The 127,751-nt window shown below is 45.6% G+C and overlaps 4 protein-coding genes and 1 long non-coding RNA gene across 8 annotated transcripts; 3 read left to right on the forward strand and 2 right to left on the reverse strand.

Moving 5' to 3' along the window:
- The first annotated feature begins 4,994 nt into the window (after positions 1–4,994).
- ANO8 (anoctamin 8) lies at positions 4,995–30,151 on the forward strand. 4 transcript variants are annotated; one of them, XM_043967761.1, is made up of 19 exons: positions 4,995–5,271; positions 15,693–15,803; positions 16,036–16,168; positions 16,763–16,901; positions 17,031–17,127; positions 18,907–19,023; positions 19,457–19,584; positions 20,049–20,210; positions 20,730–20,882; positions 21,199–21,325; positions 22,011–22,066; positions 22,643–22,717; positions 23,094–23,225; positions 23,799–24,617; positions 25,282–25,473; positions 25,744–25,875; positions 26,143–26,253; positions 26,897–27,539; positions 28,820–30,151. In XM_043967761.1, the coding sequence occupies exons 1-19, from the start codon at positions 5,160–5,162 to the stop codon at positions 29,194–29,196; spliced, it is 3,816 nt and encodes a 1,271-aa protein (XP_043823696.1). In that variant the 5' UTR covers positions 4,995–5,159; the 3' UTR covers positions 29,197–30,151. The 4 variants fall into 4 exon arrangements, with proteins under 4 accessions (XP_043823696.1, XP_043823704.1, XP_043823722.1 ...); XM_043967778.1 differs by lacking the exon at positions 4,995–5,271 and adding an exon at positions 10,764–10,857; XM_043967769.1 differs by lacking the exon at positions 23,094–23,225 and having other exon boundaries at positions 28,820–30,150.
- A 2,809-nt stretch (positions 30,152–32,960) lies between these two features.
- On the forward strand, positions 32,961–35,741 carry LOC122735498. Its single transcript, XR_006354135.1, has 3 exons — positions 32,961–34,738; positions 35,239–35,357; positions 35,482–35,741. It is a non-coding gene; the product is annotated as an uncharacterized LOC122735498 (long non-coding RNA).
- A 146-nt stretch (positions 35,742–35,887) lies between these two features.
- DDA1 (DET1 and DDB1 associated 1) lies at positions 35,888–65,601 on the reverse strand. Its single transcript, XM_043977091.1, has 5 exons — positions 65,535–65,601; positions 48,670–48,750; positions 48,023–48,074; positions 45,249–45,310; positions 35,888–36,762 (listed from the first exon to the last, which is right to left on the reverse strand). Exons 1-5 carry the CDS (start codon positions 65,535–65,537, stop codon positions 36,652–36,654), a joined length of 309 nt encoding a protein of 102 aa, XP_043833026.1. The 5' UTR covers positions 65,538–65,601; the 3' UTR covers positions 35,888–36,651.
- Positions 65,602–77,041: 11,440 nt separating this feature from the next.
- On the forward strand, positions 77,042–77,785 carry LOC122737311 (folate receptor alpha-like). The gene has a single exon (XM_043979795.1). It carries the CDS (start codon positions 77,045–77,047, stop codon positions 77,783–77,785), a length of 741 nt encoding a protein of 246 aa, XP_043835730.1. The 5' UTR covers positions 77,042–77,044.
- Positions 77,786–85,956: 8,171 nt separating this feature from the next.
- Positions 85,957–88,490, reverse strand: MRPL34 (mitochondrial ribosomal protein L34). The gene is made up of 2 exons (XM_043990397.1): positions 88,294–88,490; positions 85,957–86,486 (listed from the first exon to the last, which is right to left on the reverse strand). Exons 1-2 carry the CDS (start codon positions 88,488–88,490, stop codon positions 86,213–86,215), a joined length of 471 nt encoding a protein of 156 aa, XP_043846332.1. The 3' UTR covers positions 85,957–86,212.
- Positions 88,491–127,751: the final 39,261 nt, after the last annotated feature.

The following is a 127,751-nucleotide window of genomic DNA, read 5'->3' on the forward strand; positions in this document are numbered from 1 at the left end:
CAACTGCGTCTAGCACGTACTGACATAAATATTCATGTTGACTTGCGAACGCTCCAGCCGGTTTGCACTGACGTTCTTATAAAAGACAGTGAATGATGGTGAATGTTAATTTGAATACAAATCCACAAAGCGCTTCTTAGCCCCGGCTCACCCGGGATTCGGTCTGGGGCAGAGGTCAGGGCTCTGCACTGGGGCTGCGGTGAGATGGGGTGTAAGTGTGGGGCCAGGGGTCAGACCTCATTCTTGAGGTCGAATCGTCAGTCTGGGGCCAAGTCAAGTCAACCGGCAAGTCTTAAGTGCTTACTGTGTAAGGCTCTTTGCTAAGCGCTGGGGCCACAAAGAAAGGAGAAAGATGGTCCCAGTGCTCCAGGAACGCAGTGTGATGGGGGAGATAACGTGCAAACAACTATGTCTCAGAAGTTAAAGATAACGGAGAGAAGGCTCTATCATTAAGGGGGACGGCGAAGGGCTTCTTGCAGAAGATGGGATTTTAGCTGGCATTTAAGAGGAATCAGAGAAGGAGGCTGGGCACGAGGAGGAGGGGGATTCCAGGTATGGGACATAGCTAGCGTCCCGTATGAGGAACGGCACGGTGGCCAATGTTACTGGATGGCGGTGTACATGGCGGAGGGGGGTGGAGGGTGGGGCGAAATAAGCTGTAAGAAGACAGGGAAGGGGGGCAGCTAGGTGGAGCAATGTATAAAGCACCGGCCCTGGATTCAGAAGGACCTAAGTTCAAATCTGGCCTCAGACACTTGATGCTTACTAGCTGTGTGACCCTGGGCAAGTCACTTAACCCCAATTGCCTCACCAAAAAAGAAAGAAAGAAAGAAAAACAAAGAAGACAGGGAAGGTAATGAAAGGCTTTAAAAGACAGAGAGGGGTTGGAGTCAGGAGCTCATTCTAGGCTCAGGGTCAGGGGGATCCTTCCTGGAATTGGAACATCTGACCTAAACAGGGTTCTTAGTTAGCCAACAGCTTCCACATCCTCCCTTTCCATGTAGTCGGGGTGGGAACCAGCCTGAGCAAGAGGATACTTGTTACATCCTCTTCAGGGCTCTTGAAGTGGGGATGGGATTAGGGGAGCGTCACAACTGAAATGATGGGACGTGAAGCAAAGTGAGTCTCTAGCCATTGGGGAAGGACTGAACAAATTGTGACATGCAAATGTAAAGGAATGTTATTGTGCAGTATGAAACAATGACTGGAATTCAGAGGAATGCAGGAAGGCTTCTATGATGCAGAGTGATGTGGACGAAAATAACACGAACACATCCGGGAATCTATTTAATTGTAATGACCAATCTTGATCCCAGAGAACAGATGACCAAATTCTTCTCCCTCTTCTGGATAGAAAGGTGGGAGACTGTGGCTGTGGGCTGTTGCACACTCTACCAAGTGAGATATCAAATGAGATAATATTTGTAAAGCACTTAGCACCGTGCCAAGCACACAGTGGGTGCTTAATAAATGCTTGTTCCCTTCTCTTCACTTGTCAAACCAGATCTCTGTCTGCTGATTTTGTTAAACTGGTTTTTGGCCACGGGGGTATGCTGTAATACTATGACATGTCCTTTTATTTAAAAACAAAAGATATCAATAAAATCTTTTTTTTTTAAGTGATGAGGTAGAGGGCAAGTAAGGAGTCTCTCTCCCAAATTCTAGCCACTGGGGAGAGGACCTGTGGTAGAATGGGGTCTCCAGAGGGGAAGGAAATTAAGGAAAGAAGGTGTGTGTGGAGGGAGGGAAGTGTTGAGATTAGGGAACAGCTCCCTCCCGCATAGCTCCCAAGGTGGTCAGTCCAGGAACCAGAGAATTGACTTTGGGGGCGGGGATTGGCACCGGGTAGGGGTGCACAGCGGGGAATTCTGGGCCTTTTTGCAATGTCAGGGCTGTGGCAGGTGCAGTCCTGGTCAGGGAAGGAGAGAAGACTGGGATTTTGAAACCTAATGTGAGCCGAGCTTCCCCGCCATCCCCAACTCCCCAGCCTGGAGCTTTGGGGGCCCCAGACTTTGGACCCCAGGGCCCTAGAAATAAGGGCATGGAGGACTGGGAGAAGAACAGCAAGAGGCTGAAAAGGGAAGAAGGGCTTCTGTTTGACAACAGGTAGAGCACAGGGCAGGAGATGAAAGAAGAAATTGGTGCCTGGGCAGCCCGGAGCCCAGGGAGCCCAGCCCAGCCCAGATTAGAGCTCAGATCTCAGACTAGCCCAGCCCACAGACCAGGGGACCTCCTGTCCCACCTAAACCAACCCAGCCCAAATCCCAGAAAATCCAGATTCATTAACATTACAACATGCCCAGTCCAGGGAGCTCCAGATTGCTCAGTGGTCAGACTGACCCACGGTTGCTTCAGGTCATCATGAGATGCATGAATTTTATCAACCCCTCAGTGGAGCTCTTGTCCTCAAGAGCTGACCAAAAGGGCATATGAGATGTACACACAGGAGACAGCTAGGTGGTGCAGTGGATAGAGCACCGGCCCTGGATTCAGGAGGACCTGAGTTCAAATCCGGCCTCAGACACTTAACACTTACTAGCTGTGTGACCCTGGGCAAGTCACTTAACCCCAATTGCCCCGCAAAAAACAAAAACACAACAACAAACAACTAGTGGAGTTTATTGAGTAGGGGAGCACATGTTTGGACCCAAGCTTTAGGAAAATCTCTTTAGTGGCTGGATGGAAGATGGACTGGAGGGGAGAGAGACTTGAGGCAGGCACACCACCAAGCAGCTTTCGTGATAATACAGACGTGAGGTGATGAGGGCCTGAGTCAGAGGAGAGAAGAGAATATATTGGAAAGATGTTACAAAGATGCAATTGACAGTCTTTGGCAACAATTTGGCCATGGATTGTGAAAGATAGTGAGAGGTTCAGGATGACTCCTAAATTGTGAGTTTGAGGGACTAGGAGGATGGTGTTGCCCTGTATAGTAATAGGAGGGAAAATCATGAGTTCAATTTTGAACGTATTGAGTTTAAGATGTCTACTGTTAATCTAGTTTGAGATATCTGAAACAGTTGGAGATGTGAAATTGGAAGTCAGCAGAGAGATTAGCACGGGATTGGAGATCGTCAGCATAGAAATGGTCATTAAATCAATGGAAGCTGATGAGATCACCAATGGAAGTGGTATTGAAGGAGAAGAGAAGAGCCCAGGACAGAACCTTAAGGTTAAAGGGTGTATGGGATCCAGTAAAGGAGACAGAGGAGAAAAAATGTAAAAATGTAAAAATTAAAATTAAACTTTAATTTAATTTAAAAAGGAGACAGAGGAGTTGTCAGAGAGGTAGGAGGAGAACCAGAAAGGAATGGTAGCCCAAAAACTTAGAGAGGAGAGTGTATCAAAGAGGAGAGTGATCGACAGTGTCAGAGGTTAGATAGAAGTCACAGAGATTGAGGATTAAGAAAAGGCCATTGGGGGGCAGCTAGGTGGCGAAGTGGATAGAGCACTGGCCCTGGAGTCAGGAGTACCTGAGTTCAAATCCGAACTCAGACACTTAACACTTACTAGCTGTGTGACCCTGGGCAAGTCACTTAACCCCAGTTGCCTCACTAAAAAAAAAAAAAGGCCATTGGGGGGGCAGTTAGGTGGCATAGTGGATAGAGCACCGGCCCTGGATTCAGGAGGACCTGAGTTCAAATCCAGTCTCAGACACTTAACACTTACTAGGTGTGTGACCCTGGGCAAGTCATATAACCCTCATTGCCCCGAAGAAAAAAAGAAAAAGAAAAGGCCATTGGGGGCAGCTAGGTGGTACAATGGATAAAGCACTGGCCCTGGATTCAGGAGGACCTGAGTTCAAATCCAGCCTCAGACACTTTAAACTTAGTAGCTGTGTGACCCTGGACAAGCCACTTAACCCCAATTGCCTCACCAAAAAAAAAAAAAAAAGAAAGAAAGAAAGAAAAAAGAAAAGGCCATTGCATTCAGCAACTAAGAGATCATTAGTATCTTTAAAGAGAGCAGTTTCAGTGGAATGACAAGAAAGTCAGAGTGTAAGGGTGGTGTTGGGAGGAGGGAGATGAGATAGCAAAGACACCCTGGCTCCACTTTAGCCGGGTTCATCTACCCTGTCTGTCTGGCTCCTTGCCCACCTGTCTACTATCCCTCTGTCTGCCTCTCTGGATCCCTGCCTGCCAGTCCATCTGTCTCCCATCTCTCATCCACCTGTCTGTCTGTCTCTCTGCCCTCCCACCCTTCTCTTTCCTTGCCATTCTTCAGCCTGTCTTACAATCTGCCCGTCCATCTCTCTTCCTGACTCTTTGCCTGTTTCCCTGCTAGCCTGGCGGCTCACATCTATCTGTCTCATTCCACTCTCTTCAACATCCTCTCGGCTGGCTGATAGGAATCTTCCACCAGATCAGGGAAGATTAGCAGAACCTAAGGATGGGATTGGATCCCAGGAGGTCATTTGGTCCAGCTCTGCTCCCAAGCCAGTGAAGGTCTACTTTGCATGTTGGGTGGATGTTTGTCCATCTCTGAACCCAGACCCATTGGAGAGCTGGTCTTTGATAAGCCTCCTTGAATCTGAGACGGGGGAAAATTGAGGGAAGCACACTCACACTCACACACACACACACACACACACGGCCCCTAGCTGCCTCCAGGCAAGTCCCCACTGCTCCAGTTGGGGAATGGCCGCGTTTACTCAGGTAGGGAGAGGGCCGTGCAGCAGGGTCTGGGTACCCCAAACGCCACCTCTGTCCACTTCTAGGCCAGGTTTCTGGGTACACTGACACCAGCCTCTGAAGGGCCCAGCCAGGTCCCCAGAGCAGACCGAGCTTGAACTCGCTCTCCAGGACGCTTGGGGGTGCTCAGGGGGTGCTCGGGGGCGCTCGGGGGCCTGGGTCCCTCCGCAGCTCCCGGGCCGGCCCGCTCGGCCCCCGCCCAGGCCTGCCCGAGGCGGCCAATCAGCGGCTGGGGGCGCGGCCGGCTGGGCGCTGGGGCGGGGACGGGCCCCCCCAGGATCCCGCGGCTCTGGCGGCGGCGGCGGCGGCTCCAGCGGCTCCAGCAGCGGCGGCTCCTTCCTTCCTTTGTCTTCCGCTAGCCCCGGCGGCGGCTCCGGCCCCATGCCCCTGCTGCCGCCCGGCCTGGGCTGCGCCCCCCGCGGCCCCTGAGCCCTCCCTCTCCGGACTGCCCGCCCGCCCGCCGCCACCATGCCCGACACGGCCGGGCCCGGGGCCGGCGGCGCGGCGGAGGGCGAGCGCGGCAAGCGGCCCCCCCCGGAGGGCGAGCCCGCGGCGGCGGCGGCGGGGGCCGGAGTCCTGGGTAAGGCGGCCGCCCGGCAGGACCGGACCGGACCGGGCGGGGCGGGAGCGCGGGGCCGGGGCCGCCAGGGGAGGGGCGGGGCGGGGCGGCCCCGGGGCACTGCAGCGCTGCGGACGCCCCCCCACCCTGGGCAGGCAGGCTGCAGTGAGGTGGGATGGGGGCATGCTAGGCTCTGGGCGCTCGAAGGCCCGGGCGCTGCGGGGCAGCGCAGGGTGGCCACCCCAGGGCGGCCACCGCAGCCTCCCCTAGATGTGTGGGCCAGCCCCGGGCCCATCCCCTTAAGTGGGACACTGGCAGAAGGGAGGGCTCTGGAGCCCCCTGACCCGAATGCCGGGTCCCCTCCTGCTCTGCAGTCCCAGTGACCTCAGATCAAGGTGAGGGGCCTTTAGTTAGGGGGGCTCAGTGACTGGGGTGGGGGGCTCTGTCTGGGAACCAGCCAATCTTGGTGGCCTCCTCCCGAAGCCAGTAACACTCCACGACAGGTGGGACACAGGCAGGGCTGAAGAAGCCGTCCCAGAGCACAGCCTCTGGGCTCCCCCAGGCCCTTGAGCCTCAGACCCTCCTGGTTTTGGGGGGCCTCCTCCCTCCTCCTTTCCCCCTCACCTCAGGCTGCTGTCACCCAACAAAGCTGGGGTCTAATGAGGCCAAGGTCACCAGTCAAAGCCTTTCTTACACAGTAATCTCTTCCTTCTGTTTCTTGACCCCATATGACTCCCTGGAGCTCAGATTCAAACTCAGCCCTGGCCCCTACCAGCCCCCAAACCCAGACTGCTGAGACTCTGGCTCTAAACCTGGAGCCAGACCCAGATAATGGTGAAGATAATGGCCCCAGGCTGAGCCCTGAGTCCTTCCCCTGGTCCCAGAATAAGGCAACCTTCCCAAGTAGATGGGAATGTTTTGGGATAGTCTGACCCCAACTACCCGGAGCGCAACTATGTCTGTTCCATAGACACTGTGTGTGTGTGTGTGTGTGTGTGTTGGGGGGCAGTAGATTGAGTCCACTGATCCATTCCCTAATCCCAGGCTCACTTTGTACCCCAAAGCTGGACTGTCAATAGATAGTGTCTTCCCCACTTCCCACCTGGCACCTGGGACCAAGGCCTGGGCCATCCGAGCCCTCAAGCTAAGGGAAACATCCTGGACAGCTCCTACAGAGAGATCCCAGAGGTGGCAGGCACACCCCTCCTGGCATCTGACCAGATTACTCACACAAGGTGTATTTGGGTAGCAGCCCACAGGCCCAGGAATGCATACCAGCAGCCCTGGCCCAGATCTGAGCTAGGTTACCTGCCCAGGTACACAGGTATGCGATGCATCCTGCAGCCTGCCCTTCTTAGGCTCCTCTGATGTGGGTCAGCTTCCAGGGACACCAGCTCTCACTGGAGCCAGTGCACCTTGGCTTTGAGCCCTAGCACTTTCAACTCCTCCAACTTAGTAAATCTTTCCTGATCTCTCGTCCCCAGCCTGAGGCTGGAAGGCCCAGGTCCTGAACTTCCCCCTGAGTCTCCTTGGCTCTTTAGGCCCTGCTGCCCCCAATCCAATTGGTCTAAAAGAAAACTTCCCAGGCCCAGGCTAGATGGTGCCTAAAGTTTCCAAACTTAATCCTTAATTAATTAAAATTCCTTAGTCCCAAATGGCTCCCTGATCCTTATGGGGTCTGGAGTTTGGCTTCAGACCTCTGAATTACCGACATGGAGATTGGCCACCTAGGCCTTTCATTGATCCATTCTGTAATCCCAGGCTCACTCTCTTTTCTTTTCTTTTTTTTTTTTAAGTGAGGCAATTGGGATTAAGTGACTTGCCTAGGGTCACACAACTAGTAAGTGTTAAGTGCCTGAGGCCGGATTTGAACTCAGGTACTCCTGACTCCAGGGCTGGTGCTTTATCCACTGTGCCACCTAGCTGCCCCCCAGACTCACTCTCAACTGAAAGCCTCCTGATTACTACTTGATTTGGGGAGGTTCTTCTCACTAGGCACCTAGTTAGACCTCTCCCAAAGGTGGAATAGAAAGGATCTTAAGTTCCTGTTCCCTCCTTTTTCAGACCAAGGAGGAGGAAGGATGCCAGTCTTGGGATTCTCATCAGTGTAGGGAATTCCTGCTGTGAAAACTTCTTCCACCAAGGCAGAATAGTTGCTACTGTTCTTCAATTTACAGTCTTAGAGAATTGCCTATATGTTGCAGGGAAGGATTTGAACCCAGGCCTTATTGAGTCTGACTCCAAGGCTGGCTCTCGATGCCAGCCTATCCCAATGCTGCCTCTACTTTTCTATCACCTCAAAAAAATAATAAATTGGGCTCAGCTAACTTGATACATGTGTGACTTGCCCCTGTTCCCCCTTCACAAATGACTATACTTTTTCTGATAATCAAGATTATTTCACCCAGATCTGCAGATGGGTCCAGTCTGGACGCTTAGATTCTCTACAGACAAGACAGTTGCACTTGCAGGTTTAAAGCTATCCATACATGCCCATCCTGGATCCATGACTTTTTTTTTCGGGGCAATGAGGATTAAGTGACTTGCCCAAGGTCACACAGCTAATAAGTGTCAAGTGTCTGAGGCTGGACTTGAACTCAGGTCCTCCTGGATCCAGGGCCGGTGCTTTATCCACTGTACCACCTAACTGCCCCTGATCCATGACATTTTTATGTACAATTGGACATCCCCTCTCCTGTAACTGCAGACTCTCTGGACACCCACAGGTACTTGAGTGTACACACATGCCCCTGTCCTCACCCCCAGCTGTGATGAATCATTCTTGGCAGCCTCACATGCTGGGCATCTGCCCAGGAGCATACATGGAAATGCTGGGGCCAGAACTGTAAGATTATATAACGCGGTCAACTCTTGAATGTCCCCATCATTATGACTTGGTCTGGAAGAGAAGCCCCAAACCAGGGGTTCATTTGAAGGAACAGATAATCCCAAACCATTTTTAGTTGGCTTTGCAATACATGTCTCTGGGTATGTTCTGCCAGGTCTGGGAAACTGAGGCGACCGCTTGAGTTACTTTGCATTCCATGAGTAAGAGAACTGACCAGTCAGGAGTGGGAGGGTGGGGCCCAGTGAAGAAGCTGACCTGGGAATGAGCAGACACTGAGTGAAATGGAAGGGAGAGCCAGGGATTGCCTGGGATTCAGGACACCTGGGTTCTAGACCCACTCCTGATTATAACTAGTTAAATGGTCTCTAAGCTTGCCCATCTTTAAAGTGGGGTGAGGTTTGCACTACATGGTCTCTAAGGGCCCTCCCAGCTCTGATATTCTTGTGTTCTAAGGGCCTTCCTGGTGCTGACATTCTGGTTCTAAGGGCCCTCCCAGCTTTGACATCCTGTGTTCTAAAGACTCTCTTGGCTCTGCCATCCTGTGTTCCAAGGGCCCTCCTGGCTCTGATATTCTGTTCTAGGAGCCTTCTTGGCTTGACATTCCCTATTCTAAAGACCTGCCCAGCTCTGCCATCCTGTGTTCTAAGGGCCCTCCTGGCTCTGACATTCCTTATTCTAAGGACCCTCCCAGCTCTGACATCTCTGTTCTAAAGGCCCTCTTAGTCCTGATGTTGTTCTAAGGGCCCTCCTGGCTCCAACATTCGGTGTTCTAAGTTTCCTTCTAGCTCTGGCAGAATTTGTCTATTCATCAAATATCACAGGGTAGCCAAACAGAATTGTCCTTACTTCTGGAGTCGGATACCCAGTTATATTCCTTGTATTCTTTTTTTTTCTTTTCTTTTCTTTTTTTTGGTGAGGCAATTGGGGTTAAATGACTTGCCCAGGGTCACACAGCTAGTAAGTGTCAATTGTCTGAAGCCGGATTTGAACTCAGGTCCTCCTGAATCCAGGGCCAGTGCTCTCATCCACTGCGCCACCTAGCTGCCCCCTATTCCTTGGATTCTAAGTAAGAGTAGTGACTGCCTAGTAAGGATGACATTTGATTCCTTGAGTAAGAGGCCATGAAGTTAAGGAGTGATTCCTTCTTTTTTTTCCCCTCATCTTTCTACTTTTCTACCATTTCCCTGCAAAAGGCCCTTAGGTCCTTCAGCTTGCTTGGATGAGCGGGAAGAAGTAGCTGTCCAGGAGTCTGCTTTCTCTTCTGTCCAGTTGGATAATGAGAACATTTCAGATCTTCTGTACCACGGTAGAAATGTGCTGTATGAATGTCAGGACTCTTGGGTGTGAGCTTAGCATCTGGGGTGTGCCATCTCCATTGTAATCTTCAGAAGTACCCGTGCAATTGAAGCTGCAATACAAAAAAGGAAAAACCAAACCTTCCAACATGAACATTTTCTGCTCTGAACCAAAGGCTGCCCTTCCATGTTCTCAGCTCTCTTTTGACTCTGCCATTCTATGCCCCTTGGTGCTAAGGTCCTTTCCAGCTCTTAACAGTGTGTTCTATGTGTCTTGATTCTTTCCAACCCCAGCATATTTTCCTCAACATTCTAAGGTTCCATCCAGCGCTGACATTGGGTGATTTCCACAGATAATTCACGTTCAGAATTCAGATTTGAATAGCCTTGAGTAACAGTGTGTAAAGTCATCTATCCACATGTGTTCCCACACACATATATCCCCGGGTCTTGGTTGTCTAGGCATCCTGGCCCTCACACAAGCCTGCCTTTCTTTCCCACTCTGGCTGGATGGTTGCATCATTCCCTGCCCCTGCTTTGTCCCGCTTGGCCTCCCCCCAGGGGAGCTCAGGCTGTGCCAGGGAGCATGGGCGCTGATAGTGCCCATCCTGTTGGCTTGAGGAAGGAGACTGACTGCCTTTGTCTCCAGGCTAGGCTGCCTAAAGTATGTTATAATAGAAAAAGAATCAGATTTGATGTCAGGGTTGCCAAGGTCACATCCTGATTGAACTACTAACTAACTCCCCATTTCATCTTGTTGTTTGTTTGTTTTGGTTTAGTTTTTTTGGTGAGGCAATTGGGGTTAGTTTGTTTGTTTGTTTGTTTTTGCGGAGCAGTGGGGGTTAAGTGACTTGCCCAAGGTCACACAGCTAGTTAAATGTCAAGTGTCTGAGGCCGGATTTGAACTCAGGTCTTCCTGAATCCAGGGCCAGTGCTCTATTCACTGCGCCACCTAGAGGCCCCATTCCCATTTCATCTTGAGCAGATAAATCACTTTCTGTGGGCCTCAGTTTCTCCATCTGTCAATTAAGGGGGATGGATTTGATGCTTTCTCTTCTGCTTTTTAAAACCCCTGGTCCTAGGGGTCAGGAAGTCTGAGACTTTGCCAGGATCAGAGCAAAACTTCAGTTACCTCCCTGGAATGACCTGTGGTCCCTTTGGTGGGCATTGAGGATATCAGGGTATGTGTGTAGGGGGAGAGGGTCTGAGGTATTGTTCCTCAAACTTGGGGAAATCATCCTTTGGCTACATGTCCCCGGGAGCCTGCCTGCTCAGGAACTGCAGGGGTTAAGTTAGACACACGTGTACACACACAGACATACCCACACAGAGCTAGGGAGAACCGGAAACCCTTTGAGTCAGATTGGGGTGGGGGTGGGGGAACAGAACCAAGCAAGGTCCCTGTACAGAAGACGACTCGGCAGCCCAGTTTCGCAGCTCAAGCTTGCTTGAAGTCATTTTGGTGTAAGTTGGGGGAACTTGTCATTGAACTGGGGTCTGGTCCTAATCTCCTCATCACTGGGGCTTTTGTGTCTCCATAGAGACAGGTTCCCTGTTCCTTATTCCCCTTCCAGCTTCAGGGCCTGGTTGCTGGCGGTTGTGGGAGGCTGAGGTTTGTGAGCCCAGGCAGGGGCTCCAGGACCCGTAACTGGACAAGCGTGGAGGTGTGGGAGCATGAACAAGGGAGAAGAATTGGGGTGAAGGGAGGCAAGTGAGGTGGGTTGAAGGAATTAGCCCTGAAAAGCCTGGATACTCCTCAGGGGCATCAGTTTGGGTGTGAGTAGACTGGCAGAGCCTTAGCCCTTCTGTGCCTTCTCTCAGGCCTACAAGGGCAATATGAGCTTGTGGGAGGGGACTTGATGCTTAGTTGACCTATTCAACCATCCCATTGTGATCCCACTAGGCTAAGTTGGGAGAATCCCGACTTTCTAATGGGAAATAGGGTCTCTATCCTCCCCACTTCCTTCCCCCACCCAGTAAATATGGTATATTAGAAAAAGCTTTGGAATTGGAAACAAAAAACATGGGCTCAAATCCTGCCTCTTCTGCTCTTTACTACCTTGGGCAAGCGACTTCCCCTCTCTGGACCTCAGTTTCATTATCTGTAAAATGAGAGGGTTGGATTAGATGACCTTCAAGGTCTCTTCCAACTATAAATCTAGGATCCAGTAATCCCCATGCCATTGTAGGCTAAAATTTTTTTCACTTTTACTTTCATCTCTACTTTTTTTTTAATGTCTCTTTTTACTATTTACGGGGACAGGTTTTTTTCAATTATCATTGATACATTTTATTTGGGCACAACAATTAGTTCCCAGCAAATTCTCAAACAGCCTCTCCCTGTAAGCACAAAGTAGATTCGCCAAGAAGAGTACTGTCGGGGGCAGCTAGGTGGTGCAGTGGATAGAGCACCGGCCCTGGATTCAGGAGGACCTGAGTTCAAATCCGGCCTCAGACAATTAACACTTACTAGCCGTGTGACCCTGGGCAAGTCACTTAACCCTCACTGCCCTGCAGCAAAAAAAAAAAAAAAAAAAAAAAAAAAGAGTACTGTCACTTTCCAGTTTTGTCAGTTACCAGTTGTTGCAATCAATGAGCTTGGGTACCATATTGCCAAATGTCTGTTACATAATTTTACTTGCTTTTATTTGTATTTTAATATGTATTTAGATTGTAATAAGAGGCATTATGGTGTAGTGAATAGAGCAGAGGATGGGACCTCGGCTTAGTCTCTTTACCTTACTGAGATTTGGTTTCCTCATCTGTAAAATAAAGGAGTTGGATTTTGGAGGCCCCTTCTTATTCTAAATCTAGGATCCTAGAAAGTTGCAGGCTAATTGCAATTTTCATCAGTGAAGGAAATATCTCCAACCATTACAATCACAGGCCAGACTAAAAAAATATCTTGATGTATTTTGGTGATGGGAAATATTCTTTTTTTTTTTTTTTTTGCGGGGCAATGGGGGTTAAGTGACTTGCCCAGGGTCACACAGCTAGTAAATGTCAAGTGTCTGAGGCCGGATTTGAACTCAGGTCCTCCTGAATCCAGGGCCGGTGCTTTATCCACTGCGCCACCTAGCTGCCCCCATAGGAAATATTCTTGAAGGGGGAAGTGTAGTTAAGTGGAAAGTGATTAGAGTAGAAGTTTGGATACATTTTCTGGTCTTAGCACTTAGATATGTGACTTATGGTCACATTCCTGAATTTTTGTTAAATGAAAATTATAATCTTTGTACTGTTTGCCACACAGGTTGCTGTGAGACATTTATACTTCATTGTAAAATTCATTAATTCATTCCATGATTACTTATTAAATATCTGCTATATGTGTAAGGTATCTAGATGGTGTCGTGGATAGAGAGTTGGAATTGGAATAAGGAAGTACTGGATTCAAATTTGGCCTTACTAGAGGTGTGACTTTGGGCAAGTCATTTAACTTCTGTCTGTCTTCGTTTTCTGTTTTGTAAAATGAGAATAATAACACCACCTACTTTGCTGGGTTGTCGTGAGGATAAAATGAGATAATATTTGTGGAGTTTTTTGCAAACCTTAAAGTGTTTTGTTTTGTTTTTATCATAAAAGTATTTTATCATTTTCCAGTTACATGTAAAAATATTTTTCAACATTTGTTTTTATAAAATTTCTAGTTCCAAATTTTTCTCCTTCTATTCCCCCTCCCCAAGACAGAAAGTAATCTGATATAGGTTATATATGTACAATCACATTAAACATATTTCTGCATTAGTCATGTTATGAAAGAAGAATCAGAACAAAATGGAAAAACCTCCAGAAAAAAACTAGAAACAGTATGGTTCAATCTGCATTCAGAATCCACAGTTCTTTTTTCTGGATGTGGAAAACATTCTCCATCATAAGTCCTTTGGAGTTGTCTTGGATCATTGTATGGCTGAGAAGAGCCAAGTCTATCACAGTTGATCATCAAACAATGTTTCTGTTGCTGTGTACAACTCCTGGTTCTGCTCACTTCACTCAGCATCAGTCCACTTAAGTTAAAGTGTTATTAAATGCAGGATATTAATAGTATTATTATTGTGTTGGGTATACAAATACAAAAAAATGCAATAATCCCTGCCCTCAAGGAGTTAGATTCTTTTAGGGGAAACATGTATGAATATCAGTACATACATACAGAATAAATACTGTATATGCAAAATAAATAATACTTGTGTTTATTTGGAGAAAGAGGGCCCTAGCTTGGTGAGACCAGGAGAGGCTTTGTGTAGAAGGTAATGTTAGACCTTCATCTCGTATGAAGTTAGGGATTCAATGAAGCAGAAGTGAGGAGGGCTGGCATTCCAGACATGGCAGAGAGCCAGCACAAAGGCACAGAGATGCCACAGATGGACCACCTTGTTTGAGAAACAGAAGGCCAGCTTACCTGGCCTGTACTGTACAGTGTAGGAAGGAGGGAGATGAATAAGGAGACTGTAAAGATAGCTTGGGGCTGAGTTTTGAAGGGCTTTAACCAAACAAAGGAGTTTCTAGCTGATCCTAGAGGTAGTAGGGAGCCATTGGAGTTAATACTGAGTAAGGGAGCGACATTAGATTTGTGCTTAAAGATCATTTTGGCAGCAAGATACTGGTAACAGCAAGTAGGCCAGTTTGGCTGGAACATAGAGTACATGAAGGGAAATAATGTGCAGTATGTCTGGAAAAGTAGGCTGGAACCAGATGATGAAGGGCATTAAATGCCAACTGGAGAAGTTAGTATTTTACCTCAAAGGCAAGAGGGAGTCATCGGACCTTCTTAGGAAAGCAGCGTGACATGATCAGATTGGTGCTTTTGGAATATCATTAGCTGTGTGGATGCATTGGAGAAGGGGCAGGATGAAGGCAGGGGGACCAATTAGAAGACTGTTGTGATAGCCCAGGCAAGAGGTGATGAAAGCTTGAACTAGACTGGTGGCCATGTAAGGGACTGGGGGAATATAGATGTAAGAGATGTTCTGGGGGGAGCATTCAATTGACATTACTTGGCACTTGATTGACTTGTGGGGAGGGGAGGCAAGAGAGAATGAAGAATAAGGTGGGGTGACTTCAGTGTGTGAACCCAGGAGACCAGAAAGATGGCTATGCCCTCACGAGAAATAGGGAACTGAGGAATAGGAGAGGGTTTGAAGGGAAAGCTTACAAAGCCAGCTCTAAGATATCAGTGGAAATAATGAAGAAAAAGTAGCACTAAAGGGACCCAGCACTTCCAGATCTCAAACTATCACAAAGCAGTGATGCTCAAAGCAATTTGGTACTGTGTGTTTTTTTTTAATTTAGATTAGTGGAACAGACTAGAGAAGCAAAAGTCAGAAACAATCGAACTGAGTAATCCAAAATTTAATAAACCTGAGAACATAGGACCATGGAATTAGAGGTGGAAGAGATGTTCTAGAGGCTATCAGTCAAACCCACTCGTTTTACAAATAAAGAAATTGAGGCTCAAAGAAGTCAGGGGACTTGCCCAAGGTGGCAGAGCACTAGCTCTAACTCTGTCTACCTTAATGACAGGATCCAAATCTAAGTCTCTCGACTCCAGGTCCAGTGCTCTTTAAGAGATATCATTTTCTAAATAGTAGAGGTTAGTTTTTGGTAGGACCTCACTTTCCCATTCTTCCAACATTTCACATTGAAGTAGGAGGGCAGCTAGTGGTACAGTAGATAGAGCACCAGGGCTGGAGTCAGGAAGACCTGAGTTCAAATCCAGCCTCAGATCCTTATTGGGTGTGTGACCCTGGGCAAGTCACTTAACTCTCTTTCCTCATCTGTAAAATGAGCTAGAGAAGGAAAGGGCAAATCACTCCAGTGTCCTTGACAAGAAAACTCTGAAAAGGGGCCAATGGACTGAAAATGACTAAACAATAAGACGTCTGATCATAGTTCTAAAGTTGGAAGGGATTTTTGAAGCCAATCTCCTTGGTTTTTTGTTTGTTTGGTTTTGATTTGGGGTTGTTGTTGTTTGTTTGTTCGTTTTAACACATGAAGAGAACTGAGGCCCAGCAAGGTAGTGATTTGCCCAAAGTCACACAGGTAGTAATTGGAACCCAAAATTAGTGTTTTTTCCCCCTGAACCACATCCCCTCTCTCCTCCCTAAAGCCAGTTGACAATACAATGATTATTATCTCTGTTTTATAGAGAAGCAAATGAAAAGTCAGAAAGATAAAGATGACTTGTCCAGGGTTCCAAAGGCCAGAATGAAGATCTGCATGCAGGTTTCCTGTCTCACTCAGTGTCCAGTGCTCTGTCATAGTTCTTGGCCCTAGTGACCCATTTCTTTCTCTTTTCCCAGACAAGCTGTTTGGGAAGCGGCTGCTACAGGCAGGACGGTATATCATGTCTCACAAGTCATGGATGAAGACGGTGCCCACGGAGAACTGTGATGTCCTCATGACCTTCCCAGGTACCCCAGACCTACACTTCCTCTAGTATCCTTCTTGTCCCTCAACCTAACTCCTGGGCAGAACTGATCCCTCAGGGAGGTTGAGAAGGTGCCTGGATCCTGCAGGTGTTGGGAAGGTGGGTAGGATGGAGGCTCTGGGGCCCAGGACCCAAAGATTCTCCAAGAGACAATCACCACGGTGCCCATGTACAAGGAACCCGATCTGTTTCCTCTGCCTCCACCCCACCCTCAGACACGACTGATGACCACACTCTTCTGTGGCTTCTGAATCACATCCGTGTGGGTATCCCAGAGCTCATAGTGCAAGTCCGACACCATCGACACACGCGGACCTACGGCTTCTTTCTCACCGCTACCTATGAGAGGCACGTTCAGACTCTGAGCCTTCCAGTACCCCACCCTACTCCTGCCAAAGCTGAAGCACAGCTTCCCCTCCATCCCTCTCTCCTTCCTTGCAGCTTTGTCCTCTCCTGTCCCTCCCCCCTCCCCCCCAGTTCTGGACTTCTTCCTTATGTATCACCCCTCCCCCACCCCAGCTTGAGGCCCAGAGACCTCCTCTTTATCTAACCGGCTCCAGCTCTGGTCTCCCTCCCCATGCATTTTCTCTCCTAGTTCTGGGCTCCCTCCTAGTGAATTCTCTCACCCCCAGCTCCGGGCCCCTTCCCCATCCACCTCCTCCCCGCCCCCCAAACTGTGATCCGGTCTCTCTCTCCTCCTATCCCTCCACCTCTGGGACTTCTCCTTGTGCATCTCCCCACCCCCAGCTCTGAACCTCCGCCCCAGTATTCCTCCCCATCACCCCCAGCCCGTGCATTTCCCCACCCTCAGCTCTGGGTCCCCCCTCCATTCTTTCCCTCCCCAAACCCCGCCCCCTCAGAGGTGAGCTGGGTTGGGGGAGGGAACATCAGGGCGTGGATTGGGTCCGCCACCTGCCGTGACCCCACCCCCCCTCCCCTCAGCCTGCTCCGTGGGGCTGATGAGCTGGGTCTGCGGAAGGCCGTGAAGGCCGAGTTCGGCGGCGGCACTAGGGGCTTCTCCTGCGAGGAGGACTTCATCTACGAGAACGTGGAGAGTGAGCTTCGATTCTTCACCTCTCAGGTGCGCCGCCCGGCCCCATACCCAACGGGGGCGGGGCGCGAGGGGAGGGCTCCCCTTCTCCTCATCCCCTCCGCTGACAGCCCTAATGAGGACCCAGAGGCACCCCATGTTCCCATCCTTCCCCCGCAGGAGCGGCAGAGCATCATTCGCTTCTGGCTGGAGAACCTGCGAGCCAAGGCCGGGGAGGCGCTGCACAACGTGCGCTTCTTGGAGGACCAGCCCATCAGTGAGTGCGCGTGAGGGTCGAGGTCTGGGGAGCAGCGGGGCGGGGCCAAGAGCCACCCTTCCCCCTCCCTCCTCATCAGCCTATCAGTCTCTCCCCTGTGGGGCAGGTTGGGGGCGGGGCGGAGTCGTGAAACCCGCCGCAGGATGGGGTATAGTAAGAACTGGGTTTAGAAAATACGCAAGAGTGAGCGAGTCCAGGAAGGGCCCTAGAGAGAGGCCCTCCCGAAAAGAGGCGCGTTACAGGGAACCAGTAAAGGGGTTTTTTTCGTTTGGTTTTTTTGTTTTGGTTTGTTTGGGTTTTTGGTGAGGCAATTGGGGTTAAGTGACTTGCCTAGGGTCACAAGCTAGTAAGTGTCAAGCTTCTGAGGCCAGATTTGAACTCTGGTACTCCTGACTCCAGGGCCGATACTCTATCCACTGCGCCACCTAGCTGCCCCCAGTAGAGGTTTTGGGGTAGCCTTAGAGGGGCAGTGGTGGTGCAGGAGAAAGAGGCCAACGCTGTCAGGAGACGCGATAAGTCGCCTCCTCTCTCCTATCCTCAGCTTCCTCAACTATCAAATAGGGAGAATTATCCTTTGCCACCTCGCTCACCAGGTATCATGACTGGGAAAACACCTTGGTGCAGGAAGGGTTATTATTATAGACCATAATTATGGCAACCATTAATGAATCATTATTTTGCTCTGATCAGAATTATCACTAATTGCTGAAAGTAAGTATTCTAGTAACATAATTATATTGACAATTAACATAATTTCACAATAATAAATATAGCCATGATAATAATAATATAGGGATTAGACAAGACTGGAAGCCTAAGGCCCTAAGAGCCTGGGCTGTGAGATTCTCTCTTTTTGTCTCTGTGCCTGTCTCTCTCCCTCCTCTTTAAAACGTTCGTGTGTGGGTGCTCGCATGCACATCTTCTGAAAAGTGCTCAAAGATCTATATTTCTCATTGTAACAATTATTTCAGGTCTCACCCACACATAAGTACATATATAGGTCAGAAAGTTGTAGGATTCAGAGCTGGGAAGGCCCTTAGGACTTAAAATGTCAGAGCTGGGAGAAATCTTAGGAAACATCTAGTCCAATCCCTTCATTTTACAGATAAGGAAACTGAGGCCCAGACACTGTGTCCCATAGATAGTAAACAGAAAAAGGTTTTGAACCCAGGTTCCTTGATCCAAAAGTCACACATGCATGCATACTAGCCTATTTTAAAGCAGAACCCAGAGAATCTTGTTCTCCCAGGGTATCTCCAGCCTTGGGAAATGGGTTGGAGAGGTGCGAATTGTGTTTGTAGCTTGAAAGTTATGGGCCTTTCAAGGGCAGCTGCTACAACACCTATCTGTAGATCCCTATGTCGTTGTCTGTGGTGCTGACTGAGGAAAAGGAAGGCTCTCTCCTCTCGAATGATACGGGTGAATGTGTGGGGGACAGGAAGTGATTCATTGAGATCATGGGGATATCTGGATCATGGTTATGTGGGGACAACTGGGTCTGCCAACAAAGGGGCAGGCCCTATAGGACTCAAAGATCCCACCCCTTTTTTCATTTTCCTTTTCATTCCCTTCTCAGTCCCATCTCACCTTTATTCTCACAACCACTCAAAGATGAAGGGACTATTGTTCCCATTCTGAAAAAAAGGAAATCGAGTCCAGGGCAGGGCAGGGGCTTAATCGAGGTCATCCTTAGAATTGGTAACGGAGGCATGGCTGTCAGGGACTAGATTTGAGGACAGGGCCCCCCACCCTGAGAAGACTCCATCCCTCTTTCCCCAGTCCCAGAGTTGGCTGCCCGTGGGATCATCCAGCAGGTGTTCCCTGTCCATGAGCAGAGGATTCTTAACCGGCTTATGAAGTCCTGGGTGCAGGCTGTATGTGAGAACCAGCCCCTAGGTGAGGTGGAATCTTGGGCCCTCCCCTTCCCCTTTGTTCTCAATTCAGCCCTTCCCCTTTCATCTAGAAGAAAGCATGGCCCCTCCCTCTTTGCCTTGTCCGCAGCTAGTTGGCCTGGAAGTAGCCCAGAGGACACCACTGAGAAGGGGGAGATGCTCTGGGCTTGGGCAAGGAAAACTGAGGGCCTGATCTCAGCTCTTCCCTCGCCCCACAAGAAGCCTTCTCCTTCTACTGACCCGATGTAACCCCCCTCCTCTTTCTTATCCAGCTGCACTGCCCCCACCCCCATTCAGATGTAGCCCTCTCTTACTGTTCAGTGAGAAAAGGCCCCTTCCTCTAAGTCCCAAAGGGAGTTCTTGGGGAGGGGAAGGAGGGAATGTCCTAGGTCTTCTCATCTGGCCCCAGGCCAAAAGCCTGCTTCTCTGGATCTCAGATGAGATTTGCGACTACTTTGGGGTGAAGATTGCTATGTATTTTGCCTGGCTGGGTTTCTATACCTCCGCCATGGTCTACCCAGCTGTGTTCGGCTCTGTGCTCTACACCTTCACCGAGGCTGACCAGGTGAGCCTTCCTTGTGAAGACATGGATGTCCCAGGATACACCTGGGCAGATTTATCAAGAAACCAGGGAGATCTGAAGACACAGGCCGCAAGAAAGATATGATGCTTGGGGATGGAGATGGGGAGAACCAAGGAACTCAGTGAGACTTGGGGAGATTTGGGAACACCCAAGGAGAGTTGTCAATATCTTGGGAGACTTGGGCCATGGGACAACGCAAGAAGTCAGGGGGATGGGTCCAGGGAGCCTGGGGTTGGGTTATTACAGACAGATTATAGGGGAGCAAGTGTAGGGAGAGCACATGGTGAGGGGGCATAAGAGGAAGAGTCCCTCTTTGGCTTAGCATAGGAGTAGGCGCTTAATAAGTGTTCATTGATTGACTGACAGAGATTAGAGATAGAAGTTGTTAGGGCTGGGATGTCCTTGCCATGTCCTTTTCCTCCCATTGTCCCTCTGGATTCCCTCAGACCAGCCGGGACATCTGTTGTGTAATCTTTGCCATCTTCAATGTGATCTGGTCAACACTCTTTCTGGAGGAGTGGAAGCGCCGTGGAGCTGAGTTTGCCTATAAGTGGGGGACCTTGGACACCCCCGGAGAAGCCATTGAGGAGCCCCGGCCCCAGTTCAGGGTGAGTTGCTCATCCTCCCTCCATCCCCCTTCTCCTAGTATCACAAGTCTCTGAGGCCTGGACCCCATCCTAGGCACTTGAGGGGATGGGGGCAAGATTTGCCTTGCCCTTAGGAGGCTGGCTGGGGACACTGAAGTTTAGACCTAATGGTCACTGGGAGGAGAATATGCATGCTGCTGACTCTGAAGATGAAGGGGGAAGCACTGGGGAACAGCAGCGGAAGGGAGGCTGCCTGGAGGAGATGGTGGAGTTGGGCAGGACCAGGACTCATTCCATGTAGTGTGGCTGGAAAGGCAGCAACTATCTCCTCCCTGGGCCCGAGGTTCCTCACATTAAGATGAAGTGGCTGGTCTCTAAGATGGTCCCTAAGGTCTCTTCCATCTCTGAATCTATGGTACTATAAGGTTAGAGTAGGAGCGTCTGTTTACTTTCTCCTCAGTTAGGGGTCCCTTGGGAGCTATAGAAGGCGCTTGAGCAGGGGGGGACCGATGCTAATCTCAACACTGCCTCCCTCTATAGGGTATTCGGCGGATCAGTCCTGTGACCAACGCTGAGGAGTTTTATTACCCACCCTGGAAGCGGCTCCTGTTCCAGCTGCTGGTCAGCTTGCCAGTGTGTGCTACCTGCCTCATTGGGGGCTTCCTGCTCATGCTCGGCTGCTTCCAGCTGCAGGTGAGGTGCCTTTCCACCTCCCCCTCCCCAAGACCAGGAACCAGGGACTCACCTGAGCCCCAGGCAAAGTCCTGATTCCAGCTCCAGGCTGAATCCTGACCCCAGCCCTAAACTGCATCCAGGACCCCAACCCCAGACTGAGTCTAGGACCATAGTTCCAAGCTGAGCCCCAAGCCTAGCCCCAGCCTGAGAGTCCTCAGGCCTAGGCAGAGCCTTATTGCCAAGCCCAGGCTCAGTCCAGGATCCCAGCTGCAAATAGCCTGAGCCCCTCCCTGCCCCTAGTCCTGGCCTGACCCCTTTATTCCCTGCCTGGCAGGAGCTGGTGCTCAGTGTGAAGGGGTTGCCACGCCTTGTCCGCTTCCTGCCCAAGATTGGCCTGGCCCTCTTGGTCAGTGCCTGTGCCGAGGCCTACAAGAAGCTTGCCTATTGGCTTAATGACATGGGTATGCAAGGGACCCCACCCCTGCCCAAGTGGGCTAAACTCCAGGCCTCAGGGATAGGATTCCCACCCTGTCCCTTAGATACCTTGGGAGTGGGGGGGGGGAGGGTGGTAACTGGGACTGTTGATTGCTTTTCCTTATGGGTGTTGGAGTATCATGCCCTCTGACCCTAGCGGGCTGGAAAGAATAAGGAAGAACATTAAGAATATGCCTTCTGTTAACCTTGTGACACAGAGTTGGCATTGCCCAGCCCTTTGGTGTTCTCTGGGCTTAAAACCTCAGGCAGGTCCCAGCCCAAACCAGCACACAGGACTTTGCCAAGAACACACCAAAAACAGAGAACAGAGATGTCAGGGAAAGCCACCCATTAAATACTGAGCTCCAGAATCTCAGTGCCTGTTTTCAAGAAGTCTCAATTCTGCCTTCCTGTGCAGGGAATCAGCAATTACTAGCCAGTTTAGGAACATTAGCAGAGACCAAGAGTCTCTCTTTACCTTCTCTTAGTGGAAGAGCAGATGCCCTCCTCAGTGCTGTTGGCAGCAGGTGCTGCCTTCCTAGTCCCACAGCTCAACTACCCTGCCTCTCTGTGCTCATTGTGGGGGGTATATGTCCCTCTGGGGACCATCAGAGACCCCAACTCCCCTGGCTCTGGGAGCTCTGCCCCACCTCACACCTCTCCCTTTGGCAGAGAACTACCGTCTCCAGAGTGCCTATGAGAAACACCTTATCGTCAAGATTGTTTTGGTGAGTGAGGGGTTTTGTCTGGGCCACTGAGGTCACACTGAGGCCTCCAAAATCAGGGACTTTCCTAGAGAAAGCTCTCTGATGCCAAAGTCTCAGTCCCGCTGTGGTCAGCTGAGCCAATCACTGTCCCCAAATCAGAATAAGCAGACCCCCAGTGCCCTAGATTCTTCCTTCTTGGGCTGTGTCTTTGGGCCCCTCTATCAAACAGGAGGTTCTGTTCCTCCCTGTTCAGTGTCTGCTACACCATGGGGGAGACACGGAAGAGAGGGGAAGAGCTGGCCATTGAAATTTAAGGTTCAGTTTCTACTGGCCATAGGAACACAGTAGAGAAGGGCACTGCTGAGGATTGGAATCAGTCAGGGAGGACTTCCTGGAGGAGGTGGGATATGCACTGGGCCCATAAGGATGGCTTGGGTTTTGAGGAGTAGAGAAACTAGGGAGGCTATTCTAGACTGAGGGAAGCTGGGCGTGAGCCTAGCGCTTGTTGAGGTTGGCAGAGGCCTGGCTTGGCTGGGGTGGGATGTCCTGGCTTTCTTCAAGGTCCTGGGCTCCTCAGCCCCCTCTCTCCCACCCCAGTTCCAGTTTGTAAATTCGTACCTGAGTCTTTTCTACATCGGTTTCTACCTCAAGGACATGGAGAGGCTGAAGGAGGTAAGTGACCCCCAAACCTTGGCCTGAACTTTGGACCTTCTGGCTCCCAATTGGGCTCCAAACCCTGGCCCTTCTCCCCTGACCCAGACCCGGACACCCCCACCCCCACCCTGAGCCTCTCTCTGGCAGATGGAACAAGGGAGCCAGGGCAAGCCCATGACCTGCCTTGCAGCCACACCTCTTCCAGTCCTCCATCACCCTCACCCCCCCAACTCCTCTCCATCTCCCCCCTCCCTGTTTCTTAGTCCCTCTTCTCCCTCTCCCCTCTCCCAGTGACTTCCTGAGCCCCTCCTCTCCTCTCTACCTGTTCTCTCTCTCTGTCTGTCTCTCTGTCTGTCCTGCCATCCGTCCTGTCCCTCTGTCCGTCCCTTCACAGCTCCTGCTCATCCTCTCTCTCTCCCAAAGCCTGGAGCGCCAGCTCCGAGCGGCTGTCGTCCCCTACGCCGCCCTCCGTCTCCGGCTTCTCCTCTTCTCCTTCCAGAGCCTCCTGGCTCTGGCCAAGGCCAGAGTACGGGCTGGCGTAGGTGGGGTCATGCTGAGGGTGTGGCCAGCAAGGCCAGCGAGGGGGCACGGACACGGGGGAGGCTAAGTGCCTGGGGCTTGGATGTATGAAGCCCAGGGCCCTGGGTGAGGGATGGGCTTCCAATTGAGTCTCCTTGGGAAAGAAGGAGCACCCTTACAACCTAGACGGTCAAGAGCTGAGATACTATGGAGACCATCTACTCCAACATTTGTGTGGGGGAAACTGAGGCTCAGAATGGGAAAATGATTCGGCCAAGAGTCACACGGGATTAAAGGGAGGGTGAGCCTGATGACTGGAGAGGTTGACCATCATGCCTAAAGTCACATGAGTGACCCTGCTAGGCTTCCCTCCATAGGGTACTCCCCTTCCCCTCTCCTCCCTTCCTTGGTCCCTTTCCCTTCCCTTCCCCTCCCTTCCCTGATCCCCTTCCCCTCCCCCCCCTCCCCTGATCCCCTCCCCCCTTTCCCCCCTCCCCTTCCCCTGGTCCTTTCCCCTTCCCCTCCCCCCACCCCATCTCCTTCTCCTCTCCCCTTCCAATGCCATCTCTTTCTCCCCTAGATGTTAGCCACCCTGCTTATCACCCGTCAGTTCCTGCAGAATATCCGAGAGGTACTACAGCCACACCTGTACCGCCGGCTGACCAGTGGGGACCTGAGCACCCGCACCCTCTGGCAGTTCTCCAAGACTTTCTTGCAGCTGCTCACCCACAGGCCTCCTGTCCCCGAGACCCGGCCCCGAGAGCCGCTGGCAGGGCCACCTGAGCCCAGGGCCCAGGAGGGCAGTGGCAGTGGGGGCCGGAAGTGCCTCAATGGGGGCTGCGGGGTCCCTGAGGAGGAGGAGGAGGAGCGTCGGAGGCGGGCTGGGGAGGGTGGGGAAGAAGCGGGTCGGGGTGGGGGTGGGGAAGAGGAGGAGGAAGAGGAGGAGGAGGACGATGAGGAGGAAGAGGATGAGGAAGAAAGCCTTCTGGACTGCGGCCTAAAGCTAAGGAAGGTGAGCTTTGCTGAGCGGGCTGAGCGGCAGCGACGGGCAGGCCCGACAGGTCCCGAGAACTTCCTGGAAGAGGGTAGCCCGACCATGGTGGACAAGGGCCTGGACCCAGCGGCCGTGTTTGCCTTGTGTGAGGATGAAGAGGACGCTGAGGAGCCTTCAGACAGTCCTGGCCGGGAGCCCCTAGAAGCCCCTGGGAGCCTACGAGGGGAACGGCCCGGTGGTGAGGGCCGAGACCAGGGTGCTGGTGATGACGAGGCCGAGGCCTCGGGCCTGGGAGAGGACAAGCGGAGAAAGTACAACCGCACATCCTGGATCGACCCACCAGAGGAAGATTATTCCCCCCAGTTGACCCAGGCTGAGCTGGAGAGCTGCATGAAAAAATATGAGGTGAGTGCTCTGGAAGGGGCCTGCCCCTGACTTTCAGATAGCCCCCAAGTCAGGAAAAGCCCCTGACCCTTGAGGGAACTGACCAGAACCAAGGTAAGCTACATGGACCAGAAAAGGTTAGGGGCCATCTGAGAGGGTAACAGCATCAGTTAGGGGAAGAGCTGAGGGACAGGGAGCTGTGTGTCAGCTGGGGATGACAGAGGAGAAGACGACACTGGGCCAAGGGGCGTAGCGGCTTCTGACACAGACCCGCTCTGGGAGCTTGGGCAAATCTCTGGGATCTCTGATCCCAGGCCAGGCTAGATGGTCTCTTAGGATGCACAGTGGATAGAGCACCAGGCCTGGAGTCAGGAAGACTCATCTTCCTGAGTTTGAATCTGGCCTTAGATACTTCCTAGCTGTGTGACCTTGGGCAAGTCACTGTACCCTGTTTGTCTCAGTTTCCTCATCTGTAAAATGAGCTAGAGAAGGAAATGGCAAACCCCTCCAGTATCTTTGCCAAGAAAACCCCCAGTAGGGTCAGGAAGAGTCAGACTGAACAACAACAAAACAAATGCTATCTGGCTCCCTTTCTACCTCCATGCTGACGTGCCCTAGCAGGCAGAGGAGGGGGCTGGGCAGGAGGAGGTCTGTGTTGAAGACTGCCTGTCACCCCCTGCCCCAGGACCCCTTCCAGGACTACCAGGAGATGTTTGTACAGTTCGGCTACGTGGTGCTCTTCTCCTCGGCCTTCCCCCTGGCCGCCCTTTGTGCCCTGGTCAACAACCTCATTGAGATCCGCAGCGACGCCTTCAAGCTCTGCACAGGCCTCCAGCGGCCTTTTGGGCAGCGTGTAGACAGCATCGGGCAGTGGCAGGTGATCCCCAAGGACAGAGCCTGCAGTCAGGGCCTGGAAGGACAGCCATAGCTAGGCCCAGCTGAGGAGCTTAGTGAGGGGGAGGAGGTGGTCTCCCTGAAGGGGAGGGACCCTGGGGATGGGGATTTACTGAGATGGGGGAGCTCACTGACACACATGGGATTCAGGGAGGAGGGCCCAGGAAAATGGGCCCTTCACTGAGGGGGGATTCTGTGAGGAGATGCCATCCTGCCTGGGTTGACACTTCTCCCCATCCCCTTGACCCTGCAGAAGGTGATGGAGGCCATGGGCATCCTGGCCATTGTGGTGAACTGCTACCTGATTGGTCAGTGTGGGCAACTTCAGCGTCTCTTCCCCTGGCTGAGCCCAGAGGCCGCCATCATCTCCGTGGTAGTGCTGGAGGTACAAACCAGCTAGCCCTGGCTTCTGAGGACAGTGGGCAACCCTGGCTATGAACAGTCCCGACACCTTCCCTGGAGACATGGGGAGGGGGAGGGGGCAGCCCCCCAACTCTGCAGGTCTCCTCTGGCTCGTGGCATCCACTCCCAGCCCAGGCCAACTTTATTCTGTACGGTGCTGAGGCTCGGGCCAGTCTTCGTGTTAGGGAGGTCCCTGGATCACTCAGGGACTCCTCCCCGCTCACTTCTCTGTCTCTCCCCCGGATCCCAGCACTTTGCCCTGTTTCTGAAGTACCTCATCCAGGCGGCCATCCCTGACATCCCTGCCTGGGTGGCTGAGGAGATGGCCAAGCTGGAACACCAGCGGCGAGAGGCCTTCAAGGTGAGAACATCTCCTGCCCTGGCCCCTTCTATTCTCACTCTCCACAGTGAGACACTGCAGCCCATTCAGCACCCAACTCCCCTTGTGGTTGGGGCCTAAGGGATTCATTCCTCTCGGGGGTCCCTCCCAGTGACTCCCCAAACCTCTCCCATCCATCTTTCTCATTCCTGAATGTCCTGGTGTATTCCCCATCTTTCCCAGGTCCCTATTCTCTGATCACCCTCCCAGTCTCGACCACTGAGCTTCATCCTCTGTCCCCCCAAAGCTACTTTCCCTTGGTTTCTCATCTCCCACCCCCTACTTGTCAGTCTCCCTCCAACACCTGGCTCTCACTCGTCAATTCCTCCTCATACCTGGTCTTTCCAGTTGGACATACACTCAATCCCCCAACTCTACCAATCCTGTCTCCTTGATGCCCCTCCTCCTTCCCAGTTGTACCCCCATGCCTTTTCCTCTCCCTCGGTTTCCTAACTCCCAGTTCTACTCCCCTGACCCCTCATTGCTTGTCTCTCACACTTCCTTGTCTCCTAATGCCGGGTTTCCCTAGAGCATCAGCCCATTTCCCATCCATCCCTCTTCTCATCTGGACCTCATCTGTCCAGCCTTACCCTCTGACTCCTGCTCAAACCCTGGCTATCCCTAGAAACACGAGCGCCAGGCTCAGCATCACTACCAGCAGCAGCAACGGCGAAGGCGGGAGGAGGAAGAGCGGCAAAGACACGCGGAGCACCATGCTCGACGGGAACGTGAGGCTGGGCGTGAGGAAGGCCGGGCCGAGGGCAGCGGTCCAGACCTTGCCCCCGAGAAGGCACCGGCCAAGGCCAAGGGTGGGCCCGGCCCAGATCGGCCCAAGAGGCCAGGCTCCCTGCTCGCCCCCAACAATGTCATGAAACTCAAGCACATGATCCCCCTCCAGGGGAAATTTCTGTCCTCATCCTCTTCGTCATCCTCCTCCTCCTCTGCAGGGGGTGCTGGCCCAACTACACGTCAGCCTCAGGCACCCTCGCCCACGGGGGAAAACCGCCTGCCTGCCTTCCTCAGCTTTAAGTTCCTCAAGTCTCCCGAAGCCAAGCGAGACCATGAGCGCAGCCACTCGCCCCCCAAGCCCTTCCATGCCGGCAAGCTCTTCCCATTTGGGGGCCGGGCAGAATCCGCCGCCACGTCTAACGGGGCAGGCGGGGGGCAGGCGCGACCCGACAGCGCTCCCAGCAAGGCCCAGCGCCCTGGGCTGGCAGATGAGGCCGGCGGGGACGAGCCAGATGCCCGTGCAGAGGACGAAGGCTCAGGTCATAAGCTTTAACTCGGGGTGGGGAGGGGACCTGGGGGACGCCTGGGTCCCGTTTAGAAGAGGATTGAGGGGCAGCTGCCAGGACAAATGGGGCCTGGCTGGGGAGGGGAAAAGCCATAGGTTCCCCCCACTGCATTTGGTCCCTGGAGATGAGAGGGTCCAGGAGCTATGGGCTACCCCCAATCCCCTTGGGAATGGGCAGCTCCTTGAACCCAGGCCCTGCCCCGGGAGGGATAAAGGCATTCGCTGCCTCTTCCTTCTGTTCTTCCTCAGTCTCTGGGCTAGAACCTCTGGGTACTGGTACAACACAGGGGTGGCCTGGAGAGTCCCTCTCCCCATTTCCTGCCCTGCCCTCCTAGGACAGGCCACCCCTGCATGGCTGACCTGCCCACCTCCAAGGCCTTCCCTCCCCCTGCCTCTATGCAAACCCCAGTGCCCCCAGCTCCTTAGCTGGGCTGGCCCAGGGACCTGTCCTCTGGGAGGAGACCTTAATCAGGGAGAAAGGGCTAGCTGGGAGTGGTCAGTCAGTCAACATCCAGTATTCAGACCCAAGAGTCAGGTTGGGTCCCCATCCTCAACAAAGGGTTGGCCCTGAAGCCACAGTTGGCTCAGCCCAACAAAGAGGGCCTCCCTCCCGAGCACCCTGCCCCCCACCCCCCAGGGATCAGAGGAAGATTTTCACATCAGTGCTTTCTGGTTTGATGCCACCCCCTCCCTCCCCTGCCCAGAACAGCCTGAGCCAGAGTGAGACGTGGGCATCAGGCCTGCAGCAAGAGACTGAGGCTAGACCTTGGGAACCTTTCCTCCCTGCCCCCCCAATCTGGGAGGGGTTAGGAGCTTAGAGGCAGGGGGCTGGACCCCGAGAGCTTCCTCTGCCATCCCTCTCCCCCTTGAGCCATTGTCTAGAAGCAATAAAGCCTTCCTTAGGGGTAAGGGCGGGGCCCCAAACCCATCCTGGCCCAGCTTCTCTGTGCTTGGTGCCAACATGGGGGCACAGGGCTGTGGGCAGGGCTGGGTGGGGGTGGGACCAGACTAGATTCTTTCTGATTCACAGAGGAGATAAGTAGCTGAGGGATGGACACCAGGAATCCCCTAAGAAGGAAGCTCCACTCCTGACCCCAGACTGGGAAATGCCACTTTGTGCCCAGGGGAGGCTCCAAGGCTCAAAAGCCTGTGTGAAGCCAGTGGGAGGCAGGGGCAGTACCAGCCAGGCCCTAGTCTTCTTGGTTTGGCCCCCAAGGGCACTGCGCTGGAACTGCCCCCTCTCCCCTTCCGCAGGGACAGCGCAGCTGGCTCCTGGCATCCCCTCCCGCGCCCACCGCCGGAGCCCCGCACCACCACGCCGCTCCTGCCCACCGTCGCCCAATACGCCCCCGCCCACGGGCTGCTGGCAGTGGGAGGGCCCCTGGAGTTGTGGGGGTGATGGGAGTGCTGCTAGAGGAGAGGGCCATGGAGCCGAATGCCCACCCTGTGCCCGGGCCCCAGGGAGCCCTGCCTGGGTCCCTGCCCCACTCCCTGCACCCCCTGCTCAGGGTGATGCCAGCTTCTCCAGCCCCCCACTCCCAGGGCCCTACCCTCTGCCCCCAGCTGACAGCCCCAGCCCTAGCCCCAGCCCCAGCCCCCAAGCCATCTGCTGGCCAGCTGGGTGGCACTAGGCAGCCCCACCTCCTTCCCAGTGGCCCCTCCACTCCTGAAGCCCTGGGCTTTCCTTCATTCACATATGCAATATGAGTTATTAATGCAAGGAGCTGAGGCTGAGCATGACTGCTGGTGGCCAGCCTGTCCTCTCCAGGCCAGGCCAGTGAGGGGAGTGCGGTGGGTTAGGATGTGTCCAGTCAGGGGAAAGCCAGCCTAGCCTGGCCTAGCAAGAGGCCTGAGGGGTCGGGATCCCCTGGTCCTATGTGTTTACTCCCCAGCCACTCCCTAGGGCTCTGGGGGTTGGCCACTGTTCAGAGGTGAAGAGGAAAAGGCAAGTTTTTTGCTGTCTTCTTTCTTTCAATCTGGAAGGAAATACCTAACGGGGATTATTTTGATTTCTTCTTAATTTATTTTGTCATATTTTTGTAAACTTTGCAGAAATGCAATAAAAATATATTTCAACAACCCTGTCTGGTGGAAAATGGCAAGAGGAGTGATGACTCGGGGCACCCTGAGGTGCCTCCTTCACTTTAACACCAGCCAGGTCCCCTCACTCCTACCCTCAGACCAAGAACCCTTTAATCCAATCTCCACATCCAGTCATGCACAACCTCCTCCAATGCCGCCGCTGCCACTCCCCACCCCCCGATAGTGGGCACTTCTTCATGGCCCAACTCATTTGTCCTAAAAATGCAGCGGTGTGGGACCAGGAAGTCAGCCCAGAAAGCAGGCCCAGCCCACGGACTATATCCTACTCCTCCTCCTTCCTCCCCACAGGGCCTGGGTTACAAGACCCAGCCTGGATGACTGGGCAAGAGCTTCAGGTTTCCATGCGTAAAATGGCTCCCTTCCCCCATGCCCTCATTTCTTTGGGCCCTGCTCTGCTTCCTCTTTTTTGGTTTCTAGACCCTGGTGAACCTGGAGGGTAGGCTGGCCCCAAGCCCAGGGTCCTGAGAGGCTCCCAGAACTCACCCTGGGGGAGCAGGAATCACCTTTCTGCTCTGTGGGCATCAGGGTGGGAATGGGATACCTTGGGGTGGGGGGGGGGAGAGTTCACACCCAAAGCTGAGGACTCAGCACCTTCTCCTTGCCTTTCTCTACCAGTCTAGCCTGTCTCTGGGAAGGACAGGGAAGGAAGAAATTCTCATGATTGTCTATTAGCTCCCAAACACAGATAAAAAGGGCTGAGAAATTACAGTGAGGTATGTTTCCTAAGCATTAGAGCTAGCTGACACTGGAACAGGCTGCCCTGGGAAGTGGTGAGCTCCCCACCAGTGCAAGTGTCCAAGCAGAAGCTGGATGGCACTTGGGCATGTTGTTAGTGGTCAGGCTAGCTGACTGCTCAGGTCACCTCCAAGGGCAGGACTAGGAGTCACCTGGGTAGGTCAGAGCACAGCAGGGTGGTTTTTAACATGATAGTCTATTGCCACAGAAGGAAACCACAGGCCCCAACACTCCCTCCCCCCAGCAGGCGGCTGGAGTCCCCTGCTGAGATCTGGGCCTCCTCAAATTATTAAAAAAACAAACCCACGCCAGGCAGGAGAGGGACACTGTGTTCAACCCCTTCTAGGGTGCTGGCAGGCAGTTGGTAGCCAAAGCAGCCAGAGAGGGAAGTGGGAAGGGCAAACAGAAAAGCAGGCTCAGAACATCTGCCTGGCCCAGGACTCTCTGGCTTGGCTCTGGGGAGCCCAAGGGACAGTTCTCTGCACCCTCAGTGGGAATCTCTGCCTTAATCGATCTGTGCAACCTAAACCTCTTCACTGGATCACTCCAACACTCAGAACCCAAAGGGGGCTACCACAACAGCAATGACAACCACGGACTCTATCCTCCCCTCTTCCATGTGATCCATTTTCACTAAGGAAAGGAGCTGCTACGCTCACCGTGTTGCCCAAGGTAAGTCACTTGCGACCGGCTCTTCTCTTCATCGACAGGGGAATCAAATAGGAAGATGGATGGGGAAGTGAGGGGTTAAAAGAGGCTCCTCTGACACGTGCCACCCCTCCCCCACCCTCAGCCTGGGAGGGCCCCAAGTCCAAGGGGCCCAGGGCATCCTTGTTTCAAGGCTAATGTCCTGAGGCCACAGGGAGGCAGTATGGTCCAGTAAAAAGATCCTGAACTGAGGTCTCTTTTCAAGTCAGGACGTGCTGTATGGTCTTGAGCAAGTAACTTCCCCTCTTTAGGCTTTAGTTGCTCATCTGTAAAATGTATGGGGAGGTGGGGGGAGCGGTGGAGAAGGGGCTCATGGGCAGTGATATCTAAGAACCCTCCCAGTTTTTGGACAGTTTATGTTCTAAACCCACATGGGTTCTTTTTTTTTTTTTTTAAGTGAGGTAACTGGGGTTAAGTGACTTGCCCAGGGTCACACAGCTAGTAAGTGTTAAGTGTCTGAGGCCGGATTTGAACTCAGGTACTCCTGACTCCAGGGCTGGTGCTCTATCCACTGCACCACCTAGCTGCCCCAACCCACATGGGTTCTTAACTTGAGGCTCATTAAATTGTTTCTTTTTTTTTGAAATTGTTTCTAAAACTCTTTTGATACTGTATTTCAGCATTTCTGGCTTCATTTGTGAGCTTATGTATTTTTGTGAATTTAAAAGCATTCCGAGAAAGGGCCCACAGGCCTTTAGAGCACTGCTTTACCTTGGTGCTACGTCCCCCCTCTGGCTCTAGGTAGGGTCTATGCTCTAAGCCTCCTTCTGGCTCCAGCATTCCTGCTCTCTCTGGGGCCTTTCAGTTCCAGTGTCTTATGTCCAGAGGCTTGGGCTCTGAGCTTCTGAGCTTCCTCCCCATCCTGCATTGCATGTTCTGAGATCACCTCCAGCTCTGATAACTCAACTCAGTTGAACAGGTATACATTCAACACCTACTGCGGTGCAAGGCAATGGGGACAAAAAGCATAAAAGTCCAACCATGAGCTGCCCCTGCATTTATTGAGATCTGCAAATCAAAGGTAATTAACGCCCTTGCCAGTCTGGCCATTCTATGTTCCATTTAATTCAATTCAACAAATGTTTCCTGCCTGTGTTATTACTGTGAGCAAGGTTTGGTGCTAGGCCACTGGGATACAAAGTCCCTGCCCTCGCTGGCACCCATACAAGGAGATGCAAGCTGACGGAGGATGGAGGAGGTGCTGACCACTGGGGGGCGAGGTGGAGCAGGGGAGAGGAGGGTCAGGAAAGGTTTCCTGCTGGGGGAAGGCCTTGAAGGAAGCTAAGAGGAGATGAAGTCGTGCGTTTCAGGCGTGTGGGGAGAGTCTGTACAAAGGCACAGAGGTGAAGAGATGGAACGCTGAATTTGTGTGGCTGAAACATGGAACTCTTATGAAGGAGAACGGACTCTCTGTGTTCCAAGCCCCCGCTCTGACAGTCTGGGCTCTAAAGGGTCCTCCCAGCTCTGATGTTTTGTGCTGGATGTTCTCGCTTCCAGGAAAGATACTCTGCTCTTTGTTCCAAGGCCCCTGACACCTGACATTCCATGTCCTTTTCTGCAGGTGAGGGAGTTGGAGTAGGAGTGAGCAGAGGTCACACAGGAGAGCTCCCTTCCCTGGAAGCCATGGAGAGACTTGGTAAACGTAAGAAAACCTAGCTCAGGAGATCTCAGCAGCTGGTCAAGTCGGCTCCAGGAATTCCAAGCTTTCCTGAACAACTTGGTGGCCAAAGAACTATGCAGAGATCCACAAGGATCAAATAAAGCTTCAGTCATCTTTGTGGCATCCGCACTGTGGTTTAGGGGGGAAATAACCCAGTGAAAGTGGCAAGGAAGCCTGCTTCCAGGCTATTAGAAACCTTCACCTCTGGCCATTAAGGTTTATAGTGGGGACCAATTCTTAGCCACAACTAACCTGCCAACTTTCTTTTCTAGAAGAGGGCTGGATACTACTTCCCAGCAGAGTCTGGAAGAGTCCCTTCTCTGGAAACAGTGGTACTACTATGAAAAGAGGCCTGGGCTCTGGTAGCAGTTTCCTATAAGACCTAGATCAAGTCCCTTCCCTTCCCTGGGTCTCTGTTTCCCTATTTATAAAATGAAGGGATTGGACTAGCGCTATCTAAGACCTAGTCTAGCTCCAAGTATCTGAACACCATGTTTGTGCTGTCTGCAGGACAAAGCCACGCCCAGGGCAGGCTCCTAGGATTCCCCAAGTCAGTCCCTGGTCCTGAGAGAGACTGAGCCCGGGAAGCAGCTGTGTCAGGAAGCCAGATGGAGCAGCCTCAGGGGACCAGCCACCTAGAACCCAGGGATAGCACTTACTCGTCCAGGCAGCATCTGCCGAGTCTCTCTCAGCCTTCCCTCACCTCCATCTGGTCATCTCCCTCTTCCTCCTCCATTCACTGTCAGCCTCCAAAACTAGGGTGCATAGATCACAGACCCCAAAAAGATGATGCTGAAGACAAGATGGTCAAACCCTCAGTGCCTTTGGAACTGACTGGGATATGCCAAGTTGAAGTTCTCCTACCTAACTTTCAAGAGGTTCCCAAGAGAAAAGTCAAGGCTACTATCAGTGTGGAATGGAAAAAGACAGCTAGGTTCAAACCCACTTGGTCCCAAAGGCTTTGGGGCACCTGGGTCCAGCCATGAGCCAAGTCCCCAAGACTCCTTCCCTGTCTCCACTCCAACCCTCCCAAACTAGGAAGAACCCTTAGCTCCTGATAGGGAGCCAAGTAAGGCACATGAAATAAAGCGGGGCCCCTTGTAAGGCATGGCCTCTTCTGCCAACTCATCTCCAACTGCTCTGACATATGGAGCTTGTATAGTATAGCAGGGTAGCCTCCCTTCATTCAGGACCCTGGGCTTTGATCCTGTATTTGACCGTCCCTGGGTGATCCGAGGCTCAGCCATCCCCTCGGCTCCCTGAGCATCAGTTTGCTCATGTGTAAGACAAGACTTCCATTCCCTCTCTTCTCACGGAGCTGTTGTACAGAAAGTGCTTTGTAGACTTTAAAGCATGAACAGAAATAGGAAATGACTATTATCAGAACTGCTCAGATGGGGGTGCTCAAAGGGTTTTTTAGTGGAGAAACAATCTGGGAGCCTTTTCACGGAGGTTTTCTCCCACAGGTTCCCTTTAAAGCTAAGCAGACTGCCTGTCCCCAACCCCACAACTGAGAGGAAGTGAGCCCAATGAGAGGCTTGTCAAGTGCCCAGCTAGGTCTAAGTTTACCCATCACCCCAGCAGAGTGAAAAGATTACTGGACCAAGGGTCAGAAGACTTAGGTTCAAAAGCTACTCTTACTACAGTGTCATCTGTGTGTGTGCACCCGCACTTGTGTGGCAACAGACAAGTCCTTTCCCCTCTCTGGGACTCAGCTGCCTCAGCTGTAAAAGACGTGGGGACCAGATGATTTGGTTTACTTTTGATTCTCAATTCCATCACTCTAAAATTGAGGAAGGAGGAGGGGGAAGGGAAGGAACTTCACTTGGTCCAGCAGGCCCTTCAGCTCCCAGAGCAAGGCAGAGTTCTGACTAAAGACATGGTAATGGCCCAGGCTGAGACAACCCAGGGGACCCGAAGGCTGGTCATTTCACCCCATGGAAAGCAGAGGATCCAGCTGGTGGCAGGTACAGGGCCAGGCCTCTCAGTTCCCCAACTATCTGCCAGCACACACCACTGGGACTCCACCCTGCACCAGAGCTGGGGTTTAACAGGGCCCAAGAACTGTTGCCCAGAAACTTTTCAAGTACACAGTGACTCAGAAAGAAGCATCCTGAGATGCACCCACAGAGCCAGAAAAGGGTGGTACCTCCCTCAAGAGTTGAGATCCCAGCAAACAGCCAGGGAACAAATGGAGATAAAGCCCAGAGCTCCCTGCCTCAGAGTCTGTCTTCTAAGGAGAAAAGTCAGCTGAGATGCAGATGCCCACCTCTCCCCTACCCTTCTATACTCCCCATTCCCAGCTTGCAGAAGGACTGCATGCTTTCAAAGTTCCCTTGAAACTCAAGGAAGATGGCATAATTCTCCCATCCCTGCCAGCAGGCCTAAGCTACACCACTCCCATCTGTAGCCCCAAAGGAAACTCCAACAGTAATCCCTAGTACCCACTATCATTCCCATTATCTAGGATTCAGAGCATGTGGCAGCCAACCCTGTCCTAACAGGCAGTGATGGAGGAGGGGACAGAGGCCAAGTGTTTCGGTTCCAGTCCAAGAGGTGCTTCTTGCAGCCACGACACCTGCTCAGGTGAGAGCCGTGAGACATTTTTCTCTGACTCTCCACAGGCCAGGTGGTTGGGCTCCTGCTATGGGGACAGAGCCCTCCGATGGCACCACTGTCACTTTAAGGATTCCTACTGTCTTCCCTCTAGCCCCATTACTGGGAAGAGGAGCAGGCAGAAGAGCCTGAAGGTTTTCCCCAGGGCAGTGACACAGTTTGGAAGGCAAGCCCCAGTTTTGTGGAGAGCCAGTTCTTTTCCCGGGTGCAGTGTGACAAGGCCGGCCAAAATCATCCTCACCTGTCTACCTGGCACACACCTGATCCATAATGGGCTTGGCCTAGGCTGCCCAGGGCCTGCTGTCAAGTGAAGCTCCAAAGACCCACAGAAGAGCCTGTGGCTGTGCACATCCTTAGACAGCAGCACAGCTGAGCTCCCCTGCCCAGAGGGACACTCCATAAAAATGGCCAAAGGAGAGAGATGCCAGACAACCAGACAATGCTCAGACTAAACAGCTCCCTCTGTGCCGTGTGTGCTCATCATGCTGCCGATCAAATACTCAAGGTGGGATAAGAAATATCCTTTTATTTGATTGGAGAAGTTGAACACACCAGTCCTTATTAAAATGATGTGGGGAGGGGGGGAATTTAAAAAAACACAAAAAAACAAAAAAACAAGGAGTTGTTAACTCCAGCTTCCTGGAATGGAGGCCCTGCAGGTGGGGCACTCAATACTGCCCAAACACGTGGCCTTTGCCAAGTGCCCAGGGGGCCCAAGAGAAGCCCACAGTGAGCCTTCTAAACTGACGGACTCCATCAGAGAAGGGCCCAACAGTTTCTGAGGCTGAGGGTGGAGCCTCCTAGGGGCCCTGCCATTGGGAGGTCCCAGAGGAAGCTTGTGGGTAAGGCCTGGGAGACTCAGGGGAGCACTGTCATCCAACCCCCACCCCCAGACCCTGGGACTAGGCAAGGCCCTGGCCCTAGAGGGGACAGACACAGCAGGCTGTGCTTGGCTCCCACCTTTTCCCAGCTACTTCCAAGTTAATTAAGTAACAGATCTAGTAAAACCTGGGGGAAAAAAAAGTGACCATGTTTTTTTTTTAAAAGCATCTACCAATGTTACACTACACCATCTGATGACTTGCTTTTGACCATCACTCCATACATTTTACAACATAAATAAAAATTACGGAAATAAATACATTGGCTCCTATGAAGTCAGAAGTGGTTTGGGCTGCATAGTGCGGAGGGAAGGGGCTTACACACTGTGATGAAACAAGACAGGAAGCGCCTGCAGACGAGCTGTCGAGGGAAAGCAAGAGTCCTAAGTGTCTTCGTTCATGTCCTGGCTGTCTGTCCTGGCGATTTTTCGGGGGGGCGCGGAACTCTCACCTTCTAGTTCTACTTGTTCCTGGTCTCTCTTCTTTGCAGCATTCTGAATGGGAGAAAGAGAGGAAGAAAGTGAGTACCTCAGTGACTGGCTAAATCTGTTCTGGGCCTCAGGCTCATCTGTGAAGTCAGGAGACTGCACTGAGTGATGCCCAGCTCTAACCCTATAACCCTCAAAGGCCTACCGCTGCACCCCCTCTGCCCCTGCAGAGCTGCATGAAGGCCAGAGGCCTGCTGGCCCATCAGTGCAGCAGCCACTCTGCTACTCCTGTGTCACAGTCACCCAGTGAAGTCTGTGGGACAGACCAGTTAACAATGACCACGAGCTCAGTTCTGGACTCTACCCCTCCCCATAATGCTTGGCCTCAGCCAGGGTCCTTCCTGTTCCCCTCTTAAATGAAGGCACCACAGAAGACAATCACCAAGGGCTTGTTTGGCTCTAAATTCTATAATCCTGTCAGTCACTTTTCCCTTCCTGGACCTCAGTTTCCAGAACTAAAGAAAAGTAGTTTGTATGGGATGGTTCCTAGGTCTGTTCTGAGTTCTTGGCTTGTGTTAGTGGCCACAGTGACATTGTAAGGCCTTTCTCATCACTACATCTGCAAAGCTTCATTCAAAATGGTTCCCACTAATGCACTGTTGGTGGAGCTGTGAACTGATCCAACCCTTCTGGAGAGCAATTTGGAACTATGTCCAAAAGGTTTTAAAACTGTGCATACCCTTTGACCCAGAAATACCACTACTAGGTCTGTATCCCAAAGAGATCATAAAAGTGGGAAAAGGACTCACATATACAAAAATATTTATAGCTGCTTTCTTTGTGGTAGCAAAGAATTGGAAATTGAGGGAATGTCCATCAATTGGGGAATGGCTAAACAAGTTGTGGTGTATGAATGGAATGGAATACTATTGTGCTGTAAGAAATGATGAGCAGATGGATTTCACAAAAACCTAGAAAGACTTTCATGAATTTATGCTAAGTGAAATGAGCAGAATCAAGAGAACGTTGTACACAGTATCAAGAACATTCTGTGATGATGAACTGTGATAGACTTAACTCTTCTCAGCAATACAATAATCCAAGACAATGCCAAAAGACTTATGGTGGAAAATGCTCTCCACATCCAGAAAAAGAACAGTGGAATCTGAATGCAGATTGAAGCAGACTATTTTGACTTTTGCTATTGCTTTTTTATTATTCTTATTTATTCTTTCTTGCAGTTTTTCTTTTTGTTCTGATCCTTCTCTTACAATATGACTAATGTGGAAATATATTTAACATGACTGTAATGTATACCCTTTTTCAGATTGCTTGCAGGCCTGGGGGGGGGGGGGAGGGAAGAGAAGATGGGAGAAAAATTTGGAACTCAAAAAAATATCTTTACATGTAATTGGGGAAAAAATTAAAACTAAAATAAAATAAAATAAAAAGTGGTTTCCACTCTGTCCTCCCCCCAAGCATGCTCTGGGCTCTCCTTAGCTAAGCCTAACCCTCTTCCTCCCATAGCACCCATTTCTAATGTCACCTCCTCCAGGAGGCCCTCACAATTCCCAGGACATAATAGGCACTTAAACAATGCTTAATGACTTCCATTAAGGGTTGTGTCTCTCCAATACCCTCCAATCCCCAACCCCCTAACTGTGAATTCCATGGGGTAGTGGACACTGTCTAGGACTTTCCACAAAGCAGGTGTTTAATTTTTGTTGAACTGAATGACAGTACAAAGCCCCACACCAAGAACAGCAGCATGAAGCACATGACATGAGGAAAGGAAATGGGACGTCCAAGGCCAGTAGAGAGAGAATGGCATTGCTGGGGCTGTCCAGGACACTGTGTCAGGAATGCCAGAGCAAGGGCTCGTGTGTGAGGGGAGCCTTGGCTTCCATGCTTCCTGAGGTCAGCCCAGAGAATCTATCCACTGACACATTTTTTTCAGTGGGGTAAAATAACAAATCTCTTCACAGGGATCACATTCCTGACTGCAGAAATCTTAGATCTTCAGGACACAGAAGGGACTTTTAAGATAGCAACTTGTCCAGGCAGATCGGGTATTATTTTACTGAAGAGGAAACCAAGGCTAATTGATTTGTTCAAGGTCAAACAGCTAAAATTAGTGGCAGAGCTGTGGGCCTAGGGCAGTGCCTCTGGAGCTGAGACAGGAGGAGCAGCCTCTCCCCAGGGAACTCTTGAGGACTGACATCCCTCCAGTGTCCTAGCACTCCCTAAGCACCTCGTGCACATTACCTCAACTACGCTTCACAAGAACCCCAGGCAGCCAAACACTCCTCCCATTTTACATCAGGAAACTGAGGCTCAGAGATGAAGTGACTTGTTCAGGGTCACACAGTTAACAAATCACAGATCCAGGATGAAAAAGCAAGCCTTGTGATTCCAAATCCTCAGTTCTTTCTACTACAACAGGGAAGAACAGCAAGCCTTATGACCCCAGTGAGAGGAGGAGGACCCCACCTCCTGCCCCCCTATCTGCCTGCACACCGAATTGTCCTGCTGAGTGATCCAAGGTGCTCTGTGGGCTTTTCTGGGGAGGGGAAGCTGTCAATTAGCAGGTCTGAGGACAAGAGTGGAGAGGTGAATTGGAGGCTGAATGCTATGTGATGGCTCAAGGAAAGAACTGGGGCAGCTGGTGGCCCAGTGGATAGAGCAAGAGTTGGGATGAACTGAGTGCAAATGCACCCTCACTTATTAGGTGTGACCCTGGGCAAGTCACTTGACCTCTGCTTGCCTCAGTTTCCTCAATTGTAAAATGAAGATGATGACAGTAGCATCTACTTCACAGGACTGTTGTGAGGATAATACATGTAAAGGTGTTACATAAATGATAGCTACAATGATGATAAAGAACTCAGGCACAGTTCCATTTTTACCTACCCCTTTACAACAATGCATTCCTCATATAATCAACCGAAGCATTCAGACTGAGATTGTTATAAGATCATTGTGTGGACACAGAATTTGGTATTTAGTCTTTGGAGAGACACCCCCCCCCCCCCCCGCCAAATGCAGAGCATCCCCATGGGCCATCTAGTGGGATACACACATGGCTTTCTTATGGACAACACTCCTCTGCCAGCCTTCCCTGGAAGAGGGTTTTAGAATCATGGGGTCAAAGGCCAAAGGCCTGTGGTGATCAGACCCGGGCCAATCTGCTCATGGACTGGACAGACCAGAAAAGCTGGACTGCAGCAAAGTGGCTGAGCCAAGACAAAGTCCTTTTAGGTCTATGAAGTACTTTCCTCCCAACGACCCTAAGAAGCAGCCAGGCTAGCCTCACTCTGCACAAGAGAACCTCTAAGAGCCATAAAAATGGGAGTTGTTGGGGCAGCTAGGTGGTGCAGTGGATAGAGCACTGGCCCTGGAGTCAGGAGTACCTGAGTTCAAATTTTGCCTCAGACACTTAACACTTACTAGCTGTGTGACCCTGGGCAAGTCACTTAACCCCAATTGCCACACACACACACAAAAAAAGTGAGTTGTTAGGACCTGAGTGCTTTCTCTCTTGTCTCTTGGAGCCTAAAACAGGGCCGTGCACACTTACAGTAAAGGGTTATTGATGGTGGAATCTGCTAACCCACAGGCCAGGCCCTTCCCACTCCCCTAAGGCTGCCAGGGGAATTTTCTAAACATGGGGTTAATATAGGCCTGGGCTGGTATTTACCTCTCCAGAATAAGGCCAAAGGCAAACCCAGTTTCTGGGCCTACCGTGCTTCACACTTGATTTACAAACTTCATACCAGCCCTGTCTATCTATTTCTTCCTGGAACACAGGCAGGAAACTAAGAGGTCAGTTTTCTCAACTCCTGTCCCCTCTTTCCCCTCCTAACGGCACCCCAGCCCCAGTGGTGCAATCTGCTAGAGAGAGTGAGGGGGAAAAGGAGGAGGGGGACAGGCACACCTCCCATGCAGCTGACTGGGCTGCCAGGTTTGCAAAGGTGAGGCAGGTTTAAGCATGCGCCCTTTCTGCAATCTCAGATGGCTGCAAACAAGGGGAGGGGAAGGTAGAGAGGAAACTAACTGACCTGGCCCTGGACGCCCCTGGCAAGAAAAGTGACCTTTGCATTGGCCAGAAGGCTCAGCGGAGGAGACGCTCTACATCTGAGAGTTAGGAGGAGGTGAAGGCAGGGAGACTATGAAATTACAGCACTTCACCAAACACCATCCAACACTGAGCAGAGCCAACATAAGACACCATCAGAGAACCCCCGAGTTGGAAGAGCTCTCAGAGGGAAACGAAGCCAACGCTTACCTAGCAGAAATCTCTTCTACCAAGAGGCTGAAAGGTAACAGGAGAACGAGCCGTGGACCTGGAGTCAGAGGATCTGGGTTCCAATCCTAGTTCTACTCCTCCCTAAAGCACAGACCCTCCCTCCTCCAGGGACTCCTTAGCAGCGCTAGGATCAGATACTTTAAGGAAGTCCTTCACAATCAGCCTACTGTCCTCCCCCCGCCCCCCAAATGTTCGGCCAAAGCAGCCCCTGATGTTTCTCACAAATGACAGACCCTTGCAGTCCTGGGTCCGCACTGGTTTGGGCACAGGTCAGCCCCCACACCTGGAAGGCCCTCCCTCCTCACTTCAGCCCCTCAGAATCCCAAGCTGACGAAGCCCAGCTCAAACACCACCTTTACAGGAAGACTTCCCTCATCCTGCCAACTGCTAGAGCTGACCCCATCCACAAACCAATGAACTTGCACTGATTTTGTCTAAACATATAATAAATACACATTATTTCTCTCAACAGAATGAAATCAGCCAGGTGGCACGATGGACACAGCCCTGGACCTGGAGCCAGTAAAACCTAAGTGCAAATCCTGCCTCAGACAAGAGCTGAGGGAGCCTCTCTCAGCCTCAGTTTCTTCATCTGTAAAAGGATAACAGCACCTTCTTCATGGGGCTGTGAGGAACATATGAGGTAACACACATAAAACAGTTTGCTAACCTTGGAGCATTTTGTAAATGGGGACAATTCTCCTCTTTGTTTGAAGGTAAGCCCCCTGAGAGAAAGCACCTGTCACGGGGAAGGGGCAGCTAGGTGGCGCAGTGGATAAAGCACCAGTCCTGGATTCAGGACAACCTGACTTCAAATCTGGCCTCAGACACTTGACACTTACTAGCTGTGTGACTCTGGGCAAGTCACTTAACCCTTACTGCCTCACCAAAAAAATAAACAGGTTGGGGAGAAAGCACCTGTCCCTCTCTTGGTACCCAGGGCACGTGAAGAGAGGCAGTGTTAACTTAACAAGCTGATGGGAGGCCTTGGGAAAGCCTCCTCCCTGCTCATCTTTAAGTGAGGGGGTGGGGGTGGAGACAAGAAGATCCCAAGCCCCACAAAGCCCAGGGCTGCCCTTCAGCATGGGGGCTGGTTGGTCAAAGCTCAGGAGGCGACTCCTTGAACTGAGCTAAATTCTACCTGCTCCTGCTCCTCCTTCTGTCCTCTGGAGGCACAAACCTACTCCCTCTTCTCCGTGACAGCCTTGGAGGACATAGCTGTGTTTTCTTCTACAAAGGAACATAGAACCTAACAGAGGTAACTGATTCCTCAGTTCCTTCAAACATTTTTCCAGGTGTGATCTTTAGGGCTTTGACTGTGTTGGTTATGCTCATTTGCACACTGCATTTTGTTGCTGTACTTCCTAAATCTTGGAATGCAGCAATGAAAATAATACTTCAAACTGTGGCCTAAAGAGATCAGAGAAAAGTGATCTGGTCACCTCCCTTATTCTGAGACTGCACCTGTGTAAGAGCAACCTAAGACCTAATCAGCTGTTGGCTTATTTGCTGCTCCAGCACAATTGACCTTTTGGAACTTTCAGGCCACCAGGACAATCAGCTCTTTTTCACACACACACACACACACACACACACACACACACACACACACACACACACACAAATTTTAAATGCTGTATAGCTAAACCTCCCTCTTCCTTTATTTGTATAGCTATACATGTACATGGGCCACAAGCCCGTCCCCAGGAATGGTGGCAGATGCCAGTAACAGTGGCAGCAGAGGGGCACAATCTTAACCAGGAAGCTCTCTCAGATCAATATACTCCTGGTACAATGGACAGAGCCATTGTTCTAGAGGATCTGGCTTAGCCTGGACAGGTTCAGTGCATCACATTACACCCAGGGACACAACGTGAACAGGTATATACCTGAGTATGAGGCTATATACATAAAGCACTTGGCCAACCTGAAAATGATCTTCCTTTAAAGAAAGGTCAACTTTTGTGACTCTTCCTGGTGCCTCCTTTCAGCTGGAGTGCATCCACACAGTGCAGTCGAACTCCAGGTATCTCAAATCCAACCCCTTCTCCCTACTCACACAACCTCATCCCTCTTGCCTAGACTACTGCAAAGGTCTCCCGATGGGTCTCCCTGCCCCAAGTCTCTCCCTGATCCAATATGTCCACACAGCTGCCCAGGAGATTTTTCTTTAGCCCTGATCTGACCATGTCACTCCCTTACTCGATAAATTCTGGTGGTTCTTTATGGTCTCTATGACCAAATAGAAATTATTCTGTTTGGCTTTTAAAACCTTTCACAACCTGATCCCAACCTCTCCACTCTCACTATACATTATTCCTGGCCCAAGCACACTGGCTTTCTCCCTGTTGCTCATACACAGTCCTCTGTCTCCTACCTCTGTGCCTTTGCACTGGCTGTGCCCCCTGCTTGCCATGCCCTCCTCCCTCACCTCAATGACACACAATCATAAACTTGGCATGAGCACTACTAGAAGTGCTTCCTGACTGCATCAGGTTCCAGTGACCTCCCTCCCTGAGGAAGGACCTGGCATCTATTTTATATTTGTTATTTTCCATACACTGTACTCACATATACACACCTTGTCTTCCCCTAATTCCCTCAGAGTACGAGTAGTTTATTTTCCTTCTTTTTTTGCATTTGTATCCCCAACACCTAACACAGTGCCTGGCACATGATAGGTGCTTAATAGATGTCTGTTGTTCATATACCATATTGGTTGAAGAAATGAGAGATGGCAAGCCTAGAAATGATAAGACCTGGGGGGAACAGGATAACTGTCTTCAAGCATCTGCAGGACATCTGAGTGTAGAAAAGAGGCAGGCCAGGTCAATCAGGTGGCTCAGTGGATAGAGCACCGGCCCTGGATTCAGGAGGACCTGAGTTCAAATCCAGCTTCAGACACTTGACACTTACTAGCTGTGTGACCCTGGGCAAGTCACTTAACCCCAAATGCCTCTCTCACACACACATACACAAAAAAAAGAAAAGAAAAGAAAAGAGGCAGGTCTTGTTCTGCTCAATCCCTGGGAACAAAATGAGGAGTGATGACCACTTCCTTAGGTAGTGAATTCCTTCTCATTGGAGCTCTAAGGGTTCAAGCAAAGGCAGGCTGCCCCTTCTCAGGAATGTTAAGGAAGGGCTTCCTGGATGAGAGACGAGGCACCAGGTCCTCTCCTAAAGGGGCTTCACAATCACTGTCTGGTACAGAGATTCCTGCAGCAAGTCCCAGGAACGTTCCCAAGGTCTCCCAAATGTTCAGGGAGATGGGACGGCCACAACAGAAGTCTATGACTCTGGCAAGGAGAAGAGGTAGCGAATGGGAGTATCAGAGCCTGCAGAAAGATAAGTCTACTTAGGGGCACAGCAGGCATGGAGGGAGATTAGGGGTGAGGATCTCTTACATCCTCGAGCATACATGTGGGCACACACATACACAGCCATCGATGACGAAACATACATGAAGACAGATACTAAAAGACACTCCCCCTCCTCTCAGCATGGGAAGAGGGAGGACAAGGGCTGTCTATGGATTGGAATGTTCCATATACTGTCTGACCCAGTGACTGTCAGTTGGCTCTGCTTAATCGTTTTTCATGATTCCAAGGGAGGGTTCAGATGGGGAGCTGAGGGAAGGAATAGGTGTCTAAGTGACTCTGGTGTAACACAACGACAAAAAACAACACTTTTTTTTTTTTAAAAGAGCCCCGACCTGGGAATCGGGAGGCCTGGGTCTTAGATCTGGAGATGCCAGTTAACTCAGTTTATGACCTGCAGTAAATCTTTCTGCTTCTGGCCTTCAGTTCTCTGTCTATACCATGAGGTGACTGGCTGTTCCATCTGCCAGTCCCTCTTCAGCTCTGTCACTCCCTGCTCTCCCAGAATACTAAGGGTTGGGAAACACTGGCCTATGCTAGGGAGTCCCTCCCTCCCACCTGGGAACAGCAGAGGGTGCTCCTGGTATCTAAGTCAGGCAACATGCTGAGCATCAAGGAGGAAGCAGACTGGCTTCAAGCAAGGCTCATAGTCCCTAATGCCTAAGAACCATCCAGTCACTTTTCCTGGGTTTATCCGCCCAGCACCTAAGTGTCAGGCTCCATCCGATAAGTAACCTGATACTGCTCATTGGTTAGACAACTGATTGAAAGGAATCGGAGTCTGCCTCTAGAGGGACAGCTGCCTTCCATCATTCCCACCTGCCATGAAACGGTCTTTTCCCCAAGTCGTGCAGCTCTTAAGCACTTACCTTTTTGTCCCATTGCTGATGAAGATAACGTAAAAGAATGTTTGTCTTTTCTGTTACGATAACTGGAGGGGCAGAGAGAGACACAAACAGAAAGCCATTTGTAATGACATTTCATTTTCAATTGCCCTGTGGTGTCTAGGATGTGTGTGTATGTGTGGAGGGGAGTACCTTCTAATATGACTTAATAAATGCTTAGACTTCATATTTTTGATAACCCGAAAATCCTGCTCTCCATGTTTAGGTATTCCGTGGTTCAGAGGCATGTTACAGTGGAGGCTCACAACCTCCAGTAACTGGCAGCCCCTTCCGGAGGACAGGGGAGTGCAGTCCATAAACTTTAGCTAAGACACACAAATGTATTGTCTCAGCTCTGCAGACGAGGCACAGCTTTAAAGAAATCCGAGGAATAAAACATTACTAATTCCAAGCACCAGAACCACTTTGAATTAATGGAAAATCTTATTATAAAATGTTTTAAAGTATAGTGTTCTACCTCATACCATGTGACCTCAGAGAAGTCACTTCCCCTCTCTGAGCCTCAGTTTCTTTTTCTGTTCAATGAAGGGGTTGAGATTAGGTGGTCCCCTCCAACTCTTAGAATTGAACATGAGGTGAACAAAGTGCTTCCCAATACTTTGCCAGGTCCTTAGGAGGTCTATTTTTGGTTAAGAATGATTTATGGGGGGCAGCTAGATGGCGCAGTGGATAGAGCGCCGGCCCTGGAGTCAGGAGGACCCGAGTTCAAATCCAACCTCAGACACTTGACACTTACTAGCTTTGTGACCCTGGGCAAGTCACTTAACCCCCACTGCCCCACACACACAAAAAAAAGAAAAAGATTTGTGGGAACCTCCTACTGAAAGAAAAAACATTTCATCTTCAGTCTTCTGATTGTTTACCATTTTCTTTTCATGAAATACCTCTTGGATCTGCTTTTTTCATTCTATGCAAATTTATACAAATCTTCCCCAGTTTTTCTGAATAACTCAAATTTGTTGTTTCTTCCCTAAAAAGTGCTATTAGTGGGGGCGGCTAGGTGGCGCAGTGGATATAGCACCGGCCCTGGATTCAGGAGTACCTGAGTTCAAATCCGGCCTCAGACACTTGACACTTACTAGCTGTGTGACCCTGGGCAAGTCACTTAACCCCCACTGCCCCGCCAAAAAAAAGAGATCATTAAAAAAGTGCTATTAGTAACATGGGGCTCTCAATCTCTCTTTGACCTCATTTTGTTATATGCCTTGTAGCAGATGGACAGCGGTCAAAGGGTTCAAATAGTTTAGTGACTTTTTTTGAAAAGTTCCAAATTGTTGGAATTTTACCACCAGTATGAACTGAGTCCAATTTAATGTGAAGTGAAACCAGTGTTGTTAAAATGTCCATTTCTCTAGTGATTGCTCTAATACTTCGTTTGTTAATTGCATTTCTTAAATCTGAACGTCATTTGTTCATATCTTTTTGAACACTTAGCTAAGACATGATTCTTAGTCTCATATTTTTCTATCTATTTCCTGTAACAGATTTTATTCTGAGTTATTTGATTAAACTATTTTTCCTGAAAAAAAAAAAAAGAATGATTTGTGGGGCAGCTAGGTGGTGCAGTGGATAAAGCAGTGGCCCTAGATTCAGGAAGACCTGATTTCATATCTGACCTCAGATACTTGCTGCTTACTAGCTGTGTGACCCTAGGCAATTCACTTAACCCTCACTGCCCTACCAAAAAAAAAAAAAAAGAGGGGTAAAAATGATTTGTAATGAGCAGATCAATGTTTTCATTGGGATACCTTAAATGCCCGAGGAGTTTAAAACGTTTGTTCCCAAGTGGGCCAAACAACCTTCAGGATGAAATTCTATTTACACAGTTAACTGCAAACTCCCAGAGTCATCACTCCATGGGGGTGGGGGGGTTGTTCTTCATCAGCCATACTTTATTAGGCCTTTTGTGGTCTTGATGAGTGTCAGTTACAAAAGCTTTCCCACCACTGGTCCTCACTGACAGACATTAGACCCAGATAGGAAGCCTCCCTGGCTTGGTGCTCCATGGGCCTAACCTTGGAGAACCAAGTCATTCTCCAGATCCGATCACTGCTATTGTTCTTACTGTTATAAATAGCAGCACATATTTATATGGTGCTTTACGGTTTACAAAACACTGTCTCAAAATCACCCTATGAGGTAAGTGTTAAAGACAAGGAAACTAAAGTGCAGAAGGAAAAGGACTTGAAGGGTCATATGAGGTTTGGGCACCTGGTGGTGATGGGACCCACGCTAGGGGAGGACAGAGCAATGGGACCTGGACTTGAACCCAGATTATCTGACATAACATCCAGTGTTGCGTTTTGTTTTAACACCTATTCTTCATTATACTCTTACTTGGCAAACTCTTTTCTTCATAGGTTGTTAAAAGGCAAACTTCCACCCAGTCACATCCCAAATGCGAGGGTATGAGTGAGGCTTGGCATCAGGTGATCTGATCAGAGAGTCCAGAGCTACTGAAGCTAGGCTGTTATAAATGGGGACAACAGGAGAGCAGAGGTCTGTAAGGCCCTCTTTCCTGGGTTCAGCTGCTCAAACACAACTTCCTCCTTCCAAATCACTCTGGGCCCCAGATTCTGGTTGGCCTGGGCCTGGCCTTGCTTAATGAGACCTGACCGGACCTGATATGCAGGCAGCATCCTTCTCCTGGGCAGAGGGAGAGTGCTCTACTTCCAAAAACCCAAATCCCTACTTGGCTTAATCTAAGCACAACAGCCCAACAAGGTCGCTTCACTTACTCTGTTCTGATGGATATTCTCTGGTGGGGAGATAGACTGAAGGCCGTCTATTCTGTAGGAGAATCAGCAAGAAGGAGATTAGGAGCCAGTGGTAATGAGGAATTCCCAAAGCCCACGCCCTTCCCCTTCCCATAACCCCCCAGTTCAGGTTGGCACTCTTGTGTTACTGGGGAAGAATGTGATGCATCCAAATGTAGATACTTGGAATTAAGATGGTCAGGATTCTCTCACTATAGAGCTTTATCAAATAGGAGAGTTAAACAACATATTACATACCATCTAGTTCAATTCCTCAATTCACAGAAGGGAAAACAAGTTCTGAGGGAAAAAAGCTTTTGCCCAAAGACCACCCCCTGAGAGTCCACATCCAAGCTGGGCCTAGAGCCTGCTGTCGCGACCCTAAGGTGAGTATCTCCTCCCACCCTCCACCCTACTCCCACCCCACCGCCCACAGTGCTGTGTCTTTGCTGTAGGTGGGGAAAACACAGGAAACAAAGCAGAAGCTACAACTAACCAATGCCACAGCCGTCCCATATGCCCTCCATCCGAGCCAGTTCTGAACATCACTCCAAGGTCCCACTGGCAAGGGTTATCTCACTCCACAAAGTCTCTAGGAACACTACCCCACCCTTCAAAGTTCTACTCACCGAGGCTTTGCACACAGAATCAGCATGAAATCTACTAAAATTGCTTTTGTTGTAGACGGGTAATCCTTTCAAAAAATCTGCCTGAAAAAGACACAAGAAGAGATCCTGTAGCATCAGGAAGCGGCAACGGACAGAGTGGCCAGCAAACGGAGAGTTGCCCAAGCTGAGCAGAGGGTGACCTCCAGGGCCTCAGGATGGGTTAGTTCCCCCAGCAGGGCTCATGCAGATGAAGATCCAATGCTGCCCTTTGGCGTGGGTGAGAACTGTGATGATTCCATCCCTCCCCAGCAGCCAGGACCCTTCCTTTTTGGCTTAGAATCTTTCCATGAGAGCAGACCCACAAAGGCCATTCCGTGACCTTCCCATCGACTATTCTTTCCTCCCACCCTGAGCAAAAAAAAGTCATTTGCACCAAGAACAGGATTTATAGTTAGGGGATCTGAGATCACCATGGAGAATTTAGAGGTGGGAAAAGGCCAGAGCCAGCAGGGCAAGCAGCAGCTAAAAAGACTGTTCACGGTCCTCTCTCCCCTGATCTCAATCCAGGGCCCTCTTCTTTTCTTCTCATCCCCATCTTTTTCTGCCCCCTTTCTTCCCTCTCCCTTCTCCTTTCCTATTAGAAAGAGTGTAGGAGTGAAATCCTAAGCCCGAGGTACAAGGCCTAATTACCACTCATCAGTTTACCTCTCAGGACTATAAACTGGGAATAATACTTGTACTGCCTGCCTCACAGGATGACAGCAAACAAAGTATTTTGAAAGGTGCTACAGAAATGTTATTATTTCAATTCTCCCTCTGTTTATACCCCAGGATGAGGTGTGCTAAGCTCATTGGCAGTCCTCAGGCTGCCCAAGTCCCACAGTGGGAGCAAAGACCACACTGTGTGTGGCCTGTAAGCACCATTGGGAACAATGCCCATCCATACTTGGATCATTTGAAGAAGCCCCCTGAAAAGAAAGTGCCCCTCCCAAAAAAAGCAGACTGCTTTAAGAGTTTCCTAAGTTGCCGTGGCTAAAGTAAATGTTGACCTAGTGATGAGCCTCCCCGCACTTAACTATTACTTAAATTAATCCTCTGACAACAGACATATTGGTGGTCACCAGGCCTATACACAAAGCCTGCCTCTGTTGGCACAGACTGAACAGCATTTGGTGAAAGTCCTGAGAAAAAGTACAGGGCACAAGACCTGTGTTCAAATCCTGGCTCTGTTCCTGACTCCTTAAGTGACCCTGGACAAGTCAGTTTCTCCGGGCCTTTAACATTTTGATTAGCTGATCTCCAAGGTCTCTTCTAGATCTGTATCATAGGCTTTTAGGAATTACCCCTTTCTATGCCGGGAGTTACCTACCTAACCACTGCTCTTATCAACAGGAACTATTGACAGAGGTTACATGGTTGAAACAGTCTTCTGCAACTGCTTTCCCTAGCTCCCAAAAACAACTGGAAATTTTATTCCCTCACCTTTTTTTTTTTTTTAAGTGAGGCAATTGGGGTTAAGTGACTTGCCCAGGGTCACACAGCTAGTAAGTGTTAAGTGTCTGAGGCTGGATTTGAACTCAGGTACTCCTGACTCCAGGGCCGGTGCTCTATCTACTGTGCCACCTAGCTGCCCCTATTCCCTCACCTTTTTAAGAAGAAAGGAAAAAGTTTCCTGTTCTAAGAATTTTAGCTTCCAAAGGAGGTTGTGAGAGAGATAAGTCAAAGAGTAGCCAAGGAGAGGGAGCAGACATCATCCTTGCTGACCAGTTACAGATTATCCTTAGAGAAGATAGCTTGGGAGAAAAGGAGAGACCAAGATACATGCAACTGAATGGTCTCTGATCAGCGTCCAATCATACGGGACAAACCACTATCTCCTCCATGTTGTTCAGTGGACGCACTGTGGACAAACACAGAACTGGTCCTTTGCAAAACAGGCAGAGATGCAAGAGCCAAGTTCTCATTTCAGCTCTGCCACTACTCTAATAAGACACTTAGGTTTTCTGTTTTCTTTTAGCTTACTCCATCCACTACTACCAGGAGCAACCAAGTTGCATAGTGGATGGAAAGCTGCATTTGGAGCCAGGAAAACTTGAATTTATATCCTGTAGGCCTCAAATTTACTAGCGGTGGCTATTTTCTTCTCAGTTTCCTCAATGCAAAGAGGAGATAATAACAGAACATACATACCACCTTTGTGGCCACAGGTAAATCACTTCCCCTCTCTGTAAAGAGCAGAGCTGGGGTCTGAAACCTGGTTCTTTGGCTCACGGCTAAAACTCTTTCCTTTGTACCAAAAATTCAGCTGCTCTCAGGACAGGGCAAAGCAGGTCTCAAGTGACTACTAAGAAAGCTAGCTGGTTCATCATTTAGCTTAAGCTACAAATGAGAGACAGAGAAATGAAGGGGCCTTACAGACCATTTAAGAGTGTATGTATGTATACATGTACATGTATACATATGTGTGTATGTATGTATGTATTTAGGGGAAGCTAGGTGGCACAGTGAATAGAGCACCGGGCCTGAATTCAGGAGGACCTGAGTTCAGATCCAGCCTCAGACACTTGACACGTACTAGCTGTGTGACCCTGGGCAAGTCACTTAACCCTCACTGCCCTGCTAAAAAAAAAAATTGTATGTATGTATTTAAAGATGAGGTTTACAGCACATTTTCCTCACCATCACCTTCCTGTGACACAGGGTAAGAGCAAGTACTATTGGGGGCAGCTAGGTGGCACAGTGGATAAAGCACTGATCCAGAATCCAGATTCAGGAGGACCTGAGTTCAAATCTGGCCTCAGACACTTGACACTAACTGTGTGACCCTAGGCAAGTCACTTAACCCTCATTGCCCCACCAAAAATATATATATATTATTATGCCCATTTTAGAGATGGGGATAAGAGAGATATGGTGACCTGCCTAACCTGGGGTCACAAAGTGTTGGAGAAAGGCCTAGAATCTAGGCCTCCTGATTATCAGGCCAGTGTTCTTTCCACTCCACCATCCTCGAGATGGTAAAAGGGAGACCCAAAAAGGAGGAAGTGATTTGTTCAGGATCACAGAGTCAGTGAGTGGCAGGGTTGGGACTATTATTTGGGTCTTTGCATTCTCATGACACAAGGTCCTTTAAGGTAGAAAGAGCCAAGTTCCCTCACCATGGTGTCCACAAGGCAGGGCTGCCAGTGGGAGTTCAGCAAAGCCTACAACACAGGGCCTGTTAGGGGAAACATTTTCCATTAAACATTTCCAACACCACCAGTGCTTCCTAGCATTGGCTTAAATGGGCCTTGTTCCAGAACAAGTATGAGAGGTCTGGAGCTCAGATGCTTACTCACAACAACAGCAGGAACTCCATTAGGCTGGTACGTTCAGTTAAATCCCACCATCTGTATTGGAAATGAGGCATCAAGTCTGAGAGGGAAAACCAGGCTTCTGTATACAAAGCCAAGAACAACAGGCTCCAGGAGCAGAGGATCTTGGTAACAATAAATAGTCACGTTTCTGTAGCTCTTTTTGGTTAGAAAACACTTTGCATATATAATCTTTCTTGACCCTCACAAAAATTCTAGGAGACAGATGGAACAAGTATCATTATCCCTTTTAAAAAATATGAACAGGGGGGCAGCTAGGTGGCACAGTGGATAAAGCACCAGCCCTGGACTCAGGAGGACCTGAGTTCAAATACGGCCTCAGACACTTGACACTAGCTGTGTGACCCTGGGCAAGTTACTTAATCCCCATAGCCCCGCAAAAAATAAATAAATAAATAAATAAAAATGAACAAACTGAGACCCAGGGAGGTAAAATTACTTACCTAAAGTCCCAGTTTTATGTGGAAGAGTCTAATCTGGTGCTTTTCTCATTACAATTATTATAGCTCTTCCAGCACAAAAGCCAGGAATAACAGGCACAGGAAGGAGGCTGAAGGGCTTATTCAACCTATTTCAATGGTATAAGTATTGTTTAAACACCTACTATGTGTAAGATACCTCCTCATTGGGGCCAGCTAGGTGGCGCGGGTAGAGAGAGCACTGGCCCTGGATTCAGGAGGACCTGAGTTCAAATTCGACCTCAGACCTTTGACACTTACTATCTGTGTGACTCTGGACAAGTCACTTAACCCCAACTGCCTCAACAACAACAACAACAACAAAAGATACCTCCTCATGAGTTAGATATGGGGGGGGGGCAGTGACTTGCCCAGGGTCACACAGTCGGCTGCCACATCTCAAATACAGTGAAATAGTGGTGACTGTCTTGGTGGCTCTCAGAAAAAAAAATTAACCTCTCTCACCATACCCTCCACAGAAATGGATTCTAGTTTGGACCTTCTTGTGAAATGACTCAAAAGGGTAAGTCATGCTGGATGGCTGAGTGGTTGAGGTGGGTGTCTGGCATTCAGCAAAGAGATTATCATCGTGTAATTAAGAGTTGCTCTCAGTAGACAGCAATATTGTTTGATGAGGAACTGTGAATGACCTGACTATTCTCAATAATACAATGATCCAAGACAATCCCAAAGGACTAGTGAAACATACTATCAACCTCCAAAGAAAGAACTGATATTGATGGAACACAGACTGAAGCATGTTAGTTTTCACTTTCATTTTTTTCCTTTATTCAAGCTTCCTTGTACAAAATGACTAATGTGGTAATGTTTTACATAATCAAATTTTGAAAAAGTCACTCTCAGGCAGGGCTCCTACAAAAACCACTGGTAGCTATATCAGAAACTCAGTAACATCGAAGTTGAAAAAGGTCTACTCTAATCAATGGAGGGAGGCAGAAGTTTCAGGGGATATAGCAAGAAGAACCGTATTTCTTAACCAAAAATTAAACACAAGCACTTTTCTTTCATCATCCTATTCACCTATAAATGCCACCCTACCCCCACCCCCATTCAATAAACTCCAGTGGGTCCCTATTAGGTCCAGGAGCAAAAATAAATACTTTTATGTGGCTTTTTTTTGGGGGGGGGGGGGGCAGGGCAATGAGGGTTAAGTGACTTGCCCAGGGTCACACAGCCAGTAAGTGTCAAGTGTCTGAGGCCAGTTTTGAACTTAGGTCCTCCTGAATCCAGGGCCAGTGCTTCATCCACTGAGCCACCTAGCTGCCCCCTTTTTATGTGGCTTTTAAAGCCCTTTATAACCTGACCTCTTCTAAGAAAAACTCCTCTCCACACACTCTACAATCCAATGTTACTAGCCTCCTTACCATTTTTTCCACACTATACTCCATCACCTGATACTCCTTTCCAAATCCACACATTTTCCAGTAGCTATCTTCTAAGCCTGGAATGCTCTCCCTAGCTTCCTTCAAGTCCTAGCCAAAAGCCTACATTCTATAAGAAGCCTTTCCCCAAAATGCTTTAAATCACTATTGATTAGAGAAATGCAAATTAAACAACTCTGAGATACCCACCTCATACCTATCAAATTGGCTAATATGAGGTGTGGGAAAACTAGAACACTAATGCATTGTTAGTGGAGTTGTGAAATGATACAACCATTTAGGAAAGCAATTTGGAAATGCTTACAGGACTATAAAACTGTGCATACCCTTGATCCAGCAATACCACTACCAGATCTATATTCCAAAGAGATCATAAAAAGGAGAAAAGAACCATCATGTACAAAAATACCTACAGCAGCTCTTTTTGGGGTGGCAAAGAATTGAAAATTGATGGAATGCCCATCATTGGGAAATGGCTGAAGAAGTTGTGGTATATGAATGGAATGAAATACTATTATGCTATAAGAAATGATGAGCAGGCTGATTTCAGAAAAATCTGTAAAGACTTATATGAACTGATGCTGAGTGAAGTGAGCAGAACCAGGAAAACATTGTATACCATAACAACAACACTGCAATAATAAACTATGATGGACTTAGTTCTCAGCAATACAACGATCCGAGACAATTCCAAAAGACTCATGATCGAAAATGCTCTCCACATCCAGGAAAAGAACTAGAGAGTCTGAATGCAGATAGCAGTACACTATTTTCATTTTTTTCTTTCTTGTGTTTTTTCCCTTTTGTTCTGATTCTTCTCTCTTTCTTTTTTTAATAAACATTTTTATTTAAAGTTTTGAGTTCCAAATTCTATCCCTCCTTCCTCCCTGAGGAGGTAAGCAGATGTAGATTATACATTTGCAATTATGTAAAATATTACCATATTAGTCATTTTGCATAAGACTTGAATAAAAGAAAAAAATGAAGGAAAGTGAAAAATAGCATGCTTTGGTCTGTGTTCAGTCAATATCAGTTCTTTCTTTGGAGGTGGATAGTATGTTTCATCATCAGTCCTTTGGGATTGCCTTGGATCACTATGTTGCTGAGAAGAGTTAAGTCATTCACAGTTCTTCAAACAATAATTCTGTTTGCTCACTCCTCGTTTCATTATACATCAGCTCACACAAGTCTTTCCAAGCCTTTCTGAAATCATCCTGTTTGTCATTTCTTATAGCACAATAATATTCCATTACATCTGATTCTTCTTTCACAACATGACTGTACTATATAACCTATATCAGATTGCTTGCTGACTTAGGGAAGGAAGGAGGGGAGGAAAAAAATTGGACTCAAAATCTTACCAAAAAAAATGCTAGGGGCAGCTAGGTGGTGCAGTGGATAAAGCACCGGCCCTGGATTCAGGAGTACCTGAGTTCAAATCCGGCCTCAGACACTTAACACTTACTAGCTGTGTGACCGTGGGCACGTCACTTAACCCCAATTGCCTTACCGGAAAAAAAAAAAAATGCTGAATACTATCCAGAAGGTTTCCCTGGTCCCCCTCAATCCTAGCATCTTCCCAATGAGAGTCCCTCCAATCTGTGTTGCATGGGGTGTTTGTTTGTACACAGCAGTTTACATGCTGCCTCCCCATTAGACCGGGAGCTCCTTGAAAGCAAGGACTGCCTTTCGCCTTTGTATAAAACCAGTCCTTAGCACAGTGCTGGTCATGAAGCAGACATTTGTTAAATGTTTTCTGACCTGATCTGCCTCTCAGAAATGGGGAGAACACCTGGGCAGAACCTCACCCTTTGTCCTCTCCTCTATGAGCCACACCACAGCAAAACTACAATACCCAGGATGCCCCCTACATGTCCTTCTCCAAAAAATCCTGTTCTCTCATCTCTGCGCCTTTGCTCATGCTGTTTCCTTTACCTGTAATGCTCTCCCTTCTACATCTCTAAACTCAGAACCTTTTGGAATTCTGCCCAACCTTCAAGGCCTTGCTACTCCATGAATTTTTCCTTATCCCCCAAATTGGAAATCACCCCTCTCTCCCTTGGACTTCATAAAACAATCTCTCTCTCATATCACGTTTTGTTCTGCATTACAGGTAATGGGTGTATGTATGTATGTATGTATGAAGGGGCAGCTAGGTGGCGCAGTGGATAAAGCACTGGCCCTGGATTCAGGAGGACCTGAGTTCAAATCTAACCTCAGACACTTGACACTTAATTAATCCTCATTGCCCCGCAAAAAAAAAAAAAAATTATGTACGTATGTATGCATGTGTGTGCGTATTGTGAGCTCCTAAGAACAAGAACCATGTCTTCCTCTCTATCTTCCCCAGAGCTAAGCATAGGTGCTGCATATAGTAGCCACTTAATAAAAGGTTTTACTGAATCTAGCTGTCTGCAATAGAGTAATACGTAGGAAGTTCCTGAGGCAGATTTCAGCACCATGTTACAGATAAACTTCCTAATGACAGCAGTTTCAAGTGAAATGGGTTACCTTGAAAGGTAGTGGGTTTCCTTCCCATCACTGGAGTTCTTTAGATATAGGAGGGATGACAACTTGTTGGGGAAGCTATGGAAGAGATTCCTGTTCAAGTACAATTAGGTCTTCCAATTCGGGGAGTCTGTAATTCTATATACCACAAATGATCACAAGGGCAAGAGACCCAGATCTGATCCTCTGGATCCAGAAGGATAGCTGTGATAAATCAATTTCTCACAACTGTCATACCTTCTCTCACATGGAAATACATTAGGCTTTGTTGCAGAAACAGCCTTTGCCTGTCCTAGAAGACAAGAATTCCCAGCCTGAAAACATAATCTAGATATCACAGGCCTCAATGAGATAGCAAGAGTTCAGTGGCCTTAACAGGAAGCAGGGAATCTTTGATTCCTGTTATCTTGCTTAAAGCAGAAAACCACAGCTGACCAAACTTCCAAGACATAATGCTGTCTTGATGGAGCCAAGACAACAACAAAATCATCTGTTTCTAAACTTAAATCCAAGAAAGGACAGTATAGTTTTTCAAAGGCTGCTATCTGCAATTCCACTTTGGTACTAGTAATATGGTTTCTTCTAGCACAAAGGACAACAGCCTGCTTTTTCTCACACTGCTGCTAAAATCATTCCATTCAGAACAGTCAGGATGAAGGATTGTGGAAAGATAGGCACACAATGCATTTTTGGTGAAGTAGTTTAATTATTACATTATCATTCTGAAAAGCAATTTGGAATTATGCAGATAAGGTGACTAAAATGTCACCCTGACCCAGTAGAATCTACTACTAGACATGACCCAGAGAAGCCAAGATAAGAAAGTCTCCACATACACCAAAATATTTGTAGCAGCATTTTTTGTGATAGCAAAGAATGGAAACTAAGTAGATGCCCATCAATTGGGGAGTGGCTAAACAAATTATGGTACATGAATGTAATAGAATATTACTGTGCTGTAAGAAACAATGACTATAGTGAAGATAGAAAAGCATGGAAAAATAATTGACACAGAATGAAATAAACAGAGTCAAGAAAACAACATATACAATGACTATAACATAAATGGGGAAAATCACCAAAAAAAAAATCAAGCAGATACTGCAAAATCACAAAGAACAAACATAGCTCCAAAAAAAAGATATGAGAAGGGGCAGCTAGGTTGCATTGTGGATAGAGCACCGGCCCTGGAGTCAGACCTGAGTTCAAATCTAGTTTCAGACAATTGACACTGGCTGTGTGTCCCTGGGCAAGTCACTTAACCCCAATTGCCTCACAAAAAAAAAAAAGAGAGAGAAGACATCTCCACCCCACACCTTTACAGAGGTGTGAGACGCATGGATGTGGTACATTGCATGTATTTTCAGACTTTTTTGATGTATTGATTGGTTTTGCTGGGTTTGTCTCATTCCTCTTTTTCTTTGAAAAATATTATTTATTACATGGGATGGTTCTCTAGAAGTGGGAATGAGAGATATTTGGAAAAATTTTAGTGATATAAAAAACAAAAGCTAGCAATAACATTTCACTTAATTTTTTTTAATTACCTCACTCCCTGGCATAAGCGGAATGAGGAAAAAAGAATATTTTCAGACCGAAAATAAAAATTACTCTCTCATATATGTGTCTGTATGCGTGTATATGTACATGTATATACATATTCATATGTATACTATACATATACATATAACATTTTGGGGTCATGGACTCCTTTGGCAGTCTGAGTGAAATCTATAGGTCTTTTCTTTTTAATTTTTTTAAATGTTGGTTACTTTTACTGAACCAGGTTTCCCCACCCCACTTTTTTTTCTTATAAATAGATCTTTTTTAAGAATAATGTTTTTCAGAAGGCAAGCTAGGTGGCACAGTGGATAAAGCACCGGCCCTGGATTCAGGAAGGACCTGAGTTCAAATTACCACCTCAGACACTTGACACTTACTTAGCTGTGTGACCCTGGGCAAGTCACTTAACCCTCATTGCCCTGCCCCCCCAATAATGTTTTTCAGTGCATGAAATAAAATACATAGTATTACAAAGGCAACCAATGCAAAGTATCAAAAAAATTAATGGATCCCAGGCTAAGAATCTCTGCTTTAAATACAAATGGTCCAAGATAATTCCAAAGGACTCATGATGGAAAATGCTCTCCACATCCAGAAAAAAAGAACTGTGGAATCTAGATGCAGATTGAATCATACTATTTCTACTTTTTTTTTCTTTTTTGAGGTTTTTTTTCCCTTTTGTTTCTGATTCTTCTTTCACAACATGACTAATGCAGAAATATGTTTATGTGATTGTACATATATAACCTATATCAGAGTGTTTGCTATCTTGGGGAGAAGGAAGGAGGGAGAAAAATTTGGAACTAGAAATAAAAACAAGTGTTGAAAGTTATCTCTACATGTAACTAGAAAATAACAAAATACTTTTAAGATAAAAAAAACTGCTTTATTTTCATTCACATACTCAACATTGAAGTACATAACTATGTTCAGAGAATTACACTAGAAAATAGGGGAGCTACAACAATAATTAAGATATGGTCCCTATCCTAAATAATCCTGGAGCAGAAAGAATGATACAGATACAAATAAGCAGACATGGGGAAAAATGCAGTCTTAATGATTTCCAATAAAGATTTCCTCCCAGGTCTCATCATGGCACTGTGGTGATCCAAAGGCTATGTGGCCCACAGCTTAACTTTCTCCTAATGGTCTTCCTATTTCAAGTCTCTCCCTTCTCCAAAGCTGCCAAACTTATATTTCTATACTATGTCATTCTTCTTGCTCAGTAAACTACAAAACCTCCCTGTTCTTCTAGGACCAAATTCAAGCTCTGTTGTTTGGCATTTAAAGTCATTTCCAACTTAGCTCTAACTTTCCCTTATAGCCATATTAATATTACTCTTAGTCTCCTTTGGAACAAGGAAAAAAATTACTTCTCAGATCTGTCGATAAGTTAAGAGTTTATAACCAAACAGAGATAGAAAGGATCATGAGAGGTAAAAGGAATGATTTTGATTACTTTTTTTACACAAACAAAATCAATGCAGCCAAAATTAGGCACAGCAGAAAAACTGGAGAAAATTTTTTCTATTAAGTTTCTCTGATAAAGGCCTAATTTCTCAAATATATAGGGAGCTGAACCAAATTTAGAAAAATAAGAGCCATTCTCCAATTGATGGTCAATGCAGTTTTCAGAAGAAGAAATCAAAATTATCTATCATATGAAAAAATTCTCTAAATCGCTAATAAAGAAATGTAAATTTAAACAACTCTGAGTTACCACTTCACACCTCAGAGTGGCTAACATGATAGAAAAGGAAAATGACAAATGCTGGCAGGGTATGTGGAAAAAATAACACACTAATGCACTGTTTATAAGAGTTGTGAGTAGAATCGCATAAAAGACTGTGGAATGGTAAACTAGTTGAATCATTCTGGAGAACAATTTGGAACTATACTCAGAGAGCTATAAAACTGTGCATACCTTTGGACCTAGCAATACCACTACTAGGTCTGTATCCCAGAGATTTTTTTAAAAAGGATCTATGTATACAAAATATTTATAGCAGTTCTTTTTGTGGTGGCAAAGAACTGAAAATCAAGAGGATACCCATCAACTGGAGAATGGTTGAGCAAGTTATGGTATATGACTGTGATGGAATACTATTGTGCTATAAGAAATTATGAAAAAGGATGATTTCAGGAAAACCTGGGATGATTATGAGACCTGATACAAAGTAAACAAAACCAGGAGAATATTGTATATAATAACTGCAATATATTAATAGTAATCATCTGAGAAAGACCTTATTTTTCTTGGGGTTTTTTTTGGTTTTTTTGCAACATGACTAGTAAGGAAGTACACATGACTTCACATGTATAATGGATATCATATTGCTTGTCTTCTCAATGGGTAAGGGAAAGGGCTGGAGAGAATTGGAACTCAACATTTAAGAAGAAAGAATGCTAAAAAAATAAATAAATAAATTGGGGCAGCTAGGTGGTCACAGTGGATAGAGCACTGGCCTGGATTCAGAAGGACCTGAGTTCAAATCCAGCCTCAGACACTTGACACTTACTAGCTGTGTGACCCTGGGCAAGTCACTTAACCCCAATTGCCTCATACAAAAAAATTTTTTTTGTTAATAAATAAATTATTTTTAAAAGTAAAAACTATATTACTTCACTTTAAATACTCTTGGTCTAAACAAAGTGGCCTTATTACTCACATTCCATTTCCCACCTCCATGCCTTTGCACACTCTGCCTCTTAGGATGCCTATTTCAGAGTTCAGCAAAAGCATGACTTCCAACATCATCATCCCAATTGCTAGTACTTCACTCCACCAAAAAAATTACCTTATAGCAATTATTGTGTAGATGATTATGTTTACATGTTCTCTCCCCCAAGCCAATCTAGTCTTTTCAAAGACAGGGACTAGGGAGGCTAGGTGGTGCAGTGGATAAAGCACCAGCCCTGGATTCAGGAGGACCTGAGTTCAAATTTGGCCTCAGACACTTAATACTTACTAGCTGTGTGACCCTGGGCAAGTCATTTAACCACAACTGCCTTAAAAAAAAAACAAAAAACAAAGACAGGGACTATTTCATTTCTTTGTATTCCAAGGGCCTGGTGAATGCAAAGATGATTGATTGGCAGGTTCTACAAGCTAGCTAGAAAGACCTGAATACGAGTCCTAGCAACAAAACTTATGTTATGGAGCTATTGGTCTTAGCATTAGCAGAGCTAAGTTTGGAGGGACTCATCACCCAAAGATTTCTTACCTAGTGATTAATTTTTCTGACTACAGAAAATTATGATTGAGTAGAGGGGGATGAGATCTGCATTAGTATAGGGAATAGCAGCTACAACAATAAAATACTAGCTCCTTAAAGTAGAGAGATATCTGGGGGCAGTTAGGTGGCGCAGTGGATAGAGCACCCGCCCTGGATTCAGAAGGTCTTGAATTCAAATCCAGCCTCAGACACTTGGCACTGACTAGCTGTGTGGCCCTGGGCAAGTCACTTAACCCTCATTGCCCCGCTAAAAAAAAAAAAGTAGGGAGCTATCTGGAAGCCTTCATGCAAGAGACAGCATTTGAGCTGAGCATGATGTGTTCATTTAGAAGCAAACCTCTTAGTTAGAAGACCAAGTGATCGTCTAGTCCAACCCTCTCAATGTACAAAGGGAGCTGACTGATCTGTTTAAGACCCAACAGCGTGTTAGCTGCAAAGGCAGGACCCACCAAGAGTTAAGATTCCCAGGACAGCCTGTCTTCTTCCACACTGTGCTACCGTCACAAAGGCAGAGACTGTATCTTACTAACTGTAGAGAACAGATAACCTCGCCCATAATAGGTGCTCAACAAATGCTTGTTAAATGGTGGGGTTAAGAGGAAGGCTAATGGCTTATTTTATCTTTACATGCCCAGCATCAGGTAGCACTCCACGTAGCAGGTGTTTCATCAAGGCTTGTTCAATCACTCTGAATTAAGGCAGGAACATATGAGACACTGGCAGCTAAGCACTCTACTGACAGAGTGCTGGGCCTCAAGTCAGGAAGACTCAACTTCCTGAGTTCAAATCTAGCTTCAGATACTTACTAGTTGTGTGATCCTGGTAAAGTCTCATAACCTTGTCTGCCTCAGTTTCCTCACCTGTAAAATGAGCTGGAGGAGGAAATGGTAAACTACTCTAGTATCTTTGCCAAGAAAACCCCAAATGGGGTCACCAAGAGTTGGATGGGACTGAAAAATGACTCAGCAACAACAACAACAAAACATGCATCATGTTTGGGGGATAATGAGTTTTTCTGTATGGTTAAAAGCAACATCTGGCTGAGAACAAATGGTGAATCCTGAATGGCAAAGCAAAAAGCTGAAACATGGCCCTTTGGAAAAGTTAGGGTGTCGCCTTCCATACTTCTGGAGCACATGGTCTATGCCTCCAAAGCAGAAATTCAAGATCCTCTATGATAAAAAGAGTTCATTCAAAGTCACTGGGGCAGGTAGGTAGAGCACGTGAATAAAGCAACAGCCCTGGATTCAGGAGGACCTGAGTTCAAATCCGGCCTGAGACACTCGACACCTTCTAGCTGCGTGACCCTGGGCAAGTCACTTAACCCCATATTGCCTCACCCCAAAAAAAAAGTCGCTGGAGAAAAGGCTGGAACTACAGCTGATATTCTCTCAAGCCCTATTACCTGGGGGAATATATGATCTAGCCAAGAATAATTCTGAGGCCAAAGCCTCCTTAGATGAAGGCTAATCAGTATACCATCCCATTTCAAATCTCAAACTACTACTACATTATGCTCCCTGCTATGTTCTAGATCAGTGGTTCTCAACCTTTCCTGTCTCGGGACCCTCTACACTCAACAATTATTGAAGACCTCAAAGAGATTTTTATTTATGCCTGTTATAGCTAAGACATTAGTAAGATTATAAAAATAGCTTCTGATCTCAATGATTCCCCTGAACAGGTCTTAGGTAACCCTAGGGAGACCCCTGGGCCACACCTGGAAAACCACTGGCATCAATAATTCTACAAATGAAATAAGAGGTACTAGTATTACACTCTCATAAGCCCAATGACATTTATCAAAGAACAGTAGGCAGTCCTTTACCCCCAGCACAACACAAACCATTAAAGGGTGGCAAGAGTGTCAGAGAAGGCAGGATTTCAATAATACTGACATTAGGTGACCTGAAAACAAGGCTACATGGGAGAAAAATTTGATGCCTCAACCATTGAGCGCCAACTGTCTGTAGCTGGGAAGCCAGAGACACGGAGACTGTGTAGAAATGCATTACTCACAGTGCTCCAAAGGGCAAGCATCGGGGAGTCATACCCTAAGCATGAAGTACTCACCACCCACCCAACTCTCTCCCCAGGCCCCGCCCCAAAGCAACAAGCAGAAGAGTAAGGCGGTGGCAGGGAGCAGAAAATGGTAAACAGGGACATTGGAGGGAATGGGCCTCTTCATTCACTGGCATCAAGGGACACCCTTCCCTCTTTCCCTCCAGCTTGGAAATCATTCAAGTGATCTGCTCCCAAAAGTGGCTGAAATGTCTGTTAAGTTGTACTGAACATAGCAACAGCAGCAGCAGCAGCAGAGACCAAGTGGAACAGAAAGATGGCAGTGTAGTTCAGAGAGAAAGGGCTAGAAACAGGTCACTTTTCTTTCACACTGAGCTTCAGGGGAGCTAAAAGGTCCAAGTTAAGCTGCTCAACAGAGAGGGCCCAACTGTAGATTCGGCTGTTTGACACCCCTAGCCCCCACCCCCAACAGAAATGTAGCCACAACCAAGCACAATAACAAAAATGAGACACCGCCCTTCCCTATAGATTCTAAGGGTATCGGTTATATGTGTGTGCGAGGGGGAGAAAGGGGTCAAGGCAGACTGTAAGACACATGAGCTGTAAAAGAGACCTTAGAAGTCATCTAGGCCAACACCTTCATTTTACAGATGAGGAAATTCAAGTCTGGAGAGGGGAAATCACTTGCCCAAAGAGTTGCAAATCCTAGAAACAGGACAGGGACTGAAGCCCCCTTTTCCCCCTAAGGGAAGAAGCAAAGGGACTGCCCTTTGGATATGACAGAAGGGGAGGGGGCACAAATGAGTCTGGTATGAACACTGAAGCTGGCGAGGAAGTGCCCCAGTGGGCAACTTGGAGTGGAAGAGGCAACCTCATTTGGTATCCTCATAGGGAAAGACTCAGCAGCAGAAAGAAAAGGGAAAAAAAAGTATTTCACGAAGAGGTCAAAGGGATGAAATACAGGATCCAGAAAAAGCTTGGGGGGGGGGGGACAACTTCCAGGCACTGAAATAGTAATGTTAGGGGTTGGGGAGAGAGTGGGGGTGGAAAAGGAGATGAACAATAAGAATAGCTCACATTTTTGTAGCACTTGGAGGTTTCAAAGCACTGTGTGGGTATATAGGTATATATAGATATACTCCCCATACATACATATATATGCACATATAAATACTACATATACATCGTTTGATACAATGCTGTGAAATGGGCCAGGGATGCTGCTATTATACTTTCAATTTACAGAAGAGGAAAACTGAGTGAAATAAACGATTTATCTCAAGGTAGTCGCAAAGCTAATTTTGTATGAGCAGGATAGCCTAGATCTTTCCGTATTCAAGTCCATTATTCTACCCACTATGCCATGCTGCCTCTCAACAAAATGGGAGAGACAGTAAAGGGAAAGAATCGGAAGGAGCGGAGGGGGGGGAGTTAAGATGAGGGAGATCGGGAGGGGATTGGGAAGAGAAGCTTATAAACTGATGAGGCTATTAGGTCTGGGAAGGGCCCGGTCTAGTGAATGGGGGAGGATGGGCCGGAGAGGAATGACAGCAGATGGGGGTCAGGAGATGGATACGGTTCTATTGGTAGAAGGGGGAGAGTGACAAGAATGGAGGAAGCCAGAGGCCCTGAGATCTCTCTAAAGAGGGAGAAGGCATGTAACGAGATGAAGGGGAAAGGAATGAGCATGAGGAGGGATTGGGAATGGGCTTTTCCTGCGGCTGGTCAAAGGGACAGAGAGAGAGAAGGTGGTTCAGGATTCGAGGGAAGGGGGGAAACAAAAAGGACTGAGGAGGAAGGTGGGAGAGAAAGAATCCAAGGGGAGGTGGGACGTGGGGGAGGGGATAGGTGTGTCTAGACTAGAGGATGAAAGATGGGGAGAGGAATGTTGGGGGAAGGGAGAGTAAAGAGGACAATGGAGGGAATGTCGAGTGTGGAGTTGGGGGGAGACCAGAGAAGGAAGGGAATAGGGGCGACAATGAAGGGAGGGCGGAGGGGGCCAGCGACAATGGGGTGTGAATGAAATGGGGGGAAAGGAGGACGGAGTGACAAAGGGGAAGGGAAACGGGAAAGTAAGGGGGAGGGGTGGGGTGTAAAAGAAGGGCGGGTGTGGGGGAGGGGCGACAATGAGAGGAGGAGGGAGGGGTGGGGGAGGGGCGACAATGGGCTAGGGGAGGGACCCGTGGCAGCGCCGGCCCCGATATGGGGGCTGCGCCCTCAGCGGCGCCCTGCCCTGGCTCCGAGCACGGGTCCGAGCCGTCCCCGTGGGCCAGGGCGCCATTTTGTGGGACAGGAATGGGTTCGGGGAGCGGAACCTACCATCTTCCTCTGCCTCTTCCTCAGCCGCCGCCACACCGCCGCCGCAGACAACTTCCAGCTCGGACGCTGCCCCAAACGTGACGCTGTGACACGATTGGTCCGGGGTTACTCCGCCCCAGAGGCTTGAGGACGTTTCACCCATCCCCATTGGCCAATACCTAAACTCGTCTATACTTATTGGATTGAAATGGAGAGCCCGCCCACCCTATAACGCAGTCCGTGCTTGGTTGAAGGCGCAAAAAACCCCGCCCGGGAGTTTGAGGGAGCAGGATTCCGGAAATGGACTGAGGAGCAGAGGTGGGGAGGGTTGAAGGACCGGGGCTTGCCTTTGAGACTCATGGGAGTTGTAGTTTAAACACCAGAGACGTGTCCTTATGGGGAGGTTTCATTGCATGGTGTCATATAGCAATTAAATTTAACAATCAATCAATAAATCCACAAGCATTTATTACGCGCTTTTGTGCCAGAAACAGTTACTGTCTTCAAACGAACTACATTATTTTTGGAGAGAAAAGATAAAATATTTACTAGATAGATACAAGGTGATGGGAAAGGGTAGGAACTAGAAACTGGATGTGAATGGGGATGAGGAAAGGCTTCCTGTGGAAGGCGGCAGAAGCCCATTCTGGAATGAAGCAAGGAGGACTGAGGTGAGAAGTGCACTCTAGGAAGGAGACCAACCGCCAGTGTGAAGGGCTGGCGGTGATTTCCTGAGTATGAGGAACAGTAAAAAGGCCAATTTGGCTGGATTTAGTGAATCAATCAGTATAGCCATTTATTAAAGCTCACGGGGTGGCAAGCCCTGTGCAAGCACTGGGGATACTTCATCACCTAGCCCCCCCCCCCTTCCCTTTCATCTTACTTCCCTCCACCTACACCATCATGCAGTGACAGCAGCCTCCTTGCTGGTCCTGGACACAAAGACAAACAATCTCGGCCAAAAGGAATTTACATTCTAAGGAGGAGACAATATACACAAATAGGTCTGCAGGAGAACCATGTACTGAATCGCTACAAGGTAACCTTAGAAGGGAAAGACAGTAACATTTGGGAAGGCTGAGAAAGACCTCCTGTAAAAAGCAGCACTGGGGCTGAGGCTAAGGAAACCAGGGAGTCCAAGAGTCCAAAGGTGAAAGGAGGGACTGCATTCCAGGCATGAAGAGATGCTGGTACAAAGGCAGAGAGAGATAGGAAATAGAGCCTTTTGGGGAAGTATGTGAAATAGGTCAGTATGGCTATACTGTAGAGCGAATGGAGGAGTGGAATTGGTAAGAAGCAGGAAAGTGGGGCAGCTAGGTGGCGCAATGGATAAAAGCACCGACCCTGGATTAAGGAGGACCTGAGTTCAAATCCAGCCTCAGACACTTGACATTTACTAGCTGTGTGACCCTGGGCAAGTCACTTAACCCTCATTGCCCCGCAAAAATAAAAATTAAAAAAAAAAAGAAGCCAGCAAAGACAGTAGGGACAAGGGGGTGAAGAGCCTTATATGCTAAAAACAACTGGTTCTTCAGCCAGGTTACACCCATGGGGGTCCCCCAAAGCTCTGTCCTGAGCCCTCCTCTCCATCTAGACTATTTTACTTGGTTTCAATTATCATCTCTCTGCAGATGACTCTCAAACCAACTTATTAAGACTTAACCTCTCACCTCACCTCTAGAGAGATAGATCTCAAATCTTCAGCTGCCTATTGTACATCTCTATATAGATATCCCAATGACATCTTAAACTAAACATGTTCAAAATAGAGCTATCTTTACCCAAAAAAAAAATACTCTCCCCTCTTCCTAACTTCCCTGTTACTGTTGAGGATACAGCAACCTCAGAGACACCCATGCTTGAAACTAGGTGTCACTTTCACTCATTTTCTCTCTCTTCCCATATCCAATCAGTGGTCAAGTCTTTGTTGTTGCTACTGTTATAGGGCCTAGCACCCTAGTAAGGTCTCTGGGGTACATCAAAGAACTTTCTCCTTGAGAAACTAAACCAAAGGACAAACACACCTAAAAAGATAAGTGGAGGGGCAGCTAGGTGGTTCAGTGGATAGAGCACTGGCCCTGGAGTCAGGAGGACCTGAGTTCAAATATGGCCTCACATGCTTGATATTTACTAGCTGTGTTACCCTGGGCAAGTCACTTAACCCCAATTGCCTCACCAAAAAAAAAGATAAGTGGAAACCTGATCAGGACTGAGCTAGCTCAGGGACCATCACCCTTCATTCCAGTCTCCTCCACCCCCTGGGGAGATAAGATTAAGTGTGGCTGCTGCCTTTGTGCAGGGAGAAAGAGAGAGATGGCTTGAAAGATAAGTAGCCATCCCTCACCCAACTCCCCCAGCCACACCAGTGGGAGATTGGTCCTCCTTCAACAAGGGAACTTTCCAGTCAGATGATCACCCCCATTAGTCCTCTATAAAAGTATCTGCCTGTCTCATGCTCAAGGAGATTGGTATCTCAGAGCATGCTCTGTGCCATGCCTTTTCCCCATGAGAAGAAGTCCAGGGATTTCTCTCTTGGTTTCCCCTTCCCCAGCCCCTAAATAAACTATTATCTTATTCTATAGGATTTGTGTGTAAAGGGTCGTAATTCTTAAAGAGGAATTCCTAAGGACCCTTACCCCAAACCCTTTCAGCAGCTCCCTTTCCCAACCCCCCCCTACCCTATTTTCCCCACAACATAACCTTCTTAATATCTCTCATCCATACATACATATATCTTTATTTATGGCTCCATTTCTCCTCTGACCCTGCCCTGCACCACCTTGATGCAAGCCTTCACCCACCTTATACCTGGACCATTTCAATAGCCTCTGGTTGGTCTCCCTGCATGGTCTCTCCCTTTCCAAGCCATCCTCCACAATCTGATGAGGGAGACATCATGCAAACAAGTATGGACCAACAAAGCTATCACAGGAAAAATAGGATATATAACAGAAGGAAGGCTTATAATTAAGAGGGATTTGGAGAAACTCTTCTGTAAGAAGGTGAGATTTTGGTTGGGAATTAAAGGAAGCCAAGAGACAGGGATGAGAGAGAGTATTCAAAGGCATGGGGGCCAGGCAGTGAAAAAACACCAGAATCAAAGATGAGTGTCTTATGGGAGGAATAGCAAGGAAACCAGTGCCACTGAATTAAAGTGTGTGTGTGTGTGTGTGTGTGTGTGTATGTGTGTGTGTGTGTGTGTGTGTGTGTGTGTGTGTGTGTGTGTGTGTGTGTGTGTGTAGTGGAGGATCTAGGAAGACTAGAAAGGTAGGGGAGGCCAGGGTATGAAGGGCTTTGAACACCAAATAGAACATTTTATATTTAATCCTGAAAGTGAAAGGATCCAATGGAATTTGTGTAGGGCCTAGGATGGGGGAGATGAGAGTGACCTGCTCTTTAGGAAAATCACCGAAAGCTGAAAGGAAGATGGACTGAAGGGAGAGGAGACTTGAGGCAGGAAGCCCAACCGGCAGGCTACTGCAATAGGCCAAGCATGAGGGGATGAGGGCCTTCACAAGGGTGGTGGCAGTGTCTCAACTCAAGTCTCACCTTTGGCAAAAAGCCTTTCCCAGGCCTCCTTACTCTCAATGCCTCCCCTCTGAAACTACTCCCAGCTTATCCTCCATTTATTTTGTTTGTGTATTTTGTTTGTCCATAGCTGTTTGCACGTTGTCTCCTCCATTAGACTGTGAACTCTCTGAGGGCAGGGACTATTCTTTTGTTTTTCTTTGTATCCCTAGCCTGGAACATATTAGGCCCTTAAAAAATGTTAGTTCTGGAGCAGGTAGGTGGTCCAGTGGATAGAGCACCAGCCCTGGAGTCAGGAGGACCTGAGTTCAAATGTGGCCTCAGACACTTAACACTTACTAGCTGTGTGACCCTGGGCAAGTCACTTAACCCCAACTGCCTCACAAAAAAGAAAAATGTTAGTTCACTTTTTTTAAGCATTTTTTTTTTTTAGTGAGGCAATTGTGATTAAGTGACTTTCCCAGGGTCACACAGCTAGTAAGTGTTAAGTGTCTGAGGCCACATTTGAACTCAGGTCCTCCTGACTCCTGGGCTGGTGCTCTATCCACTGCGCCACCTAGCTGCCCCCCACTTTTTTACTTTGACTTTGTGTGACACTAGAGATAATAGGGAACTGCTGAATTTATTGGGAGGGGGAAGACATGCTTTAGAAAATCACCACGGGCAACTGTGTGAAGGATGGAGTAGATTGGTTAAAGCCTTCAGGCTAGAAAGTCAATAAGGAAGCTACTGCAATAGTCCAGGCAAGAGGTGTGGAAAAATCTGAACTAGAGCTGTATGAGTGGAAAGAAGGGGACACACATAATAGATTTGGTGGAGAAAGAAATTACAAGATTGTCAACTGACTGGACATGTGGAATGAATGTAAGGAGTCAAGTATGACAGTAAAGCCTTGAACTTGGGTCAATGGAAGGATTGTGGTACCCTCTACAGGAATAAGAAAAGTATAGAAGAAGGATGATTTGTGGGGAAAAATTAGTTCTATGCCCCCCCAAATTACTAAACTGTGTATACCCTTTGACTCAGTTATACTACTACCAGGCCAATACCCCCAAGGGGATCAAAGGAAAAGAACCTATGTGTACAAAAATATTCATAGCAACTCTTATTATAATAGCTCCAAATTAGAAACTAAGGATCTTCTTCTAGTGAGGAATGGCTAGACAGAATTATGGCACATGAATGTAGTAGAATATTATTGTGCCACAAGAAATGAAAAAAATGTACAGTTTTAGAGGAAACTGGAAAAGACCTATATGAACTGATAGAAAGTAAAGTAAGCAGAACAAGAAAAACAATTATACAACAACAGCATTCCAGAAAGAAATAACTTTGAAAAACTTTAGAATTCTGGTCAAAGTAATGAGAAATCCACCAATCCAGAAGACTGAGTATGAAACTATATTTACATCTTGCCAGAGAGGGGGAACTTAAAATTCAGAGAGATACACATGTAGGAATTTGTGTTTCTGGATTATGCATGTATTGGGATGAAGTTTTTTTTTTTGTTGTTCAATGGGAAAGCAGTAATTAAGGCAGATTCTTTAGAGAAAGGAAAAACAAGAGATAAATTCTGCTTTGGAAATGTTGAGTTTGAACATCCAGTCTGAAATGGTGATAAGAGACTGGAGATTGAATCTAGGGATCAATGCATTGACCTGGGTTCCATGTACAGAAAGATGACCATTGAACCCTAGGGAGCTGATAAGATCACAAATGAGATATATAGAGAAAGTAGAAAATGGCCCAGGACAGAACCTTAGGGTATACTCAGTTAATAGGCATGATATGGATCAAAGGGAAATGAGGAATAACCAGACAGATAGGAGGAGAGAGCTGGAGGGGGAGGAAGAGAGGAGGAGGGAGAGGGGAGAGGGGAGAGGAGGAGGAGGAGGAGGAGGAGGAGGAGGAGGAGAGAGAGAGAGAGAGAGAGAAAGAGAGAAGTCTCCAGAAGGAGAGAGAAGTCAAGAAGGATAAGAAAATGGGCAACAAATTCAACTAAGATATCCCTAATAACTTTGGAGAAAGCCATTGTGTGATGAAGTCAGGGACTAGATCGCTAAGAACTGAGGACTGAAAGAAGAGAAAGTGAAGACAAACAGAAGAGACAGCATTTTCTAGACTTTGGTCGGGGAATAAAAAGACGTAAGATAATAACTTGAGGCACATAGTAGGACCTCCTAAAAGTATGTGCTCTTTTTTTTTAAATGATGGGGGAGGGAGGGGCAGCTAGGTGGTACAGTGGATAAAGCAGGGGTGGTCTACAGGAGAACATAGAAAGAGGTCAAAGAGAAGGGTCACCACCTCATCAGAGACTGGAATAAAGGAGAAAATAGGGGATGGTAAATGGTCGCTATTTTCTGAGGTGAAATCCCCAGAAATAGTCAGTTTGTTGGTCAGCCAACAAGTATTTATTAAGCACTTTCTATGTGTCAGACACTGTGCTAAGTGCTGGGGATACAAAGCAAACAATTCCTGCTCTTATTCATGCTCCACGAATGTGCATTCTCATGGGAGAGATGTATCAATATCTACATATAAGATATATGCAGAGTAGATGTTAGGTGATCTGAGGATTTAGCAACTGGAGGGAGCCAGAAAGGCCTCCTGCAGAAAGTGAGATTAGAGCTGAATACTGAAGGGAACCAGGAAAACTAAGAGGTGAAGGTAAGGAGGCAGAGCAGTAAGGGCAGGAAGGATGGCCAGAGACAAGAGATAGAATGTCTCCTAGAATGTGGTCAGGGAACTGTAAGTTGGTCAGTGTAAAAAGGTCATGGAGTGTGTGGAAGGGAGTAAGGCAGAAGAAAGCTGCAAAGGTAGAAAGTGGCTTAGTTATGAAGAGCTAATTTAAATGCCAGGCAGAAGGCCTTATATTTAAATCCTGGAGGAAAGGGGGAGCCACTGGAGCAACTTGGGGTGTCGTGCTTTAGGAAAACTGCCTCAGCAGTAGAGTGGAAGATGAATTGGAGTTGGGAGAGACAACACCTGAGGCAGGAAGACCATTTAGAAGGTTACTGCAGTAATCGAAGTGAGAGGTGATGAAGGTCTGCTCTAGGGTGGTGGCTATGAGAGCAGGGAGGAGGCATATATAAGAGATGTGGAGGTAGAAATGACAACATTTAGCAAAAGACTGGATACATGAGGTGAGTGAGAGTGATGACTTGGGGATGATGTTGAGATCCTGTGACTGGGTGATCAGGGGAATGGGAATGCCCTTATCAGTGATAAGGGGTTTGGAAGGGGAGGAGACTTGCAAGGAAAGTTTTGGCTCTGCTGAGTTTAAGATGCCTACAAGATGTCCAGTTTGCAATAAGCCAATAAGCAGTTGGAAATACATGATTGTTGTTCAGGAGCAAAACTAGGGCTGGATACATAGATATGGGAATCGTTTATATAGAGATGATAACAACTCAGGGGAGCTGAAGAGATTAAATGAGATAGTATAGAGTGAAATAAGAAGGGAGCAAGAGTAATCCAAGACAGAGGCTTCTGGAATTCCCACAGTTACAGGGCACATCATGGATAATGAACCAACAAAGAAGATTGAGAAGGAATGATCACAGCTGAAAGGACGGGGGGGGGGGGGGGGGGGGGGGGGGGGGAGGGGCAAGGAGGTAGCACAGGAGGACAACTCACATTTCTGTAGCACAAAACATTAGATATACCATTCCTCATAAATTTGATACCTGAATACTTATTACTCTCATTTTATAGATGAGGAAACTAGAAAAAGAGTTGACTTTTTTTCCACAGTGACATAGCTAGTTAACGTTAGTGCCAGGATCTGAATTCCAGCTCTCAATTATAAATCCAGGGCTCTTTCCAACACACTCTGCTGCTTTTTACTTCATCTACATCCATAGCTTCCTTCACCAACCAGAAGTCAAAGGCACTAAAAAGGGGCAAACCCCACAGGATATGAAGGAAGGTGCTTCAAGAGCTCCGCCCCACCCAAACATAACACTCTAGTACCACCTCAAATGTTATCTTACACTGTCTCACCTGAAAGCCCCCTGAACCTTCTCTCCAACAAGAGAATGGACACGTTAAGGAATAAGGGTTCTGTGAGGGCCTACAGTAGAAGGAGATTGTGAGTTGACACCCAGGACATTATATGGCTGTCACCCATGGCACAGGTAGCTGCAGGATGGCCTTAGAGTCAGAAAGGGATTCTGCCTCTGCAGCATCTCCTGCACCAGTCCCATTCTCTCCACTCTGGACAAATGCCATCCGTCCAAATGGAGGCCGAATTGAGGCCTCTATTACCTCTCAGGTTATGGGCTCTTGGCCGAATTATGAGCTGTTAAATGAGTTCAAATACTGGTCTCCCTGTTTCTTACTCATGTAGAACCTTAGGTTAGTCATTTTCCCCTCTTTGCCCTTATTTCTATCTGTAAAATGAGAAGATGAATGAACGAACAAATGAATGAATGAACGAACGAAGCATTTATTAAGCCCTTATGATGTGAAAGTGCTATGCTAAGCACTGGGAATACAACTAGAAAAATCTATCCTTCTATCACATCAAGAAATGGTTCTACAGCCCCTGCAAGACAGCTTCCAGTAAAGATGAGCCTAAGGGGCAGCTAGATGGCGCAGTGGATAGAGCACGGGCCCTGGAGTCAGGAGTACCTGGGTTCAAATCCGGCCTCAGACACTTAACACTTACTAGCTGTGTGACCCTGAGCAAGTCACTTAACCCTAACTGCCTCACTAAAAAAAAAAAAAAAAAAAGATGAGCTAGTATCTCCTAAGGCAATCGATCTACTACCAGACAGATCCAATTGTTGTCAAGTTTTTCCTTGTATCTACTGATAATCTGCTCTCTCTAACTTCTATCCATTGCTCCAGCTTCTGTCCCACAGTGCCCAGCAAATAAACCATATGTTAACCCTTCATATACCTATCGATGGCTATCATGTCACCCCTAAGTATTCTCTTCTCTAGGCTAAATGTCCTCAGTTCCTTCAAATGATCCTCTTCTGGGATGATCTCAAGCTTTGTCGCCATCCTGGTTGCCTTTTTTGGGGGGGGGGTGAGGCGATTGGGGTTAAGTGACTTACCTAGGGTCACACAGCTAGTAAATGTTAAGTGTCTGAGGTCGGATTTGAACTCAGGTCCTCCTGACTCCAGGGCTGGTGCTCTATCCACTGCGCCACCTAGCTGCCCGCCCCCCCCCCCCCATTGCCTTTTTTTGGACGAGTCCCAGAAGGCCAACATCTTTCCTAAAATGTGACACTTGGAGAACTAAAAACCACACTCCAGGGCAGCTAGGTGGAGCAGTGGATAAAACACTGGCCCTGGATTCAGGAGGACCTGAGTTCAAATCTGACTTCAGACACTTGACAATTACTAGCTTTGTGACCCTGGGCAAGTCACTTAACCCCCACTGCCCCACAAAAAAACCCAAATAAACAAACACATTCCAATTGTGGTTTGACCAAAGCAGAGAAAAACAAGGCTCTCTTGTGGTCCTTATCTTATGCTGCCTTTTGTTAGAAAGTTGTACACATACAGCTTCGGGTATGATCCTCTTCTTTGCTCTTCCATTTTGTTATGGAAATCTTGTTTTATTTCTTAAGTGTAGAATAAGAAAAATAATTTTAAGTGGAAAAAACAGTCACGCACATATCATAGTCTCTATTACTGGTTTGGGACAATGCCATTTGAATCTCCCCCACAATTCTGGGTAATATCAGCTTCACAGAAGCTGGAGACCAATATCTGGATAACTGTGTTTCAGGAATGATTGGACATGAGTTGGTAATGGTGACTGGCATCAAGGAAGCTGGTTTCTCCCTGGGGTGCCAACCAACCTACCTCTCTCCTCTTGATTATTATGTCTCTGCCAACACCATCATGACAGTACCTCCGGCTCAAAATGTCAGTGTCACCTTTTACCCCTTCATTTCCTAGATCCCATACCTCCAATTAATCACCACTTCCTGTCCAACCTAGTTGCACAATAGCTGTCATGTTCATTCTCCGCCATCTCACTCCCACTGCGATTTCTTTGTGTATCTGTTAACGTGTTATTTGTGTACTGTTATTCTATCTTGTATTGTTAACTTTGTGTATTTGTTAACCCTGTCTCACTAGAGTGGAAAGTATGGCAAGTCACTCACAGTCTGATCCCATTATAAGCACAGGAAGCTTAAACCTTCTTTCTTTCTGATATGAGTTGGTTTGCTTCTTTCTAAACAATCTTCCCCATATTGGGGCTGGTCTTAATGTGGAAGTCCTATTGCTCAGAACTCCCACACTCAAGTGCTCTACCAGCCTCCAACTCCCCAATATCAGGGATTACAAGCATGAGCCTGGCCTACTTCTTAAATGCCCTCTCACCCGAACCACTAGGAGGGCCTTTTTTTTTTTGGTGGAGCAATGGGGGTCAAGTGACTTGCCCAGGGCCACACAGCTAGTAAGTGTCAAGTGTCTGAAGCCAGATTTGAACTCAGGCACTCCTGATTCCAGGGCCAGTACTTTATCCACTGTACCACCTAGCTGCCCCCATAGGAGGGCCTTTTAATCAGCCTCCCCGCCCTTCTCCAATCCATCATGTACAGACCACGAGGCATTTTCCTAAAGTCCAGCCCTTCTAGCTTCAGATGCCTCTTATTCGACCCTACCAGGTAAAGTTCAAACTCATCTGGCATTCAAGGTTCTCCAGAAAAGGATTCAGTTTCATCTCCCACTATACTCTAGACAAACTGATGACACACCAGTTTCTAAAACACATCCTGTGACTTCCCACTTCTGTGTCTTTGTTCAAACTCTTCTCTATGTTTGGAATGCACTGCACACACCCCCTCCCCTGTTCCCCATCTCTGCCTGTTGATAAATATATCCTCCTATCCTCAAAGCCTTCAATGAATCCCTAGTCAGAAGTCATCGCTCCTTCAGACTATTTCTAGTACTTTGTGCCCTTATGAGCCTCTGACTTGAAAACATTTTTATTTATCTCTCCTCGCCTTCACTGTAGGTCAGTCCCTTCTATGACCCCCAATCACTACTTGAGTAATATTCTTTGTGAACTGCTTTGAACTCCTACTCAGAAACCTTGGGTGGCTCCCCACTGCATACTGAATAAAGTTGAAACTTCTTATTTTGACACTCAAGGACAACTAGCACCCAGATTCAACCTTCCCTGATAATTCTCCCTTTCGAGTAGTCTACATACTAGCCAAATTATACTACTCCCCTGCCCCTGATCTCATTCAGCCCACTCCCACCTCAATGCCACTGATCATGCTGTCCCTCCCAGTGGAAGAGACACCTCCTCTCTTTCCACCTCCCCATCCTATTGTCACCTGTTGAGATATCTTTACTTCCTTTATGGTCCAACTCAAATGCTATCTGCTCCATGAAGCTCGTCTCCCCCCACATAAAAGTGAACACTTTCTCCTTGAATTTCTTATAACGCTTTGCCTGGTGGCTCTTTGGTTCAATGGAATTCAAACTTGAACCATCTCTATTTCCCTTTATGTCTATCCCCTTCATTAGATGACAAACTGCCTGAGGGCCAAAATCATGTTATTTTCCATTTCTGTCTCCAGTGCCTGCCAAAATGCCTTGCATATATCACAAAACCAGAGTTGGAAGAGGCCTTGATGACCATCTAGTCTAGTCCAGGGTTTCTTCAACTTTTTCCACTTGAGACCCCTTTTTACATGACCCTACCATATAGGGATATAACAAAACTTCTTAACCTTTAACTGTTGCCAAATTTTTCGTGAACCCCACATTCAGTTACATGACACCATGTGGGGACACAATACACAGTTTAAGCAGCTTTTCAGTCTAGTCTATCCTAGAATAAGAATCCACTTCACAACAATTTGTGCCTTGCAGCCTTTCCTTGAAATTCAGAAGTGAGGGGAATGAATCCCATTACCTTCCAAGGCAGTCAATCCCACTTTTGCATGGCTCTTCATTGTTAAGATATTTTTCTTGAGATTTCTTTAGAATCTCTGAGAAGCTACTGCAGCCAGATCCCTCAGACCATGACTCAACTAGGATGGGGATTGCTGTTCCTGGGCCTCATGGCCATGGCTGAAGGGTGTCCGGATCATATGCTCGATGTCTGCATGAAGTCTAAGCACCACAAGTTACAGTCTGGCCGAGAAGATAACCTTTATAACCAGTGTAGCCCATGGAAGAAGAAAGCCTGCTGCACAGCAGACACCAGCATTGCCGCCCATGAAAACCCCTCCTCCCTGTACTGCTTCAACTATAACCACTGTGGGATGATGACCCCAGCCTGCAGACGCCACTTTATCCAGGGCACGTCTCTATCAGGACCTAGGCTAGGACCCTGGATCCAGCTAGTGTCCTCAAGTATGAGGAAAGAACGGGTCCTGAATGTTCCTCTGTGCAAGAAGGATTGTATCCAATGGTGGGAGGACTGCCAAACTTCCTATACCTGCAGAGATAACTGGCACACAGGTTGGAATAGGACTTCAGGGATTAATGAGTGCCCAGCTAAGGCTGCCTGCCACCCTTTCCCATTTTACTTCCCAACACCAGCCTCCTTATGTGAGAACATTTTAAGTCATTCTTACAAAGTAAGCTCTTTTAGCCGGGGTGGTGGCAAATGTATCCAGATGTGCTTTGACCCAGCCTCAGGAAACCCCAATGAAGCTGTGGCTAAATACGATGCTTTTGGCTCTGCCCCAGGCATCTTCAGTTGGAAGGCCAGTTTCCCCTTCTTGATTTTGACACTGCTGTTGCTTCTCTGGGTTTAACCCTCATCAGGAAAGAAATCCCACCAATCTACATGTAAAACCATAGCCAAAATTACTCCCAGTGTGAGACCCTTGGACTCCAGCTTCCTGCCTGACACAGACTGGCTCTCCTGAAACCCTGGCTTCCTCCCACTCTGGATTCTTCCCCCTCAAACCTGATGGGAAACCTCCAACCCCCTACACTTTGGATTTCACAGACCCCACACCACTACTGAGTGAGGCAGGGAGGGAGTGCCCTTCTCCCCACTTTTAAGTGACTCCAGGTCCAGTCTCCTACCTTGTTCTCTGCATAGCAAAATCTTCCCTTCTCTCCTTCTTTTCTTTAGGGAAAATTAAATATTGTTTCTGCCCTCTCTAAAGTGAAATGCTCCTTAATACTACTCCTTTCAAGTAGGGATTATTTCATTGATTATATTTGTATCCCTAGTATCCAGTACTATATATGTTCATACCCAGTCCAAATATGTTTATTTTTAATTAATTTTTTTGGTGGGGGCAATGAGGGTTAAGTGACTTGCCCAGGGTCACACAGCTAGCAAATGTCAAGTGTCTGAGGCCGGATTTGAACTCAGGTCTTTCTGAATTCAGGGACAGTGCTAGTCCACCTAGCTGCCCGCCCCGGTCCATATATGTTTAATAAGTTTAATAAATGTTGATTGATCAAAAAAAAAAGATATTTTTCTTTACATCAAAGCTAAACTTGTCTTTGCAACTTCTACACTTTGTTCCTAAATCATTAATAAGTACCATTCTCTGACCATCCTCCGGCCAGTTAATCAGTTCTAAATCTACTTCCTTCCTCCCATCCTCAGTCTCAGTCTTCATCTTAGTCTTGCCTGATAACTGTGGGGCTCCTCAAGGCTCTGTCTTGAACTGTCTTCTCTTCTCTATCTATATACTATTTCACTTGGTGATCTCACCAGCTCCATCAGTGACTACTTACCAATCAGACCTGTGAGAAAATAATGGGATTTGGCAGATACTCAAAAGCTCACCTGGAGATTAATCTAAACTGATTGAATTAAGTGAGAATGACTGACTTTACTGATTAGTCTACTTCAAGTTAATTCTATTGTAACCACACCTGGATGGCCCTTAAGAAGGTATTGTTCTGGGGCAGCTAGGTGGTGCAGTGGATAGAGCACTGGCCTTGGAGTCAGGAGTACCTGAGTTCAAATCCAGCCTCAGACACTTAACACTTACTAGCTGTGTGACCCTGGGCAAGTCACTTAACCCCAATTGCCTCACTAAAAAAAAAAAATTAAAAGAAGGTATTGTTCTCAGAAGCTAAGGATTTTGAACTCAACTCAAGACCACCTTCAAGTCCAGTGAACCAATGGATTTGGATGATGCCTACCAATCAGCCTGAAGCAGTGTGTAAGGACCGCCTCTGCTCCAGACCTATAAAAAGCTTCCATACTCACTTTGAAGAGAGTTCATATGATTGAAGCAGACTCCTGGCGGAGGACTTGAGGAAGAACCAGACCAGGCTGGAACTCAAGGCTAGATAGGCCTTTTCTTGACTCTACATGTTCTGTTTTTCTATACCTAGTATGCTTTAATAAATGCTTAATGCCCAAAGACTGGCGCTAAAGCTTCTAATTTAAGGCGACCACACATTAGATTTTTTAGACACACATTTAGATTTTAAACATCACAGACCCTAACCCTCTCTTGACCTCCAGGAAAGATTTTCCATTTTCAACTGCTTATTGGGCATCTCAATCTGGATGTCCCATAGACATCTTAAACTTAACATGTCCAAAACTGAACTATCTCATCCTCAGAAAAAATACCCTTCCCTTTTCCTAACTTTCCTATTACTGTTGAGGGTACCATTATCCTCCCAGTCACCCAAGCTTGAAACCTAGGTGTTATCCTTGACTCCTCATTCTCTCTCACCCCCATCCCCCCAACCCTCCTAACATCCAACCAGTAGTTATGTCTTGCCATTTCTACCTTAACATCATTCATACATGTGCCCCCACTCTTCTGTCTGCTAACATTCTAACATTGACATCACCCTGGTGCAGGCCTTTATCATCTTACACCTAGACTATTTCAATAACCTGCTAGATGGTCTCCTGGCTTCAAGTGTCTCCTCACTCCAGGTTATCCTCCATTCAGCTGACAAACTGATCTTCCTAAAGTGCAGGTCTGACTATAACCATCAGCCATTCCACAAACTCCAGTGGTTCCCTGTTACCATGTGGTGACACTGGCCTCGTTGATACTCCTTGAACAATACTCCTCCAGGCTCAGTGCATTTTTCATTGACTTCTCTATACCCGGAACTCTCTTCCTCCTCCTCCTCCTCCCTACCTCCGAGGTTCCTTGGCTTCCTTCAAACCTCCGCCAAATTCCCACTTTCTGCAAGAAACCTGTCCTAGATCCTCTTTAATTTTAGCGTCTCCTCTCTGACATTGCTTCCTCTGTGTTTGTGTGTGTGTGTGTGTGTGTGTGTGTGTGTGTGTGTGTATTTGTACATAGTTATTTGTTTGTTGTCTCCCCTATCAGACTGTGAGCTCCTGGAGAACATGGACCATTTTTTGCCTTTTGTTGTGTGGAAATTTATTTTGATTTGGGGACCCTACCTTTGGGCTGAGATTAGAAAGTCTTGGGCCCTCAGGTTTTTCTTCTCTGTGTGGGAGGGACTGGTGCCCCTCCCCCTCTGCTTCAGCTGAGCCAAAAAAGCCCTGTGGGCTATACAAGACACCAGGTCAGACGGCTGGAGGAAAAAGCCCCAGCTCCCTCAGCCCTGAGCAGATCTATCTGAGAGATCCCGGGCTCATCCAGGCCGGCCTCTGGCATAGCCTGTGAGAGGTCCCTGGACGCACAGCAGGGGGACTCATGAGACACCTGAGCGTCCCCTCCCCCCAGCCGCAGCCCTGGCTGGTGGATTAGCTTGGTGTGTGTGGGGGCGCAGGGAGCCCCAAGGTTTGAGTGGAGAGAAGGAATATATATACAGGGTAGCTAGACAGTAGGGGCGGCGGACTGATGGAACAGACAGACAGAACAGGAGACAGTACAGGAGGTTGGAGAAAGCTGAGGGGGCGGGGTGGAGAGCACAGAAGTGGTCAGCACAGGGTACAGGTTGGAGAAAGTGAAGATTAAGAGAACAGAAAGGCTGGAGCACTAAGAGAGGGGGGGTGGAGGAGAAAAAGCAAAAAGCAAGAAAGCAAGGATGGAGGCTGGAAGATTAAGAAGACAGTAATAGAGGTGACTGAGGAAGGAGGCGTATGGAGTAAGGGGCTTTTCAGGGGTTCATCGCTACGGTAATGAGAGAGCAGTTAAAAAGTTAAGCAGGGGAGCCAGAGTGAAGGTGAAAGTTGGAGAAAACTGGAGCATACCCTAAGGCAAGAGGCAGCAAAGGCCCTTATTGTATTGAAAGCAGACAGGCTGTATAATTTGCATTTCTTAACCCTTATATCTTACATTTATTTTTATAAATAAATTCTGCTTTGATTATTTAATTAAGAGGCTTCTTAATAGTTTGCTTATCAATTTTGGGAGTGGAACAGTGTGGTAGAACCTTATAAATGGCCCATATTAAATTAATTTAGCCACTGCACCACCTAGCTGCCCCTTATCCAATGTTTTTGCTCCCTGGAGCCCCACAGAACAAATCTACTCCCTCTTCAGTACAGTCTCTTAAAATACTTAAAGACATCTATCACTTGCTGCCCTCCTGTTCCTCCTCTAATTATTAATAGCAGTCAGATAACCAGTCAACAGTCCCAGATTAAGATTAAGTCAGATTAGGCCCCTCAAATTAGGCCAGCAAGTTAACAAAATATTTTTACATTTGAATGGCAACCACAAAGGGATTTACAGCCCAATTATAATTTTTCTAAACTTATAATAATTTTTCATAAGTACAGTTATATAATTTTTCAGACTAGATTAGCTAGTTAATAATAATTTTTTTTTGCATTCCGGGTGCTTAGCACAGTGCCTGGTACATAGTAGGTGCTTGAATTCTAGTTGACTGACACATAATTGTCCCATTATCTAGACAACTTCTATCTTTTCCACAAGAATAGCATGAGAGACTTTATCCAATGTTTCTTTTTTTTTTTTAATTATCTATTTATTTGTTTTTGCAGGGCAGTGGGGGTTAAGTGACTTGCCCAGGTCACACAGCTAGTAAGTGTCAAGTGTCTGAGGTCGGATTTGAACTCAAGTACTCTTGAATCCAGGGCTGGTGCTTTATCCACTGCACCACCTAGCTGCCCCTTATCCAATGTTTTTGCTCCCTGGAGCCCCACAGAACAAATCTACTTAAAGACATCTATCACTTCCTGCCCTCCTGTTCCTCCTCTAAGGTCTTTCTCTGACTCAACATCTTCCTTCAGCTGATCTAGTCGTGGTATGAGCTTAAGGCCCTTTCTATTGGAAGGGCTAAAATTCTAGCGATATTGTCTAAAACATCTAATGAGTGGTCGCCAATAAATTATAAGCTTTAGCAAGAGTTAGATTTTTAAGCATTTATTAAGGAGAATAAAAATTTGGTAAAGAGAGAGAAAAAGGCCTAGATTCCTCTATCTATTAAAGGGAGAGAGCATTCCTAGCTCTGCTCTCCGCCAGAGTCCACAGGAAAGAGAGCCAGCGCGCCAGCCTCCCCCTTCTTCCTCCCAACAGCAAACATCACTTCCTGATGCCAAAGAAAAGACACATGGTCCTGCCCTCAGAGGCCCTCTCCTCATGTTGGAGCTTTCCTACAGTAAGTCTCCAGCAGGTGGCATCATTCCAATCATTACACTATTCTGCTAGCCATCCCCCTCTGGCCACTCTCTAGCTCTTTAATGTCCTTCCTAAACTGTGGTTGTCCCCAAAACTGAACACAATATTCCAGATATGATCTTACTCATGGAACTGTCCCCTCCTGAATACTACACCTCTCCATGCAACCTGGCTTTCTTGGCTGTCATCACACTGTTGACTCAATATCTAGCAGCGAGTCCGAGGGATAGCCTCAGCAGCAGTGATGCCATCAGAGAATTTGCTATAAACCTCCATTTGCTGCCAGAAGCAATAAGAGGAACTGGTGGTAATAGAAGCTAAACTTTTAAAAGCTTTAGGCAAAACCAGAGAACACTTTTTTCCATCTGACCGGAATACCCAAACCCTTTCTTTAAGTGGGAAACCCAGGTCAATCGACGTATATGACATACTTTCCCTTTGGGTTGGAGCAATCAATTTTGGCAACCAAGTGAAGTGTCAGTGAATACCCTCATGTTCTCCATCATCCAGAGAACATGTGAGTCTGTCTCATACTACCTCCCAAGCCCTCTTCCAGCTCCAAAAGCCCAAGTCTTGGATTTTCAACAATAAATGACCACCTGATGGTTTTAGATGTGGTCTATCTGCATGCAGTGTCTCAGAGAGGTCTAGAGGGCCTTGAGAACTCTCTGGAAATGTGAACTTTGCAAAACCTGCTTTGGGTCAATCTCTCAAGGAAAGTGTATTCAGAGGACCTGGATTCAAATTCTCTTTCTTTTCTTTTTTTGCATATAAATATTTTATGATTTTCCAGTTACATTTAGAGATAATTTTCAACATTTGTTTTTTTGTTTGTTTGTTTGTTTTTTGGCGGGGCAATGGGGGTTAAGTGACTTGCCCAGGGTCACACAGCTAGTAATTGTCAAGTGTCTGAGGCCGGATTTGAACTCAGGTACTCCTGAATCCAGGGCCGGTGCTTATCCACTGCGCCACCTAGCCGCCCCCAACAACATTTGTTTTTATAAGATTTCTAGTTTCAAATTTTTCTCCCTCCCTCCCTCCCCTCCCTCTCCCCTCCCCCAGACAGCAAGTAATCTGATATAGGTTATATATGTACAATCACTTTAAGCATATTTCTGCATTAGTCATGTTATGAGAGAAGAATCAGAGCAAAAAGGAAAAACCTCAAAAAAGAAAAACAACAAAAACAATAGAAATTGTATGGTTTGATCTGCATCCAGATTCCACAGGTTTTTTGTGTTGGTTTTTTTTTTTTTTTTAGTGAGGCAATTGGGGTTAAGTGACTTGCCCAGGGTCACACAGCTAGTAAGTGTTAAGTGTCTGAGGCTGGATTTGAACTCAGGTACTCCTGACTCCAGGGCCGATGCTTCATCCACTGTGCCACCTAGCTGCCCCTTTTGTGTTGGTTTTTTTTCTGGATTTGGAGAGCATTTTCCATCATGACTCCTTTGGATCTAGGACCATTGTATTGCTGAGAAGAATTCAGATTCTATTTCTGACACTCTAGGTGTGACCTAGGCAAATCACAACTTGCATGGGCCTTGGTAGAACCTGACCACCTCTAAGGTCTTTTCCAGTTCTAGATCTCTGATCTTACCCCTTCACATCAGACCTAAATCAGTCCTTCTGCAACTTCCATTCACTTTTCCTAACTGTCCCCTAGGGTCTTCTTCCAAGACAGCCTTTACAATCTGAGAAGACAGCCTCTATGGTGTGAGAAAATAATAGGGGTTTGGGGACTTCCAGGGGCCGAAAAACCACACCTACCTGAAAGCTTTGTTACCGCCAGAGGACCTCTGACCTGGCCTCTGACATTAGCATGACTGCACCCAACTGCCTCAAGTCCAGTGAACCAGTAGATTTAAGTGATGCTAGCCAATGAGCTTTGAACAATATTTATGGGCGGGTTCTGCTCCTGCCCTCAGTGAACTTGCACAGACTCTCAACTCTCCTTGGTGCGGGAACAGGGTGAGTGCAGAGGCAGCCCTCTAGGGTTCCCCATTTTCTCTTTTTTTTTTAGTGAGGCAATTGGGGTTAAGTGACTTGCCCAGGGTCACACAGCCAGTAAGTGTTAAGTGTCTGAGGCCGGATTTGAACTCAGGTCCTCCTGACTCCAGGGCCGGTGCTCTATCCACTTGCATGGGCCTCCATTTTCTCTCTTCTCTAGGCTTTCCTATCTTTCAGAGCCATATGTCTTCTCTTTACTAATATCTAATATACTTTAATAAATGCTTAATGCCTGGGGCAGCTAGATGGCGCAGTGGATAGAGCATCGGCCCTGGATTCAGGAGTACCTGAGTTCAAATCCGGCCTCAGACACTTAACACTTACTAGTTGTGTGACCCTGGGCAAGTCACTTAACCACCATTGCCTCACTTAAAAAAAAAAACCAAACCAATAAATGCTTAATGCCCAAAACTAGTGCAGTTGCCTCTAATTTCTAAGTAACAAATATATTAGAAACCCCAGCTAAATTTTCTTTACACTTGGGACAGGAATAGGTGACCACACATTTAATTTTACATGTCACTATGCCCTACCCTCTAAACCTTCTAAGTCAGTCAATAAATATTTAAGTACCTGCTATGTGTCACAAACAACACTAAGCTTAGTGATACAAAGGCAAATATGGGCCCTAACCTCATGGAGCTCATAATATTACAGGTAAGACAACATGCAAATAACTGTACAAACCAAGGCATACACAGGTTAAACAGAAATTAATCAAAAGAGAAAAGGCACTAGAATTAAGAGGGAAAGGCTTCCTGTAGAAAGTGGGATTTTAGGCAGGACTCAAAGAAAATCAGAAAAGTCAGGGAGTGGAGATGAGGGAAAGCACTCCAGGGTTGGGGGACAGCCAGTGAAAATATCCAGTCAGGAAATGAGTGTCTTTTTCAACAAACAGCAAGGAATCCATTGTCACTGGATCCAAGAGGATGTGGGGTGTCAATGGAAGTATAAGACTGGAAGGGTTGGGGTTTATGGGGATAGTGGCTTGTAAATGGCTTTGAATGTTAAACCTGCCAGTTTGTTCAATCTTTGCATACTCTGGTCTCCAATCTCCTCACCATTATAATTACCTTCTAGTTTGTCTACATCTTTCCTAAGATAAGTTTAGCAGAACTGAACACAATGGGACTATCTCAAACCTTCTTTCTGACCACTTTACATGTTTTTTATGCTTCCTGAAATTGGATTTTTGGCTTCCATATCAGTTGTCTTGAGCTTGCAGTCCAATAAAAACCCCAGATCTTTTTCAATGAACTATTGTCTATTCACACTTCCTCCATTCTTTATTTGTGTGGTTGGTTTTTTGGAACTCAAGTATAGGACTTCATTTATTCCATTAAATTTCATTTTAATACATATGCTTATAACTCCCCCCACAAACTGCACACCTGAGAAAAGATCACACCCCAACATCTCTGTAGGGTTTAATTGCTTTAATAGTTCGCATTTACTAAATTGTCTGACATGACAGAAAGGACTTCAGTCTTCTAAATCCACAGTTCTTGCTAAAAAAGTCCCATGTTATCAATATACCGAGAAAAGGGAAGCCACTGTCCTGGCTCAGTATGCAAGAACCCAGGCTTTGTCTTGGAGGTGTTCCGGTCCATCCCATCTTGCTAATACAGTCCCTAGGTGTTGCTCATTCAGGCTCCTTGACAGAGCCTGCTCAGGGTCTCAGTGGCTCAAGGATTTCCGACCCTTCAGCATTCGCCGCAAGATAACCTGGATTCCACCAGGGGTGCTGAGCCTCCGAATCCAACCATGTTTCCGCTTCCGTTTGATGTTACTGGGCTGATACTCATTGCCTCGGGCCTTAGAACGGACCTGTTGATAGCACCAAGGTGCCAGGGACCCATTCTGTGCTGCACGGAAGCTGCCACAGGGATCAGTTGAGACTCGAGTGAGGAGGGTGATAGTCCTGAACTGGGGCAGCCATGGTAGGAATGATCTAGAATGAAGGAAGGGGTTTTCTTTGAGCAAGCTCAATGAGAGGAGACAACACTGGAGTGTGGATGACAGGCCAAGTTGGTAACCAACCAGAAACTGACTAGTGAAATGCCCATTTCTCTTTATTATTTAGGACTATGGCTGGGCTATGAACAGAACTGGGCACCAATGGAAGAGAGAAAGGGGAATGGACCCCAGTAATAACTCACAAGTATGTAGCAGATTGATATAGCATAAATAAAGAATGCAGGCTCTGAAGTCAACAGACCACACATCATGCCTCTAGTCTTATCTCTGACCATAGGCAAATCATTTGACCTCTGAGGGCCTGTTTCCTCATTTATAAAATAGGACTCATTATTATAATACCTATATCCTAGGATTGTCATCCTATTAGAGAAACACTGGAGCCATTATTATTGGCACTTTTGTCATTTGCAAATCACCTCTATTGATGCTCACAATAATCCCATGGGGAAAGCAGAGCAGGTATCATTAACCCCATTTTTTTTTAGAGAGGAGGAAACAGGGAAGTTTCCTCTAGAGAGGGGGAGTGACTTACCTAGGGTCACCCTAAATTAATGGGGGGGAGGGGACTGTGTCTTTTGGCTCTAGATAAAGATTCTCTCCCTCCCAGCAGCATAGAGACAATCCACTCTCTCCCCCTCCACACCAATTATCCACTCAACTAGGCTCTAAGCTCCTCAAGAGTGGACTGACATTTAAATACACACACACACACACACACACACACACACACACACACACACACACAGATGTGTGTGTGTCCCTAGGGCTGAGCACAGGGCCTTGCATGAAGCAGACACTTAATAAATCTTAGGCTCTCCCCAATCACTGACCCTTCCTCCCTCTTTCTACTTATTCCCTCTCCTCCTGACATGCCCACCCTGGCCCAGAATCCCATCGTTAGAGATAAACAGCTACCTCAAACTCACATTGTAAGTGATCAGAATCCTGACACGACATTGTTCCCTCTATAAGGGCTACACTATCCGCTTCTTTCCAGCTGGGACATCCCGAGTTTTAAAATACTCTTCTCCTCTCCCTTCTAGCTCCAACACTACTCATTCTAAAATGCCCTCCTGGCTCTTTTCTAGCTCTAACATTCCATATTCTAAGGGTCCCCTCCCCCTTTCTAGTTCAAACAATGTATACCGAACACTGGAACTTGGAGTCAGAAAGGCCTGCGTTCGAACCCTGCCTCAGACACTAAGAGATGTACAATCATAACCCTGTGTCTCAGTTTCATCCTCTGTAAAAGGATGGGGCTAGGTGGTGAAGTGGATAAAGCACCCACCCTGGATTCAGGAGGACTTAGTTCAGATCCAGCCTCAGACACCTGACACTTACTAGCTGTGTGACCCTGGGCAAGTCACTTAACCCTCATTGTCCCGAAAAATTAAAAAAAAAAATGATGGGGCTGGCCTTTAAAGTGCTCCTCAGATTTAATGTCCTCTATTCGCCTCTCTTCGCTCCACTGTTCCACATTCTAATGCTCTCTTCCCGCCCCTCCCCTTGCAGCTCGAAAGTTCCATGTTCTAAGGCTCCCTTCCCCCTCCTCAGCTCTAATGTTTCATGGTCTAAGACTCTCCTCTCCCTCCCACTCCTAAAGTTTCAAGTTCTAAGGCTTCCATCCCCTCCTCAGCTCTTATGCTCCATGTTCTAAGGCTCCCCTCTCCCTTGCCCAGTTTTAAAATTCCATGGTCTCCCCGCTCTCATCTAACGTTCCGTGTTCTAAGGTTCCCCTTCCCTCTTCTCCTCCAGATTCTTCCCACTCTAGCCCTCACCTGGCAGCAGCGTCATGGACAACGGGGAACCCACCCCGGGGTCCCACGAGGCCCCGCCACTGACTGAATGCGCGCAGCACGAAGCCCATCCTCCTCTCCGCCTCGACGTAGACCACCCTAAGCCTGCAACAATACCGTCTCCCATTGGCTTCTACCTGCCAATCGCTGCGCTCTGTAAGAGCAGGCGCGTAACGCATGGGGGCAGACACGTTCACCTTGCTCTCGTCCTCTCAGTGGGAAAAAAAAAAAGCAGGGCCTTGTTGCAAGAGCTCACGGGAGGTGTAGTTTCTGAGGGCGGCCGGAACGTACGTACGTACAGCTCAGGCTGAGGCTGGCTTTCGACGCCTCACCTAGAGCTGGTTAGCGCCTGCGCTGGAGGCGGGGCCTTAGCTCAGTGTCCACCCTACAGCAATTGTTTAATAAATGCTGAGTGATAATGATGGAGACCTTTTTGCAGAAAAGATCTAATGCCAGCTTCTGTTTGCAATAGGGCTTGGAAAGAATGTACTAGTTGTTGATTAAAAGGATCTGAACAAAGTAGTGTCCCATCAGATAGATAGATAAAATTACTTTTTTAACCGTGTATTATGCTCCGGGCACTGCTAAACACTGGGAATATGAGACTAAGGGAAAAGACATACCCTGCTTACATTCTGAGGGAGAGAAGGGGGGAAGAGGGAGGAAGCGAGCGGGGGTGAGGAGAGTGAGAGAGAGGGTGTGGGGAGGAGAGAGAGGGAAGGAAGGAAGGAGAGAATCAGTGTGTGAGACAAGTATGCTGAGAGTGGTTTGAGACCATCTCCGTCTATGCCAGAACACAGACTTGAATCATGCCTAAGAGTTTTTAAAGGGACACCCATAGTCTCTGAACAATGGATTGAGAGGAGGGAATGGGCACCGCAAGAGCTAAGAAGCAACTGCAGCAGTAGTGGAGGAGGCATCATTGCCAACCTTGCTCAGTTTTTAAAACTGAGCTGAGCCAGAAAGGATGGGCAAGACATCAACTGGCAAAAAAAAAGAGATACTGAAGAGAGGACTAAACTACAGCAAAGGAGGGAGAGATCAAGGAGGACCATTGGTCCTCTTCAGGCATCTCGGAACAGAAAATTTGGTGGTTGCCAATTTTACTCACCTCCTCAAGAACCAAAGAAACTTCCCCCCAAAAGTCTGTTCCCTCCCCAACTTCCCCTCTCTATGCATGCCCAATAACAGATGCTATACTGTGTTCTGTTATCCTGATTTTTTTTTTTTTTGCCTTCACTGTTTGTTTAGAAGCCAGGAGAGAGATAGAGATAAGAAAAAAATTTTAATCACTGCAGAAGGCCAAACCTCTGTGTGGGTGTTAGAAATTTTCCTAATTAGGGGTTCTGAGCTATTGTGCTAGAATTAATAACTTTTTATCTGATAAAAGCTACTTAAAATATCTCCAGGCTAAAAGGCGAGCTAACTAAAAACAAGCAGGTGACAGATTAAATCTCCCAGGAAGAAAAAAGATGGGAAGGATAGGGTGGCAACCAGAGAAAAGTTTATACCCTAAAGCCTCTGAAAGAGGAGATTAGAAAGACCTGAAAAGGGGCAGCTAGGTGGCACAGTGGATAGAGCACCGGCCCTGGAATCAGGAGGACCTGAGTTCAAATCCGGCCTCAGACACTTAACACTTACTAGCTGTGTGACCCTGGGCAAGTCACTTAACCCCAGTTGCCTCACTAAAAAAAAAAAAAAAGGAAAGAAAGAAGGACCTGAAAAAAGATCCAGTCAGGAAGAAGGAACAGAAAGGATCAACTTCCAGCTGGTCAACTCTACCCTTTATACAACACCCATTATTACTCATCAGCCACCATTTCCCCTTATAAACACACAAGTATCCACAGCTTCAAAACATAGAACAGTTTAATTTACACAATAAAAGATTCAGAAAAGACTTCCTTCTCTTTTTGTTTTGTTACTCATCAATTTGAGGCAGCTGGGTGTCTCAGAGGACAGTGCTATACCTGGAACCAGGTAGTTGTTGTTGCTCAGTTGTTTCAGTCATGTCTGACTCTTTGTGTTCACATTTTGGGGTTTCTTGGCAAAGATTCTGGGGTGGTTTGCCACTTCCTTCTCCAGATCATTTTACAGATGAGGAAACTGAGGCACGCAGTTAAAGTGACTTGCCCATGGTCACACAGCTAGTAAGTGTCTGAGGTTGCATTTGAACTCAGGTCCTCCTGACTCCAGGCCTGACCTTCTATCCACCTCACCACCTAGCTGCTCAGGAAGTCAAAAGCCAGAAGAATGGAAGTATAACAAGCTAGAAAGGGAAAGGAAAAGGGACTTGATCTCTTTGGGGGGAGGAGGGGAAGGCACTCTCAAGATTGAACCCAGTCTATGCAAATCAAGAGCAGAAGTCACTTGTGGAAAAGAGTCCCCTGGGCCATGGATCACAAAAGTCAGAGGTCTGAGGTTCTTCTCATAGAAGATGGCGCTGTAGCCACTAAGGGAAAAGCAGCTTCTTGTGGTTCAGGGAATGGAGTTAAGCATCAACCGGAGGTGTTGGATGAGAGGTCACTCAGTAATGGTGTGATAAACGTCAGCAAAGTAGAGTTAAAACATGACAATTCATTGTAGTAAAAGGCTGCTCTGTTCCCTGGTAGGTTTTTGGACGCCTACCCTGAGTAAAACCACCAGATTCCATCCGTTCTTCCCTCCTTCTCTTGCTTTTAGAGACTGTCAAATAAAGAATCTGGGGGTAATTCACCCAACCTGGCTCAGTCACCTTTACTGCAGAAGGCCAAACCTCTGTGTGGGAGGAGCTAGAAAGGGAAAGGAAAAAGGACTCAACAGAAAGACAGAAAGACAAATTGAAAAGCTGATTTTTTCAGTGACAAGATACTCAGTTCACAGAGGCTCATGTAAGCAAAAGGTACCCTCTGCTGGTGCTAGAGAAGGAATTAATCAATCAACAAGCATTTACTAAGTGCTTGCTGTATTCCAGGGAGTATACTGAGCATTGGGAACGCAAAAAAGACACAAAAACAGTCCCTATGAATAGCTTTGAGCTTCACACATGCTGGACTAGCATGGAAAACAAAGGTTTATGTGGATCAAGAAAAACATGAATAGAGCCTTTGTGGGGAGGGCTGTGCTGTGGGACCTGGGTTTAATACAAAAGAAAGTTGTAATGGGCCAAAGGTGCTTGATATTCTTGAGGTTCTAGTGCAATCCCTTCATGGTCAGCTTTGTGGTACAATGAACAAGAGATGAATTTGGAATCAGAGGATCTGAGTTCAAATCTTGACTGTGACATTGACTGCTTGAGTGACATTAGGCAAGTCACAACTTTTCTGCACCTAAATTTCCTATGAATTCATTAGCGCCAAGCCCATCTGAGGGAGGAGAACCAAAGACTAGGGAGGAGGCACAGAGGAAGGACAGTAGTAACATCTGCTGAGAAGAAAAAACAAAACATCAGTAGTGGTGCATCAATACGGGGAGAGTTGCAAACAAAAGGGCAACAAGACAGAGAGCAGAGGCATGAAGGAACCTTATCTTATGATGGTACCCCACTGGATACTACTGTAAGTCATCAGGACTTTCCTGAAAGGAAGGGTGGCACATTGTATGAGAGGTATTTGTTGACTCCCTGTGGTCTTAGAAGTGACTCCTGGGCAGCTAGGTGGCGAAGTGGATAGAGCACCGGCCCTGGAGTCAGGAGGACCTGAGTTCAAATCCGGCCTCAGACACTTAACACTTACTAGCTGTGTGACCCTGGGCAAGTCACTTAACCCCAATTGCCTCACCAAAAAAACAAAACAAAAAAAGAGGGAAGTCCTTTCTGAATCTTTTATTGTGTAAATTAAACCATTCTATGTTTTGAAGTTGTGTATACTTGTGTGCTTATAAGGGGAAATGGTGGCTGCCTTTGGGGGAATAACCAAATATTGAAGTTCCAAGATCCTACCTTGATGGGAACAATGGATCCAATAATGAAGAGGTCCCCCAAATGTACCTGAGCTCTTTGTAGCAAGAGGGACCCTTGGTGAAAAGAGAAGAATAATTAAAGGAATAGTTTGTGAGCATTTAGCAAGAGTTTAAATCTATGAGCAAATATAATTTCATCAAGGACATGTCATGTCAGAGTAACTTCATTTTCTTCTTTGACAGACTAACTAGAGTGGTGCTGATCCAGGGAATACTGTAATAAAGAATAGATTAATTTCAAGAAAGCATTTGACAAAATCTGTCTTGCCATCTTTGTGGAAGAGATGGAACACTATGGACTAAATTTGTAGTTGATACAAAAGTTGGAGGAATAGCTAACATATTGGATGGCAGAATCAGGATCCAAAAAGACATCTATAGGTTAGATTATTATTACACCCAGTCCAGTATGTTTAGATTTAATGGGAATAAATGTAAAGGTTCTATTTTGTTGTTGACTGGTTTCAGTTCTATCCAACTCTTCATAACCCCATTTTGGGATTTTTATTGACAAGGATAGTTGAGTGTATTGCCATTTCCTTCTCCAGCTCATTTTACAAATGAGGAAACTGAGGCAAACAGGGTTAAGTGACTTGCCTAGGGTCATACAAGTATCTGAAGCTGGGTTTGAATTCAGGTCCTTCGACCTCCAGGGCCAGCGTTCTATGACAGTTCACTACCTAGCTACTATACCTCAGTTAAAAAATTTTGGTTTCAAGGGAGGGGAAGGCATAGCTATTCAGCAGTCTTTGTAGTTCTGATGAATTGCAAGCCCTTAATCAACAGCATGACACCAAAAATGCTGATATAAGCAAGAGGTCATGCTGTTTTCTGCCCTGGTCAGAAGCCACATGGAATATTGTGTTGATTTTTAGGTACCACATTTTATTTTCCAATTTTTTCTTATTTGGAATGGGAAAGTATTTTATTTTATTTTTAAAAATGACTTGCCCAGGGTCACACAGCTAGTAAGTATCTGAGGCTGGATTTGAAGGTAGGTCTTCCTGACTCTAGGCCCAAAGCTCTATCTATTGTGTTTTCTTTCAGGTTCTATAGTATCTTTCCTTTTTAGACAGTTTTTGACCTGGGAAGGAGAAAAAAAAAAAAGGGAAAAAAAGGCAAAGAGAGGTTTAAAGGGGCTGAATGTATTAGTTTTTGTTGTTGTTCAGTCATACCTAATTTTTTATGACTCTGTGGACCAGGCTGTCAGTGAGGTTTTCTTGGCAAAGATACTGGAGTGGTTTGCCACTTCCTTCTCCAGAGGATTAAGGCAAACAGAGGTTAAATGACTTGCTCAGGGTCACACAGCTAGTAAGTATCTGGGGCTGGATTTGAAGGTAGGTCTTCCTGACTCTAGACCCATTGTTTTTTCAATTATTTTATTTTGCGGGGCAATGAGGGGTAAGTGACTTGCCCAGGGTCACTGTGAGAAAATAACAAGATTTGGCAGATATTCAAAGGCCCACCTGGAGGTTAAACTGATTGAATTAAGTGAGAGTGATTCACTTTACTGATTAGCCTACTTCAAGTTAATTAGATTATAACCATACCTGGCTATCCCTTAAGAAGGTATTGTTCTCAGAAGGTAAGGACTTTGAACTCAACTTGAGACCACCTTTAAGTCCAGTGAACCAATGGATTTGGATGACACCTACCAATCAGCTTGAAGCAGTGTGTAAGGACCACCTCTGCTCCAGACCTATAAAAAGCTTCCACAATCAGTTTGAGAGGAATTTGTGATTTAAGCAGACTCATGGTGGAGGACTTGAGAAAAAACCTGACCAGGCTGGAACTCTAGGCTAGATAGGCCTTTTCTTAACTTTCTGAACTCTATCTGAGTACTTTAGAACTCTACCTGGTACACTTTAATAAATGCTGAATGCCCAAAGACTGGTGCTAAAGTTTCTCATTTAAGGTGACCGCACATTAGATTTTTTTAGACAACACATTTTATTTATTTATTTATTTATTTATTTATTTATTTATTTTTAGTGAGGCAATTGGGGTTAAGTGACTTGCCCAGAGTCACACAGCTAGTAAGTGTTAAGTGCCTGAGGCCGGATTTGAACTCAGGTACTCCTGACTCCAGGGCCGGTGCTCTATCCACTGAGCCACCTAGCTGCCCCAACACATTTATATTTTAAACATCACAGTCATACAGCCAGTAAGTGTCAAGTGTCTGAGGCCGGATTTGAACTCAGGTCCTACCTGAATCCAGGGCCGGTGCTTTATTCACTGTGCCACCTAGCTGCCCCCAGCTCTATCCACCGTAAGAAATAATGAGCTTGGGGGCAGCTGGGCAGAAGCTAAGTTCTCAGAAGCTAAGGACTTTGAACTCCACAATGTACACAATGAACTCCACAATGAACACCCTCAAGTCCAGTGAACCAAGGGATTTGCATGATGCTGACCCATCATCTTGAAGGATGGCCTCTTCCAGGGGAGGGAGGCTGGAAGTGGGAAGTGCTGTTTACTCTCTCTCAGTTTGGCTCCGGAACAGCTCATGGTAGAGGACTAAGGAGAAGAAGCAGACCAGGTTGAACCCTTTTCCCTTGGTTTTCTGACCCAGGTGTTCTCTTTTTCACTAATAAATGCTTAATACCCAGAATTGGTGATAACACTTCTAATTTAGAAGTAAACCCTAGCTAGTTTTCCCCCACATTGGGGACAGAAAAAAGGCAACTACACATTAGATTTTAGTCATCACACTATGGAATCATCTGGCTGCCTCATTTAAGAGTAATTAACCAAGCAACAAGTTTCATAGAAACAACTTCAAAGGGATAAATGAAGCAGGCAGCAGTTGGAACCTCTAATCAGAAATCTATAAAAGGTAAGTCAAGCACTAGTACACAATCATTGTGTTTAAATAATAATTGTTGCACACTTCTCAAAAAGAGATGTTAACCACTGGGCCAAGGTCCCCAAAAGTATAGCCTTCTCACTAACATAGCCTCTATGCACTTTTTTTTTTTTTAGTGAGGCAATTGGGGTTAAGTGACTTGCCCAAGGTCACACAGCTAGTAAGTGTTAAGTGTCTGAGGCCGGATTTGAACTCAGGTACTCCTGATTCCAGGGCCGGTGCTCTATCCATTGCGCGACCTAGCTGCCCCTCCTCTATGCACTTTTATGTCTCACAATCATAATAAGCAAATATAGTATTATTGTCATTTGCTCACCAGAGGTTATACCTGGGGATTAGTCTATCTGTAGTCCATCAAACCCATTGTTGTGCAGTGAGAAGACCCTGGACTTTAGGCTTTTTTAGGTCCAAGTTCAAATATTGGCTCTGCCACTCACCAGCTCTGCAACCCTGGACAAGTCTCTTCCCCTATTTATGGAAAGGAACCTCAGTTTCATCCCATATAAACCAGGAATAGCAATGAATTCTTTGCCTGACTCATGGGACTGTTGTTTCTATTTCTATTATTTACCTCCTACAAAAAGATCCCAGCTTGGCTGCTTATTACCATGTGACCCTGGGCAAGTCACTTAGTCTTTCATTTCCTCAGTTTCCTCAACTGTAAAAGGAGATAATAATAGCACCTACCTCCCACGGTTGTTGTGAGGATCAAATGAGATAATATTTGTAAAGTTCTATAACTATCCTAAAGAGTTATTAGGTAATATATCTCAAGATCTCACTTTAGAGAAAAACTCAAATGGTTATATTTCATTCAGCAAGCATTTATTAAATACACTGCTGAGTGAAAGGCAACCTGATACCCTTGCCTATCTCAGTCATCCTTAGGTAGAGACAGTTGGCCTGCTCTTCAGAGCTTCTAGAATATCCACTTACCTGGTGGTTGATGTTGAAATTATAAACAAAAAGCTCAGGAGGCCCCATGACCCCCATGACCTCCATACAGTGGACATCTGATAACCATTCCAAAAGTTGGCATGTCTATAGCACTTTATACATACTTCTACTTTTTCAGTTCTTCCTCTGGATGTGGAAAGCATCTTCCTACATAAGTCATTTGTATTTGATTTGAGTATTTGCAATGATCAAAATAATCATTCAGGGGCAGCTAGGTGGCGCAGTGGTTAAAGCACCGGCCCTGGAGTCAGGAGTACCTGAGTTCAAATCCAGCCTCAGACACTTAACACTTACTAGCTGTGTGACCCTGGGCAAGTCACTTAACCCCAATTGCCTCACTAAAAAAAAAAAAAAAAGTCAATTCAAAATAATCATTCAAAGTTGTTCTTAGAACAATGTTGCTATTACTGTGTACAATGTTCTCTTAGTTCTATTCATTTCACTCTTCATTTCATATAAGTATTTCCATTTTTTTCTTTTTTTTTTAAATAGTATTTCAGTTGGGTTTTTTTTCCCCAATTGCATGTAAAGATAGTTTTCAACATTCATTTTGGTAAGATTTTGAGTTCCAAATTTTTCTCCCCCTGTCTCCCTAAAACAGCAAGCAATCTGATATAGGTTATACATTACATTCATGTTAACCATATTTCCACATTAGTCATGTTGTGAGAGAAGAATCAGAACAAAAGAAAAAAAACACAAGAAAGAAGAAATAAGCAAAAAACAACAAAAGTGAAAATAGAATGCTTCAATCTGCATTCAGACTCCATTGTTCTTTTTCTGAGTGTGGAGAGAGTCTTCCATCATGAGTCTTTTGGCATTGTCTTGGATCATCATATTGCTCATAGAGAATTTAATAAGGTTAAAGTGTTTACATTCCTACATGGAAAGATAATACTTGTAATTCCGAAGAACTTTATTATTATCATTTTTTTCATAAAAGTATTTTTAATTTTCCAGTTACATGTAGAGATAGTTTTCAACATTTATGTTTATAAGATTTCTAGTTTCAAATTTTTCTCCCTCCCTCCCCTCCCTCCCCCCTCCCCAAGACAGCAAGCAATCTGATATAGGTTATATATGTACAATCACATTAAACATATTTCTGCATTAGTCATGCTGTGAAGGAAGAATCAGAGCAAAAAGGAAAAACCTCAAAAAAGAAAAACAACAACAACAACAAATAGAAATAGTATGGTTCAATCTGTATCTAGATTCCACAGTTCTTTTTTTTTTTTTTTGGATTTGGAGAGCATTTTCCATCATGAGTCCTTTGTAACTACATTGGACCATTGTACTGCTGAGAAGAGTCAAGTCTATCACAGTTGATCAACACATAATGTTGTTGATACTGTGTACCATGTTCTCCTGGTTCTGTTCATCTCACTCAGCATCAAGAACTTTATTATTATTAAGGCAGTTAGAAGGAGTGTACATAGACAAAGGGCATGGATGTGAGTTAACTATGATGGAATGATATTAAAAGAAATTAAGGTATGCACTGGGAGAAGGGGAAAGGGAGAGATAGAATGGGATAGATTATCCCACATAAAAGAGGTGAGAAAGCCTTGACATTGAAGGGGAAGATGCAGGACTGAGGTGGCCAGCAATGCTTGAACCTTACTCTCGTTGGAATTGGCTCAAAGGGGGAAGAACATACACACTCAGTTGGGTAAAGAAATCTATCTTACTCTACAAGTAAATAGGAGGGGAGGGGAGTAAGAGAAGGCAGTGTGGTGCTGATAGAAGGGAGGGCAGATTGGGGGAGGTGGAGGGACAGTGGCGGGGGGGGGGGGGGAGGAGAAAGTAGGATGGAGGGAAATACACAGTTAGTAATCATAACTATGAATGTGAATGGGATGAATTCAGCCATAAAACAGAAGCAGATAGTAGAGTAGATTACATAAATAAAATATAAAGGGGGATACCATAAGCAAATTAGGGGAGCATGTAATAGTTTACTTGTCAGATCTAAGTTAAGGGAAGAATTTAGGACTGAGCAAGAGCCAGAAAGTATTACCGGATATAAATTGGATAATTTTGGTTACATTAAATTAAAAAGATTTTGCACAAACAAAACCAATGTAGCCAAGAATAGAAGGAAAACAGAAAACTGAAAATTTTTTACTACAAGTCTCTCTGTAAAAAAATCCTAATTTCTTAAATATATAGAGAATATAAGTCATTCCCCAATTGATAAATGATCAATGGATATGAACATTTTTCAGAAGAAGAAATCAGAGCTATCTATAGCTATATGAAAAATGCTCTAAATCATTATTGATTAGAAAAATACAAATATTAAAACAAATATGAGGTACCACCTCACACCAATTATATTGGCTAATGATAGAAAAGGAAAATGACAAATATTGTAGGTGTTGTGGGAAAATTATGGCACTAATGCATTGTTGGTGGAGTTGTGAACAGAATTGCTTTCTGGAAAGCAATTTTGAATTATGCCCAAAAGGCTATAAAACTATGCAAACCTTTTACCCAGCAATACCACTACTAGGTCTGTATCCAAGAGACAGATAGATAGATGAATGGATGGATGGATGTATATAGATATATACACACACACACATATATATATACATATATTAAAATAATAAGGACCTATATGTACAAAAATATTTATAGCAGTTCTTTTTGTGGTGGCAAAGGATTGGAAACTGAGGGGATGACCATCATTTGGGGAATAGCTGAACAAGTTGTGGTATGTGATTGTGATGGAATACTATTACGTTATAAAAAATTATGCCGGGGGCAGCTAGGTGACATAGTGGATAAAGCACTAGCCCTGGATTCAGGAGTACCTGAGTTCAAATCCGACTCAGACATTTGATATATTTTTTTTTTTTTTGCGGGGCAATGGGGGTTAAGTGACTTGCCCAGGGTCACATAGCTAGTAAGTGTCAAGTGTCTGAGGCCGATTTGAACTCAGGTCCTCCTGAATCCAGGGCCGGTGCTTAATCCACTGGGCCACCTAGCCGCCCCCCAGACATTTGACATTTACTAGCTGTGTGACCCTGGGCAAGTCACTTAATCCCCATTGCCCTGCCCCCCCACCCCCAAATGATGCCCACAATGTTTTCAGAAAAACCTGGAAACACTTGCATGAACAAATAATGCAAAGTAAAGTGAGCAGAACCTAGAGAACATTGTACACAGTAACAATAATATTGTATGATGACCAACTGTGACTGACTTAGCTATTCTCAGCAATACAATGATCTAAGCCAATTCTGAAGGACTTAAGATGAAAAATGCTATTCACCTTCAAAGAAAGAACTGATGGAGTCTGAATGCAGATCAAAGCATATTTTTTTAAATCACTATTTGTGTGTGTGGGGGGGGGCAATGAGGGTTAAGTCACTTGCCCAGGGTCACACTAGTAAGTGTCAACTGTCTGAGACCATATTTGAACTCAGGTCCTCCTGAATCCAGGGTCAATGCTCTATCCACTATGACACCTAGCTGCCCCAGCATATTTTTTTAAACTTTATTTTTCTTGGGGTTTTGTTTGTGTGTGCTTTGTTTTTTCCATGGCATGACTAATATGGAAATGTTTTGCATGACTGTACATGTATAATCTATATTAAATTGCTTGCCTTATAAGTGGATGGAAGGGGAAGAAGGGAGGGAGAGAATCTGGAACTTAAATTTAGAAAAACAAAAAAATGTTAAGGGGGCAGCTAGGTGGCACAGTGGATAAAGCACTGGCCCTGGGTTCAGGAGGACCTGAGTTCAAAGCTGGCCTCAGACACTTGACACTTACTAACTGTATGACCATGGGCAAGTCACTTAACCCTCATTGCCCCACAAAACAAAAATGAATGTTAAAAAAGTTTTTACATGTAATTGAAAAAAAAATATTTTTAAAAGCTAAGGAGGAAATTTCTTTCTGCTTCTGTCTTTCTTTTAATGAGGGAGAAGAGAAAAAATGAGGAAAAATGGATTCTGCCTCTGTAGGCAGCAGCCCAATCCCCTATACAAACTTTCTGTTCCCCTTCCATGTTGCTTATTATTATTATTATTATTATTACCCTTTACAAAATGAAAATTTTGGCATCCACTAATTTGTTTGTGTGTTTAATGATGAAATGCATAACAAGGCTGTGATCCCTGTAGAGATATCAGAGACACCCCCACATCAATACAGCTGAGGTACAAGGGAAGGAAAGGACATTCACTAATCCCATTTGCAAGGGAAGTATACTAATTTACTAATTTACCCATATTGGAGAATACATTTCTAGAAACAGAAGCAGGAAGAATATCTATCTATCTATCATCTATCCACCTATCTACCAACCGGGGCAGCTAGGTGGCGCAGTGGATACAAGACTGGTCTTGGAGTTAAGAGGACCTGTGTTTAAATCTCACTTTAGACACTTACTAGCTGTGTGACCTTGGGCAAGTCAAACCCAATTGCTTTAAACTGTGTAATTTAAAATTCTAAATGTGGGTTCTAATCTGTCGCCCCCAGTTTGGGGAGGAAACTGACTAAAATCACTGATAAATGAGTTTAGAATTTTTTAAAGGGTTTATTGAAAGATAGTAAAAGAAAGAGAAAGATTAAGAAGAGATTTCTTATAACCTGGCAATCCTAGCCTTCCTAATCTCCCACTTCTCAAGTTCCCTGCCACCATGTGGATGTCTCACAGCCAAAGAGGAAGCACAGTCCTGCCAGCCTCTGCTTCCTCCTTCATGTTCCCCTCCCAGAAATGGGAGGCTCCTCAGGTTGATTGGCTGGTAGCCTTGATAGACAGTACCCATGAGCAAGCGTCACTTCCTGACGCCAAGGACCTTGACCACATGGCTTGGCCTCAGAGGCCTTCTCCTCATGGCGGAACTTTTCTACAGTAAATCTCCAGCAGGTGGCATCGTTACAAAACATCTGGTGCTATTTCCAGTCATCCGGATATATATCTTGCCATTGGATCCAAATGGCTCTAGAGGAGAGGTTAGTCACCTTGCACAACCCTCCCTCACTTAAAAAAAAAATCCAATTCAGTGCAAGTCATGACATCACCCTGCTGTCATGGTCCTTTTTGGAAACAAAGGACAAAATAACATCTACCAACCTATAGCTATAGCTAGACCTAACTGAAATAAGTCTTTGAGGCAAAAGTGATCCTAGTGTGACTATATTGTAAATGGGATACCCACCCCTTAAATATGTCATAAGGGAAAATAAGACCCTATAATTGAGGATCATCTGCATATCTACTTTATATGTAAGTGCTTACACCTACAGGAAGTGCTCTTGCTACTAACCCTACTCCTGCCTGCCACACCCTTTAAAATCCTTACATTCATAGTATGAAACTTGGTTTGCCTCTCACCTTATTTCATATTATTTCCCTCCATTCATTCTCTGTGCCAGTCAAACAATTGGACTAGCTGTACACCTCCACCTCCTAGAAGGCCTGGCCTCTTTCAAAACAGCTTGAGCTAGGGGCAGCTAGGTGGCGCAGTGGCTAGAGCACGGGTCCTGGAGTCAGGAGGACCTGAGTTCAAATCTAGCCTCAGACACTTGACACTTACTAGCCGTGTGACCCTGGGCAAGTCACTTAACCCCAATTGCCTCACAAAAACAAACAAACAAACAAACAAACAAAAACAGCTTGAGCCACCTTCTAAAGAAGGTCTTTCATGATGCCCCTCTGGCCATTAATGGTTGTTTTCTCCTTTCTGAAATTCATTTGCATTACTTTACATACAGTTGTATTTACTTATGTGGTATGGGGTTGTCTCAGTGGGGTTCATGGGGAGGTCAGATTTTATATATCTCTAAGATTTCCTCTCTCTACCTTTCTCCAAAGGAGATTTTAATTCCTGCCTGACAGAAAAGCAAGAAGTTGGGGCTGGAGGTTAACCATTCCCCTCTCTTCAGGGAAAGGAGGTACCAGGTTAGAATTATATCAATCTGCTCTCATAAATAGTATTAATCTAGGTCATGCAATTTTTAAGTTGAAGCTAAACTTACAACCATTTCTTGCTGTGGAAAGGGGAGGCCCAAGCTCTGGATCCAAGGCTGAGTTCTCTTCCCACCAAATACCAGTTTCACAGTGAGCGCGCATAGCAAATAGCAAAGAAAGTCAGATAGCAAAATGGAGAAATAGAGTTTACCTAGCAGACTATATACCAGACTGACCTCCCCCTTTGAGAAAGAGATAACCCAGCTCAACCAAGAGAGTCCAAGATCTTACCCAAAGGGGAAATTCCCCAGTGTCCAGAGCTGGGGATAGGGACATAATGGAGAATACCAGTTCTTCACACCATGCCATCTTTTATCCAGAGTCTCTCTCCCTTCAGTGACTTGGTAGCTGGAAACTGGAATAACACTGGGATCTCTCTCCTTTCTCACCAACTCAAGGCTGCTCTTCATGGAGGTGTGGGCATTGAGTAATCAATCTCTACCAATGAGGAGTGTCCCATACCAATGAATGGGCATTGGGGCTTGGGTTACTCTTATCTGTACCTGTGTTATAGTCATTGAATATATGGTCCCTCAGGGCAGGGATTGTTTCATTTTTGTCTTTCCATCCCCAGTGCCTTCCACAGTGTCTTGTACATAGATGTCCCCAAAATGTTGCATAAGGCATTTTCTTTTTTCTTTTTTCTTTTCCCCAGGGCAATGAGGGTTAAGTGATTTGCCCAGGATCACACAGCTAGTAAGTGTCAAGTGTCTGAGGTCAGATTTGAACTCAGGTCCTCCTGAATTCAGGGCCAGTGCTTTATCCACTGTGCCACCTAGCTGCCCCCCCCATAAGGCATTTTCTTGCTGAGCCTGTTCCCCAATCTAAATGGAAACAATCACTTAGGTCAGTTTTAAGAGAGTCATGAACAAAGTGTAAAGAAAGTTCTGTAGTATGAAAGGCTGAAGACTTCATGGGATCAGAGATCCCAGCTAGAAGGCCTGTTAGAGGTCATATTATCCAATATTATGCCTTTATTTTATAGATGAGGAAACTGAGGCCCAGACAGGTTAAGTGACTTAGCCCTATTACTTCCAGTATCAAATATAAAATCCTTCTCAACCTCCCCCACTTCTCAGGCTTCCTATACCTTATGCCCACCTTTCTTATTCTGCAACCCAGTGATGCTGGCCTCTGGGATGCTCCTCCATCCCCCAACTCTGTGCATTTTCACTGATTGTCCCCAGGCTTGGAATTTTTTCTCTCCTCATCTCCAAATTCTGACTTCCCTGACTTCCTTCAAGTTCCATCTAAAATCCCACCTTCCACAGGAAGCCTTTCCCAATCCCCCTAAATGCTAACGTCTCCCATCTGTAATTATCTCCAATTTAACCTGTATGTAGCATGTTTGTACATAGCTGGGGTTTTTTTTTGTTTTGTTTTGTTTTTTGTGGGGCAATGAGGGTTAAGTGACTTGCCCAGGGTCACACACCTAGTAAGTGTCAAGTGTCTGAGGCCAGTTTTGAACTCAGGTCCTCCTGAATCCAGGACCGGTGCTTTATCCACTGTACCACCTAGCTGCCCCATAGCTTTTTACATGTTATCTCTCCTATTAGATTGTGAGTTCTCCGAGAGCAGGGACTGCCTTATAGCTTTCTTTGTATCCCTAGTGCAGTGCCTGAAACATATCAGGCACTTCATCTTATCGACTCAAAGTCCCACACATAGTAAATGCTCAAGCCAGTGACTCCTGAGTTTAGCACAATTCTGGGCTCTTCTCACTGCACCAAAGACATCTGAGCTGGGTTCTAAAGGTTAGGTAGCCATAGTCAAATTTCAGAACTACATCAGGAATGAATTTTTACAAGCAGCAAGGGGAGAAATCCTTCAAATTCCAAAGTGGATTAATTCAAATGACTCCAGATTACTCTGATGAAATCAAAGGCAAAACTGGACTATGGTATTCTAAAGAACAAAGGAAATTGATCAGCACCCAAAAATAAGATATCTCCCAAAGCTGAGCCTGGACATCAAAGAAAACAATTAGATGTACAGTAGAAAGGAAGAATCAAAACCATTCCTTCCAAAGAACCCAGGAAGTGAGCAGGGGATATTCAGCCTGCAAACTGAGCAAACAAACAGTAGGCAAATAAGTACTTTCAGGATAGAATAAAATGTCCCAAAATGAAATTCTTGTTTTCATACAGATCAGGCTAAACAAGAACAGGAATGTGAGGGAATATTTCTAGTTTGATTTTCTTTAAATTTTTTTTAATCATGAATTGAGTGACAATGTGAACCCCAAAGAAAAAAGAATCTAAGGAATAAAGAGCATCATGGGAAATTAGAAAGGAAAAAAAGGGCATTGAGAAGGTGACACAAACCAGGCAACTTTGTTACTACTGTGTTTAATTTAATATACACTTTTTTTTAAAAGGTATGCTACTTAAAGAGCATAGAATATGTACTGAGTGTAGAGTATTCTTTCTATAATAGTAAGAGAAGTTCATAGTGTCATGGGGCGCAGAGCACCCCAGAATTTCTCTGGGGCACACCGAGGAATCTTCTCCTTGAGAAACTAAACCAGAGGACAGATAACGCCTAGAGGAACCAAATCGGACTGAGCTAGCTTGGGATTCCTACCCTTCATTCTGGTCTCCCTTAACCTGGGGAGATAAATTTGGGTGTGGCTTCGGCCTTTGTGTCCTGAAGAGGGATCCGTAGCCACCCCTCTCCCAATTCCTCTAGTCACTACCAGTGGGGGATGGTCCTCCACTGCTCACCCAATTCCCCCAGCTACCACCAGTGGGGGATGGTCCTCTCTCACTAAAGGAACTTTTCACGGGCAGATGGTCCACCCCCATCAGTCCCCTATAAAAGTACCTTCCGGTCTCCTGTTCGGGGAGATTTGGTACCTCTGAGCCATGTGCTTTATGCCAAATCTCCCCATGAAAAGTCTAAGGATTTCTTTCATGGTTTCCCTCCCCCCACCCTTCCCTTCCCTTGCTCCTAAATAAACTATCACCTTGTTCTAACTAAGTTTTGTGTGCAAGAGGGTGTAATTCTTTAAAGAGGAATTCCCAAGAACCCCAACCCCAACTCCTACCCCAACCCCATACCCCATTTTTCCCACTATATCATCTATATCATCAGCTTATAAATAATCTTCTTTTTTAGAGATCATAGAAAAGGGAAAAGGACCCATATGTACAAAATCATTTCTAGCAGCTCTCTTTGTGTTGGCAAAGAATTGGAAATCAAGGGAATGCTTATCAACTGGGGAATGGTTGAACAAGTTGTGGTATATGAATGTAATGGAATACTATTGTGCTGTAAGAAATGATGAGCAGGCAGATTTCAGAAAAACCTGGAAAGATTGAAGTGTACTAATGATGAGTGAAGTGAGCAGAACCAGGAGAACATTGTACACAGTAACAGCAACATTGTGTGATGATCAACTGTGATAGAATTGGCTCTTCTCAGCAGATCTAAGACAGTTCCAAAGAACTCATGATAGAAAATGTTCTCCACATTCAGAAGAAAAGAACTGTGGATTCTGAATACAGATTGAACTATTCTGTTTCTACTTTTTTGTTGTTGTTTTTCCTCTTTTTTAAGGTTTTCCCCTTTTGTTCTGATTCTTCTTTCACAACATGACTAATGCAGAAGTGTATTTAATGTGATTACACATATATAGCCTATATCAGATTGCTTTATGTCTTGGGGAGGGGGGAGGGAAGGGAAAGTGGGAGAAAAATTTGGAACTAAAAATCTTATGAAAACAAATGTTGAAAACTATCTTTACATGCAACTGGAAAATAATAAAATACTTTTATAATAAAAAAGAGAATTGCTCCATCACAGAGGTGAGAGACATATGATAAAGGTCTTTCCACAATCTCTGCCAGGGGGTGGGCTGGACACTTCAGGGAATCAACTTGTACTGGACAGAGATGTATATTCCGGTATTAACCCCCTTTGTGGGGAAGAAGTGGGTGGGGGACTCAGGAAGGCACAGATGTGATTAGAATCAGTGCTGTGCTAGAGCTGATCCCAACTACTTATAAGAGCTGATTGTTCAACTTTCAATTTGAGCATTTCCACTTCAGAACTAGCCAAATGCTACAAATCACGGCTTACTTATTGTTTTGTTAATTGTCTAAACTTAAGAAAGTGATGGAGCAAATGTTAATAACACAGTTTAAACTTTTAAGTGTGTCATGAGTACATTTTTCCCCTAGAGAACCAGTCCTTAAACATTTATCAGTACACTCCTGGTCAGAATCTACTCTGCCCCTAGGGCAAGCTATCTTAGAAGGAAAACAAATTCAGAAAAGGTCCAATGAGGTGTGAGGCTCTTAAAAAAAAGGGGGGGATTAAGGGGCAGCTAGGTGGCACAGTGGATAAAGCCCTGGCCCTGGATTCAGGAGGACCTGAGTTCAAATCCAGCCTCAGACACTTGACACTTATTAGCTGTGTGACCCTAGGCAAGTCACTTAACCCTCATTGCCCTGCAAAAACAAAACAAAACAAAAAAAATTAACTACTAGTTTTGAGCAGACAGCTCAAAAATACAATACAAATCGTCTTAAGTCTAGGCTTAGTCTATATTCTGTATAAAACCCCACATGAGATCACACACCTTGTCTATGATCCTGAAAGCCTAGAAACCTGGAGTAATTGATCTTGGATGCTTAATCCCTTTTTATTTTTATTTTTATTTTTTTGTGGGGCAATGAGGGTTAAGTGACTTGCCCAGCATCACACACCTAGTAAGTATCAAGTGTCTGAGGCTGGATTTGATTTTTTTCAGGCAATGGGGGTAAAGTGACTTGCCCACGGTCACACAGCTAGTAAGTGTCAAGTTTCTGAGGCCGGATTTGAACTCAGGTACTCCTGAATCCAGGGCCGGTGCTTAACCACTGCGCCATCTAGCTGCCCCTGAGGCTGGATTTGAACTCAGGTCCCCCTAAATCCAAGGCCAGTGCTTTATCCACTGCACCACCTAGCTGCCCCCACCAGTAGTTAAAATTATAAGGAAAGAAGGAAACTGGGCAAAGGTGAGGGGTTAACCTTGGGATTTACCAAGAGTTTCTCTGATAAAGGCCTTATTCCTCAAATATATAAGGAACTGAGTCAAATTTGAAAAAAAACAAAAAAGAGCCATTCCCCAATTGAGAAATGGTCAAAGGAAATGAACAGGCAGTTTTCAGAAGAGAAAAAAAGTCAAAACTACCTATAGTTATATGAAAATCACTATTGATTAGAGAAATGCAAATTAAAACAACTCTTAGGAACCACCTATCTATCAGATTGTCTAACATGACAGAAAGGGAAAATTACAAATGTTGGAGGGGATGCAGAAAAACAGGAACACTTAATGCATTGTTGGTGGGGTTGTGAATTGATTCAACCATTCCAGAGAGCAATTTGGAACTATGCCCAAAGGGCTATTAAATTGTATATACCCTCTGACCCAGCAATACCACTACAAGGCCTATATCTCAAAGAGATAAAAGAAAAAGGAAAAGGACCAATATGCACAAAAATATTTATAACAGTTCTTTTTCTGTTGGCAATGAATTAGAATTCAAGGGGATGTACAACAGTTGGGGAATAACTGAGCATGTTGTAGTCTGTGATTGTGATGGAATCCTATTGTACTTTAAGAAATGATGAAAAATCAAGGGAATGTCCATCAATTGGGGAATGGCTAAACAAGTTGTGATATATGAATGTAATGGAATACTATTGTGCTGTAAGAAACGATGAGCAGGAGGATTTCAGAAAAACCTGGAAGGACTTGCATGAACTGATGCTGACTGAGAGGAGCAGAACCAGGAGAACATTGTACACAGTAACAGCAACATTGTGTGATGAACAACTGTGATAGACTTGGCTCTTCTCAGCAGTGCAATGATCCAAAACAATTTCAAAGAACTCATGATAGAAAATGTTCTCAACATCCAGAAAAAAGAACTGTGGATTATGAATGCAGATTGAACCATACTGTTTCTACTTTTGAGCTGTTGTGGTTTTTTTCCCCATTCTCTTTGGATTTTCCCTTGTGCTCTGATTCTTCTTTCACAATATGACTAATGCAGAAATATTTTTAATGTGATTGTACATATATAACCTATATCAGGTTGCTTGCTGTCTTGGGGAGAGGGGAGGGAGGGGAGGGAGGGGACAGAGGGAGAAAAATTTGAAACTAGAAATCTTATAAAAATAAATGTTGAAAACTACCTCTACATGTAACTAGAAAATAATAAAATACTTTTATTAAAGAAAAAATTTTAAAAAGAAATTATGAGGATGTTTCAGAAAAACCTTGGAAAATTAATATGAACTAATGCAAAGTGAAGTGAAATCATTGCACATAGTAAAAGCAATATTGTTAACTGTGAGAGACTTAGATAGTCTGATCAATACAATGATCTAGGACAATTTCGAGGGTTAAGCAATGAAAAATTCTATCCATGTCCAAAGAGGGAATTGATGAACTCTGAGTACAAACTGAAGTATAATTTTTTCACTTTATTTTTCTTGCCTTTTTTCCCCCAACATGGCTAATATGGAACCATGTTTTGCATTGTTTCACACATATAATTGATATCATATTGCTTGCATTCTCCATGGGTGGAGGTGGGGCTAATGGGAGGAAGAAAATTTGAAACAAAAAAATTAAGGAATGTTAAGGAAAAATAAATAATAAAATTTTAAAATTCAGCATGCATAAATGGATATGTACTTTTAGATTGTAACACAATTAGTCATGAATAAAGAAAATCTGAGCCCAAGATTCAGACCTAAATAGGAATAGATTTTGAATAGTGAATGCATCAAATAAATCATAGAAATAATAAATAATTATGTTAAAGTAATAATAAAAAACATAAAACCTAGGTAATAACTAAATCCATCCTCAGAACTACTCTTTCTCCCCACTATTATTTTCATAATTCTGCAAGTGGTGGTAGCTATGACAATATGGAAACCCTATGTCTTAGAACCCATTTGTATTTGACTCTCAGCTTATAGGTGATGAATGCCCTGCCCTTGGTAAGGGGTGGGGCACAGTCATTGAGAAGTTCTAGAGAGCTTCAGTTATCAGTCAGTCCCCTTTGAAGCTCTTCAGGCTTCAAGATTTTTTGAGACACTTCTAGTGTCAAGTCACTTCTGGCATTTCTGGCACTTCCAGCTTTGAGAGGGAAGGTGGAAGAGGCTAACCCCACTTCAGGTTGCAGAAGGAAAAGACTCTGGGGAAACATGAAAGGAGCTGGAAATCTCTATCAAATCTCTATCCCCAGCTTGCTACAGTAGAGACTTCAGGGAATTTCCCTTTGGATGACATACAGGACTCTCTCTTTGTTAAACTGAGTTATCTTGCTCCCAAAGGGAAAGCACCTTCACTGTATTATCTGGCATATATCTTGACATGGGGCTTAGGATAAATCAGAAGTTTCTCCTGTGAGAAGCAAAACCAAAGATGACCAGTTAACAAGACAGATATATTGAGACTGACCAACTAGATATGAGGACAGACACACCTAAGAAGTGTGAGATTGAAATTGGGTATTAGATCATAAATCTCCCCTACTTAACCTTTCCCTTAATTTATCTCCCAGACTAGTAAATGGAAGAAGTTTCCAGTTTTCTAGATAGAGCTTTTATTGTATGGTAGTCACAAGGTGATGTTGATTAGAAGGATAGGAAAGTAGAAATACAATACAAATCGTCTTAAGTCTAGGCTTAGTCTATATTCTGTATAAAACTCACCAAAACCCGAAGCCCACCTTTGGGGAAAGAGACCGAGTCAAGCGCGTGCTGTTAACCGAGAGCCAGGCTGAGTCAAACTCCAGTCCGTGTCTGTCTGTGCAGCGCAGCCAGGAGACCAGCGGAGCAGGAAAAAAGGCCCCACTTCTGTTCTCTCCTTGCCTTTTAAGCTCGTACCCTGGAATTCGAGTGCTCAGCAGGCAATCTGGCGTGTGTCGCAGGCGGACTGGTGTGTGTAGCTCATGCTGTTGGTCTCCTCCCCAAAAGGGTGGTCCTAAACAAAAAACTGGCGTCTCTCCATTATCTAATCGACTGTTAAAACTTTTTACCACATTCCCCCCTTTTGTTCCTCAAGAAACAAAATATTTCCTTGACGGAACAGTAAAAAGAATATAATAACTATTGCTAACTAATAATATGTGAACAACAATATAGAAAAGGAAGAGAGGAAAGTTTTGTCCAGAGGGGCAATATTTTTGTCCTCATGAACCAACGCTTTGACATTAGTCTTGCAAAGGGAGAGCCTCTGCAGAGAGTACATGTTACAGATAGTGTATATTATAACAGAAAGGAGATAGTAAAAACTAACAAAACATATAAAGTCTCTGAGTTCTCTTGTCTTCTTGAAGTGGTAAGATGTCATCAGGAGGAAACTGGATTCTGGACTCTGGTCTGGATTCTGGTCTGGAAAAACTGGATTCTGGACTCTGGTCTGGAAAGCTGGATTCTCTTCTTTAACTGTTTGAATTGCTGTATTTTTACTAAACCTTAGCATAGCATTGTCAATGATCAAATTAATAAATTCCATTACAGAAGTAAGGGGAGGGGCAGCTAGGTGGTGTAGTGGATAGAGCACCAGCCCTGGATTCAGGAGGACCTGATTTCAAATCCGGCATCAGACACTTAACAATTACTAGCTGTGTGACCCTGGGCAAGTCATTTAACCCCAATTGCCTCACCAAAAAAAAAAAAAGTAAGGGGAGATAAAATTCTATAACCACATTGCTGAGTTTGGGGGTGGGGGTGGGGGTCAGTATCCTTGTGGAGTCTTAAAGGCTGCCTTTCCTCAGTGTGCATGATTTGTCCCTGATGTATTTTTGAACATCCAATGCATTCGTTATCCTCAGCCACTGATACTCCAGAAACACTGCTACCAGCTCTAGTTGCCCTGGGGACTTCTCTGCTAACTTACTGAATGTCCTAAATTTACATGGTTGCCTGGAGATAGGGAGGAGACAGAGACTTTCCCCTTCCCCCAAGCAATTCTCTTTTTAAGGACTTCACAGCTTCATCACTACCACACCGGCAATTGGAATACAGGATTCCAAACTGTCTAGCTTCTTTATCCACAGAGCAGGACTTATTCTAATTAACCAACCACATGCATTTCCTAGAGCCATCTTCTCTCCTAGAAAATCAAAGTACTATACATTTCCTAAATTGATCAAGGACTTACTTGCACCTAGTTAATGCCTTTAATCTATTCATTGAGTGAGGATGATCTTGCCCTTCTGTGTTTATGTTAATTAAAGTAGAGGTCTCTATTCCCAGGCTTACATATAAATAACCACATGAAAATGTGCTCCAAATCCCTAGTAGTAATGAGATGCAAAAGAATTAAACCCTAAGGTTTACCTTGCATCATGAAAATTGGCAAAGATGACAAAAGACCATAATATTGTTAGAGGTACATTGGGAAAACAGGCACACTAAATATTATTCAGAAGAGGTGTAAAGTAATCCTATCATTCTGGAAAGCAAGCTAAACTATATATACCCTTTGATTCAGCCACTACTGGCATATACCCCATGAAAGTCGAAGACAGAAACAAAGATCCAATAATATACTAAAATATTTATAGCTGCAATCTCTATCATAGCAAAGAACCAAAAACAAAATGTATGGTCATCGATTGGGGAATGGCTGGAAAAAAACCAAAACCGCCTAAAAGAATATTATTGATCAATAAGAAATGGTTCTTCTTCAGGAATTCAGAGGAATATGGGAAGATTTGTATGAACTGATGCATAGCGAAATGAGAGGAGGCAACAAATTTGTACACAATGACTGCAACAGTGTGAATGAAAAGATTGCTGAGGAAAAAGTTGAGCTCTGAATAAATGAAAAAAAAAACCACCACAAACTAAAAAACTTCTCAGAAAACAGAATATGAAACATATATACCTCATCCCTCCTGGCAGAGAAGTGAGGGGACTACCAGTACAGAATATTGAATATATTGTCAAAAGTAAGATGCTGCTTCTCCAATAAGTGAACAGTTTGGTATCTGAAAGAGAGAGAGAGAAAGTATGTATTCACTTTTTTAGCTTGTGGCATCTGGTGAAGAACTTGCTGACCCAAAGGGTTTTGAAAGCTAGGGAGAGTGAACCACAATGGGGAAGGAGGAAGGGGAAAAGCATTTATTAAGTAAGTACCTATTATGTGCCAAACACTGTACTAAACGTTGTACAAATATTGTCTCATCTTTTCCTCACAGAAACCCTGGGAGGTAGATCCTATTATCCCCCCATTTTACAGATAAGGAACTGAGGCAGGCAACTGTTAAGTGACTTCCCCAGGGTCACAGCTGGTAAGAGTCTGAAGCCCAATTTAAACTCTGATCTTCTTGACTCAAAGAAGAAGAGTAGGTGTCTGAGCCACCTAGCTGTCTACAGGATTTCAGGAATCAAAGTCCAAGCTAGGGTTCACAGCCAGTGCAGCATAGATGCCCTGAGGAGCAAAGGAAGTGAACTTTGGGACTCTACCCCAGCTGTAGCTAAATGTGGGGGGCTCATCTAGCAGCCACATCTGGACTCCCCACCGCTAATCTCATCACCATGCTGCTAAATCAAGTTTTGATTGACACCTGTAATGATTGGAATGACGCCACCTGCTGGAGACGTACTGTAGAAGAACTCCGCCCATGAGATGAAGGTCTTTGAGGGCAAGACCATGTGTCTTTTCTTTGGCGTCAGGAAGTGACGTTTGCTTGTGGGAGGAAGAAGGGGGACCCTGGCAGGCTGACTCTGGCTTTTTCCTGAGGACTCTGGCAGAGAAGGGAGCTAGGAATGCTCTCTCCCTTTAATAGATAGATGAATGTAGGCCTTTCTCTCTCTCTTTACCAAATTCTTATTCTCCTTAATAGATGCTTAAAAGCCTAACTCTTGCTAAAGCTTATAATTTATTGGCGACCACTCATTAGATATTTTAGACAGACTAGGTAGAATTTTAGCTTTAACACACCACCTTCCTCAACTTCCTGTCCCCTCAAATTAGAGCACTGGAGGATGGAACATCAAATTCCTCTTTTATAGAGGGCAGAATGCCTTCCTTTATGGAGAGCTGAAACTGGGCTTTTGGGCTCACTCCACTCGGCAAGAAAGTCCCCCTCCCCTCCCCACTTTCCTTCTTCCTTTTGTGTGTTGTTTCCCCTCCTCCCCATTAGATTGTAAATTTCTTGAGAGCAGAGACTGTCTTTCTTTTTATTTTTTTATTATTATTATTTTGTGTGTGGGGGGCAATGAGGGTTAAGTGACTTGCCCAGGGTCACACAGCTAGTAAGTGTCAAGTGTCTGAGGCTGGATTTGAACTCAGGTCCTCCTGAATTCAGGGCCCGTGCTTTATCCACTGTGCCACCTAGCTGCCCCTGCCTTTCTTTTTATTAATTGCATCCCCAGCACTTATCACAGTGTCTAGTACATTTTAAGTGCTTAATAAATGTTTTACTGGATTGGATTGGACTGGACCAATGCTATGTAAAAATTGACTTCAGTTCTGCGCCTACTCCCCTGGAGACAGAGGTGGTACAGTACAAAGTGTGCCCTGAGATGATGTTGGCAGGGACTAAAGGACTAACTGGGGACTGGGAAGATAATATAAGGGATATTGTGTTTATGTCTGCCAGAAAAGCAGATTTCTTTAGTTTTACTTCCTAAGGTGAAGATAAGTCAATGACCACAAGGATGCTCTGATTTGAAGCCTTGGAAAATATAGAGATAGAAGGGAACCCAGGACAGTAAGCTGAGCACAGGATAAGTTACAAGGCTGGGGAAAGACATGGAAAGTTGCCTAGAGATACAGTTGGCTCCCATTGCCTTACATTATGCTGCCATTTTGGAGGAGAAAGGCTGTGCTGATTGGGGGAGAGATGAATCTTATTGCTATGTATGGAGCTGTCTGAGATTGTTGCTTTCTAGTGCCATCTACAGCCTGAGGGAGGAAGGGAATGAGTGTTTAAGCACTTAGTATGTGCCAGGCAAGGAGCTCTGCTGAAAAGGGAAATCACTAGAAGGTCTCTGGTTGCTCTCTACTGCCCTCTATGGTTTGAGAAGGGAGAAATAAAAGGGAAAAGAAATTTTGGACCCCTTTAGCTGTGAACTGAGCTTATTGGAGAAGAAGCTTTGTTCAGCTTGAAGGTGGTGGGGGAAAGCTGAACCCTGTTGAGGGAAGAGCTGGCTGAACTTGTCTAGTATGCGCAAAGAGGAACCTGAGGAGATTTGTAGTTCTCTGCCTTAGGGGAATTGCTTGTCACAAAACAAGAGTAATTTTGATACTTTTTTCCTAAAGGGTGTAATGCTTTCTTTTTTTTTTTTTAAGTGAGGCAATGGGGGTTAAGTGACTTGCCCAGGGTCACACAGCTAGTAAGTGTTAAGTGTCTGAGGCCAGATTTGAACTCAGGTACTCCTGACTCCAGGGCTGGTGCTCTATCCACTGTGCCACCTAGCTACCCCATAATGCTTTCTTAGCACCCTATTAAGGATGGCTCTGAACTAAATGAGTTTGCCAGTGTTTCATCAGCATGAGAGCAAAAGCAAAGGATTTTCCCTGATGAGGATCAGGAGGGGAACAACTAGCAGAGAAGCAGCTTGGTGTGGGACAGATGGATCCTGAAGGGTCCAAGAACATCTATAGTCCTGGGTTGTGAGTTGTTCTGGACACATGATTTTCCCTACTTGTGCCTCTCTGCTAAATCTCTCTCATTGACACTCCATGCATTGATGGAAGAGTGTGGCCCTGGTTTTACAGTATTCTGTGATGTTTTGGTTATTCTAGCTTTTGTCAAGTTGTGTTTGCCTTATCACTTAGTATTTTAGGTGTAAGAGTTGATGGTATCAGGGCAGCTAGGTGGCGCAGTGGATAAAGCATGGATCCTGGATTCAGGAGGACCTGAGTTCAAATCCAGCCTCAGACACTTGACACTTACTAGCTGTGTGACCCTGGACAAGTCACTTAACCCTCATTGCCCCCACACACACACAAAAAAAAACACAAAACAAGAGTTGATGGTATCAGGGTGATTGACTTCATTGAAAATGCAAAGCAGACAAGTGGGGGTCTAGGAGCTAGAGTGGACAATAGGAGTATATCTCCCCCACATACTTACCCCTGGCACCCTGGAGAGTTTGAATGCTACCAGCATGAGGGCAGTTTGGGAAAATAAGCCAGTCCAGAAAGTGAGAATGGGTGTTCAGAGTAACATATGGCCATTTAGTTGGACATTTTTGCTTGCTTATAATAGAGGGTGGTTCAATTTGAGGTAGGCAGGCTTTGCAGTGGCTGAAATGACCATGATGGAAAGACAAAAGATATCAATTAAACTTTTTTGCTTTTTTTTTTTGAGATAAATTTTCATTTGGAAGAGAGGAGATAAAATGAAAAATATGAGCAAAGGCATGAGATAAGAAAGTATATAAAGTTTGTGACTTGGTCATGTAGTACATTTTGGCTAAATCATATGGTATTTGGAGGAAAATCATATTTCGTTTAATTAAACAGATTTTTATTCAGTGTCAACTGTGTGCAAAGCACTGAAAAAGTACGTTGAAAAAGTATGATGGCTTCAGAATGGATGACCAAACTAAATTATTTATAAATTATCTGGTAGGCAATAAGGAGGCATTGCAAGGTTTTGAGTAGAGAATTATCATGACCAGGTCTGGATATGAGGAAGATAGGTCTGGCAGCTTGTGAAGGATGGGTAATAGAGAGAAGAAACTGGAAGTGGGAAGACTTAGTTTTTTAATTTTTTACACTTAATTTTAATTGTATTTGTCTCAAAAATATGTAAACAAAATTTTTTTTAATTTTAAAATTCTCTTCCTCCCTCCTCTTCCCTCTCCCCTCATTGATAAAGCAAGCAATTTGATATGCTGCACATATGTAGTCATGTAAAACATTTCCATATTAGTCATGTTGTGAAAGAAAATGCAGACCAAAACCCCCCAAAATAATAAATAAAGTTAAAAAGGTGCTTCAATCTACATTCGGACTTCGGTTCTTTCTCTGGTTTTTTCTCTGAAGCATTTTTCAAGTCCTTCATAATTGGTCTTAGATCATTGTATTGCTTAGAATAGCTAAGTTTTTTGCAGCTGATCATCATACAATATTAGTTACTGTGTATAATGTTCTCTTTTTTCTGTTCATTTCACTTTGTATCAGTGCATGTAAATCTTTCCAGGTTTTTTTTTTTTTAAAGTGAGGCAATTGGGGTTAAGTGACTTGCCCAGGGTCACATAGCTAGTGTCAAGTGTCTGAGGCCAGATTTGAACTCAGGTACTCCTGACTCCAGGGCCAGTGCTCTATCCACCCGGTTTTTTAAAAAACATCCTGCTCATCATTTCTGATAACACAACAGCATCCCATCACAATCATATACTACAACTTGTTCAGCCATTCCCCAATCTATAGGCATCCCCTCAATTTCCAAAGAGCGGCTATAAATATTTTTGCACATATAGGTCCTTTCCTTTTTCTTTGATCTCTTTGGGGTACAGATCTGGTAGTGGTATTTCTGGGTAAAAGGGTATACAGTTTTATAGTCTTTTGTGCATATTCCAAATTGCTCTCCAGAATGGTTGAATCAGTACACAACTCCATCATCCTATTTTTCATGTCCCTTCAAACATTTGTCATTTTCCTTTTCTATCATAATAGCCAATCTGATAGATGTGAGGTGATACCTCACAGTTGTGTTTATTTTCATTTATCTATTCAATAATGATTTAGAGTACTTTTTCATATGACCTTAGATAGCTTTGATTTCTTCGTCTGAAAACTGCTTATTCATGTCCTTTGACCATTTATAATTGGGGAATGACTTGTATTCTTACAAATTTGATTCCGTTTTCTATAAATTTGAGAAATGAGGCCTTTATCAGAGAGACTTGCTGTAAACATTCCCCCCCCACCAGTTTCCCACTTTCCTTTTACTCTTGACTGCATGGATTTTGTTTCTATAAAAACCTTAATTTTACATAATGAAAATTATTTGTTACACATGTGGGAAGACTTATTAGGAGCCTATTGCAAAAATACAAGTTGTAATGAAGTCCCTTACCAGAGTGGAGGAGGTGGGAATAGAGATGGCAAGTGTGTGCGTGGGGAAGGTTCTGAGGGATTTTGCAGAAGTAGTATCTACAGGGGTTGGTTACCAAGCCGATGACCAACTGGGGATAGGCTAGCCAACAATTCTTGTGAAGAAGGTTGGGAAAGGGGAGAGTGGATAGCAGTCTCCTAAACTGATAAGATTTCTAGGATTTAGAGCCAGAAAGGTATCGAGATGTCATCAATTTCCAACCCCCTCATTTTATAGATGAGGAAACTAAACCCAAAGAAACTAAGAGATTTGTCCAAGGCCATACAAACAGTAAGCAAAGAACTGGGATCTGAACTCTGCTGTTGTGATTTAAAATCCCAGGGTTATTTCCATTACATTCTGTTGCCTCTCACCACATTGCCTGGATGCCTTGGGATTGGGCCAGCCAAGGAAACTAAGAACCTTTAAGCTTCCTTTATGTTCAGAGAGCTATGGGATCTAGGTTTTAGGTTGGCCCGAGGGGCCTTCTGTGTCCCCTGGCAATACAGAAGAACTGCTCTCAGTGAATCCAAAACATTCCACTCAGGTTCTATTACCAGGAGTCAATACTATAATAAGTGGTCACGGTCGTCACTGCCAAACAGGGTCTGAAAATATTCCTCTTTCAAAGAATTACTAGCCCACACAATTCAGTCAAAGTTTAAGTAAAGGTTTTTATTATTTGGTACACAGAAGTGAGAGGGATATAGGGATATGACCCTCCACTGAGATGGAAAGTGCCCCACCTTCAGCCTAGTGATCTGATCTCAAGGTCTTAAAGCCCCCTATTTCTCTCTCTCTCTGTTTTTTCTCTAGAGAGAGGCAATAACAGGAAGCTACTATCCCCCTTTCTAAATATAGGCATATCAACTTAAAAATTGCTTCATAGGGTCTGCACTGAGACATTATGTAGACTTGATAAATTGTTGCCGAAACAGGAAATTTTGCAAAATAACCTATGGCTGAACCCCTGAAGTTGGGGCACTCTGACCCAGGAGAAAGACTTATTGCTGAACATCCCAGGATAGAGATTTATTGCTGAACATATAGTATTAACCTAATTACCGCATTTTGCTTAAAATAGATGTCTGTAAAGAGTATAAAAACTGCTTGGTTTCCTAATCTCGGTATGTCACACCTCCTGGTTGTCCCAGTGAGTGTGGTACACCTTTCTTTCAAAAGAAATAAAATCAGTGCTTTGGCCTCCTTTCTCCTAGAGTCTAAATTACAGGGGTCGGTGGGTGTACTTCCCATCCCACTCAGAAGTATGGCCGGGAGAAGTCTAAACTTCAACTCCCGGGGAGGAACAGATTTATGGCATGTTCCTCAGTCAGCACAAAGAGGTATGGATGAGAGAAGTCTAAATTTCAACTCCCCTAACAAAGGAGAAGGTGATAGTTTTATAGAGGAGAGAAGGGGGTGGGGGAGAGCCTTAGGACTAAAAAGTTACAGCAGTTTGGAAAATGATGATGCTAGCTATTTGGGGAGTGGGATATATGAATAATAAAAATTCCACATTTCTAATTTGAGATTATTGTCACTACCTGGTCTTAATTATATAGCAAACACGACTGGCTCCCAACTAAGTTCATGCTATAAATTTCAAGATGCCCAGCTTTCTGGGTGTCTGTGACATGTCTGCTTTGTTATCTGTTTGACCTACCACTATCTGGTTAATCAGCTATTTAGCTTCTCCAAGGAAAGAGAAATGTCTAACTGACCCGGGCAAATTGATCAACCATATTTCTCCATGGTCAGAGCATCCTCCTTAGGGCCAGAGTATCCCTAACTGGATCCAGGCCTACCAGGCTGCTGCTACAAGGTCAAGGTAAATTACCCGAATCATCACAGCAAACCCATGGTGCTCGAATATGGCACACAGGCAGAAGCCTGAGTCAGGAAACTGGCAGACTTGCCCTCTCTACAACCCAGAGAAGCTAGGCAACTCAGTGGATAGAATGCTGCTCCTGGAGTTAGGAAGACTTGAGTTCAAAGCCAGCCTCAGACACTTACTAGTTGTGTGATCCTGAGCAAGTCACTTCACTGTTTGCCTCAGCTTCCTCATCTGTAAAATAAGCTGGGGAAGGAAATGGCAAACCATTCCAGTATCTCTGCCAAGAAAACCCCAATGGGGTCATGGAGAGTCAGACAAGACTGAAATGACTGAACAGCACCACACCCCTCCCTATCCCATCAGGCTTTTCCTAGGCCAGTAACCAGATCTTTTTTTTTTTTTAATTTTTTAATTTTTTTTTTTTTTAGTGAGGCAATTGGGGTTAAGTGACTTGCCCAGGGTTACACAGCTAGTAAGTGTTAAGTGTCTGAGGCTGGATTTGAACTCAGGTACTCCTGACTCCAAGGCCAGTGCTCTATCCACTGCGCCACCTAGCTGCCCCAGTAACCAGATCTTAATGGATGGGGGGTGGTGGGGCAGTCTGGAACCCCAAGAGGACAAAAGGGCCCCAAATCTGGAATAGGATCTTTTCTTCCTCTGAGTTCACATAGCAATTGTAACTCTTGTCTACTCTTCCATCTATATAGCTTATGCATTCTGGGTACTGAGACAAAGAGGCAGTGGGATGTAGTGGAGAGAATGATGGATCTGGCATAAGGAAGATCTGGATTCAAACTCTACCTTTTCTTTTTTCTTTTCTTTTCTTTTCTTTTTTTTTTTTGCGGGACCATGAAGGTTAAGTGACTTGCCCAGGGTCACACAGCTAGTATGTATTAAGTGTCTGAGGCCGGATTTGAACTCAGATCCTCCTGAATCCAGGGCCAGTGCTTTATCCACTGTGCCACCTAGCTGCCCCAGTAACCAGATCTTAATGGATGGGGGGTGGTGGGGCAGTCTGGAACCCCAAGAGGACAAAAGGGCCCCAAATCTGGAATAGGATCTTTTCTTCCTCTGAGTTAGCTGCCTAGCTGCCCCCTCCCCCAACACTACCTTTTAATACTTCTTAGAGGAGCAGTAATGGGAAGGTCACTTGATTTCTCTAAGTCCCAGGTTCTATAAAACAAGGATAATAATACCTAGAATCCCTCCACCACAGGACTGATAGAAGACTCAAAGGAAATAATTAAGGGAAAGTGCTTTACAAATCTTAAAATGCTATATGAATGTCAATTATTATTACTGTACACTGCATGCATAATGCCCTTATAGGTTTTGTATGACTACATAGTTTCTGCAAGATGGGACTTTCAGGGAGGTGTGAATAGTCAATGGGTCAAGTAGCATTTATTAAGCACCTACTATGTGCCAGGTCATATGCTAAGCACTAAGAATACAAATAAAGGTCAAAAACCAACCAAACAAAAAAATCCCTCCCTGCTCTCAAGAAGCTCACAGCCTAATGAATAGATGTATCTGGAGAGCCCTCAGCCCACCCTTCTGGAGCAAGGAGACTGCTCTGCTCAACTCAGAGAGAATTATAGGCTAGAATTCTATTTATCCATTTCCCTAAACATTGTTAGTATAAGACATTCTTCTGATCCTTATCCCTTTTAAGTGCTTCAAGCTATATATATATATATATATATATATACAAAGGTTCCACTCCTTTCCCCACCAAATTCCACAAGAGCATCATGCATGGCAAATAGTATATAGACCCATTTATACAAGCCAATGATAACAAACAGAAGTCAGAGAGGTTATAGAGATTAGAACACACCAGACAATTCAGAGTGAATGAGCTCTGGGAGTGATATATGTCAGAGAGAGACAGTGACAGAGAGACAGAGACAGAGAAACAGAGACAGACTAAGACAGACAGAGAACCAGATCTCATTCAAGGAGACATTCCCTGAAGTCTCTGGTATGGTAAACTAAAGACAGAACCATGATCAAAGCTCCAGTTCCTCTGAATACCACCTTCTTCCCAGAGTTTTTCTTTTCCTCCAGGGATCTTTCCCCAATTAGCCACATGTGCCCTTTTCAAGGCCGGAGGTAAGAAGATCCAGGATCTCTCCTGTCTCGAGCTCTTCCCAATTCTACCCTTCATGTAGGCATAGAGTAATCTTTTTTTTTGGCAGGGCAATTGGGGTTAAGTGACTTGTCCAGGGGTCACACAGTTAGTAAGTGTTAAGTGTATGAGGCCAGATTTGAACTCAGGTCCTACTGACTCCAGGGCTGGTGATCTATCTATTGCACCACCTAGTTGTCCCGGCATAGAGTAATCATTCTCTACTAATACTCTTATGCAAATGAGCTTGAGCCCTAGATTACATTCTGTATAGTAATTATATGTACATGTATATATATGTATATGTGTGTATGTGTATGTATGTGTGTGTGTATATATATATATATATATATATATACACACAATGTGCCATATGCCTCCTTGCTAGATTGTAAAGCCTATGAGGGCAGAGACCAGGTCTTATTTACCTATACCTCCTCCTTCTCCCCTCCCCCATGCCAAGCTTGGTTTCCAGCACATTGGTGGATCTTGATAAACAATTGAATGAATGCATAAAGGCTCAGTAAACAAGTGTCCACAGCCCAAAGCAGGATATGGAGGCCAGGGTAAGAACTATATTGGCTTCAGTAAAGAGAAAATCTTTGCCCTCTTACATAGGCACACCCAAAAGAACGGGAAGGGCTCAGGAGGAATCTCCAAGGATGTAGTTATTAATGGATTTGTGGCCAAATCATTATTGCTCCTGTCATTTGGTGTAAGCTGTTTATGGCCCACTGCAGGGGACTTTCCTCAAGGACCACACATCACAAAGGCAAACCCAAGCACACACAGCAAGGCCCCAGGGCAGTACTGCTTAGCCACAGAGAGGTCACACTGGCCTTCCCGTTCTTACTCCTGTCAACCACAGTGCAGAGGCCCATTGAGAGATAGGGCCACTGGACAGCCAAGAACCTAACATGATTTAAATTGTGTTAAGAGAGGCCTAGAGTGCAGAACCGGTGAGGCTCTAGTCATATGGTCATGAGCACCCCAGGCATATTGGGTTGAGTCCTGGGCACTGCTTAGCATAAGGTAAACAAAGATATTGACCAAATGGAATGAGTCCAGAAGTAAGTACCTGGAATGGTGAGAGGTCTAGATCGCTGTGCTATATTGGGATTGAACTCACCACCCTCTTTTTGGTCTTCATTCTACTTGGTCTTTCTATAGCCTTTGGACACTATCAGCTGACACCTGTTCCTACACGGCATCTCCTGCCTTGGCTTTCTGGGATAGTGTTCTACCTTTGTTTGCCTCCTGAATCTTAGCCAACTCCTCTCTGTTGAGTCAGGAAGTCCTAAGTTTGAGTTCTGCCTCAGATACCCACTAGCTGTGTTGACCCCAGGCAAGTCTTAACCTCTCTTAACATCAGTTTTCTCATCTGTAAAAGAGGATCATAATAGTACCTACCTCCCAAGGCTATAATGAAGAGCAAATGAGATAAATGTAAGATGCTTTGCAAACCTTCAAATACTGTGTAAATGCTAGTTATTGTTACTCTTATTGTCATTATTCTCTTGCTCCCACCCACAAAATATGGGCATTCACAGTGCTCTATCATGAGCTCTCTTCTCCCCTCCCTCTGTTTGTCCTTTGATCTCAAAGAGGACCATGACATTGGGAGATGATATCACGACTTGCATAGATTTGGATTTAAGTGAAGGAGGGCTGTGCAAGGTCACCAGTCTCACTCTCTTTTCTGGTGCCATCTGGGTCCAGTGGCAAGACATACATCAAGACAAGTGGAGATGGCCCCGGATGTTGGAGGCAATCGGGGTTAAGTGACAGGGCCACACAGCTAGTAAATGTCAAGTGTCTGAAGCCAGATTTGAACTCATGTCCTCCTGACTCCAGGGCCTGAGCTCTATCCACTGTACCACCTAGATGCCCCCTTCCCTCTCTTTACATTCTCCCACAGTGGCCTCATCAGCTCATCAATTCAATCATTATCTCTCTATGACTCCCAAATCTCTACATCCAGCCCTAATATTTCTCCTGAATTTAGCCCCTCATTACTATCTGACTGTTAGACATTTACAAAACATCTCAAAATCAACATTCATAAAACTGAACTTATTACATTTGCCCTATCACCCAGGCCTAAGAGGAGGCTAGGTGGTATAGTGGATAGAACTCCTGGACCTGGAGTCAGAAAGACCCAAGTTCAAATCCAGCTTCAGACTCTTATTAGCTGTATGACCCTAGGCAAGTCACTTAATCTGTCTGTCTCAGTTTGCTCTTCTGTAAAATGGGGATAATAATAGCATCTACCCACAAGGATTGTTGTGAGAGTAAAATGAGATCATTGCAAAATACTTCACAAGCCTTAAAGTGCCATATAAATATGCTAAATTGTTATTATTCCTCCAAACTTCCCCATTCCTACTGAAGGCATCACCATCCTTCTCACACAGGTTTATAAACTTGGAGTCATCCTTTATTCTTCCTCCTCCCCCACCTCCCATATCCAAACAATTGTTACATCTTGTCAATTCTTTCTTCATAACATCTCTCAAATCAGACACTGGTCCCCACTTAGGAGGCCTCATCACCTCTCATCTGGACTTTGATAATAGCTGCCTAATTGGTCTTCCTGTCTCTAGCCTCTTTCCTCTCCAGTCCATCCTTCACACTGTTGCCAAATTGATACTCCTAAAACGCAAATCTGACTGCATTATCCTCAATGGTTCTTTTTTTCTCTTGAGGAGAAACTAAAAATTCCTCAGTTGCTGTTCAGTTGTGTCTACCTCTTTGTGACCCCATTTGGGGTTTTCTTGGCAAAGGACCTGGAGTGGTTTGCCATTTCCTTCTCCAGCTCATTTTTACAGATGAGGAAACTGAGGCAAACAGGGTTGAGTGACATTCCCAGGGTCACACTGCTAGTAAGTGTTTGAGACTGGATTTGAACTCAGGTCATTCTGACTCCAGGTCCAGGAGTGTTATCCACTGTACCACCTAGCTGCCTCTTAAGCATGAATATTGGGGGGAAATGAGTTCAGCTTTATACATGTTGACTTTAAGATGTTTTGTAAATGTTTAACAGTCAGATGCTAATAAGGGCCTAAATTCAGGAGAAAGAAATTCGTCTACCTAGCATTTAGAGCCCTCCACAATCTGGCTCCCACATACTCTTCCTGACGTACTTCATATTACTCCCATTCATACACTTTGCACTGCAGTCTGGAAGACCTGCCAACTACCCCCCATACAAAGCTTCATTCTACCTTCCTCAGAACCTTTATATAAATGGTCCCTCACAACTCAAATGCCCTCCCTCCTCTGCCTAAAAGAATCCTGAGCTACCTTCATAGCACAGCTCACATGTCCTCTCCTACATGGGGTCTTTCCTTACCCCCACAGTTTATTAGTATTCTCTACCTCTTGAAGTCACTTTGTGGAAACCAACATTGTGATAAGCCAATGAAAGGGGGGAAAACAATGAAAAAACTAATTGAGGGCAGCTAGGTGGCGCAGTGGATAGAGCACCGGCCCTGGATTCAGGAGGACCTGAGTTCAAATCCGGCCTCAGATACTTAACACTTACTAGCTGTGTGACCCTGGGCAAGTCACTTAACCCCAATTGCCTGACCTAAAAACAAAAAAACAAACAAAAAAAACTAATTGAAACTGAATGCTAAACTTCCAGCAAAGATGGCTGCCTGAACAGGATACAAGCCCATCTAGCAACCACATGCTTCCTCTAGTAAAACCCTCAAGTTTGCCCCATGCTGAATAATGATCAAGAAATCCAGTGAGAAATTATATTAGACACAGCCAAGAAGATATAGTAGTAAGAAGTACAGCTGAATTCTGCCCCACCCCGCTACTACCTTCAAATGGAACCAGAAATTTCACAAGACAGAGTTCTGATTCAGAAGTCCAAGAAAGAATCACAATGAGTCATTTTTTCCCCACACAGGTCAGCATAGGAAGACAGATAGAAAGGTATGCAAGAAAGACCACTGAAGATGGAATCTAGACAGAAATGGATTTACAGGGCATTCCAGAGCAAGGAAAAGTTGTGTACCAGAGCAAGAGGAGGTCCCAAATCCAGCACAAAGGGGCCTGATCTTATGCAAGGTACAGGGATAAATGCCAGCTGAGCGCTCTGTTGTTCAATACCCAATTCTGTGTCACAGATAGAAGGCAGATTTAGGAGGGGATTTGTGACTTAGGGAGGTGTTTCAAGGTGAGGTTAGGGTCCAGGGCCCTAGGCTATGTACCAAGGAAGGATCAAGTTCAGGAGCAGTCAGCTGTATTTATTAAGCACCTACTATGTGCCAGGCATTATGCTAATCACCAATGATACAAAGAAAGGCAAAACACAAATAGTCTCTGCTCTCAAGGAGCTCACTGTCTGATGGGAAGCATGCAGCAGCTGTATGATTCTGACCTCAGAGTGGAGCAGGGTCTCATTTCGAAATTCTAGCCCAATCTGAAGCTTATAGGAATAACCAGGGAAGGAATCCCAGACTAAAGCTCTGTCACTTTGAACCAGTAGAGCTTTCCAGTTGGCTGATAGGAGCTGAGTACAGCAACAGTTTGTGGAAATTCCACTAGGGGCAAGCCCACAAGTCTGAAACTTAAGACCCAAATCCAGGTGAGGAATTTGCAAAATTCATACTAGGAGTACAGGGATTGCCTTGCATCAAACTGTTTAGGGTACACAGAAAGATTGTAGGTCCCAGCTTGAAAAATCCCTGATCTTAGAATAACACAACACTCAACACCCCCAAAAAACAGCATCAGGAACCTAGAATACATATCAGCCTAGATTAGCCCTAACATAAAGTTTGAAGTCAAGAAGTGAGCTGGAAGAATGAGCAAAAAAAAAAAAAAACACACACAAAAAAAGAATTCCACTATTAAAAGTTGTTATAGTGACAGGTATGCTCAAAATGTAAACCTAAAAGAAGAGAAAAGCAAAGCCTCAAATAAAACAGTTTGAGTGCAAGTATAACTAGAATTCCTGAAAGAGATGAAGCAAGACTTTAAAAAAAAAGTTAAAGTTAAAAATGTTTTTATAAATGAAATGAGAGTGTTAAAGGAAAAAATTGAAAAAGAAATGAGAGTTATAAAAGAAAGACAGAAAGAAAAAGAAGAAAATGTACACTACCTTATAGTAAAAAACAACTGATCTGGAAAACATTGAGGGGAGATAATTTAAGAATCATTGCACTGGGGGTGGCTAGGTGGCGCAGTGGATAAAGCATCGGCCCTGGATTCAGGAGGACCTGAGTTCAAATCCTGCCTCAGACACTTGACACTTACTAGCTGTGTGACCCTGGGCAAGTCACTTAACCCTCATTGCCCCACCAAAAAAAAAAAAAAGAATCATTGGACTTCCTGAAAGCCATGACCTAAATAAGAGCCTGGATATCAAAAAAATTTAAATCATATAAGAACTGTCCATATTTCTTTTTTAAAAATTATAAAAATATTTTATTATTTTCCAGTTACATGTAGAGATAGTTTTCAACATTTGAGGGTTTTTTTGTTTGTTTTGTTTTGTTTTTTCGGGGCAATGAGGGTTAAGTGACTCGCCCAGGGTCACACAGCTTGTAAGTGTCAAGTGTCTGAGGCCAGATTTGAACTTAGGTCCTCCTGAATTCAGGGCCTGTTCCTTATCCACTGGTCTACCTAGCTGCCCCATAACATTTGTTTTTACAAGATTTCTAGTTTCAAATTTTTCTAGAACTGTCCATATTTCTTAGAATCAGAGGGCAAGGTGAAAGTAGAAAGAACCCACTGATCAGCTCATCAAGGAAAGCCCCAAATGAAATCTGGACTTTGCAGAAAGAAACAATGTCACACTTTTGATGTGTTGGTTAGTTTTGCTGACCTGTTTTCTGGTTTTGATTCTTTGTAATAAAGGTTGGCTCTCTGGGAAGGGGAGCAGGAAGGGTATAGTGGGAAATGTAATTGCTAGCATAGTCGCTGGCAAATGTAGATTACATAAAAACAAAAGGCAAGCAACAACAACAAAAAAGTATTTTTTAAAACAGCACCACCAAAATACTTCAGAACTTTGATCAACAGTGACCAATCATGACTCCAGATGACTGATGATTGAAACAGGACTCCCTCTCAACTGAAAGGTATCAGACAGGTTTCAAATGAGTCATGAGTTGCTAATGTGTTGATTTGTTTATTACAAGGGAGTTGGAGGCATGGGAAATCATTGGGAAGTGATAGCAATGTAGAGGGGGAAACTCCAACAACAAACCCAATTTACTTGTGTGCTTGTATGAAATATGGCTTTATCCAGGGGTGTGTTGGAGTTAGCTGCACAGGTTGGACATCAGACTGTTCAATTATCAGTGTGAGCATTTACATCTTGGAAATAAATAAATGCTACAAAATCTGGGCTTGATTTATTGTTTTGTTGATGGTTTATACTTAAGAAAGTGATGGAGAAAATGTTAATAATATGGATTAAGCTTTAAAATGTTGTATCATTTTTCCCCCTAGGAGAGCCGTTTGTTAAAAGCATTTACCAGCACATCACTAGCTGTATCCCACTAGTACAATGTAATTTCCTTGAGGACAAGTGTTGTTTCATTTTGGTCTTTGTTTCTATTCTCTGTGCTTAGCACAAGATAAATGTGTTGACTTTAATTAGGAAAGGTTTGCTGAATTGAGTTGAAAGAAACAGATT

The sequence above is a fragment of the Dromiciops gliroides genome, chromosome 1, assembly GCF_019393635.1.
Source record: "Dromiciops gliroides isolate mDroGli1 chromosome 1, mDroGli1.pri, whole genome shotgun sequence".
Taxonomy (NCBI): Eukaryota; Metazoa; Chordata; class Mammalia; order Microbiotheria; family Microbiotheriidae; genus Dromiciops; species Dromiciops gliroides.

Coding starts and splice junctions, on each gene's coding strand:
- MRPL34 (XM_043990397.1), bottom strand. CDS start 88,490: ATGCGTTACGCGCCTGCTCTTACAGAGCGCAGCGATTGGCAGGTAGAA. Junction 86,487..88,293: donor GTCCATGACGCTGCTGCCAG/GTGAGGGCTAGA, acceptor CCTTCATTCTAG/ATCATTCCTACCATGGCTGC.
- DDA1 (XM_043977091.1), bottom strand. Junction 48,075..48,669: donor ATTCTGTGTGCAAAGCCTCG/GTGAGTAGAACT, acceptor ATTCTCCTACAG/AATAGACGGCCTTCAGTCTA. Junction 45,311..48,022: donor AGAATATCCATCAGAACAGA/GTAAGTGAAGCG, acceptor CTGCCCCTCCAG/TTATCGTAACAGAAAAGACA.
- LOC122737311 (XM_043979795.1), top strand. CDS start 77,045: ATGACTCAACTAGGATGGGGATTGCTGTTCCTGGGCCTCATGGCCATG.
- ANO8 (XM_043967761.1), top strand. CDS start 5,160: ATGCCCGACACGGCCGGGCCCGGGGCCGGCGGCGCGGCGGAGGGCGAG. Junction 16,902..17,030: donor TTCGATTCTTCACCTCTCAG/GTGCGCCGCCCG, acceptor CTTCCCCCGCAG/GAGCGGCAGAGCATCATTCG. Junction 23,226..23,798: donor TGGCTCTGGCCAAGGCCAGA/GTACGGGCTGGC, acceptor TTTCTCCCCTAG/ATGTTAGCCACCCTGCTTAT.